The 142,601-nt window shown below is 51.5% G+C and overlaps 1 protein-coding gene across 6 annotated transcripts; it reads right to left on the bottom strand.

Annotated features, from left to right (window-relative positions):
- Positions 1–36,427: 36,427 nt before the first annotated feature.
- Tbx5 (T-box transcription factor 5) lies at positions 36,428–116,455 on the bottom strand. 6 transcript variants are annotated; one of them, XM_046446250.2, is made up of 9 exons: positions 116,223–116,455; positions 78,340–78,519; positions 76,443–76,537; positions 74,230–74,349; positions 73,304–73,451; positions 69,885–70,037; positions 62,705–62,796; positions 48,053–48,279; positions 36,428–38,541 (listed from the first exon to the last, which is right to left on the bottom strand). In XM_046446250.2, exons 1-9 carry the CDS (start codon positions 116,265–116,267, stop codon positions 37,967–37,969), a joined length of 1,635 nt encoding a protein of 544 aa, XP_046302206.1. In that variant the 5' UTR covers positions 116,268–116,455; the 3' UTR covers positions 36,428–37,966. The 6 variants fall into 6 exon arrangements, with proteins under 6 accessions (XP_046302206.1, XP_046302207.1, XP_058435879.1 ...); XM_046446251.2 differs by having other exon boundaries at positions 78,340–78,524; positions 116,223–116,454; XM_058579896.1 differs by lacking the exon at positions 116,223–116,455 and adding an exon at positions 82,523–82,894.
- Between the last annotated feature and the right edge of the window lie 26,146 nt (positions 116,456–142,601).

Here is a 142,601-nt window from a genome sequence, read left to right as displayed (position 1 = left end):
GATCACCCATGCTGCCCCGGAGGCTCCTGCCGGAGGCAATGACATGTGGATCAGAAGAGAGGCTGACCCTTACTCTGGAGCGCCAAACCAGCAGGCCTTGAAAGAGAAGACGCTTCTTTCTCCCACACATGCGACTCCAGGCAAGTGGCCCGGGGCTTCGGTGGGTGCTACAGCCACCAAAGACTCAGAGCTCCCCAGTTGCTGTTGTGCTGTCTGCAACACGCTTTCCTTCTCATGGTCCAACACAACAGCTCCAGATCCTGCCATTACATCTGAATTCCAGCTAGAGGGAAGGAAGAAACGGAGAAGGGGAGGGCCCATCACTCGCCCTTTAAAGGCATGAACCCCAAATTCGACAAGTCACTTGTGTTTGCACCCCAGCAGCCACACTGAGGTGTACGGCTGTCTGGGGAATAGATTTTTCGGCTGTGTAACCACGTGGAAAGCCACAGATTCTACTGCGGTCCTTAAATGGCAGAACCAGATAATCAAGTCTGTCTACCACAGGAGAGGACAAGGAGGCTCAGAGATGGTGTCTCTCCCATAGTAGATGCTCAGTAAACATCGTTTGGGTGATGGGGAAGTCACGCCTGCAGTAAAATGACCACTTGTGTCCTTACCGTCTGGGGTCGGTCTCCCGCACTAGGCTGCAAATTGCATTTAGGATAGGACATGAGTCACACCCACCCTGCATGTTCCTCCCCAGCTGCAGCTTGGCTCCTGGCGCGCAGCAAGCACTGGCTGAACGTCTGTTGAATGAATGAGCGATCACCCTTGTCACCGAGGACGGAGAAATTGAGAGGAGCCTCTTTCAAATACTGTCCAGAGACCCATGTTTCTCTCCAATTGGAAACAAAATCAAAAAATAAAAAAAATAACAGACGCCAACAACTTGCACCACTCCTGAGTGCCGGGCTCGGATCTCGTTTGGGATCCCGCCTGGGACTGGCACAAGACCACGGCTGGTGCAGGGCGGTGGCAAACGTCGCTGGGCTTGTTGGGTACCGAGCGAATGGTGTGGATTCTGCAGCCAGAGGGACCCCGTTTGATGAGCTGGGAGCAGATGAATCAAATTGCACTGATGGACCTCCTCAGGGCAGGGCAGGGCTTACAGGAAAGAAGGACTCCTGGAACTTCTGCAGGGTCCGGAAGCCAAGTTCTTTTTCAAGTACTTTAAGGCTTGATGTCAAGTTTACCTGGTACCAGTGGCCTCCCTTGATAGCTGGCACTGGGGGTGGATATTTCACTTTGTTGTGGTCCTGGAGATGGAGCCCAGGGGTGCTCTACCACTGAGCCACATCCTCAGTTCTTTCTGATTTTTATTTAGAGACAGGGTCTCACTAAGTAGCTTAGGGCCTCGCTCAATTGTTGAGACTGGCCTCGAACTTGCCGTCCTCCTGCCTCAGCCTCCCGAGCTGCTGGGATGACAAGCGTGCACCACCGCGTCCACCCAGCTCAGAGATCAAGTTTAGTAGTTGGATTTCACAACTTGGTCAGGCTGGGAAATTACTTGTTGATGAGAATCCCAGAAATCAGCAGAGTGACCCCTGTTATTGAGATCCAGCCTCTCCCACCCCCCCACCCCTGCCACCTCTCCCAGGCTTCTACATACGAGAAAAAATTACCAGAGTGCATGCTCCGGGTCAGGTGGCCTCTCTTCTTTTGCTACATGGAAAAATGAAGACCAGCCAGAGAGGTGACATCCTGAGGAACCCCTTGGCCCATTCTCCAGCCACGCCTGTCTCTCCCCTTAAGCCCTGGTGGCTCTTTCTCGCCTGGGTCTCTTAGCATCCACTGTTCCTCCTGCCACCAATGCTGTTCCCTCCAACTTTGCACAAACCCCAGACTCCTTCAGACCCCCTCCCAAATGTCACTGATGCCTGGGAGGAGCACGCCCCTCTCCCCGTCCCACTCACCCCACTGTTTCCATGGCAACACTCACCCATATTTGCCACGATCCTATTGGGGCTTTTCTTTAGGGCGCGTGCCACTCTCCAGCTCGGCCAGGAGCGCCTTGGGGAGGGAGGGCTGAGCGCCGATCCCTGCTGTCGGCCCCTCGACCCACCCATCCATCCTCATCTAGCAGCCGAGGCGGCCAGAGCAGAGTGGCAGAGTCCAGAGCCCCAGAGGGGGACCCGAGATGCAGCCAGTGCTAACAGAGTCAAGAGCCACCCATCAGCGCCATCGCCACAGCTGGCGGGATTAATAATCCTGGCTTCCTTCCATCCCTACTCAAATATCACCTTTTCACAGAGACCACCCTTGACCTTGATGCCACTTATTCAACTTATTCTAGGCTTAGCTATTTCCCCACCCTTGTATCATCAGCAACCAAAAGGGCTTGCTACTGAATGGGTGCCCAACAGATACATAGGGAATGAATTTGGTGAAATTTTCTCATGAAAGATTTTCGTTGAGCGGGTGCAGGGTGCACGCCTGTCATCCCAGTGGCTCGGGAGGCTGAGGCAGGAGGATCACGAGTTCAAAGCCAGCCTCAGCAACCGCGAGGCACTAAGCAACTCAGTGGGACCCTGTCTCTAAATAAAATACAAAATAGGGCTAGGGATATGGCTCAGTGGTCCAGTGCCCCTGAGTCCAATCCCTGGTACCCCCCAAAAAAGAATTTCATTGAAGTCGGAGCCCACCAGGCAGGTGAGGTCGGGAAGAAGGCAGAGGCCGGATAGGAGATGGCCCTGTTCATTTAGGAAAGAGGGTGCAGCCAAGAGGGGGGCCCCACAGTTGGAGCTGAGTGTGGCCAAAGTCTCTGCCTGGGGTGCTTTCCTGTGGGCAGGAGGTCCTCGGGGGTGTGAGTAGGGAGGTGTCCCTGCGGTGGTCACTTTGGGGAGCTGTCGGCTGGAGGGTTTAAAGCCCTGACCTTTCTCCCCAGGGCTCTGGAGGTCGGGGTCTGAGATGAGGTTCAGCGGGTGAACCCGCCGTCACCCTCAGGGTTGGGATTTCCATGTATGCGTTTGGGGGTGGGCACAGACACACAGTGAGCCTGGAAGACAGGGTCACCCCCCAGGGAGTTCAGGAGCAAGTGCTGCCTGTGGTCACCGGTGTGGGAGGTGAGAGGGGCTGCAAGGGGGAGACTTGGGGCCTGGAGAACAAGTCAGAGCTCCAAGAGCAGAAAGCTGCTAGAACCCCAGAACAGGAGGGGCTGGTGCAGGAACCCATGTCACCCCAGTGACAGAGCTGGGTCTGCCCAGGAGCAACAGGGACCCCACAGGAAAATAGGGCCCCTGCAGGAATCTCCACCTTGAGAGAGAGATGGCAGGGATTTCAAGAGGCGGGTCCTGGTGGGCGGTTGTGACTGGCCCCTCCCTGGTCTGCCTCTGGCTTCCCGTTCTTTTTTTTTTTTATTGGTTGTTCAAAACATTACAAAGCTCATGACATATCATCTTTCATACATTTGCAACATGATGTCTGTGTCCCTCTTTCACACACACCCATCACGAGGCCATCTGCTCTGGGACACAGCCAGTGGTGGCGCCAGGCTCTTGAACCTCCAAAACTGGGAGCTACATCAACCTCTTTTCTTTATACATTACCCAGCCCCAGGCATGTGATTATAGTAACAGAAAATGGATTAATGCCGTCTCCTTGAATCCCTTGTTGACTTCCAACATGGTGGTTCAATGGAGCAAATTAGGAAAAAGAATTCTAAAAAAGACACATTCTGCTGTTTGACTGCCTGGCACGATCCTACCCTCCACCTAGAGGTCCATGTGGCCCTTTTACAATCCTCACTCTGGGCCAACTGCCCGGCCAACCCACCCACCCAATCCATAAACTCCTCCAGGCTTCTGCTGGTAACCAGAAGCCCGACCTGGCTGTGTCCCAAGGAACTGGAGGCGACTGGACTTAGCTCTAAGCTCTGGGCAGCGCCCAGGCAGCAGAAACCAAGCCCTCTTCCTGTCTCGAATTTGATGGATTCCGTAATAGTCGCTTCTACTCTGAGAATTAAAAAATAATGTTTGTGCAGCCCCGGGACATTAGATGCCTCCCGGGTGACGCAGCGCCTCCGCCCCTGCCCGGCAGGCCGCCTGGGCTGGCCCCCGCCAGAGCCCTCGCTAACATGCGCTCTCAAAGTCACTCTTGGACCCGAAACGAGGAAGTGGGGCCAAAGCCACTTTGTGGAAAGATTTTATTTCCATCTGAGTCCACTTCAAGGAACAGCCAGGGATTAGTTTTGTTAGCTTTAAAAAAAAAAAAAAAAAACTTCAAAAAATTGCTGGGCCTTTCTAAAGCAGATTTATGGCAGGCTTGGCAATCACCCTTCCAACTGTGGGGACCAGGAGCCCCTGTGGGGGGATTCTCCAAATTAACTGGCACCGGCCATCCAGCTTGGCATGGGACAGTGGATTCCAAGGCAGGTTGGGCAGGCCAGCAAGGGGGCCTGAGGGGACCCGCCCATCCCCTACGCACAGCTGAATTTAAGACATCAAGAAGGACTCAGCCAACATCCTCCCAGTTCATAAGATAAGGAAACCTAAAATTTAGAGATGTCCTGGTACGTCCCCAAGACCAGAGGCTCCCAGACTTCCCTGGGCACCAGGTTACTCGGGGATTCTCATTCCACATCTGGGGCAGGGTGTGACATTCTGCATATCTTTTTTTTTCCCCCAGTGCTGGGGATGGAACTCCTGCTTTGTGCACCCCGAGCCAGCAGCAGCCTGCCACTCCACACCCCCAGCTCTGATCCTGCACGTCTCACCAGCGGCAGGAGCCGCACCTGGACCAGAGAGGACTCAGAACACGGCATGCAGAAAGGGGTGCACAGAACGGTCCTTGGGGGCTTGGGAAAACTACTAGAACTTCTCTTCCTTCTGTAGCTCATCGTGGGCTGGATGCACACCTGGAATCCCAGGAACTTGGAAGGTGAAAGCAGAAGCATTTCAAGTTCAAGTTTAGCCTGAGCAACTTAGTGAAATCCGGTCTCAAAAAAATAAAAAGAGCTGGGGTTCATCCCCAGGACCAGGAAGGGAAAAAAATGAAAAAAGTACTTGATTGTAACTCATCTGTTTCATTTCTATTTTTATGTGGTGATAAAGTTTACATTTCCCTGAGAGTGCATGAGGGGTCGGACATGTACTTATGTATTATATAAATAGGGTCCCTGCTCGATTTTTTTTATGCTGCTGAGAGAACATAAATTTAAGTGTGCAGACCTCTGATCCCATCCACCAAGTGGGTGCTTCCTCAAACATCCGGAGGGACTGTGTGGAATGTAGAAACCTTCCCCAAGCCAGTGGCTCATTTTTCTGTCGCTCTGAAGGCATCTTTACATGGATGGAAACCCACCACCTCTTATGTGCCTCCCGTGCCCCAGGAGTTTTACCCTGAGGGGTAAACAGGGCTGTGCCCATCTTACAGATGGAGAAACTGAGGCCCCGGGGGACGTGACCTACTCCAGGGCCCTCATGTCAACCACCCAGAGAGCATCAAACTTCAATTCAAACAGAGAAAGGACAGGTTAGAGAGAACGTGCCGCGATCCTCAAGGTGGCGGCTGCTGGGGGCAGAAGTGGGGACACCCTGAATTGTGGAGTCTGGGCATTTATTTACCTGCTTCCCTGGCCAATAGGTCAGACAGCAGCGGTGACACCTGTGCTTTGCACAATTCAGTCACAGCTTCTCAGAGGCTGAGGCAGGAAATTCAAAGACCAGCCGAGGATTGAGATCAAGCAACATGCTGCTGGTCTCGCCCCTGGGTACTCAGCCAGTCCCTAGGCTCATGCATGGATGACGTCTGTGGCCTGTGACTCTGACATCCAGCCAGGTTTGAAGAAAGAGGCAGGTACTGTCGCACCTCAGCCCGGCTTCCTGGGCCCCAGGTGAGGAGAGACGTAGGGGAGCCAAGCTCCAGCCCAACAGCTCCCGTGGAGCACGCAGGTGACATCCCATGGTTCCCCTGGGCCCTGGTGAAGTTGTCTCTGGCACCTGTCATGGTGTGGAGTTTGGGGGAACAGGCAGATCCTGGGCACCTGGAGCCGGCAGGGTTGTTTACAAGCCATAAGTCAAAACGAACTTGAGCAGAAATGTCCCCACCTGGTGCAGAATTGCTCATCCTCCACCAGGGACGGCTGGGTGGAGGCTCCAGGGGCCTCCAACATGGAGGCAGGTGTGGGTGAGTGTGAGAGGCCGTGGGCGTGTGTGCGCTTTGAAGCATGTGTTGGGGGCCGGCGTTCAACAATTCTGCAAACAAGAGTCGGCGATCACCTCTGTGACTGTCCTCCTGCACCCCCAGGTGCCCCTTTCTGGGTGCAGGCGGGGCTCAGCTGTGGTCATGGTTGGGTCTATGGTACATGCCTTGTGGCCCCAGAGTGGCTGCAAGAGCCTGGGTCTGAACCCAGCCTTACCCTCCCGTAGCTCTGTGGCCCTGTAACTCCCCCTTCTCATCTGTAGAATGGGCCCAAGACCGACTTCACAAGGACCTCCACCAGGTGGAGCCCAGGAATCCACCTGTGGTCAGTGCTCATCACAGGGCGATGGTAATAATGAACATAGACAGCAGGGGGCGCTAGGAAGGGATGGGGAAGAGCAGGAGCAGGGCGTCATCAGGGGGCAAAGAAAGGGAGAGGACAGGGCACTTGGCAAAAGCTGAGGCTTTAGGTCAGGGCGCCACCTGCCCTAGACAACCAGGAGTGAAGGAGCTGGGAGATGGAGGCTCCTCTTGATCTGCCTCCACCCCTCGGACCTGCTGATGCCTGCCACGGTCCAAGGCCAGCTGGACTCCAGAGACAAAGAGCCACTCGGTGGATCTGTGCAGGCTGGCCCCGCGGGGAGGAGAGGACCATGTCAGCCTCCATAACTGGAAGGAAATACGTTTCTGTTCTTTATAAAATTTCTTGGTCTCCAGTGTTTTGTTATAGCAGCACGCATGAACTAAGACAGACATCATGCAGTTTTGGCAGGTCACTCCATTTTTCTCAGCCTGTTTCCTCCTCTGTAGGATGAGGAGAACAAAAGCACTCACCTTATGGAGTCGTGGAGAGAATGAAATGAGACTGTGCATGGAAAATTCTTAGTCGATGGTAGCAGGCAAACAATGACAGTTTTGAGTGTTACAGAGAATCCCTCTTCTCTGCCAAGAATATGTATGGCTGGAAGGTTCTCAGCCTGGGAAGAGCATCAAGAAGGAAGAAGGGGACCCCACACTGGCTAACAGGGTGCTGAAACATGTAGGCTGCTGGTGCAGCCAGGGGGTGATGCTTCAGTGTCTGTCTCTAAGCTCTTCTTACATCCATCATAAAGTGATGAGATGTAGCCAGTGTCCGACCTGGAACACTTCCCATCCTAAATGTGAGGATTTCATGTTGAAAATTCCCAAAATGCTCTAAAAAATGTAAGTGTGTGTTTACTGCATAAGTTTCCAAGTTTTCTTTTTTTTTTTCTTAAACCACAGAACTTGTCACAGCCTTTACTATGGTAATGGGATTTCTAAATCATCAATACATAGTATCCTCAACATTTTTGCCTAACATCCCCCCTTTTTCCCAATAGAAGTAGAAATGGCAAAATAATAATAATAAGGATACTAATAGCTACTTACAGAGTATCTGCAATACTATTTTGCCAAATGGGTTAATTCTGTAACAGTCAGCTGTTGTGATAATGCCACATAACAAACAGCCCCAATATCTCCAAGGCTTACCTCAATAACATTCTTTCTCATTGGACCCGTGACTAGCTGGGGTGCCTCAACTTCAGGACATGGATTGAGTTCAGTTCTGCTTTATGTGCCTATCACTTTGGAATCCAAGTGAAAACTTCATGAATGACCCCAGGCATCCTCTTCTCCTGGTTCAGGGCAAGAATACGAAAGAGTCACCTGGTACTACATAAGCACACTTAGGGTCTCTACGGGGATGGGGTGTATATTACATCTGCTTATGTCTAGTTGTCGAATAACCAAGATGAATGTCGGTGGGACAGGGAAGTATATTCCCTCCAGTAAACTCCGAGGTAGAGAGAGATGAAAGACTTAAGCAAACAGCACAATCTATGCCTATTGTCTGTATGTATCAGTTCACTTAACTCCCATGCTGACTGGGTCTGATAGGTACTCAGATCATTAGGCAGGTAGAAAATAAATAAATAAATACAAAAAACTGAAGTCCCCGGATGTGAGCAACTTGTTGAAGGTAATGAAAATGTAATGAGTTATCCGGGTCCTCCACCGGCTCTTAACCTGGAGGCCAGCTATAGAAACCCACTTTTACTTTGATGTTCCTTGATTTGCCATCTCTTTCATTCTTTGGCCCCATTTGCACATACTTACTTTATATGCAATGAAATGTTTTATGGTGCTTTCGCCCGGCGGCTCACCAGGAAGCTCACAACCCTTACATGAACACTTACATGAGCATCGCAGGATACGTACTTCTAACTTCTTACCAAGCCCAAGGTCATCATCTTAGGGCTGTGTCTCCCAGAAGGAATTACACTCAGAAATAAGACAAGTACATGTGAATTTCTGGGTGCAGGAGGCACGCAGGGTGTTTGTCCTGTGTCCCTCGCGCACACTGTCCTATGCACGCCGATGGCTTCCTACTGGGAATGTCTGCTGCTCCCCACCTGAGCACCCCCACCCAGCTGCCCAGGGTAGACCAGAAGGCCTGGGAGCAGCCCTCAAGGAAGGCCAGGCCCGAGTTTGAGGACATGCGCCCCAGGTTCTCAGCCGGCAGGTGGGCGTCTCCCGGTCTCTCCCAGCAGGAAGAGCCTCTGTTTCCATAGCAGAAACCCCCTGTCTGCCACCTTCACGTTCCTCTAGGGCCCTCGCTGGTGCTTACCAGGGCCCCCTCCAAAAGCCAAACAAACTGAGACAAAAATTACAGCCTCTGGGATACTTGTCTCAGGAAATACTTCTCTTTTTTGGGGGGGTGGGGGGTGGAGGGGTGGGACCGGGGATTGAACTCAGGGGCACTTGACCACTGAGCCGCATCCTCAGCCCTATTTTGTATTTTATTTAGAGACATTGAGTTGCTTAGCACCTCGCTGTTGCTGAGGCTGGCTTTGAACTCACGGTCCTCTTGCCTCAGCCTCCCCACCTCTACATGCATGGACCAAGGCACCCAGCGCAGACCTCTAAGACCTCCACTGAAGACACTAGATGAATGTCATTAATAAAAACAATCGCTCTTCTCTATTTTATTTCATTCCCTTTCTCCATGAGGTCCAGCTGTAGGGGTAGGGCTTCAATGCTGGCAGGGGCCAGAATCACGCAAAACGCCCCTCCCAGAGCTCCGCGGGAAGGAGCAGGAGCCCTGGGCCAGCCAGCAAGGGGGCGAGGGATGGTGACTGCACTCGGGGACAGACTCCTAGACACCCTCCTTTAGTGCTCTGAAAACCTCACTAAGCAAATGCTGGGCGAGCGCCGCCCTGGGGAACCCTGCTCCTGCGCCTGGGAGGGCCTGGAGCCGGTGGGGCGGCTGGTCTGTGCCCCTCCGCCACCTCCCTCCTCGGTGACGTCACCACGGACTACAAAGGCTCCCCACCGTTGGAAGGGACTCGTGGGGTGCGGGTGGGAGGCGAGCGGGGCGCCAGCCTCTTGCCTCCTGGAAGAAGGAAGGGGTCCCTTTGCAGAGGCCCCAACTCCTCCAGCCAACCCGGGCAGACAAGTGGGCACGAGCCAAGCCACGCCTCCCTCTCCTTGGGTACAACTCCCTGGGCCTTGATCATGATCCTGGACCTGCAGTTTTTTGTTTATTTGTTGTTTTTCTGTTTTTGTACCAGGGATTGAGCCCAGGGGCTACATAACCACCAAGCCACATCCCCAGCCACGGTTTTCATATTTTATTTTAAAAACAGGGTCTGGCAAAGTGACTTAGGGCCTCGCTAAGTTGCCGAGTCTGGCTTTGACCTTTCAATCCTCCTACCACAGCCTCCGGAGCCATTGGGACTGTGCGCATGCGCCCCAACACCCAGCCCCGCCCCACAGTTTGATAGTGGGTGGAAACTGGGCTTTGAGAGCAGCCAGCCCAGTTTGAATTGGAATTTAGGGCCATTGAACGCAAACCTCATAGTAGCTGCCTAACTGCCACCCTTTTCCACTATGGCTGTCATTCCTAATCCCCCCAGATGCCCTGGGCTGCTTTCCCTCTTGTACACCACGGTGGGATGGGTCCTGACATTTCTGTACATGCACACAATACGACAGGAGAATTTGGTCACTGTGGTTCCCCAGTATTTCCACTTGGCACATTCTTTAAATGTTGGCGGAAGAACATGAGAGGGAAGAGAGATGGGTGGCTAAGGACTTGAGGATCCTGGGCTTCTAGGGGCAAGGTCTCCCGTACTCAGAAGGGAAAGCCACTAGCTTGCTACACACAGGCCCCTGAGAGCAGGGCTGGTGCCTCCTGTTCCCTGAGAAGTCCTCAGTGTCTAGCCCTGCAGCCTGCATGCAGTAGGTGCTCAATAAGTGCGTGTGGACTCGACCGAGCACCTCTGATAGACTTGCACATTCCGTCCTCATAATGGGCAGCTGTGCCCAGCCTCTCTTGCTGATAATGAAGGGGAAGTGGAAGGAGGTGGATGCAGAGCAGGATTCGAACCCCAGTCTATTCAAAGCACTTGTCGGAGCTGCTCCAACACAAGAATGCTCAGCTTAAAAATTTCTGCGAGGAAGGGAATGTGGACTTGAGAACGGGAACAGACAAGGGGCTGTCCTTGTCCCAGTTCCAGGGCCAGAGCCCTCAATTTTCAGAAGACAGAGGAGGGAAAAGATAGAAATGAAAGCATGCATTTAAAAAAATGTATTCATTCAGCAAACCTCAAAAGTTTGCTTTTACATGGAAAACCTTAGGATACTTAATAGCAATGCATTTTGATGATAAATTTAAAATTTAAGACATGAAAATGTTTAATAATAATACATGTAAGCATTCAGACTTTTGACAACATATTTAAGACACTCATATGACACGTATCTATATCAAAATGCCTATTAATGCTACACTTAAAGACATTAAAACATCTAGTGAGGATCACAGGGGTGGACGTGGGCCCAGACAGCAGGCTGTCTCATGGAATCCATGCCTCGGTTCTGGGAGAGAAGCTCCATCCAGATCCTGGTTTACGGATGCAGAATCTGAGCTTCGGAGAGCCCCAATCACTCGTCAAAACTCACAGGTGAGGAATGTCTCTACCCCAGAAAGTCTGACCCCCAGCCCTGCCCATGCCCGACTCAGTGCTGGATGTAGGGGTTCAAGACCCCACCCGTGAATCAACACCCCTCTGTCCAGGAGCTCGGGGTGGCAGGGAGTGACAGCCTCTTGAAGGAGAGAAAGGTGCAGAAGCCATGCTCTTCCCTGCAAGCTGAGCAGAGAAGGCTGAGACTCATCAGAGGGAAGGTGCTGGGTCTTCCCAGGCCGAGGCTGCTGGGGAGTGGGACGCCACCCTCTGGGTGGGACCGTTGGGGCCCTTCCAGCTGGGCATTCAGAACTCCGTCCACTGCGTCTTCTAGAGGCCAGCCTGGAACTTTCCACCACGAAGACATGTCCTTCCTTGAGCAGAGGCCAGGAGGCAGCTGTACCCACTGTCCTGGGCCAAAGAGCATGAACCCACCCCCAGGGTCTTTCGCAGTGGGCTGGGCATCCAGGAAAGCTGTCCAGAGGTTTTCCCTGCCCCCTGGATCCTACAGAGAGCTGCTTTCACGCTAATTCGGCTTCTGAGTTTTTATAGGGGAACAAGCTGGCTCATGGATCCCAAGGGTCTGGAAGGTCACGGGAAGGCGCAGACGCTACAGTACAGCCAGCGCTAGGGTGAGGTTGGCCATCCAAACTCGCCTCGCCCCTGCTTCTGCCTGCTGGGGCTGCGGGGCTGGTAGTTACCAGGGTGATCTGGACTGTAACTAAAATAATAGAAGAAAAATCAACTCCGTCCCCATCCTGCCCAGTGTCCTTGAGTTTCTCTGATTGGATTCTTGATTGCTGTGGTAACCATGGCACCACAGGTACTGCCGGGTGGTCTGTTGAGAGCTAATTAAGGCTTTGGGCTCTGATGTCGCATTGATTTCACTCCAAGTCCTAGCTCTACCTCCTACTACCACAGAACCTTCATTAGGCTTGTGTAACCTGTCTGAACCTCAGTTTCTTCATCCCTGAAATGGGGATGATAATTGTACTTACAGGGTTAGTGGTAGCTTGAGCGCATTCTGCCCTTGGCACAGGGTCTAGAATATAGCAAAACCTGGCAACGAGGGGTTGTTGTTAGGCTGACTGCTGTTACTGATGGTTTGATAGTCTTATTAGTCACCATGATTAGTAACGTAGGTCAGGCCACATTTCCAGATGAGGAAACCAAGGCACTGAGCAATTTGGTAACTTGATTTGGTCAAACCTCGCCATCTGCCATGTCAATAATGGGCCCTACAGATCCCGAGTGGGGTTTTTCGGAGGGGTTCCCAGTAAATAAATGAAAAGAAATCAATCTCGCAGCCCCAGAGACTGCTTCCCAGCCTTCGTATAAGCAAGTGGGATATTTACGACGCAGCCTCAATAGAGAGCATATTGTTCTGGAAGGAGCAAGAGGTTGTCGTCAGGCCGCATTCAAAATCCTGGGACTGTTTCCTTGTTTTTCTTTTTTTCCTGGGGCTTTCTTTTTCATAAAGAGGATCTCACTGCCCCTGAGACAGGCCACAGAAGACCCCAGGAGAGTGTTTCTAAAGGAAGGATTTGGGAGGGAGCGAGATGGAGGACCATAGTTTGCAAAGAAAGTACAGAAAAGCAGAAATAATGGGGAAAAAAGCATGTCCAGAGAGCGAGTGACCAGAGGGCAAGTGACAGAGGAGGGTCCTAGTCACAGTGGATACTCTGCCAAGCCACTGGGTCCCCACCTAGGACTCACAGACCTGTTCCCTCTCCTGCTGGGAGTGTTGGAGCTGATGGTCCTCAGCCCACAGCCTCACTGGCCTTGCCCTTGGCTGCAGGAAACCCTTCCTTTCAAGGTCATGCCACCGTTGGGGCATCCCATGTTCAGGAACTTGTCCCTACTGACCTCCTTCCTCCAACTCAGGACAATGCCAAAGGGCCACCCTAGTTCCTGCAGTCACTGGAAACTTAGCTGAGGCCCCGCGTAACCACCTCTCCTCGAAGCCAAACTTGCAGCCAAACTAGCGCTGCTCCCTAATGTTGCTCCCGCCCCTCTCTAGGCACAGCTATGGGTCCCCAAGGGGGCCCTTGGAGGCAAGCATCTTGCATCAGAATCTCCCGAAGCCAAAGCCGGGTCAGCCTCTCCAGCCTCTCGGTGAACCCAGCCTGCAGTCCTGTGGTATCCTCTCAGAGCTACCCCAGCATGGAATTGGGGTCAATCAATATTTGCAGAAAACTGGTGTATTATTTAGGCTTCTTTAAATGGCAAACAACAGAAACACGAATCAAACTGGCTTAGGCAATAGGGACAAGACCAGCAAGGACCCAAGCAGCCGAGCACGGGACGTCGGCAGGACCCATCTCAACCTTTTGCTGGGCTTGGTCTTTTCCCCTATTGGCTTTATTACTAGGCTGATTTTCTTCCTACAGGGGTCCCCTAAAGCTTCAGGTTTGTATTCAGCTCACCTTCCCCCCCCCCTTGATTAATTTATCTATTATTTTAATTAACAAATTAAAATTGTTTCTATTTTAGGCATGATGTTTTGAATGTGCACCGAGGTGGAATCACTCCAAGGAGCTACTTACCATACACTTTATTTCACATCCCCTCGCATTCTCCCAGTGAGAGCACTACAGTTTATTCTTTAAGCGGTTTTCAAGAACATTATCCACTAGCTCCAGCCACCAGGTCGTGCAATAGGTCTGGGCCACCTAGCCTTAAGATCTGCGGAAAGAAAAAGACTCTTTCTCAATGATACCAGCCAAAGGGTCAGAGCTGAATTTCATTGGCTGGGTTTACAGTCACATGACCATCCCTAAACCAATCACTGTTACTGGTGGGTGGAATTTCCCCCATTGACCAGGCTGGAGGCGTGGTTGCATTCTGGGAGCTAGAGAGGAGGCTCCACTCCACCTGAGCCCCAATGGAAGGAGAGAAACTGAGAGATTCTTCCAGAAAAAGGGGGAATGAGGTGGGCCAGAGAAAGCCACAGGAAGACCACACCAGAGAGCTTGTACAGATGTGTCCAGCCACGACTTGGTTCTTCTGCTGTCTTTCTAACACTCTTGCTTCTCCGCACCTAAGAACTCCCTTAGTCAGCTCTTTGTCTCTGTGACAAACAGCTGAGAAAAAGAACTTAGAGGAGGAAAGATTTATACTGGCTCATGGCTTCAGAGGAGTCAGCTCATGGTTGGCTGGCACCAAGGTAGAGACAATATGGCAGAAGGGTGTGGTGGAGAAAAGCTGCTCAGCTTATGGTAGCCAAGAAGCAAGGGGGGGAGGGGAAGAGGGAAGGGACAAACATAGTCCCAAGAGGCACACCCCCATGACTGACTTCCTCCAGCCATGCCCCACCTGCCTACAGTGACCACCACCTCCCAGAAGTGCATTCAGCTATCAATGGATTAATCCACTGGTGGCTTTCCCACCTCTGGACATTTCTGCAATGTCCAGGGAGGACCAAGCCTTCAACACGTGAGTCTTTAGGGGATACTTCATATCCAAACTATAACTGGTACTTCTGGACCCCTTCAAGGCTTCCCTGAAGATGTGAATGACCCTATCCGCCATGAACACTTAGAGGCACTGTATCCCAACACCTAGCAGGAAGTGCTCAATAATCTGAATCCTAAAAAGGTACCTGCCAAATCCCTAGAATCCTTGTAAACTCAGCTCTCGGGTCACAACCTTCCACAATTCTCTGTTGGATCATTCCAGAAAGTGATTCTCCACGAAGTTATCTCCAATCCCCATTCTGTTGACGCCACGAGGTGCCCCTAGGACACCATTTTTCATCCATGCGTTTATTCGTAGGTCTCCACCACTGCGAAGATATACACAATTGAATCCCCAGGAAATATTCTCCAGACAATAGAAGCTAACTATGAACTTGCGCGCACTCTGTTCTCCAGCAGGCCAGTAGGAGTGCAGCCAAGAAAACTGCTAAAGTAGCCCTTGCAAAGATTCTAGAAGTTGTCTCCTTCTCAGAGATGCCCACAATTTCTGAGTATGCACATAGTCTGTGGCAATGGTCACTTATGGAGCAAACTGTCCTAGGTGGGACCCTTTCTCCTGCCTTATTATCCCCAGTAGTCATTACTCCATGTCTCACTTGTTGAGTTCATAGAGAAAGTGCTTTCCTTGTATCTTGTATCCATTCCTGATGCCCTGAAGGGGTAGGTGTGACTTACTTCATAGACAAGGAAGCAGAGACTATCTCAGAGAGGGTAAGCAAGTTGCTCAAGGACACACAGCTAGTAGGAGGTGGAGCCAGGTTTCCAAGACCTTGAATCTTAAGCATTAAAGGCACAGTGCCACATCTCAACCTTGCAAATCCTGGTGAAGCAAGAGGATTTCTTATCCCCATTGGACAGAAGGGATCTCAGGTACAGATGAGTTCAAAAGGAAATTTACAAGAAGTCGAAAACAGGTCCCAGTGGCCACAACAATCAGCTAAGCTTCTGCAAGAGAATGTGCTCAGTAACTCGGGGGAGAGGGGAAGGTGTGGGCTGGCCTCAGACACGTGTGTGCATCAAGCACTTGGCAACAAAATAGACAGAGATCGGACGTGCGCTGAGCAGAGGCGAGGGGCTCCAGCAGGCTGCAGGGCTCCTGACAGATGTGGCGGTGCACGGGAGGCCCTTCGTCCTCTGTGATGAATGGGAGGCAGCCAGCCTGAGCCCCATCGCGTGGAAACCCAATCCGCGGAGAAGCGCCCTGGGCGCAGCGCCTCCCCCCCCCCGCACAGGGGGACCCGCATCCAGAGCTCCCCGCGGCAGCAGTAAGCGCCTGACATCGCCCTGCGCCCCCGCCTCCCCTGGCAGCCGCGCACCTTGGCCGTGATGTCTCCTCCTCATAAATCACGCAGCCCTGTGAGCTGTCTCTCAATCAATCTGTTCCAGGTGTGGGTCAGGCGTCCCTCAAGGACCTGCCTCTCCCAGCAGCCCTAGGCGCTCAGAGCCTCCCCGGCTGGGAGCAGTCTAAAGCCAGATAGATAGCTTCTCCTCCTCCTCTGCAGCTCGGGGTTCAAACTCGAGACCCTGGGGGGCTTCACATGCTGCAGAGGGCTTTGGAAAAGTTTGGAGAAGGTGGAGCAGACTCCAGAGGTACAAGAGCACCATCTTTGAGTGCCCAGGGTTCTTGGCAGATGTGCCCAATAGTCCCCCTGGGGAATCTGCACACCAGCCCTATAGCTGGGGTCCAATTGCAGAGCTCAGCTCCTTCTAGAGACTCGTCATTTCTCATTGACTGTCCCCTTCATTGGACACTTTGGTGGGTGTAGCAGAGATAATCTATGTGCTTATTAAGTTTTGCAAATTTTCCAAAATCCCTTGTTAGACTGAAGACATGGAACCCGGTCCTGGGCAGTGGGAGGCAGAAGCATGTCCACTACTTCCAGGTTTGGCCACAAGATCCCCACTGTGTAATCACCTGGGATCTTCTTCTGTCCTTCCCTTAATGACATAGGAGGCTGTGTATTCAAGATGGAAGGAGTCTGGATCCCTGAGTCACTGCTTGGAGGAGAACTGCCCCAAAAGATTACCCAGCCCCTACTGGACTCTGATGAAAGTGCCACTGAGTTCTAGGGCTTTGTTGTTGCAGCATGACCTAGCCCATCCTGACTAATACAGTGAGTTCCAAAAGTCTGTCAACTTGGGAGAGAGGCTGGCAGCCCACTCCCACCCACCTGCCACGGCCCATCTTCAGCAGCACTTAGCAGGAAATCCCATGGCGGGAAACGTCAGTTGCTGGGATTGTGCTTAGTTTATTGCAAACCAGACTGACCAGTTGTCCCAACATTAGACTTAAATTCCACCAGGGAATCCCAGAGCAGTGGTGAAGCAGGCAGCTCTGGGATCAGGCAGACTTGGTTTGAAAGCAGCTCCACCATCCCCTCGCAGTGCACGAGGCTGAGATTTCACTTGGGCTTCCTCATCTGTGAAGAGGGACACAGCTGGCTGCAACTGGTACGGTGCTGACCCCCAGATTCCTCCTCCAGCATGGAATGAACGACTCCCCTCCGCTGTCAGTAACCACCCAGTCCACAGAAACCCACCTGCTGCAAGGTCACAGACTTTCCCCCGGCATAGCCCGTGTCCAGCGATGGCTCAATGGGGAGGTTCAGCCTGGGGTGAGCCCCAACCCCACTCGACACTTTGATTTCAGTTTCTAGAGACCCTGCTTCACAGGACCAGCAAGGCCGTGCCTGGGCATCTGGCCCTGAGAGACTGAAATGCTAACTGGGCACTATCTTAAGCTGCTAGGTTTGTAACTCATTGTACAGAAACAGACATCTCACGGGGGGCTCTCTGTGGGCCTGAGAACTTCACTAGGACCCCCACAGCTCCCTCTCTCCCTCTGTCCACCATCATGGATCCCAAGAGCACAATGCAGAACTGCACCTCGGGGTCTGCTTCTCAGAGAACCCAACCTGTGGCATCTCAGTCCTCTGTTCGTCCCTTTTCTGTTTTGCTGTTAAACTCCTGGTTTGTTTGATTATGCTTGAAATGGTCCTAGGATTCCAGGGAGGTAGGTCCCAGACCATGGATCCAAAGGAGATGGATGGATAAATGGGTGCAGATAGATGGGTGGAGAGAGGAGGGGAGAGATAGATGGTGGATGGATGGATGGATGGATGGATGGGGGGGGTGGATTGATGGGTGGGTGGATGGGTGGATAAATGGGTGCAGATAGATGGGTGGAGAGAGGGAGGAGAGATAGATAGTGAATGGATGGGTGGATGGATGGAAGGATGGGTAGATGGGTGGACAGATGGGAGGATGGACAGATGCATAAGTGGATGGATGAATGGATGGAGAGGTTGGTGGATGGATGGATGGACAGGTAGGTGGCAACATTGCTTTGCTTCCTGATGTCTTTCTGTCCAGATGTTTCTCAAACTCTAGGCCCAGCTAGTGTGCACAGTCATGGTGGGACTTTTCTCTTCCTCTCTGTCAACGGCAGCATGAAGCATGAGACCTTGTTACGGTTTGGATGCGAGGCATCCCCCAAAAGCTCACGTGTGAGACAATGCGAGAAGGTTCAGAGAAGAAATGTTGGGGCTGTGAGAGTCTTGACCCAATCGGTGAATTAATCCCCTCATGAAGATTAACTGAGTGGTAAAGGAGGTGGTGGGTGTGGCTGGGGGAGGTGGGCATTGGGGGCGTGGCCATGGGTGTATGTCTGTATCTGGAGCTGGAGTCTCTCTGCTTCCTGACCACCATGGGAGCTGCTGCCCTCCGCCACACTCCTCCGCCATGATGCTCTGCCTCACCTGGAGCCCCTAGGAGCAGAGCCAGACTTCAAGCCACACAGAGCAGGGCGGAAACAGCACACCCACTGGGGGGTGTGGACATTCAGGTGGGCGGTGAGCAGGGTCCGGAAGTGTCACTGGATGGGAAGGAGCATGCAGACAGGGGGTCGCTCTTCCTGCCTGGGTTAGGGCCATGGCTTCCCTTCCCACCTTTGTCCTGAAACCCTCTGCATCCGCCTGACCACGGCCAGTGAGCACCTGGTACGTCGCTCCCTTGCCTGGCCCTGCTGTGGGTCTCCATGTTCTCATGAATAAAAACGCAAATTCCATGAGCGCCCCTGTGGTCCCCTCTGACCTGCCTCTGCGCCTGCCCTGTCCTCCACCCACCCTGACCTCTCCCTGTCCCTGTAATGCTTGGGTCCCACCACAGGACCTTTGCAACTGCTGTTTCCTCTGCCCTGACAATTGCCCCCCATCTTTGCTACCTAATTCCTACTTAGCTTCCTAATTGCAGATTCAGGAACATTCCGCCCAGAGCAGCCTTCACTGCCTCTTCAAGGGATGACACACATATTTACAGGTAGCTAATCTGAATCTGTGCCTACTCGCCTCAGTTCCCAACACTTCCCCAACTTCCCGAGAATCCTCCTTTCGGTTCCAGGGTGACAGAGCTGGTGTCCACATTCCTTGCCAGAAACATAATGGAGTAATTAAAAGCAGAGGCTTCGGAGCCCAGCTGCTTGGGTTTAAAGCTCATGGGCCGCAAGCTAGCTGGGTGACGTTGAGCAAGTTCCTTGACCTCTCTGAGCCTCACTTTCCTCATCTGTATTAAGATAAAAAGAAAACCTACATCACAAGGTCATTGTAAAGAGTCAATGTATCTTAAAAGTCTCCCACAGTGCCTGGCCTGTTCTGTTATATAATAATAATCATTAGTATCGTTGGGATTATTACCTACAAGCAAGCACACAACAAATCCTAGTTAGATAAGTTTGCTTTTCTCAGTTAAGGTGGAGATAATCGGGCCTCTGCACGACTTTGTCCTCATCACCTGGAGCGATCCAGATGCGTGGTTAAGTGGGGAGAGGCAGAGGACCCGAATGTGGGGCTGCCCGTCCCCCGCCCCCAGGTCCCATGGATCCCAGCAAGGGCCACTGGGCTAAGAAGGACCACAAGACCAGAAAGGCCCACAGCACCCCTGCCCTAATCTCCTTGCATGTCAACAGCCTTAAGTGACAAACTGACATCCCCAATTTCCTCCTGCTTTCCTATTACCAGAGGGCTTTAGTTATCCAGGTAACACGTGGACGTGTCCTCCTTCCTTAAAAAAAAAAAAAAGGAGGGGCTGGGGGGGTCGTTAGTGGCAGAGAGCTTGCCAAGGCCCTGGGTTCCGTCCCCAGTGTCACTCAAATAAATAGATAAATAAATGACCTTCCAAACAAAGCCACAGGGACCCCGTTCCCATCCTGGTACCCTGAATGTCCCCCAAGCTATGACCCTGGGTGGGACTCTGTCTCTTCCCAGAAGCCACTTCAAGCAGGTCGTGCCTGACACCTGGTTCCCAGCAGGTGTCTGGCAGGGGGACCGTTGGCCTGGGGCGCCTGGACTCACTTGGTTTCTTCTGGAAGGCGCCGTCTTGAACATTGGGCTTCACGGCTGCTCCCCTGTGTTCAGCGATGTCCTGGGGGTCTCACCACATACGTGACACCTCACCCTGGTCCGCTGCTCCCCAAGGTGAGCAGAACCCAGTTTGCTCTGCCCTGGCTGCGAACTCAGCCAGCAGGGAGGAGTTGGGGGTCCTTTGAAAACGTAGATGCCTAGGACCCTCTGGGTGTCAGGACTCTGCCGGGGGCTCCGGTATCCCTGCACCTGCACCTGGGGTGAAGGCACATTGGGTTGGGCCTCCCTGAGCCGGGCCCCTGGGGACATCCACATCAGCCGGTTCCAAGTCTCTGCTGTTAAGAAGGAAGCCTCGCCAGGTGCCAGGGTGCACGCCTGTCATCCCTGCAGCTCTGGAGGCCGAGGCAGGAGGATCACGAGTTCTAAGCCAGCCTCAGCAACAGGGAGGCCCTAAGCAACTCAGGGAGACCCTGTCTCTAAATAAAATACAAAATAGGGCTGGGGATGGGGTTCAGTGGTTAAGCACCCCTGGGTTCAAAAAGAAGGAGGAGGAGGAGGAGGAGGAGGAACAGAGGGAGAGGGAAAGAGAGAAAAAAAGGAAGCTTGCCGGTGTCTCTGGTCACTCTTCCTGTGGTTCTGCAGGACCTCCTGGAGGACCAATCGCCCTGGTCTTCTCTTCCCCTCGGCTACTCCGTCCCCCAACCCGGGAGGACCACCCTGCCTTGGAATACGGCTGTGGAACCTGGAATAAGGGGCTCAGGGTCTGTCTTGGAAGGGACCATGGAATCAGGGTCACCGTCCCGGGTTCACAAGTAACGAGACGGAGGAGAAAGGTGAGTGGGAAGGGTCCTCCCGGTGTGCGTGCGTGTGCACCCACGTGTGCTCAGAGGTGACGTTCACCAGCTAGGCAGGAGGAGGGGGAAGCCATGGTCAGGCAGGGGTGTCACTGAGTGAGATAAGCGCCCATCCGTCTCTCCTGACACTATCGCTCTTGTCTGAAGAGCTTACAGTTCCCTCCGGGGTGGGGGAGGGGGCCTGCCAGGAGCACTGGGGGAGGGGAGGCAGGGGGCCCTTGGGACAAGGCCCCCCCCTGGGTTGGCCCACTGCCTCCAAGTACAGGGGCGATCTGCAGACTGGGGGGTTGCCCTCCCCTCTGCCCTCCCCGCCCCCTCGCCTGGCCTGTCCCCAGCTTAGCCCCAAGAGCTGGAGAGAGAGTCCTGCCCCGGCTCCTTCCCTGGGGACCGGAGCCCACTTGAAACTGCAACTTGTCTTTCTCAAGTGGTGGCTGGGGAGGGGGTGAGTGTGAGACCCAGAGAGGAGAGAATGAGCGGGAGGAAAGGGCTTTGGCAGCTCCTCCACCAGCCCTCGGCCCTCTCCCTCCTCCATCTTTTCAACCTTGCCCTGTGGTTTGAGATAGGTATGAGCATTTCCTCTGCCTTGGAGATAAAGAAACCAAGATTCAGAGAAGTTAAGGAACTTGCCTGGGGTCACACAGCTACTCAGAGGTGTCCACGGGATCAGACCGGGACCTCTCCAAGTGCCAAGGCATTCTGCTGGCCACTCTAGGCGGGTGCTTGTCCTCTGTCAGGAGAGCTCACGCCTGAAGGATGTTGACGAAGACACTTTGCTTGATCAAACTATAGTCTAACTCCCAAACTTTCTTCCTGGGTCCTTCTCTGCATTACCTTGAAATCCCAGTGCTGGCCAAAGCTCTGCTGAGGCGGTCGAACCAGAGTTCACCCTTGGCGTCTGACCTCTCTGGACCTCTGCTGGTGTTCCTCATCCTCCACCATTCCTCTGGGGGTCTGGCCACCCATCAGCAGGAATCTTGGTAGGTGGGTTTACCCAGAATCCCCTGGGCCCTGAGGTTCCTGGTCCTTTCCACCCACCGATGCTAGCCTGCTCCTTGGCCCCACATCCCACCTGCCCACACTGGATTCAGCGTTGAGCTCAGGCCCCACCACAGGACCCCATCACCGTGCTCCTGAAACCTGTCACCATGGTCCCCCCACAGCTTGGACGGAGCCTGTCTTTCCACCTTGAACAAGGGTCACGAAGAATTCTTCTTTAACGCGTCACTTTTCCTTTTTCACTCAACAGATTCTTCTTGAGTGGAGCGCGGCCTCTGCACCATCTCCGCTCTGGGTGCTGGTGACATGGTCCTGGCCCCAGTTTCCTTCTGGTTTCTATAAAACATCTCCCAAGATTGAAGCCAGACCCCCGAGACCTCGGTGATCCCGTCTCATTGTTTTGGTGTATGGGACACTGGATTTGGCCAAACCCTGACTTGGGGTTTATCGAGGGAAGCCAAGACCAACAGGCCTGTATTTGCTGTTGGTTTTACCATCATGGCATCCTCAAGAATGTCACCAAAGGGCTGGGGACCTAGATCAAGGGCAGAGCATTTACCTACCATGCATGAGGCCCTGGGTTCCATCCCCAGCGTCACAAAAGAAAATGAAAAAAAAAAAAATTACCAAAAAATTGTGGAGCACTACATCATCTTTACAAGAACCCCAGAGAGAAGTCCCCCTCCTGGTTTTCAGCAAACATCCCGATTTGTTTGTCTTTTAGAGACTTGCAGACTCTTACAACTGAATATAATTCTCCTGTTGTTTTGGCAGCTAGGACGCTCAGGGCCAAATGTATTTCTGTTAACAACTACACAGAATGTTCCAGCACCAAAGACTGAGAAGCAAAACATCCTCAAATATAGCCGATAAAACAACCGTGCATGCCGCTCCGGGACTCTGCTCCTGACCTCTGCAGAACTGAAGTTGGAATGGCCTGAAGACTCCTCCCTCCAGTGGCTGGGATGGGAGTGGCTCAAGGCAGGAAGCTCTGCTCCTTGGCATGGGGGTGCTCCGCTGGGCTGGCTTGGGCTTCCTCACAACATGGCGGCCGGATTTCAAGAGTGAGCGTCCCTGTTGGGAGGTGGCCAGGCAGGAATGGGTGCGCCTTAGATGAGCTGGCCCCAGAAGGTCTCTAGACTGAGAAGGCAACCTCTTCCCCATCCCCAAACAGGATACTTTTGGTTCGTATTCATTTTACTTGCCTTTACTGCCTTGCTAACTGTTATCTTCACAGACTGCACGTATTTTTGCCCGCCACCTCCATTTCTTCACGGAAACAGGCAGGGAGGGTGGACCACTGTGGTCAGTGCCACCTCCTGAGCATTCACAGTGGGCTGGGCACTGTGCAAGTGGTTCTCTCCAATGTCACTCACTTAATTCAAACGACCTTTTGCTGATGTTTTACAAGGAGACATACCAGAGCCCTGGAAGCTAATGACATTGACCAGACCCGGCGTCCCTGAGAAGTGGCCAAGGTGGGATTCAATTCCAGGCCATCTGATGGGGCTCTGTGTGAACGGGGTCATCTTACAAACCCACGTTCTGGTCCTTGGGGCCTTGCTGCCCATGTAACATGAAGGCTGCCCACGTGGCCCCCGAACATCTCCTCCAACCACCCAGCGTCCCTAGATGCAACTGTCCCTGGGAAGTCCGAGAGCCTTTGGTGACCTCTGTGCATGTATCAGGATGAACATTCTCTGCAACTGAGGTCAGCCAGCCCGACGGGAATTTGGCAGACGGGTTCTGAGCGCCTGCTTCCTGCCAGGCTCTGAGTCAGCTCTCAGGCATCCAGGGTCACCCTGGACCGGGATCTGCTTGAGGGCAGGGACCATGCACCCCGTGGCAGCTGCCTAGAGTGGAGGATGCTGAAGCCCAGACTGTCCACTCCAGCACCTTGGGGAGGAGACGACTGGGAGCCTCTGTGGCCCCACCCGGAGGCGGGGACAAGGATGCTTCCTGTGGCATCGCAGGTGGGCTGGGCATCACGTATCTGAGCAGCTGTCCCTTCAGCTCCGAGCTCAGAGGCAAGTTTGGGGCTTAAGCGTGACAAGGAGATCAAACGCTTGGCACCTTCCAAAGCCAGACTCTGGACGTGTCCTGGGTCTTGAGCCCCAAACGCTAAACGAAATTGATGGCAAGGGAGAGGCAAGAGCCCCTGGGGTCCCTGGTTCCCTGTCCCCTGCCTCTGAAAACAGCAATCTCCATGCAAGTGGCTGGAAGTTGGGGATTTGGTGTTCAGGAACGAATGGAAAACCCTTTAAAACACACACACACACACACACACACACGCATGCACACTATTTTTGTAAGACTTTGATCCCCCAAGCCAAGGTCTTCTGGCCAAATGTCAGAGTTAGCAGATCGAACCAAACAGTCCACGGCACTCAAAGGGAGCGATGTCCCCTCTGTACTTCTGTACCCAGGGTGTTGAGGGGACAGACGTGAGCAGAGGCCTATTTGCAGAGGAGGAGCAATCAGCCCCCCACCCACGGCCAGGTGTGGCTTTATCTCTCCTGGCCCAATTATCACCCAGTCTAGTTCTATTTTTGATGTAGGATGTGGTGGGTGAGTCGGGAAAGAAAAGAGAGGCTCATTATTGGGTCTTTGCTAGCTCTTGGAAATATCCAGAATACTTGGCCCTCCAGTCAAAACCTCAGTTCTGGGCCTAAAAAGCTAAATCCAGATATGTTATATATTTATCCAAGGCAGCAATTGGCCAGGAAACGACTATAAAACACACATTTTGAATAAAAGAGGGAGATTTATGGTGCATTTGCGAATCTGAGTCACATCTCTCTGCCTCCCCCAGGCCAGGAGCTCTAATCACTAACATACCCGCAGCTTGTACACTCGGTGGGTACAGAATTGCTTCCTTCTGGACCTGTCCCAGTTAAAGATGTGGCAGGGATTGTGCTACTCTATCTGACAGTCAGTAAATAAATTGCCAATTCATTCTGGGCTTAGATGGGGGCTCTTTTTTTTTCCCTGGGAAGAAAAAAAAAGTGGGGTCCTTTCATATGGATCTTTGATCAGTTGAAACTTGACAAATTATTTTCCGAGGAATTTCTCTATCTTAATGCCACGGGGAAAAAATGGATTTACTCTCAAAGAATAGCTTTTATGTTTCAAAAATTAGAGCAATGTAAAAGCTTTTTTCTTGGGTTCTCCCTCTCTCTCTCTCTCTCTCTCTCTCCTCGCCCTTCCAACTGCACAGCAGGTAACAAACACAGCTTCTGCCTGGTTACTTCAAATGCATAAAATTAACAGGAAGATAAGGCTCAACCCCTGTGTTCCATCAGTATTGAGAAAGCAAAGTTAAAGCTTCTGTTTTTCCTGGAGATAGCTGGTTTTTTTTTCAAGGAGATAGCTGTTTTTATTTTGCTTTTTTAGTTTTTTATTTGTTTGTTTATTTGTTTTGGGGGGGAGGTTGTTTGTTTTTTGTTTTTTTTTTTTTCTCCATGGAACAATTGTTTTATCAGCAAACTTAAACCTAGAAAATACTTGTGCTGGGCTGGGGATGTACCTCACTTGTCCTGGGTTGGATCCTCAACACCACATAAAGATAAAATTTAATAAATTAAATTGAGGTATTGTGTCCGTCTACAACTATAAAACAATTTTTTAAAAAAGAACATCTGAGCTGTATTTCAGCAGGATTAAATTCATTGCAACTCTCTCATACTCATGGCCTTGATGTTCAATTGTCTAAAGAAAGAGGGCTTGGACAGAAGACCTCTAAGTTATTTCCATATCTCAATCAGAAAGAAAAGAATGTCTTGAACGTATAGTGGCCCAGGACCACTGTGAACCACGGTCGGGCGGACTGTGCACTGCACAACTCCAAGAGATGCCAGAGAGACCGTGCAATCTATACTGCTGTGGCTGGCAGGTTTAAAAGGGAACTCACAGAGGGGAAGGGAAGTTTGGAAAACCACAATTACAGTGAAGGGACAATCTTGGGGACTTAGGTGGAAGGAACAAAAACAGTGGTGTGTTTTGTTTGTTTGTTTTACGAACTAGAAAGAATGAATTGGAATGAGAAGCCAGCAGTTTGGGTCTCTTTATTTCTCCATTGGAGATTCTCTTTCTGGGAGAGAAAGTTGATAATCTCTTTGTGGGTCAAGGGCCCCTACCCCTTGTCTAAGGGCAGGTAGCTTTTTGATTGACAGCTGTCCCCTCCAGTTGGGGGTCTTCCTCACAGCAGACTCTGAGACAGGGATTCGGAGGGAGCAGTTTCTTGATGGGTGGGCACAGGACATAGGACTTGGTCCTGCCATCCCCACCAAGACCAGATGTGATGAGAGAGGAATAAGTTCCCTCCTATCCCTTAAAGTATCTAGGATGCCATCTTCAAAAAGAGGAGGGATGGAGGCAGGGAGGTCACAAAATGCTCGAGGCCACCCACCACGAGGACTCCAGAACGCCCCGGCTCATCTCTGTGCTTTGAGGCCTCTGGCCTCGGGCAAGCCGCTGACCCACCCTGGAGACGCTGGGCCTCCGTGTCTCCTTCTCCACAGTCTCACATCTCCAGGGTCCTCCAGCCCCAGGGTTGAATCTGGTTTCAGGACCGTGACAGAAACAGAGGCTCGGTGAACTGCTCCTGGTGTCGCTGAGCACCTGCCAGACTTGGTCAGAAAGGACTCCAGCCTCCAGGTCACAGCTGAGCTTAGAAGTCACGTGTAAGGAGGAGCTGCGATGCAGGAGGACACGTGGGGTCAGGGGACACGGGCATGTCCACCCTGCAGGCACGGCCTTCCCTCCTCTGCAAGCACAGTTGTACTACCTTGGGGTGCAGGCGCAGGCCTTCATCTTAGGGATGGGGGTCCCCACCCCTGTGACCCTGCCAGGGACTCTTAGCTGGCCTAAGACCATCAAGCTCATCCAGACCACCTTGGCCAGGTGGCCCCTACCTGGCTTACCTCACAACTTGTCTCTGATGAGCTGTGACAGCAGGCACCTCGGCTGCTGGCTTCTCAAGAAAGCAGGGACCCGTGTGATCACCTTCTTGGGGTGCCCACTTGGCGGGGCTACTGGGTGTTGATGTCCAATCCAACACCAATCTCGGTGCCTGGGTGAAGGCATTTTGCAGATGTGATTAAGGTCCATAATCAGTCGACTTTATGTCATTGTAAGAGGATATCCCAGGGGAGCTGGTGGGTAGGAACACAGAAGAGGCTTCCCCCAAAAGGAGGAGATTCTGTCTGTGGACAGCAGCTTCGGCCTGCCTGCTCTGCATCACCCAGTGAGGGGTGGAACGGGCTCCCCACTGCCCCCAGCAAAACTCATACATTGAAGACCTGACGCTCAATGGGACTGCTGTGGCTGGTGTCCTCATCACAGGGAGAGATACGGGATCGAGTTCTCTCTCTCTCCCCACGCACAGAGAAGTAGCACACAGGACACCATGAGCAGGCGGCCACCCACAGCCAGGAGGACAGGCCTGGCCAGAAACCAACTCCCCGTGGCTCCTTGATCTTGGCCCTGCAGCTTCTGTAACCCAGGAGGAAATAAACTTCCAGGAAGACCAAGGAGCCGAGGGAGGGTTGAAGAGGAAGGAGGCAGGTGGACGTGGGGGAGTGCCCAGGAGTGAAATCGAATCGATCGATTATGCTACGCCCCTTACACTGTAGCACAGTGGATCCTGTGTGTGCACATATGTGATCATGATGCACTAATTAAAATGATCATAATAATCACGGAAAAGAGAGGTGAGTGCAGAAGAGCAAGCAGATTGGGGGAGGGAGGGGGAGGGGCTGGGGAAGGAGGCTGGTCCTCTGTTATGTGCTTATGTGGATGTAGCCTAATGAACCCACGAGATATATTTTTGTGGTGCTGGGGATTGAACCCAGGATCTTGTGCATGTGAGGCAAGTACTTTACCAACTGAGCCATATCCCCAGCCCTATGAATCCCACTATTAAGTGTAAATATAATGCACCAATAAAAATCCATGAATTGCCAGGTGCAGTAGTGCACACCTGTAATCTCAGCGTTTCAGAGGCTGAGGCAGGAAGATTACGAGTTCAAGACCAGCCTCAGCAACTTAGTGAGGCCCTAAGCAATTCAGTGAGACCCTCTCTCTAAATAAAATACCAAAAAAAAAAAAAAAACAGGGGGTGGTGGTGGCTGGGGAGATGGCCCAGTGAGTGGTTAAGTGCCCCTGGGTTCCATCCCCAGTACCAAAAAATTTTAAAAATTCAGTTGTTTAAGCCACCCAGCCTGTGGTGTGTTGTTACAGTAGCCTGAGCTGCCACTGCCCTTTCTGATGCCCCACCCTGTGGACTTCACCAAAACAGCCCCCACTATTGCAGAAGTCAGTCCTTAAAATAAGTATCTTAGTATGTAGGTATATATCATCTGGCTATCATCTATTACCTATCATCTATCTTCTATGATCTATTTATCATCGATCATCCATCTAATATCTAACATGTATCGTCTATCTATCACTATCCAGCATCTATCATTTATCTATTATCTATCATCTACCGTCTACCATCTATCTAGCATATAACATCTATTATCTATCTATCATTCATCTATCTATCTATCCATCCATCTACCATCTATCTATCCATCCATCCATCCATCATCTATCTATCTATCTCTCCATCTATCTATCATCTATCTATCTATCCATTCATCCATCTATCATCTATCTATTCATCCATCCATTATCTATCTATCTATCTATCTATCCATTCATCCATCTATCTGTCATCTCTGGCTGCTCCTGCTTCTCTGGGGCACCTGGCTGACACCCTCCTGTAAACACAGTGGCCCTGACTCTATCTACAGCCACACACATCTCGGCCTTGAATGCCCGGGTGGGTAATGAGAGGCTGTACGGAGGAGAGCCAAGCCGCCCACTCCAGGGCATCCTCCACAGCCAGTCCCCAGCTGACCACAGCTGAGACCAGCTGTGCTCGACTCAGATCAACAGGACCACGAGGTTGACTCACAGGCTCATGATTATTGACACATGCCACCGAGCTGGGACACCATGGTTATGCGCAGCCTCATGGTGGCTCTGGGTCATGAGCCTATTAACAGGGCCCCCTTCTGAGAAGCGTCCCCTTGCAAAAGAGAACACCGTCCATACTCATGTGTCACCATGGCTGAAAGCTTAAAATAACAAAAAATTAGTTTTGACAAAGATGTTGGTGATGATGGGGGGACACTGGACCTCTCCTAGGCTGCTGTTGAAAAGCGTCAAATGCTACAGCGGCTCTGGAAAAGAGGCTGGCAATCGCTCAACAAAAACTAAACGTGCCATTCCCATACGGCCCAGCCATTGCCGTGCAGGGCATTTGTCCCAGAGAAACAGAACTCACGCTTGCACAGACACCTGTACACCAACGTCCGGATGTCCTCTAGTAAGAGAAAGACCTGTCAAAACGGTGGCCCATAGACACAGGGGGACACCACTCTGTGATTAAAAAGATGTCGCTGAGGTACTCAACAACTGGGCCGAATCGCAAGGGAATTACACCAAAAGGAAAAAAGCCAGTGCCCAAGAGATGACCCACTGTGGGCTTCCTTTTATACGACATTCTGGAGATATGGAGGAAAGATCAGAGCCATGGGTGGCTGGGGCTGAGGCTGGGGTGCAGGTCGTTATAAAAGAGCAACATGGGGTGCTGATGGTTCTGGAAATGGTCCTGTGTCCCCCTCCTCCCCCGTGTGGGTGTGGTGGGAGCCACACAGACCTACCCAGGTGATAAAATTGCCTGGGACCACGTACACAGACAGCCCAGCAGGGTGAACTGAGCCATCTGCACAGCAGTGGTGGATGGCTTGGCTGTCCCTGGCTGTGACCCTGTCTGTGGCTGGTGTCTAGGGGCGGAGGGTTTCCGGGATGGCTCTGTGTTGTGCCAGTGCGTCTCCACTTATCTCGAAAGCAGAACAGAGGCTGGGGGGGAGGCTGGGGAGGGCAGGTCTGTTTGGAGAAGGAAAGACCCCGATTCAGTTTGGGCTCAGAACTGGGAGGATGCAGAAGGTGATGGGGGGAGGGGGTGGATGGAAAGAGGAAAAATCAAGGATTCAGTTCCCGAGCCCAGTGCTCCCTGGGCGACTGAGGACCGGCTGGTGAGGTGCAGAACGAGCCTCCCTCCTGGGCCTCTAGAAGACAGGAGGACGGGCTCCGTCCTCCAACTCCCATGCCCATTGGGAGGTGGGCCCGGTCCGCTGTTTCTGGGCTGTGGCTGAGGTCAGGCTGAGGGAGCTTCCCAGCTGCCGAGGAAACACTGCTACGGAACCCGGATGCTGGAGGTGGGGTGTCCACTCTACTATGGCTGCAGTTAGAGGCCGGCCAAGGGGAGGCCAGAGGCGGCCCAAGGACTCCACACCAGCGCCCTGCCTCCCAGCAAGCAGCACGTCACAGTGTCACTGACCAAGCCCTTTGCACAGGTGACCGTTGCTGGACCCCTTTCGGGAGCAGGAACCCGGGAGTCCGGAGCACCTGCCCCCCTGAAGCCCCGCTGGCTCGGGAGAGAGAGGGAGAAGGGTCAACTGGAGTGTAAGAGGGGAAGACAATTGTCCTGACTGCCCGGGGGACCTCGCTGCCCTCCAGAAGGGGTCACACCGGAGCAGAAGTGGGCTTGTGAGCCCTGTTTATTGGCTGCACAGAGGGCCCAGCGTCTCTCTCCTTTGTTCCCCCTCAGGCCCACAAGGCAGATCTCAGCACCCCTATTTCACAGAGCTGGACATGGGGGCTTCTGGAGGTGGATGAATTTCTCACATGCCAGAGAGCAAGCCGGCCTCCCGATACCAGGAGGCCCAGGGCCTTCCCCTTGGAGGCCGCTGGTCTTCAGCCTCCGGTCAGGGAGCCTCCTTCGGTTTTCCTGAGGCTGAAGGCTCTGAGGACAGGCCACCGAAGGCTCAGAATGCTGCGTGGCGCCCTCCAGACCTGGGATCCCCACTCTGCCCTGCCTGCTGCTGGGCCAGTGGGAGAGACAGGGATAAACTGGCCCCCACCTAAGGGAGCCTGGGCAGTGTCCAATGGCAGACGAGCCACTCTCAGGCTGAGTCGTCTGCTGGGATCTCCGCTTAGGCGCTTCCTTGTCTACACTGTGCACAACAGGGTGATCCCTCCTTCCCGGGATGGGGCAGTGCGGGCAGCAACCCACTGTAGGGACAGCGCACAAAGCCAGTGAGTGAAGGCTACCATCACCACTCCAGGGCTCACGTGGATAACAGGGGGTGTCAGTCAAACATCAAACGCCAGGAATAATGGTCAGCTTGACTCCTGGCTGCCTCCCCCAGCCCCACCCCCACAGTTCTAGTTACAGGGACCAAGGATGCTGAAATCACCCCCACAGTGAGGTGGCACACGGGAAGCTTTTATTAAGGGCAATGAAAATGCATCCTGAGGTCAGAACAGCAAGGGAGCTGGATGGTCAGCTGCTGGGGGCGTAGATTATTGTCCCCTCCTCATTGCCAAGAAGGGTCGTTAGTTACTCACAAAGTCACTATTTAAATCATATTTAAGGAGATACTTGTGTGGAGAAGCTGCTTTAATTATTGGTGAAGGTGATAGTGGTGGTGATGGTGATGGTGATGGTGGTGATGATGGTGATGGTGGTGATGATGGTGATGGTGGTGGTGATGGTGATGGTGGTGATGACGGTGATGGTGGTGGTGATGGTGATGGTGGTGATGGTGATGGTGATGATGGTGATGGTGATGGTGGTGGTGGTGGTGGTGATGGTGGTGATGATGGTGATGGTGGTGGTGATGGTGATGGTGGTGGTGGTGGTGGTGATGGTGGTGATGGTGGTGATGATGGTGATGGTGGTGGTGATGGTGATGGTGGTGGTGGTGATGATGGTGATGGTGGTGGTGATGGTGATGGTGGTGATGGTGATGGTGATGATGGTAAGTGATAGTGATGGTGATGATGATGGTGGTGGTTATGATAGTGGTTATGGTGATGGTGGTGATGATGGTGATGGTGGTGGTGACGATGATGATGGTGATGGTGATGGTGATGATGGTAAGTGATAGTGATGGTGATGATGGTGATGGTGGTGGTTATGATAGTGGTTATGATGATGGTGGTGATGATGGTGATGGTGGTGTGGTGATAATGGAAGTGATGGTTATGATAGGGGTGATAGTGATGGTGATGATGGTGGTGGTGATGGCGATGGTAGTGGGGATGGTTATTTCTGTAGTCTGGCTGGGCACAAATCACGAGCCACTCAAGCAGGAACAAACTTTATTTCCAAACTCCACCAGTACACTCCCCGGGAACTCTCCCGAACGCCACCCACGCCGCTCCTCCAGGAATACACCACACCAACCGGAACTCCCACCACCGGAACTTCACCAACCAACGCGAACTCTTCAGGAATCCCTGTGAGAGCTCAACCGGAACTCAACGGGAACTCCGCAAGAACTCAAAAGTCATCATCTTAATGGCTTGCTGGCGTCACCTCTCAACCACTACTTCTGGCAAAAATGCCATGCGTCATCCCAACTTGGCTGTGGCTCTCAACAGGTTATGATGGTGGTGACGGTGGTGATGGTTATGATGATGGTTATGATGGTGGTGGTGGTTGTGTGGTGATGGTGGTGGTGATGGTTATGATGGTGTGATGGTGGAGAAGGTGATGTTTTCCTGACTCCCACTGAGCTAAGACTATAAAATGTAAACAAGATCATAGGGTCAAGTTTCCCAGAAGGAGAAGGAGGAAGAGGGAAGGACCAGAAGAAGGAGTGCTAGCTCATCTTTTTATTGGCCAACAAGCATGAGCACTTTCTCCAAGCCCAGCCTCCGTGTGAAGCACTCTGTGCTCATGTTCTCACGGGACCTCACCATACCCAGAGCCCTCTGGGATGAGGACTCAAGGATCGCCTTCCACACGTGATTAAAGGGAAGGTCCAAGAGGTTGGGTAACTTTCCCAAGGTCACAGGGAAAAAGTGGCCACGTGAATTCAATAACCCAGAGCAGAGGATAAAGGAGAGATCGATGAGTGCCTGACTGCATGTGCATTCGCTCGTGTGTGTGTGAGTGTGAGTGTGTGTAAGTGTGAGTATGTGTGTGCTGGGCTGTGGCTGAGGTCAGGCTGTATGTGAGTGTGAGTGTGTGTGAGTGTATGTGTGTGCGTATGTGTATGTGAGTGTGAGAGTGTGTGAGTGTGTTTGTGAGTGTGTATATGAGTGTCTGTGAGTGTGAGAGTGTATGTGAGTGTGAGTGTGTGTGAGTGTGTGTTTGTGAGTGTGTATGTGAGTGTGTGTTTGTGAGTGTGTGTGTTTGTGAGTGTGTATATGAGTGTCTGAGTGTGAGTGTGAGTGTGTATGTGAGTGTATGAGTGTGTGAGTGTGTTTGTGAGTGTGTATGTGAGAGTGTATGAGAGTGTATGCGAGTGTGTGTGTAAGTATAAGTGTGAGAGTGTTTGTGAGTGTGTATGTGTGTGTATGTGAGTGTAAGAGTGTGTGTGTGTGTGCATGTGAGTGTGTGTGAGAGTGTGTGTGAGTGTGTGAGTGTGCTTGTGAGTGTGTGTTGCATTTACTAACAAGGAATCCACGGTGCACGGGAGCGGCAGCGTCACCGGCCAGAGCAGCAAGCAGCAGCCCAGGAAGCAGGGACCAAGATACCCAGGCGTCCCCTTGTTACTGAGGCAGGACATTCTGTGACTAGCAGCCGGCCAACTGGCACTGGGGCCAGCTCTGTGCCTGCCCAGGACACGCCCACCCATGATGGACCTCCGTCCCTTCACGTTCCATGTAGACAGAAGTGTCCCACCTTCTCTACCGAGTCACGGGGTCAATGACCAAAACACAAGCTAGATGGTATTTTACTAAATCTATTCCTTAGAACAAAGATGATCCATCTTCATGAAAAAGAAAGAAAAGGAAGGAAGGGAGGGAGGGAGGGAGGGAGGAAGGAAGGAAGGAAGGAAGGAAGGAAGGAAGGAAGGAAGGAAGGGGAAACCACCCAAAGCAGAAAGAGAACTTAAGCCACCCGCAACCCCCACCTCCTGCTGCTGCTGGGGTCTCTCTCCTGGGCAGGAGTCAGTGATGGCCGGAGCTGCTGCTTCCCCTCACCACGCGACTCGATGCCTTCTTTAAATATTCTTTGCAAGTATGTTTTTACTGCTATGCAACATTCCATTAGATGGTCACGTACTAACCTACTGGCCTCGTATTAGTGGAGATTAGGGCTCCCTCCAATTTTGCACAGATTAAAATTTATGTTGATATTTCCAGAAAGTATTTGTACACATCTCTGAGTATATCCCTAGGATCCATTCCTCAAAGCAGACTTATCAGATTCAATCATTAGCAAACTTGTTGAAACTTTTGGCATATTTTCCCAAGCCTCCTCTCAAAATGTTTATCTCTTTGTTTTTTTGTTGTTGTTTTTTTTTTTTTTTTTTTTTGTACTGGGGATTGAACCCAGGGACACTTAACTACTGAGCCACACCCCAGCCCCTTTTATCCTTTGTTTGGAGACAGGGTCTCACTGAGCTGCTTAGGGCCTCACTAAGTTGCTGAAGCTGACTTTGAACTCTTGATCCTCCTGCCCCAGCCTCCTGAGCCGCAGGGATTACAGGCATCCACCACGGCACCCAGCATGTTTATCTTACTTTCATTCCAACCAGCAGTTTCTGAGATTTCCTGTTTTCTCATTAGCAATAGGCATCACTGTTTATAAAAATATATATTTATGAAGTCCATGGATAAAAAATGCTTTTTGTCTTTCTTTTCAAACACTTATTGAGTATTTACTGTGTTAAATACCTTCCTGGGCGTTTTCACAGACGTTATTTCACTTTAATTCACAGTAGCCCTTTGAGTCAGGTAGAATACCTCCTCTTAATAAAGGAGGAAGTCAAGTCTTGCATAAATTTAGGTTCCAAGCTGAGCTCTGCTGTGTGCTCTGCAGAAGACTCCTACCCTCTCTGAACTCAAGAATATCAACAATCTGACTTAGAAAGTTCCTCTCTATTTCATAATTTTAAGTCCCACACTCAAGTGGACCAAGAAGCTAGAACAGATGCTATAATATTTCTAGCTTCAAAGAAGCCTAACATTTCATAACCAGAACCTGTTCTTGGCAGCTCTGGGGACTAACTAGAAAAGAACCTAACACAATTAGCAGATCCTCGAAAAGACAGGGTCTCTACCATATATGACAGGACCTTAATATATGTTTGTTGAACAAATGAGCCAATGTGGACTCGGTGATTTCTACCCACATATTAACCTACATCTCCATTTTCTACCACAATTTCTGCCTCAGGGCCTTTGCATGAATGATTTCCTCTGCCTGAAATGCTTCTCCTCCCAAATTCTTACCTGGATCATTGCTACTTCTCACTAGGGCTCAGCACAAAAGTCACCTTACCCAGACTGTGTTAGGGCCCTGTCTTCCCTTTGATGGCCCTGGGGATACAGCACCCAGCAGTTCTTTCAGACACTACAATTCATGGATAGTAGAGACCATTGCTCAAGGGCAGTTTCTCTCACTAAACCACAAGCCCCAGAGGACAGGGCCCCTATCACCCTGTTCATCTTTATGTTCCCAGTACCCACCATGTGCCCAGGCCAGAGCGAGCACCCCCTAAATACATTAAAGGAACATAATGATATCTGTGCGCCTCTTGACATCAACACAAGGATGAAACTTCACGGATATAGGGGTACTCCACCCTCAATCCTACCCACGCAGTGAGAAGATCCACTAGAACTATGGTGTGGAACCCAGAGAGGTCAACCTGCAAAGGTCTTGGATACGGTGTTCCTTGTGTGATTTATGAAACCTGCTGTGGACCTGTTCTTAATGATTTTTTTTTAACAGTGGCAAGACTCTGAGGAGTGTGGTGGGTGGTTCTCTTCTGCGCAGACGGAGCATCCTTCATCCAAAAGTCTGAAATCCAAAAGCTCCCGAATCGGAAACTTTCTGAATACGGACTTACCACCACAAATGGAAAATTCTACACTAACCCCACCGACGGCGTGCAAGTGCCCTACAACTACTGTGTACAATTAGCTGCGGATAAGGCATAAATAAAACATAAATGAATGTCATGCTTAGTCTGGACTTGCTTCCCACCTCATTGTATGTGGGCAGATACTTCAAAATTGAAAACTAAAAATAAAAATTCCCAAATCTGGTCCCAAGCACTCTGAAATAAGAAATAATCCATCTTGTCTTCAGATGGTTTTCTTCAGAAATAAAATAAGACTGACTGACTGACTGTACAGTTGGTAAAATTAGTTTGGAAGGCCATTTCTTCCAAGGCAAACTTTAAAAAAAAAAATTAAACCCATCAGAATTAAATATCTATTTAGAGTCGGGTCAGAACCTACCCAGTACAACTGTACTCATTCTGTCCCTTGGGGACAGAAAAGCCATTGACCTAGTTTCTCCATTGCATGTTAGAGAAGCTTGATTGTCATTTCCTTATAATTAATTCACATTTCTCAGTAGCTCCTGGCCTAGGAAAGCTCCCAGGTTTGTTTTTCTGAGGAGGTGGGGAAGCATTAAATAGATACTTTGTAACCAGCAAGCCAATTGTTCTTGTTTCCAGGGGGGAAGTGACATACTTATTGTCCCCTCTACCCAGTAGCAGAAAGAAGAGGGTGCTCCAAGTCCCTTGTACTTCCTTAAGCACATAGCATTTATTAGGCTTAATTGGCACACAAATATAAGGAACAAGTACTTATTCTCCCCTCCCTCCCTCAGCCACATAGAAAGATGAAATCGCAGAGACACTCACGTACAAACACACCCAAGCTCTCATGACCTGGGACATACTCAGTCTCACATATTACCCTGTTCTCTTTATTAGGGTCAGTTAAAAAAAAAAAAGTTTTTTTTTTCTTCTTTTTTTCAAAATCGAGAAAGCAAAGATCATTCAGAAGAAAAAAAGGGGGGAAAAATAAAAAAAACACAAACTTGGTTTTTGAGTATCAATAAAATTAAAAGCTCTTGGTCAGCTCCCATGCTGGATTTCCTGTTATTACTTAATTAGAATTCCTATTTATAAATAAATAGTACCAGTAAAATATTACATCTGGGGACCCCTACAATAACGTCTTACTTACACACACATTTTTTTTAATACTGTTTTCTGCTGTCGATACACACAATTGAGTGTCGGCCTTTGGTGCTGGTGCGGATTCTTTGGAGCTCAACGGTGAGCAGATGTTGCCTCTTGAGGACCTGAAGATTCTGCTTTGCATCCCGTGGGTGGGCAGGACGCCTGGGACTGGCTTTGTTTGTTTTAATCGCAAAGAATATTTATGTTTTTTTTTTTTTTTTTTTCTTGTCGGCACAGAGCTTGCTCTCTGCTTATCAGAGTCCTGCCCGCAGGTCAACCAGGGCTTTTTTAAGTTTTTTTTTTTTTTTTCAAAGCAAGATTTCCGGACGGGGAAACTATAGGCGACTTTTTTAGCGACAGATGGCGGGAGAGACCCGGAGCTGGGGGTCGGTGGGGCGGAGATCGGCCTGATCCCAAGTCCATCTGTGCAAGTCAAAGGCAAAATTGGGCACCAGCGAACTGGCAGAGGCAGAGACCAATGGGAAACCAGCCGGGGACGTGGGGACCTTCTGGGAGACATCACGCGGCAGAGGTAGGTGCTTCTCTCAGACAGAAGAGGAAGGCCAATGTTAAGTTTTAGGGCTGGTTTTTGCCCAGGGAATCCCGCAAGTGTCTATTTGGAATCTCCCTCCAATAAGGGACTGGGTCCCGTTAAGAAAATCAGAAGAAAAAAAATATATTATTATTTATTATATAACAAAGTCGACATTAACACCGAGACAGCGCGAGGTTCCCAAATCCACCAGGATGAGACACTCACTGAGCAGGATGTTCTGGAACCCAAAAGAAGGCATCGGGAGACAAGAGGGGGCCCAGGCGGCTGGTGAGGAGCAGGAGTCCTGCGTGCATGCGACGCCTCTTCTCTTGGTTTTTGAAGTTTGGAATCAAAACGAGAGTCAGATTTCTTTTTTTTTTTTTTTTTTTTTGGATGGTGGTTGGTTTGCAAGCTACTGATCAGATCAGCGCCCGGGGGGCCTCGAGTGCGCGGATGCAGAGTGGAAAACTCGTGGGGGGTGGGGGGGGTCCTCCTTGCGCCCATCTCTCTCCCTCGCCCCTCTCCTCTCTCTCAGCAAATGCCTGCGGCAGGGCCACCCGGCTTCAGCTGTTCTCGCTCCACTCTGGCACCATGCCGACCCCGTGCACGGAGTGGTAGTGCTGGGGGGACAGGGTCCTGGGCACCCCGTGAGAGTACAGGAACTCAGGGGGCTGCAGGCTACCGGGGGACTGGAGGCCAGTCTGAGGCCCACACTGCCTGACCACAGGCTGGTGGGCCACGGAGGTCTGGTGCTGAAACATCCCCTCTCTGAGCTGCGGGGAGCCGTGGTTGGCCATGCCGGCTAGCCTGGGGACAAGGGGCCCCGAGGTGAAGTGAGCGGAGAAATGCTGGTAGGGGATTCTGTCCATGGGCTGCACCGTGGTGACCGTGCAGCTGCTGTAGGAGGGCATGCTGGGCCACGTGTTGCAGCTGATGTCCTCCAGGCTGGGCACGGGCTCGCTGGGCGGCGCGGAGCTGGCGTACATGCAGGCCTGTCGCTGGGCCGACTCTGTCCTGTAGGAGGCGCTCAGGCCCTGCTGCTGCGGGTAGCTGGGGCGGTAGAAGGGGTCCTCTTCACTGGGGGGTGTCTCCATGTAGGGCTTCTTGTAGGGGTGGTCTGCGGTGGAGCATTCCTCATCTGCGGAGAGAGGGGGACAGGGACCTGTGAGACAGGGGCCAGCGGCCCGACAGCCAGGAGCAGAGACGGCCACTTGGCCACAGGACTGGAGAAGGTCAGCCCCAACCTCCGTTCTGATGAAAAGAGGGAGCTGGCTGGCCCAGCGCTCGGCTGTGACGCTCTAAGTGAGCAGCCTGGCCCTTCTCAGCTCCGTGTCTGCATCTGGAAGATGGAAAGGTACAAGCAGCTCTTCCTACGCAGGGGGCGGAGGGGACCCTTGGGAAAATGTGGGTTAGGCATTGGCATGAGGAGATGTTCAGTACAGTGTCACTATCCTCTTCCCTCCTCCCCAGCCTGTCAACTCCACAAAGATGGGACATTGTCTGACCTCTCCATTACCATGCGCCCAGACGGATACCCGCTCAGGAATAATGCCATCGACAGTATCAACAGTAATAACAAGAACACATACAGTGCCCGTTCTGCCTAAGCATCTTCCAGGAGGTGACCCATTTAATCCTCCCAATAACCCGTGAGGTGCTTGCGCTATTAATCTTACTCTTTAGATGATGGAAAAGAAATGGAGATTAAAAAATTTCTCAGGATCTCATACGGCTGATAAATGGTGCCAGACCCAAAGCAATCTGACTACCAAGTCCCTGGTCCCTGCTCCATGAAGAAGACATGCAGTCAATATTTGTGCAGTGGATGGATGGATGGATGGATGGATGGGTCAATGGACAGATGGATGGGTAGATGGATGGATGAATGGGTATAGATCATGGATAAAAGGATGTAGGGACATATGGATAGACAGAAGGATGGATGGATGGATGGATGGATGGATGGATGGATAGATGGATGGATGGACAGACTGAGGGGTCAGTGGACAGATGGATGAGAGGATGAATAGATGGATATATGGATGGACAGATGGATGGATGGATGGATGGATGGATGGATGGGCAGACTGAGGAATCAATGGACAGATGGATGGGTAGATGAATGGATGGACGTATGGCCGTATTGATGGACAGATGGATGGATGGAAGAGGAATGGATGGATGGATGGGCAGACTGAGGAATCAATGGACAGATGGATGGGTAGATGAATGGATGGACGGTTGGACATATGGATGGACAGATGGATGGATGGAAGAGGAATGGAGGGATGGATGGATAGATGGATGGACGGATAGGTGGGTGGGTGGATGGGTGGGTGGATGGATGGATGGATGGATGGACGGACGGACAGACTGAGGGGTCACTGGACAGATGATGGGTAGATGGATAGATGGGTAGGTGGGTGGATGGATGAATGGACAGATGTATGGATAGACAGATGGATGGATGGATGGAAGGGCAGATGGCCTGATAGATGGTTGGATGAGGGGATGGATGGACTAATGGATAAAAGGATGGGTACCTGATGAATTCCCTTTGCAGACACCCTATGTAAGGAGGTCCCCAGTTAGTATTTGTTGAGTTGGTACAAGTTAAAGTGCTGCTGTGTCTTTACAAAACAGCTCACTTCCCTCCTCTATGCACCAGTCCGTCCCTGGTGTTAGATGGCAGAGATAGTTCTGTCTCTGAAAGAGGGTCTCCCCCAACCACTCCGGGCCATTGGCCCCTTTGGGAACTAACAAAAGCACTGGGCTAGCTGTGCCATTCCTGGGTGTCATCCTAAAGAACAGAAGCCAGCCTACTGTCACCACGCAGGCCTGCCAACCACCAAGCAGCCCTGTTCACAATGGCAAAGTTGCAGAACCAGCCTGGGTGTCCGCCCACAGATGACTGGATGAGAAAATGTGCTCTCCACACACGACGGAGTTTGATTAGAACGGCACTTGGGAGCATTATGTCAGACAAACAAGCAGACCCGGAAAGTTAAGGACCATGTGTTTTCTCTCATGTGTGGAAGTGAGAGGGAAGAAATTGTGTGTGTATTTGGGGGGTCTCCTGCAAATAGAGATCACAGGACAGAGGAAGAAGGCGGGGAGGGTCGCTGGTGAATGAAACAGACCAAATAGTATTATTATATAGTGGGCGTACACAACAAATTCACAACTGTCCCATGGTCGTGTGTCATTATAGTGCACCGATTTTAAAATATGCGAGGCCGGGCTGTCTCCAAGAAAAATACACTGAAATATGACACAGTGAAAGGGACACAGAGTTCTGCACATGACCTCAGGAGGTTCAAGGACCCCTACAACCAGCCTCCAGGAGAAGGAGCCTCAGACTTGCCTCTGACTCTTGTACTTGGTCCCTGTGTGACCCTAGCAGGGTGGCCACCTCCCAGACCCTTGTCATTCCTGAGGGAGCACCAGTGACCCTCACCTCACTGGGTGATCAGGAATGAATAAGAGGGAGCATGGGTTTCCCTGGTGGGCATCATCAAGGGCAGCTCTGGTCACTGGGTGATGTGCCCGTCAACCTCACGGTAGAGCTATTCTCATCTCATAGTCCCCCCTCAACACATCAGCGTCATTCCTGTTCCTCAGAGGCAGACACTGACTCTCAGAGAAGGGACCTGTCCAAGGTCAGCCAGCTGGGAAGGAGCAGAGGCCAGGTCCGACTTCCTCTGCCTACACACCTTGCCTCCAGGTCACCCAGGCAGGCGACAGATGTTTACTGAGCTCCTACCAAGTGCCAGGTCGGCTGCCAGGTTCTGGAGAGGGGAGATGCCATCCTGGTCGGGGGGCACATGCCCGCCTGGCCTCACTCATCCTCCTGGAGGAGTTGAGTGGGGAGGCCTGGCCCTCTGGGACTCCAAATGTCACTCACTGGACAGAAACTCCCTGGGCTGTGAACAGGTACATAAAACAGCCCCCAACCCCAGGTTGAGAAGCTCGGGCCTGGGTTCCACCGAACGCCTCCATTTGCAACGACCCCCCACGTGAGACCCACAGATAGGGTCGTCTGTACCCGCTGAATGACAAGCAGGTTTATTTTTTCAGCTAACGTCTTTCTGGAACACATCTGGGACCCATAGGGTGCCCAACAAATTGCACAAAATGAAAAGAAAAAGAAAAATGCGGTCACTCTTCCAGGTGCTCTGACAGTATGGTGCCAACCACCCAGATGTCTGAAGACATCCAGATGACATCCATCGCCTTTCAACCTGGAGCTCTTTGGGAGTCTCGAAGCCACTGAGGCACCCAGCTTGCTGGGGTCCTTGCTCCCGCCTGCCTTCTCTCCCCCCCTTGCTCTCCTTCCTCCTTCCACCCACCAGATCCATAAATTCTGCATGTTTTTCCATCGCTGCTGGGCCCATAACCTTTGGTTTTTCTCACTAAGCCGGGGCGTTCCCCTTTTCAATAATAGAAAGTGCAGCTGCAGGGTACCCTTGGCAAGAGAAAAAAAAAAAAAAACCAAGCCTAACTAACCATCTTGAGTTTCTGATCCTTTTCCAGATTTATAACAAGTCAAAAGAAAAAAAAAAAACAGGGGCGGGGGGGGATGGGGATCATAAGCAAAAGGCCGGAACACATTTTGGAAAATCGTAAAATTATACATTCCAGTCTTTAATATCCCCGTGATCCGATGCAGGGCCCTAAGGAACACTGGGTTGGCTTCTTGATGAAAGCAGGTCCCGGGCACGCCCCCCATTCCTCTCCATCCTCATCAGAATTTACAGAAATTCCAAAGCCAGGGTCCAAATTTCAGGTCAGTGATGATAAATGGGTAGAGTCTCTTGTGTTTATTTGGGTTATGGTTTAGTGCCTCTCTTCTTATTGGCCAAGTCCTGTTGGGCTTCCAGGGTTGGGGACTGAGCTGTCACCAAGCACCGAGTCTTCTGACAAAGTGAAGCTACCGCTCAGCTCCAGAAAATATATATATTGTGTGGTCAGTTATATCGCAACTCTCCCTGGCCCCAACTGACTCTCTTGGATAACAGGGAAGTTCTCTCTGGTTCTGACCATCCAGTACAGCATTGCATGGTGAAAAACCCAGTTCTTTGGAATTTTCTAGATGGTTTTGGTAGAGTGGCTTTAGTTATGAATCCGGAACACAGATTTTAAGGCACAGAACCATGGCTATGTGGTCATGGTTGAACCACTGGACCATTCCAATTTCAGTTCTTGACTGTAAATGGGATAATACCTGCTCTTGTGAGGTTTAATTGAGATAATACTTGGGCTATGCTGTGGCTCAGTGGTAGAGCACATGCCTAGCATGTGTGAGGCACTGGGTTCCATCCCCAGCACCACATAAAAATTAATAAACAAAATAAAGATATTGCATGTCCATCTACAATTAAGAAAAATATAAAAAAAAATACTTGGGCTAATGTAGTTTCTGTCTTCCTTGCACAAGAAGTCAGCAGAGAGCTTTGAAATCTCTTGTGTGTTCAAATAACCACTTTTGAGCCTTTTTCCTCTTTTCCCTCTCAGAAGGCTGGACAGATGGTTCTCTGAAGGTCAGCCACTACCTGGAGGTATCTGGGCAGGTTCCAGAGCTGAAGACTCACAAAGCTGCTTTTTAAATCACTAATCCCGACGAGCGAATCTGGTCGCAGTGTCCAACTGGGGCATTCCCCTTCCTGATGGGGCTCATTCACTTGAAAGACCTTTGTCTGGCCCTCAGGGCATCTATGAGTCAAGACTTCTGGCTCACAGAACAGTGCTCTTCCTGACACGTGGGGGCTTTCTGTCTTCATGCTCTGCCAACTGTGAGCAGCAGCAACCTTGAACCCTGACTGATGGGCAGGTGGTGGGTGAACAGATGGATGGATGGACAAGTGGATGGATGGGCAGGTGGATGGATGAGTGGACAGAGGAATGAATGGATGGATGGATGGATGGATGGATGGATGGATGGATGGATGGATGGATGGACAGGTGGATGGATGAGTGGACAGAGGAATGAATGGATGGATGGATGGATGGATGGATGGACAGGTGGATGGATGAGTGGACAGAGAAATGAATGGATGGACAGGTAGATGGATGGGTGGGCAGAGGATGGATGGATGGATGGATGGATGGATGAATGGATGGATGGATGGATGGATGGACAGGTGAATGGATGGGTAGATGGGTGGATGGATAGATGGACAGGTGGATGGATGGACAGGTAGATGGATGGGTGGGCAGGGATGGATGGATGGACAGGTGGATGGATGGATGGAAGAAGGAATTTGTGTGTGTGTGTGTGTGTGTGTGTTTTCCCATGCTTTTAGCATTTGGGTTAAAATGAAAAGGACTAGAATGGTACTACAGGAAAATCCTCAACTAATGATCCAAAGACTCAAGTTCAACTGTCACCTGGTCACCATCTGAAATCATTCAATTCATCTGCTGGCTTAGTAACTCTCTCCCCCAGTGAGAATACAAGTTTCCTGAGAGCAGGGGCCCTTTCTCCTGGCCCTTGGCTTATCGCAAGTACCCAGCGCCGTGCCCAGTCCATAGCAAGTGCTCAATAAATATTTGTCTGATGAATTTCTGCCCCAGATCTACCACTCATCAACCACATGACCCTAGAATCTAACCCTGGCTCTTATCCTCTGTTTGGCCCCTCTGGCTCCGAGGGTCCCCTGAAGGAATGGGTGTGGAAATGCTTTTTAAAACACACACCACTGGGAAAAGGGACTCTGCAAAACCCTCTCCAATATCCGGCTCCCCTCCATCTCTCAATCCCTGGCTACCCTTTGAATACCCTCTTCTGTCATTAGCTGTGCCAAGATCTTCATTAGGGTCATGTTGGGTTGCTAATGGGAGGGGGCCGAGGATCAGGGTGGGAGGGGGGGAAGGACGAGGGCTCTCCCCGGCCCGGGTCCTGGATTTGTCTGAGTGGCATTGATAAAGGACCTTCCCGGCTTTTCTTTTCTTTTTCTTTCTTTCTTTCTTTTTTTTGACTCAACCCACAGGGAGAGATAGTTTGGAGACAGCAGGGTCCACACACGAGGATGGCCTCTGGCCTGGCGGGCCCTTTGACATCTCCCTGGGCCCGGCTCCTGGGCTGGTTGGAGAGGAGACAGACAATGGGGGGAAGTCAGATAGCGGCCAGCGGGGGCGAGGAGCCACCCATGGAGCTATCACTTAATGGGAATCCCAAACTGGAAGGAAACCTCGGCTGATTCCTTATCACAGGCCCATGTGGAAGCCGATGATGAATTGCTATTTGTTGTCTCCCAGGCAGGACAGACAGAGTTCATCTGGAATGTTCCCTGTCACCGGGAGCTCCCTCTTCGGGGGAGCGGTAGGTGAGAGGGCAGAGGTTCCTAGAAAGGTGCCGGTCCCCTCCAAGGTGCACACCGGGCACATTCCAAGTCCACAGGCCTAGGTGGGCATCACAGGCTGGGCTCCTCACTAGCTGGGTGACTGGGGCAAGTTCTCTGAGCTCCAGATTCCAAATCTCCAAATCGGGGCAAAGGGGACAATCCTTCACCGCGTTATCTGCAGCCAGTCACCGAGGCCTGATCCCACCCACACCTCCAGCTTCTCCCACACCCTGCTCTGGGCCACCATCTCACGCCTCTGAGCCCGCCGCAGGTCCCTGGTATCAATTCTTGTCAATGAAAAGTGACTGCTTCCGAACGCAAAGAAAACCCTAGTCACGGCTCTCGAGGGCCACTTACCCACCCACGGGCAAGGGGAGCAGCTGAAGCCCCTGATTCAAATGACCGGTGACACTGGCACAGAGCCGGTCCCTGCCCTTCCTCTTTGACATTTCCTACCACTTTCTCCAAGAGTCACAGATTTTTGGTCACTCCCCAGAGAGGGCAGGCTTCCTGCCCAAGGGGAGTACCTAGGGACAGCCCCTCACCTGCGCGCAGCCCACTCCCTTTGGGGCTCACTCTCCGATCACCCTCCCCGCATGACGCTCCAATCTGACATCCGTTAGCACCGAGGGCATCTCCTTGAGAGCACCCGACAGCAGTTTTCATTCAATAATAACTTGCATAGTGTTTAAGCCACATGTACCGGCGTGAACTCTGGGACAGGGCCCCCCCCCGTACGGTGGGTGCCTCCACGATCCTCATCTTGCACGCAGGCCCAGAAAGGGGAAGCCACTTGCCCTCAGACACACAGCTTCAAAGGGTCAGCTACTCCGATGATTTCTGCAATGAACCAACTGGCCACGCGAAGCTTTTATCTGAGGCGTCTGCAAATACCCCAGGAAAATCAAATGCTCCCATAATCAAAGAGGGCCACGGGCCTTGCTTTCAAAGGCTCTCGCTCTACTCCCCAGGATGCCTTCATAAGGACACTGCTGTAAATATTGAATATAAAATGGGTCTTGGTTCTTTTTAACTTCTTCCTCCCCTTCCTCTGGACTGGCATTCATTTAATGGACAGAACTCCCTAATTCAAACCTGGTGAGCTTGAATCCGCACCGTGGGACCCAGTCTCCAGAGCAGGCCTCGGGCAGAAGAGGAAATCTGGAGAGTGTCGCGACGAGGAGTGGGAAGAGAGACAGGAGGGAGCCGGGGTGAAGCACACAGGCTCCAGATTTCAGTCCAGGTCTGGGTTCGAATTCTGCCTTCAGGAACTGGCCGGCACATCTCCCCACCTTCCTGACCCGAGCCTCCGCTTCCCAGCTAATCCCAGCACCTACAGAGTAGTGTTCAAAGGCTTATCCTGGGATCAAGAGAGGACGCCCTTCAGGAAAACACAGACAGGACCTCTGTGCAGGTCCCAAGTTGCGGAGGATATTCCTAAGCCCCACCCTGGGCCTTGAGAGGCAGAGGCATCTGCAGGCATCTGTTTTCAGGGCATCCAGTGGCCGACGTGCTGGGAGTTGGGCCAGGGGCTGCTGGGGTGGTACTGTTCAGGCCTTCAAGTTGCAAGGATGTGGGTGGACTCAGGCAAATCAGGAAGTCGGGCCTCCCCCAGGTCAGCTCTCCAGGCCCCCACTTGAGGAGCAATGGCTGTTCTCCCCTCCTTCCAAATGCAAGACGGTGAATGCCAGAGAGCCTGGTACTTTCCTCACAGAATCCCAGCTACAGGGACAGACATCTGCCAAAGCACCCATTTCTATCGGGGCTCATGGGTGAGCTTTTTTTTTTTTTTCTAAAAGCTCAGGCCCTGGTGGCTGGACTTCCAAAGTTGGCTACTGAGGCTCTGGGGTTAAACAGGCCTTGCTAAGGACGAAGAGCAAAAGGGCTGATACTCCCTGGGCCGACGGTGAGCCCACACAAGACACGCAGGATTTTACAATGTCTTCATACGAAGCCAATCCGACAAGGCCTTCCACGAGCTCCAGCAGAGGGTCTCTTTTTTTTTTAAAGAGATGCGGTTAAGTAGGTCCATCTGCACACAAACTTCCAAATACCAAATGTGGGGTTCACCCCGATTGGTTCTGAAGACCACAGGTTGCAAGCCCTAGGGTACACTGTCCCGTGTACCCTTCCCTCACGCCGTCACCTCAGCGGGCCACCATCTCTTGGCTTCCTCCTGGGACTCAGTTTCTGGGGTGATCATCTGCCCTTAGTTCATCACGGTCACCATCTACAGGGTGCTCTGGGAGACTTATTCCTCCTTCACGAAGTGGGAAACTCAGGCTCAGGGAAGTTCAGACACCTTCCTGAAGTCACACAAGAAGCCAGGAGCAGAAGGGAGATTCGAACCCGCGTCTCTCTGGCTTGGCCGCCTGCACCTGTCTGTAGCTTACACGGAGCCAATGTGTACAGAAGCCCAATGTGGCCACGCTACCTATGTCGGCCACTCTGATTCTGGCTCCCAAGAGATTTTCTTTGTTGGTGCTCGTAGGTGAGCCCTTGTGGTCTCAGCTGACTCAGGGAGAAGCCATTACTTCTCATACGACAAAGAAAAGCACGGAGGGATTCAGACACCAGCTGAAGTCAGTTGTGGCTGTGTGTGTGTGAGAGAGAGAGAGTCCACCTGGGAGACACAGAGGAGGCCTACAGAACTTCTAGAAGGTTCCCCGGGAGCACAGCTGGGAACCCATCCAAGGAACACCGGAAGCAACCTCTCTGCCCACCAGTGGGGAGGGCCACACAAACCCTGCTGGCCCTTGCAGACCACACCTCTTCAGCAGTTAGCAAGAATGGGTGGGTCTGGGACCACAAATGGGTATCTGAAGCACAACCTAGGGTCCAGGACACAGCTTAGTGGCAGAGAAGGTCCTTATCATGCATGAGGCCCTGGATCACACCCCAGCACCATACACATACACCCTAAAGGTTTTTGGTTTTTTTTTTTTTTAAAATGGATGTTACAAAATACATGTACTCTAATGTCACCTGTGTTGGAAGTGTCCTTTGAAGACTATCTATCTCTGTGTGTGTGTGTGTCATGCATGTAAGCTTGAGTATGTGGATAAAATAGATCTGGACATTTTAAATACGTCTTCTTCAAGGAAAGGGCTAGAACGGAGAAAGTCAGGTCCAGGGAGCCTTTAGTTTTACTTGCATGATCTGAATTTCTGATCATCTACATGTATTTGTGTGTTGCTTGCGCCTTTCTAATCAATCAGTGTTACCATGCATGCTCCCACCCCCACCCAACCCCCCAAAGGAAGGAAGCGGCGGTGGGGGGCGAAGGTGGGGGGGCTTTGTGCTCACCTTTCCTCTTGGTGCAATGGTAAATTTGGCTGTGCTCCTGGGGCAGTGGGTATGGGTTGGGTGGGGGCAGAAGGTCCTGGGAGGGGCCGGAGATCCCATTCTCACACTGGTACTGGGACCCTAAGTTGGACGAGGTGGAGAGAGCTCGAGGTTCACTGCTGAAGGGACTGTGGTTGGAGGCCACTTTCTGCCTCACGGTGCTCCTGGGAACCACGGGGTATTCTTTACTGAAAGAGAGAAGACGGGAAATAATGTTTATCAGTGCGTTGATACAGAGTCCCCTGCCAGCTAAGCTACAGAGTAAAGAATCCTCCTGAAAAGTCATTGAGAAAATAAGCAAAAGGGTCTCTCATGAGCAAAGCAGCCGAATTATGCTCGTGTACATTGTATTCTGAAAAGCCACACCTGGGCACTAATTTTTCATGTCTTATACATTAGGCAAGTAAATTTGGGAGAAGCTCTCTATGTATCAAAAAGGCCAATGGGTACCCCCAGGTAAGAACCCCTCTTGACCATCAATAAGCACACAAAGCTTTTTGAAATATTTTCACCTAGTCTACCATCTTTGAACTCCCTAATTCAAGAGCCAGATGAACTGAGCAGTTGCCTACACTCCACCTCAGGGTGTCCACCTTTAAAATGGGACTGAGGTCTTTCTTTGCCCCGAGTGAGTTAAGAATGGTAGCAGACCACCTAGGATGGCCAGATGTGACCTTAGGTTACTCTAATCTGGACACAGTCCCACTTTCGTCTTAGGATTTCCTTTTGAGCTACTGTCCCTCTGTCCCCTCTGGTGTGCCAAAGCTCTCTGTGGCATCTGCAAAGTAGGGAAAATAAGCATCCCTGGTTCAAAGGGTGGTTGAAGGAAGAAATGAGCTGAGAGTGAAAAAGGTTCAGAAATGTCCACGGCATACAGGAGGAGCTGAGCAAGGGGTCACCTTCATCACGATCGCCCTTGTTTTAGGTGGAAGGAGGAGAGGGAGAGAGAAGAGAGAGAGAGAGAGAGAGAGAGAGAGAGAGAGAGAGAGGGGGGGGGGGGGGGGGGGGGGGGGGGGGGGAGATGAGAAACAGCACAGTGTCAAGGATGAGATGGAGTTAGATCCAGGTGTCTTCTGAGTCACTCATGGACTGGACACCCTGCGAGACACCAGTATCCACATGAAGCTGAATGTAATAAAAACCTAGTGACATTATATGTACAGCATCCTGCAAGTTACTCAAACCCGGCCCTCCATCTTCCCCCACCTCCAGCCTTCCAATCAGGCATGTCCCTAGGAAACTTCAATAAACATCCCCTCTGGGAAGGAAGAGGGGGTGCTAAGCAACACCAGGAGCCTTGTGGGGAACGAAGCAAGTGGGGGATGGATTGGGGAGGTGGGTTGCAGGAGAGGTGGGAGGAGGGGGCAGACAAAGGAGACACAGATTCTTCCTATGCTTCTTTTCTAGTTGTTTTGAAATATATCATACTGTGTCCATACCATCATATAAACGTGTGTCAAATATGTTTTTAAAAATTAAGTTAAAAGACAATAGGGAACATGCCCGTGATCCCAGAAGCTCAGGAGGCTGAGGCAGGAGGATCACGAGTTCAAAGCCAGCCTCAGCAAAAGTGAGGCCCTAAGCAACTCAGCGAGACCCTGTCTCTAAATAAAATATAAAAAAAAGGGCTGGGGATGTGGCTCAGTGGTTAAGCACCCCTGGATACAATCCCCAGTACCAAGAGGAAAAAAAAAAAAGACAATGGAGAGAATCATCCAAGTGTGTAAAAAGAAAACATCTTGACCCCCCACGTTCTCACACTCACAGGGACTAGGGTCTACCAGCATCTAGGCAGAGCATTTATAATGTGCATATATTCCTATATCAACACTCAAAAATATTTTGACAGCTGTATTTCAACATAATTGGCTTCCTTTGCAACCTGTGTGTTTTATTCTGTGCACTTAACTGCATCATCCTAAGAAACCATCTCCAAGGCCCATGGCATTGAGCAGGTTAAGAAGTCTGCCCCAGGAGTTCACCTCAGGAAATCCCAATCCTCAGTCAATCACGATGTTTGCCACGACCTCAAACCAGACATTGTTCAACTAAAACATTTTTTAAATTAATTTTTTGCTGGGCAGAGTGGCACATGCCTGTCATCCCAGTGACTCAAGAGGCTGAGGCAGGAGGATCACAAGTTTGAGGCCAGCCTCAGCAACTTGGCAGGACCCTTTCTTAAAATGAAAAATAAAAAGGACTGGGGCATAGCTTAGTGGCAGCCCTGGGTTCCATCTCCAGTACCAAATAAAAAAAATCATTAAATCAACTTACATTCAAAGTTTAGACTTACTATAAGCAATTGATATCTGTGAAATTAAATTATGGGCTTATGGTACTTACAGTTCCTCTAATGCAATTATAACAAATGCTTCCTTTAATTAAAATTGAAGAGTACACTTGACATGGCCTCATGTGTAAAGACCTACACAGAAAACATTCCCTAGGGTGGTGTGGAGCCCATTTCGTGCTGCAATCCTGTGAAGCTCGTCTCATTTCTGTCCCGTATCATAGAATCGAAAACCGAGGCCCAGGAAGATGAGACACTTTGTCCAAGGTCACAGAGCTAATGGCAGACACAACCAGCATTCCAACCCAGTCGCCCCCTGAGAATTTCTCTAGGGTCTCCTAATTACTTCTTTCAGTATTTAAAGCTTCCAGGGAGGAGTTCAGGGCTCCAGGCTCCCTGCTCCTGCCCCTGGGGGTTGTCACCATGCCCGCCCTGTGCCCGTGCCTTTGTTTGTCATGGGAAAGCTCAGAGCATCCAGGCGGGAACACGAGTGAGCCTTCCAAGTTTCCATGAGACAACAGGCTCCTCACGACACCCAGGGGTCTCCCAGCTGAGCTTCCCGGGTGGGCTTGTGCCATCACAGAACCGAAGTTGGAGCCATCCTGAGCGGCCACTCGTCAGCATCCAGCCAGGGGGGCCAAGAGGCTAAAAGGAATGAAATTAGCTTTCTAGCCCTGGCTTTGTGGTTTCAGCTATGTAATGGAAAAAGAAGAAGAAGAAGAAGAAAAATTACCCTCATAATAAAACACTACAAAAGTTGTCAAATCTCGAGGGCAATTCTATCTGGGTGAGCTGAGGTCAAGTGCTGGGCTGTCAGGGCTCCAAGAGGAAGGAGGGAAATCTCTTTGGGTTTCATATTTCTAATGAGGATGGTTTTTTTTTTAATTAAAGAAAATAACCCCGGGGTGCGGGGGGGGGGACTATGTTGGCTGAGGGAATTTACAAGAGAATGTATCAATGGATACCGTGGACTTCTCCAGTCCAATGCTACCAAATGGCAAATCCCCTCTCTGGAACGGCCAAACCCTGCTTTTGATTACGAACACTCCCAGAAGTGAGAGAGGAGGTCGCATGGCAACCACTTGCCCCTAGCAGCTTGCTCCCCTCTAAGGAGCTTGAAACATCATCCCACCTGTCAATCAAGAGCGTCTTTCTCAAATGCCTACAGTGCAGTTGTTCCAAGTTCACGTGGCAGATGTCAAAATGGCAGCCTGGAGTTGATGATAGAAGCAAAGGGAAGGAAATATCCCAAGGGACAGGAGTGAAGGGATTTTGGCCGGGTCCATCGATGGACAAGTCCAAGGGACCACGTTAGCACCAGAACAGCGGAAACCTCTCAAGACCTTGGGATGGAAGATAAGCCATGCACCTCTATGGCTTCAGAGCATCCGCGCAGAAGCAAGCGCACGGAGAATTAAATGGGGAGTCAAAAAGTCTTAGTGGGTCTGGGGACACAGGCAGCCCCAGGGACAGTTTCACATCATTGACACTACTGTCTCCTTCCTGCTCCTTCAGAAGCTTCGACTGCTGGACTTAAGTGCTTTCCCTCATCTGATCCTGGAAAGAACCTCATTCCATGCATATGGTTAAGCTTACTTGAGAGATAAGGAAATGCAAGCTCAGAGAGGTTCAGCAATCACACAGCTGGGCAAGGGAAAGCAGAACGTCACCTGCCAACTCACTTACACTTGATAATAAAGTAACCCTGCTTGCACACACCAACTGTGTGCCAAACACAACCACCCTGCTGCACAAGCCCTCCGTGATAAGGCAGCTGGAGACCGGCTACACCCGCTGGTTCCTTCTATGTGAGTGGAAAGTTGGGTTCACCCGTGTCAATTCCCAGCCCTCTATGTGTCAACCAGCTGCACCCAAATCCCACGGACCAGCGCTGATCCAGGTCCCCAGTCCCTCCCTGGACTCTCCCTGGGTATCGACACCGCAGACCAGCACCCCCCCTTCACATTCTGCTCCACGTGAGCGGGTACCCTGAATGACGCCATTGTCACTGGGTCTGGGTTGTAAAACGTTACAAGGGAAGATTGAAATCTTCAGCCAGCAGGCTCCCTTGGCCTGCGCGCTAACGAACACCCCAGAGCGCGGTCCCGCCGCCGCCTGAATGGGCTTTTCACGGAAGCAGGTGGCAGGGTGCTAGCGAGTTGGGGGTTTCTGTTTTGTTTTGCTTTTCCCAAAACTGCTGGCAGCGCGAGCCGGAGGACTGTGCAAGCCCTGTTCTCGGGGAGCCCGCGCCTCCTTCACCCTGCGCTCTCATCGGGGGCTTCAATTAAAGGGGGGGGGCAAAGGGGGGCGGGTCCTGCAGCCCCTGCAGAGCCTCCCTGATTTATTAACCGCTTCTTACGGGCTGCGGGGGACACGAGTCCCATTGCACACGCGTGGACGCGTGGACACCGCAGGGACCCGGGAGAGCGCACCCCGGGCTGGATTTAACCCTGTGCAATTAAAAATCAGCTCCTTCCTTCACGCCTGCAAAGCGCCTCCCATTACTTCACCACACAGTTCTGCACCCACCTCCAGCAGGCTGCGCGGAGCAGGGGACCCTCCGCCCACCCTCCCCCCAGAACCGGACGGCACAGAGAGGGCGGATGGACTTCCCCAGCGTTGATTCCACCAGGCACATATTTTGTGACAGTTGCCAAGAGACTCCAAGACATCCCCTCTGCCACCGCTTGTGATAACTTTGGCTGGGACCCTGTAGTTAGATCTCTAAATAACATCCATCAGGGTGGGAGCTTCAAGGTCACACTGGTCAGACGTCGCCACTGGCTGGCTAGATTCTTTTTCTCCAAGCCTTAGTCTTCTGTCTGTAAAATGGGCCTGGGGGCGAGTGGGCCGGGAGGATTAGCACGGAAGGACACATTTGCTTCATCCACACCCGCTGGGAAATCCCACTGCACTATGTTCAGGCAGTGAGTGGCTCTTACCTTTGGAGGACTTCAAATGTCCTAGAAAGACCCTCAAAGAGCAAACACGGTCAGCTTGTCAGGGGTTCATTTGCACATCAACTATTCAAAGGGCGTCTGCAATTTCAAAAATGATGTTTGCAAACACAACCGAGGCAGCTCCGAGATCCTGGGAGGGGGGATCCTGGACCAAGCTGTTTGGATGGTCCATGACATCTCCCTTGGTCTTAGCGTCTCCATTTGCAGAATGGAGGAAACAAGCATCATCTCACACAACCGGGGTGAGCCCCCGAGGTAAAGGCTGGATGGGAAACTGTAGACAGAAAAGGTCAATTGGAGGGGCTGGGGATGTGGCTCAAGAGGTAGCGCGCTCTCATGGCATGCGTGCGGCCCGGGTTCGATCCTCAGCACCACATACAAACAAAGATGTTGTGTCCGCCGAAAACTAATAAAATATTAAAAAAAAAAAGTCAATTGGAGCTATATTTTTTTTTAGCTGAATTTTTGATGAGTTGAGAGTAAGAGTTCATCCAATAGCCTTGCCGGTTTTCTAGCTCCCGACAGAGCCGCTCAGGATTTTATAGAGTCTCTTTTTAACAGTTCTACCAAATTTAACTGTGTCTTCATCTTATTCCTTTTTTGTTACTTGTATGGTTTTTGGAAGGATGGTCCGATGGTGGTGGACGGTGGTGGACAGGCACCTTCTGGAAACTAGATGGCTGGAAGAGGCTGGCCTAAGTGACCTTTCCCAATCTCCTTCTTGTACCTAAAAGGATCGTCTGAAGCCTTTCTTTGTTCTGGGGAGGAGGGGGGATCATGTGGGGGCCCCTTGGTCATGCAAAGAACGTCTGCTTCAAAAGATGACCTTGGAAACAGCACCCAAAGCTACCACTTTGGACTGATGTCAAATGTTCTGGGGATTCATGCAGAAATCCATCACCCCTCAAAAGAAAGGACCCTACAAAGGAATGGATCTCTTGGAAAATAAAATGTTAACGTGAGCGTGTTGGCTGGGGGGATGGCGGGGGGCGGGGGTGTTGTCGGGAGGCAGGGCAAAGAATAGGGAAGGACGAAGTGGGGAAATCTCTCCAGGAGATTATGTCTCAAATTTGGCTGCACAAGGCATTCACATAAGGAATTAAAAACACGGACACCCAAGTTTGCCCCCCAAAGGGTCTGAGGTCATTGTTCTGGGATGCAGCCTGGACGGTACATTTTGAAATTCCCCAGGAGGAAAAAAAAGTATGCACTTTGTATGAGTCTGTGCATATGAAATTCAGTAACAGAGAAAACTACGCCATAGTGAATAAAGGTCAGAACGTGCCCTGGGTGGGGAGGAGCAGCCCGGAGTGAACAGGAAGGGAACCTTGTGGGGTGAAGGGAGGGGTTCTATATTCTGGTTGCACCTTGGGTTTTGGACATTTGTCACAAAGTGACGAGCGAACTTAAGATTTCTGTGTGTGTCTCTTTGGGTCAACTTAACCTAAAATAATGAATCGTGAATAAAAGCCAGGTCCCACTACACACACACACACACACACACACACACTGCTAATGAGGCACATGCTGAAGTGTTTAGGGAGGAAATGTAATCATGTTTGCAACTCAGCTTGAAAGGCATCAATAAAAATCAAAAGGATGGGTGGACAGATGGACAGAGGGATGGAGGGGCGAATGGATGGAGGGAGACATCCATAGGCGACAGATAAATCTGTAGCAAAATGTTAATTGTAGAATCGTTTTCTAGGTGTCTTAAATGTTTCAGAATAAAACATCAGAAAGCACTTGTTGAAGGGCAGCTTCCAACCTGTCCCCAAAGCCACTGACACGGCACCTCTCAGGGGAGATGCAGAAATCTGCTTTCTAACAAGCTCCCCAGGTAAGCGTGATGTCACCAAAAGTTTGAGAAATGTTTAGCATGCTCGAGGCCCTGGGATCAATCCCCAGCACTGCAAATAATAATAATAATAATAGAAATTTAAAATGGGCAAGGACCTTCTCCAAAAAAGACATACAAATAGTCAACAATAGTCAACGTATATGAAAAAAAAATACTCAGCTTCACTGTTCATCAGGGAAATGCAGATCAAACCCTCAAGGAGATGTCACCTCACACCTGTTCGGATAGCTACTGTCAAAACAACAGAAGATAACAAGTGTTGGCAAGGATGTGGGAAAAGGGAACCCTTGTGCACTGCTGGTGGGAATGTGAGCTTGGCATGGCCATTATGAAAAACATCATGGAGATTCCTCAAAAATCTAAAAATAGAGCAACCATGTGACCAGTAATCTCTGTGCTGGGTCTACATCCAGAGGAAATGAAATCAGCATGTTAAAGTGACTTCTCCACCTCCCACATTCACTGCAACACTGTTCACAATAGCCAAGTAGGGGAAATAACCTTGATGCCCATCAGATGAGTAGAGAAGGAAAACGGGGTACGCAGACAGGGTGGAATATTATATAGCCTTAAAAAAGAAAGAAATCCCCTCACTGAGACAGCACGAGCAAACAAGCCAGAAAGATCCACATTGCGGGATTTCACTCCCATGTGGAAATGTAAAATAGCCCAACTCCAAGCCGCAGAGCGAAGGATGGTAGTTGCCAGGGCCTAGGGGGAAGAGGGAAATGGGGAGAAGGTGGTCTAGAGACACAAGTTCCGACTGTGCAGGAGAAATACATTCCAGAGGCCTCCAGTACAGTGTGTGAATATAGTTAACCACACTGACATATGCTTGAAATTTGCTAGAGGGGTAGGTCCTAAGTGTTCCCACTACACACACACACACACACACACACACACACTGCTAACTAGGTGAGTGATGAGGAGATAATTAGCTTGATTGTGGTGACTTTTTTCACAATGGTCTGTTTATCAAAATATTAAGTTGTATACCTTAAATAAATACCATTTTGTTAATTATATCTCAATAAAGGTGGAAGATGTGGCTATGGGAGTGATCGAGCCATTCATAGCAGGGTCCCTGGGCAGGGGTGGGTGGGGAGGCAGTGGGGGGGACCCTATTGCAGGTGGTGGCTATTCTGAGCATCCTTACCCTGGACCCTCAACATGGTGGAATCCCTCGGACAAACCCCAGCTGTCCAACGTCCCTTGTCGGGCTCGGCTTCTCTTGCCTTGAATCACCGCACACCTCCCTGAGCCAGGTGGCTCAGCATAATTGCAGCCACAGCGGGCGTGAATGGAGTCTCCAGAACTCAGCCCTGGAGACGGTTTTGCATGGGGGGGGGGGACATCTGGAACTGCTAGTCACCACAAGCATGACAACACCAGCGTGCAAAGCCCTGGACTGGAAAACTGATCGTTTGTGGTCAGAACCTGAGATTTAGATAAAGAAGAAAAGAATCAAGGAGGGAGGGTCTTTTACCTTTGAGGGGTCCCGGGCCCATGAATCCCTGGAAATTGTTTGAATTTTTTCTTCTATTTATATCTTGTGAACCTTTTAGAGAGTCTCTTGCTTTAATTGGATTTTCAAAAGGGGTCTCATATCCAGACCAGGAAGCCTCCCTAGAGGAACCAGAGAGGGGGTGACAGGGCCCCACAGGGAGTGAGAAAGGTCCATTTCCAAGGTGGCCTTGTCTAGAGGCTGGACTGAGCAACAGGGCAGTGGTTTAGCTGAGAAGTTCTCGACACCAGACTCCCCCATGCACTTTCTGATTGGCTGGCTCGAAATCCAACAAGATGAGGTGGAGCCCTCAGGTACCCCCGCTTTGAGGACTGCTCCCCACAATGCACCAGTACCTCAGGAAAAGAATAAGGAGGTACAGATAGCTTTATTCCTTCCATGAAAATCTGAGCCATCCAAATTCCCCAAGGGTGACACAGCCCCCAATCTCATCCCCCACTTCCTGGAATCTCCAAAAACACAGGATGAGAATTCTGATCCCAAACCCCCCAATGCTCCAAAATCTAGATTTTTTTTTTTTTGGTACTGGGGGTTGAACTTGGGGGTGCTCTATCACTGAGCTACATCCCCAGCCCAGCCCTTTTTCTTTTTCATTTTTTTAAATTTTGAGACAGGGTCTCACTCAGTGGCTGAGGCTGGCCTTGAACATGCGATCCTCCTACCTCAGCCTCTCAAGTCCCCAGGATTATAGGCGTGCACTACTTACTACCCCCACCTCTGCCTCAAAATCCAACAGTCCTTCAGTATGATATGATTCCACAAGTGGAAAATTCCACACCTGACCTTGTGTGACAGGTTGCAGTCAAAACAAGGTGCAGGGGGCCGGGGGTGTGGCTCAGTGGCCTCGAATGTGCAAGGGCCCGGGTTTCATCCCCAGCCCTGACACAATAAAGCTACCGGTGCACCCAAATGCTGCCCAAACTCAGCACCAGGCTCTGTGGACAAGCCGCGCACTGAACACAAATTAAGATCACGTTGAGACTTGGCCTCATCCCCAAGATGGCTCATTATGCATAATCGGATATTCCAAAATCCAACAAAACCCCAAACCTGGAGCACTGCTGGCCCTCGGCACTTTGGATAAGGGACGCTAAGTCGTGCTGCTTGTGGTGAAAAGGCCGGTCATTGCCCATGGACTCTGTGTGAAGGCAGTGACAAGGACCAAGGGGCAGCACTCTGGGTCTGGTTTGTCATTGTGAGGATCTAAGTGGCCCCTGGCATCATGAAAAGGGGACCCTGTCCACCCTGAAGAAGCCAAGCTCGCGTCCAGGCCACGCATCTCCACCAGCTGTGTGGCCAGCTTCAGGGTCTCAATACCTGACAGCAATTGGGAGTCCCTCTGGGCCACCTCGGCCCTGTGCTGACGGCCCAGCTCATTCTTGGACAGTCCCTCTAGACAGAGGAAGAATCCTTGTCCCTTGTCCCTCCTCCTTGAATACGGGCCACCTGAGTGAGCCATCCTGCATTAACAGAATGTACCTGGAGTGACACGAAGTGGCTTTGGAAGTGGGGCCCGCAAAGGACATTCGGCTTCCGCCGTCATGGAAGAAGTCTGCGCACCCTGGGTCCACGTGCTGGAGAAGCCACGTGCACAGGCTCTAGTGGCCAGCGGGCTGACGTTCCCGCAGAGGGCCAGCAGGCAGGGAATGTGAGCCCCAACAGGGGACCACGCGGGCTGGCCTTGGCCTTGTCCCCCCTCCAGCTCTGTGCCCACCAACGCCCAGCCCACGAGCCCTGCCCAGCTGAGTGCCTCTGGAGCCCCTGATCCACAGACGGCCAGCACGCCCAGAGGGTCTCCTGGGGCTGCTGGCCCCTCACACGGCCGTGCTCAGCGCATATGTAAGGGGCACCATGGGGCCCACAGACTGCCACTTTATGGTACCTGGGCAGAGTCAGCCTGAACCTCTGTCCCTTTAGTAGGCTGCAGATGCACTGGAGGAAGCTGGGGGACCCCAAGGCCCTGCTTTGTCTGGCCTTGATCTAGCGTCACCCATGGAGAGCAGGACAGGATACGCTTGAGGCCAGGGCCTCATAGCTGGCCTGCTGGGTCACTCAATGATCTGGATAAGAGTCCCTCAAAGACCCATATTATTAAAGGCTTGGTCCCCAGCCTGAGGCCCTATTAAGAGGAGGTGGGACCTTTAAAAGGAGGGGCCTAACAGGCAGAAGTTTGGTCACTGGAAGAGTATCCTTGAAGGGGACAAGGGCCCCCCCAGCCCTTTCCTCTCTCTGGGCTTCCCATGGACCATGAGGTGAGCGGCCCCACCTTCTACAGGCCCCAAGCATGGGTGCCGATGGATCATGGGCTGAAATCTCTAAAACCATGAGCCAAAATAAACTTTCTTCTTTTTAAGAGAGAATACCTAAGGTATTTGCTTACAGTAACGAGAAGCCGAGCTGCCCTATCACAGTCTCCCCAGCTGGTTTCCTGAGGTCTCTGGAATCTGGGCCCTACCCGAGGTCCCTAGACTTTTCTAGACCCCCTGCCCATGCCTCCTTGCCGCAGCCCCCTCTCAAAGCCTGGTCTCTCCATGAGGCTGGGCCTCCCCAGATGCCTCCCATGGCCTCAACCCCGCCTCTTGGACTCCTCAGACTCATCCTAAGCAGCACATCTATGAAATCACAATGCCACGGGCCCGAGCTCTGAGCACCATCTACCATCTCCTCTGTCGCCTGTCTGGGGGCCGCAATCTGGGAAACACTGGTTTTCGGGCACAGAGGAGCCTTTCTAAAGAACCCTGGCGTGCATTTTATCATCGGTAGCCTGAGACGGGACGTTCAAATGGTTTTATTTTCTTCTCTGCACCCGACCACGGCCCTCCCGTTTTTATAATAAGCGGGGATCGGGCCTCTGTAACCAGAGACCGTAAATGAATGTTGGAAAATAACTAAGACATCATCTGCGTTTTCCAAACACAGAGAGTCGGGTGAGGAGAGAGAGTGGGGCGGGTGCCCAGAGGCTGGCGAGGGAGGCCAAGAGCGAGTTCTGCGGAATAAGCGCGCTCTCGGCCTCCCAGACGCCACCTCTCGCCCCTCTTCCAATTGTTGGAAGAGAGGAAACTTCATCCCTCCTGCTTCTCTGCCCGAGCCAGCTGTCACCGGGTGTGTGGGGGACGGGAAACAGGATTACAAGATTAACAGTGCGCCTGCGGAGCCTGCCTGGCTGTTATCAGGGCTGACTCCGGAGAGCCACAGTCCCCACTTGTCACTACCTACGGCAACCTGGGGGTTGGGACTCGCGCCCAAAATAAATCCTGCACAAGGACAAAACCGACTGGGAGCTTCCCCACAATCAGGTCGGTTTTCCTGAGTGTGTCCAGCGCTTTCTAGAGACTTTCCCACGTGGGTCCCGTGAAAACCCTGGGAAGTGGAAGCTCCATCTATTCAGACCCATTTCACAGAAGAAGGCTCTGGGGCTCTGCCAGGTGATATCACTTGCCCAGCGTCACCTGCTGATAATCACGACCAGGTTGGACCCATGTCCGTCGGACTTTGAAGCCTTCTATTGGAGTCAATCTGCTTCCCTCCCTCGCCTGCCCCAAGAATGTCACCAAAGAACTGAGTAGGAGATGACCTTATGGACTCCCCGACCTGGTCAGGGGTCAGCACAGCCCTTGGGTTCTGCCACGCTGCTCCTAACAAGGCCACAGAGACACACCACGGGGCTCTGGGAGAGACTAAATCCAACAAGTCACCCCTTCCCTCTGGTCCACGTGCATAGTCCCCACCAGGGAGAAGGCCTGGTCCATCTGGGGGGTGGCCAGGACAGCCAAGCAGACCAGCCTAGAGTCCCTGCCTGAATAGCCAAACAGCTGTGGTTCAAAGCCTGCTGCTCCGGATCTCGAACACTGCACCTGTCCCTCCTTTTGTGTCTGATATCTGTCCCAGCACCTTCCAAACTGCAGGGACCCCGTCTGACACAGGGAAGCCACGTGGAGTCGGGAAGAGACACACGCACCAGGCCTCGGGTGCAGCTCAGGGGTGCAGCGCTTGCCTGGAGTGCACGAGGCCTGGGTTCCGTCCCCAGCCCCGCAGGGAAAAAAAAAAATGCTGACCACACAATCTGCGGCCATAGGAGAAAGGAAGAGCCCCGGGAGACCCAGGGAGAGTTGGGAGGTGGCCCGTGGGAGAGGGCAGAGACCTGGAGGCTAAACAGAAAGGAACGACTCTAGGATGGGAGCATCCCCCGCAGTGACCAAGACAGAGAGCAGGAGCCAAAGCCGGGGCCAGGCCTGGGGGGACAAGGGGGGCAGCCAGGAGAAGCCTGAGCCTTACGCTGAGGGGCAGTAAGAGGTGGATGTCCCTTTGCGTGACTTGTGCTTTACAGAGATCTATCTGGTGGCTGCTTGGAGAAGCCCCCCAGCGGGGACAGGACCACAGGCAGGTCCAAGGCAGCCGGGAGGGTGCTGGCTGCCATGAGGGGCCTGAAAGGAGAGAGGGAGGGAAGCCGAGACCCCGTAAGAAGGTAGAATCGGGGCCCGGCGGAGTTCAGTGGCACAGTGTGAGCCTAGCATGTACGAGGCCCCGGGGTCCACCCCTTCCCCAGAAAGAAGGAGCATCCGCAGGACATGGTGACTAGTTCACCTGGAGAGGTGCCCGCGGCTCCTTCAATCTGCTACCCTGCTCTTGACCTCGTGGGAAGGAGGGAAGTCCCCCCACCACAGCCAGCTTGTCAGGGCGGTGGGGCAGGGCGGCCCCTACCTGTGCGGCCTGGACCTTCACACGTAGCCCTGGGAGGACTTGGGCAGGACAGAGCTGTTTCGGTGTCCCCTGAATTCTGAACACTGGAGGAGCAGCGCGACCCGTGGCGCTCCAAGGCACAGATAATTGGACCTCTCTCCACTAAGATGGGATTCCTGTCCACACTGTTTCCACTGATCCTGGGACTAAATTAAACACCGATTTCAAAATGTAGATGACTCAGGAAGTTGGCTATCGTAGCCACCAAAGGCACCTTAGGAGTCTACCGTTGGAAGGAAGCCAGCCAGGAACACAGGGACGTACAGGCGTGTGCTGTCCCCGGGCACAGCTGAAAGTAATGTCCTTGAGTTTTTAGAAGCCTGCACAATCGGATCTGGTAAGCCTGCTGCCTAAAAATAATTCCCCAGAAGGCAGTTTTAAATCCAAAGCTAAAGCCACCAGCTTCCTCGTTTCTCTTCCCTCAGTCTCTGAAGGCATATGTCTGTCTCCCTGCCTGACTCTTCCTGTCACATCTTCCAAAAAGGAGAAGGAAAAACCTCCCAAATGACTTCATTTTATTTTGAAACACTAAACCCACCAAAAGGGGGAAGGAAGAAAAAAACAAAAACAAAAAAACAAAAAAACCCTCTTGGTCAAAACAGCTCAAGATGTGATTTCTGATTCTCTTGCCATATGGCAAGTTCGTCTGGAAGCCTCTCCCGAGCACGGAGAACTTTGAGGACATCCACCATGCCTGTTCCATCTTTTCAAATCAGACCCCATCCCCACTCTGTGCATTCGCTCCAGTCTCTTCTATTTGTCATATCAGCGGCTGCGACCACAGGATATGTAAAAATACCAAGCAATTTTTAGCACCAGCTTCCAATCCCCCAGCGCCCTGGACACCACATGGTGTCAAATTTTGTACTTCACCCCTAGGAAATCAAGTCATTAACTTCTCTCTCATTTACCGTGAGCCGATGCCAAAGAGAAAAGCCTTCCTCGGCTGTGACTTATGGGAAGAAAAAGAGAAAGGGACTCCGCTCAGGAGAGAGATTGCAGAGGGAAGTGATGGACAAAGCCCAGCTCTCCTGATTCTTCTCCCGCCCGGGAGCATCACCCTCAGGTTGCTGATGGCCTCGGTCGCATGGGACAGTAATCAGAAAGGGGAACGAGCCTTTCCTCCCCATCTCTGGGCGCCTGGTGCTCGTGGGCAGGGTGGCCATAGCACGAGAGCTGAGTGCCCCCCCCCCGGCTCCACCAGGCACGGGGGGGGCACAGGGATCTGCTTTCCTACCTCTGCATTCTGGACATTCTGTGCAGCTCCATGTCGTCACTCCCCCGGAATCCTTTGGCGAAGGGATTGTTCTCGATCTTTAATTGCGTGATCTGAAGGAAGGAGGGAGAACCGGCCGTTTTACACTTTATTGCCACAAGACTACCTCAGGGACCAGAGCTCCTAACGGTGCCACGGAAACGCGGCCTCAGGCAACCCAAAGAAGCAAATTAAGCCAGTCATGTCACCGGGACCCACCACTTCATTGGAGTGGAGGCTTTTGAAACATGTCCTAGCTCAGACTGCCTTTGGGGGAGTGGGCGTGGGGGGCTGGATTCGGTTTGCACATTAATTGGAGTCACATTCTGCCATCCTTCCAGCCAGAGTCATGAGTCTAAGTGTGTGTGAGTGTGTGTGTGTGCGCGTGCATGCGTGCATGTGTCTGATCTGGGCACTTTGTATTTCTAGCACAGTGTAGGCCTCAACATTTGGTCCCCCAGCCCCCGAAGCCCCCGCCCTGGAAAGTCTTGCATGTTGGCACGGGGGGGTGGGGGGTTGTATATCCGGCAGTGAGGCAATCCCCCGTTTGGAGAAAACTTGTCTTGATGGTGACTTTCCAACAATCAAGTCATTTCATGGTTTCACAGACTTCACTGGCCCAGGTGGGAAACAGTGGCCAATAAAATAAACACGGACACGTGTGCGGATCACATCTATGACAGCGACCATACAGCTCTGGGCCGAGGTGGCTTCCCGAGCTCTGTCTGTCCTAGTGATCTGCAGGGTAGGGAGCTAAGCAACAGAAAGAGGGTCTTTCTGAACGTCTTGGCCTGGAACTTTAATTTAAACCAGCAACGCGTATTAGGGGAGTGTGAATGTGCAGTAGCCCATCCAGGTGACGGAGTGCATACATATGGTGTTTGCTAGAAGTAGTTCCTAAAAGTCATGTGTGAATTGATTTTTCTTTCTTTTTCGATTTTGTTTTTCAGAGCTGGGAATCGAACCCAGGGCCTTGCACATGCTAGGTAAGCGCTAACCAAGAACTACACCCCAGCCCAGAATTCTCATTGACAGTCACAGTATAGGCACCAGGACATCAAGACTCTAGCTTCAGTCCTGGGGGCAGGGCGGGGGGGAACCCCCGTCACGATCACTGTCGTATCATAGATCACCTGCATACTGGTTTGCTTGATATTTATATTTACATTGAACCTCTTTTTATTGAAATCTATTTTACCCGGAAATAGGATATCTCTTCTCTGTATGAAAAACTAGAATCCTTTGCTATTCAATAAGGAGAAAACCACTGTATCAAGATCTCTGTACTAGGACCCACAGAAAGCTCTACATCCAAACCCTGCCTTCCCCTGGTGGCAGGAAGAGATTAGGCGCTTTGGAAGACGTTGGAACACCACACACCAACTTGTACTGAAGGAAGGGCTATCTCTCTTCCTCCAAGAGAAGACTAGAAAGATAACTGGGAAGGGAACTTTCTCCCCCTGACTTGGATCATACTCGAGTGCCCCTGCAAAACCTCTCCCCTTACCCCAGCAGTACATGGACTTCAAGAAACTCTGGGCCAGGAATCATTAATGAAGGCACACTTCTAAATCGCTCCCCTGAGCTGTTCTGATACATCCTGCCTCTAGAAGAAACAGCCTACATAGATCCCTTCTAGCTCCAAGACTCTATAATGAACATGAAATCACTGTCTGAGGGCTGCGGTGTAGCTCAATGGTAGAGCTTCGGCCCAGCATTGCAGGAGGTTCTGGGTTCCACCCCCAGCACCGCAAACTAACAAACAAACCGACTCACTGACTTGCTCTATGTATGATACCTGAATGCATAACAACAACAACAAAAAAAAACATCTCACATTTTTAATATCTGACTCCAATAATCTGACATCCAGGAAAATAAAAGAAAAACTATGGTGAAAAAATTTCAAAAGGTCAGAAATTGCCAGGGGTTGAGGGGGAGGATGACGAGGCAGAACTCGGAAAATTTTTAGGGCAGTAAAGATCCTCTGTGGAACCCGGCCATGGTGGGCACCTGTCACTATATGGTTTGTCCAGACCCATAGCACCACATTACAGATATGAACGCTGAGGTCACAGCAGGTTTGGGGTGATAATGATATGTCAATGTGGGGTCGTCCACGTAACAGATGGACCACTCTTGTGGGGGTGTTGACCATGGGGAAGTCCAAGCACATGTGGGGGAGGTGCATGGAAAATCTATACTTTCTGGAACCACAAAGTGGTCTTTTACATCCATTTAAAAATATTTTGGAAGCCGGGAGTGCTGGCGCACACCTGTTATCCCAGCGGCTCAGGAGGCGGAGGCAGGAGGATCGTGAGTTCAAAACCAGCCTTGGCAACTTAGCAAGGCGCTAAGCAACTCAGTGAGACCCTGTCTCTGAATAAAATACAAAATAGGGCTGGGGATGGGGCTCAGTGGTCGGGTGCCCCTGAGTTCCATCAGAGGTACCCAAAAAGAAAAAAAAATTTTTTTGAAATACATGTATATACACACATCCATGTGTTTGCACACATGTGTATACACATTCCCTTCCACCCTCTTTATTTATTTATTTGTTTTTTTTCTGGGAATTGAACCCCATGTTGCCACTAAGCTACATCCTGGTCTTTTGATTGATTTTTTAATTTTGACACAGGGTCTCACTAAGATGCCCAGGCTGGTCTTGAACTTGTGATCCTCCTGCTCAGCCTCCTGAGTCGCTGGGATTATAGGTGTGTGCCACTGCACCTGGCTTCATTTAAAAAAAAAAAAAAAAAAAACTGAGCTCATTCCTGCAGATTTGTGATTTTGTCTTAACTCTTCACTGTGAGTTAAAAAAAAAAACTCTACAAAATCCTTTCACAAAATAATCTTCAACATGTACACTCTTGGACAGCTCATTTTAGGAGTCTAAGATTCCATCACCTTTCCTTCCCACTCAGATTTCATCACAATGAATTGCAACTCAATGAATAACAAATCATTTTTAAAAAAATCATAAAAAATGAAATTAGATCATTTAAACAGGAAGATCTCAGTGGTGTATGAGGCTGAGGTAGGAGGATGGCAAGTTTGAGGCCAGTCTTAGCAAGTTAGCGAGGCCCTAAGTAACTGAGTGAGACCCTGTGTCCAAATTAAAAAATAACAAGGGCTGGGGATGTAGCTCAGTGGGTATGTGCCCCTGGTTCAATCCCTAGTCCAAAGGAAGAGAGAGAGAGATTTGGGTGGGTGGGTGGGGAGGGAGAGAAGAGAAGAAAAAGGAGGAGGAGGGAATCCTTTCCCCCAGGCCAACCCACCCCAGCCACAGAAGCTGGTCCCTGCAAACATTGAGGACAGGGAGGATGGGGACTTGGGGCTGCATAGTGTGGGCAACCCATAGTTACTGCCCCACCAAGAATTCAGAGCCAAAAGTTGCAAAAGGGAAAAAAAATGGGGGAGTTTTATTTTATCTGCAAAAGACTTTTGCTCAAATCCATTCCTTACACCCCAAACAAGGTCCCTTACTCCCTAATTCTTATGCTTTATCACCACAGCTTACGAGAAATAGCACAATTTGCTAAATAGAGACTTTTGGAGATGGAGTGTAGGCACCCTTAGGACCTAAGAAATGCCTTTGAGAAACATCGACAGATGAGCTTGTCTGCAAATGAGAATACCTTTCTCCATGTGTCCCCGTCCACTTGAACGACAACCCTGTCTGTAAAGTCCCCTTGTCAAGAGGCTGTGTGTGCTGGTTCAGGAGTACCTAAGCCCATCCACCTGGATGCTCCAGTTCTGCCAAAAGTCTCCCCTGAAACTCCCTCGTATTTGCCATATAGAGGTGCTCCCTCCAAAATCAGCATAAAACCGGATATCCGGGGGAGGGCTGGCCGTGTGTGGGGGGGCTGGCCGTGGGGGTGGGGGAGAGGGCAAATATAAATACCAGCTCCAACTGGTGAGACAGAGGTTGTAAAAATTAATGAGAATAATTGTTGTGAATTCTTGCTTTTGAAAAAAAAAGGGGGGGGGGGAACTCATGAGAGCCAAAAATCTTAATTATGTCTCTCTATTAGGGGTTCATTTCCTGGTCCCAACCAGAAAGCTCGTACCTCATAAATATAGGCTGCGTACACAATGATTTAAGCAGGAGGAAAATGCTTTTTGATGGAAAAGTGAGTTAATATTGGGGGATAGAGCCGTGGCATACACAGCCATGGTCGCAAGGGCAGGGAAATGAAATGCCCACGTGACCTTTTTTTAACACCTAAATATTTCTGGGCATGGCTGCCGAGAACTGCAGTGAAAACCTGACAAAGACATGTTTCACAGGGTGAACGTCGCCGGGGAAGATTCGAGTGTTTAAATATCTTTCTCAAGCTGTCAACCATCTGGGGAAATAATTCCCAAATCCAGCTTGGGATCACAGCTGGGCTGAGGAAATATGTCTCGTCATTAGGAGCCCTTGTGGGCTCAGGCATGTGACTGCAGCCCAAGAAATGAGCTCTTGTCGCATGCCTACCCCCACCTGGTACCTGCACCCACGTCCAGAAAGACCATCCCCAAAGCAAAGCACGGAGCTCTCGGACCAAACAAAAAGGGACTTGTATTTTCCCAAAGTGTCCTGGCAATCGAATCGCGTGGATTGCTTTTCTTGCCCTGATCCTTTGTCCAAAGCAAAATACAAGACGAAGGGTCCTTGAGTTGACGATATGATCAGGGAATGAACCCAGGAAAAACCACAAGGAGGAACACTGGTAGTTCTTTTTCAACCACGGCAATAAGAACTTATTTAAAATCTCCCGTCTTTCCAATTCTAAAATAGCCAGGGTGTGACACTGAGTAGGCCGAATGTTCCAGAATGTTCCTTTGGAATAGAGTTGCCCCTCCTAACCGATCAGTGAAGTCTTCCACCAATGGCTGGATCACCAGGACAGGAACTAATTGGATGCCAAGCCCTGTCCTGCACCTCTCCAGGTCTATCTCGGGTCATCGTCCTGATGATCCTACAGGGTTGATGTTCTTATTATCCCCATTTTACAGATAGGAAAAGTGGATCAAGTCCATTGTCCAGAGTCAAATGGATGTGAATCCAAACAGTCCGCCACCCCCAGAGTCTCCCTGGCAACCTACGCGTCGTAAGAGCCCAGCTGGATTCCACCCATGGAGTCAGAATTCTCAATACCCGTTCCAGGTGGGACAATAAAGTAATGAGAACAAGTCCACAAATCATATGCAACCCCGGCCGCTTATTTAAATCACACATCATATATCCATGGGGGAAATGTTTGCAGGGTCTTGGACTCGACTGGAAACGTGTAAGGCCGTGGACTTGCTCCTCACACAGCAAATAGATGCCTTTGAGACTCTGAGAGTAAGAAGGGAGGGAAAACCCAGTGGGCCTGGATGTCTCCTATGAAATCCTTCTTCTGCCTGCCAAAGAATATGTCAGGCTGGCTAGAAAGACCTCTATGTGCAGTTCAGCTGGGCTCTCTGATCCAGATAAACAACAACAATAACAAAAGAATTCCTGTATGCAAACCCTGATTGTGATCATCAAATGCACACGTATCTCAATGTACAGCTGAAGATGCACATTTTTGACCTGTGAGCATTTAGACAGATGAATGCACAAAATCCACACGTATGAACGCCCCCTCCTCAGGCATCCATCCACATGCACAGATCACTAAATATATACAGGGCAGAGAAGAAAATTTTGAAAAGAAATTTGGGAGGTATTGGATATTTTCATGATTCCACTGAAAGTTTTACTGGCATGCACGTATGTCAAGCGTGAAGTTGTATGTATGCTTCAAGGGGCTGGGGAGTAGCTTAGTGGAAGAATGGGTGCTTAGCTTTGTCTAATGCCCTGAGTTCAATCCCCAGCTCCCCCGCCGCAAAAAAAAAATACATAAATAAATGTGTACTTCAAATGTTGCATGTGATGTTATGCTATAAATAATGCTGCAAACAGAGAAGAGGAGAGGGAGACAGTGATCTCTTTGAGACCTACCCACAGCTGATGGGACCTAAGATCATAACTATATAGAATCCAGAATCTTTCCCCCAAGGACCCGAAGTCTGATGTGGTTTTGAGAAGATCACTTTCAAGTGTGCACTCCTTCCCCTATGAACATGGCCTTTCTTCAGAGACACAGAGAATTGGGGAAAAAAAAAAAAAAAAAAAAGATCTGATATACCCCTGGACTCTGTGTCAGATCTGGGAGCCTCTGAGCATCTATACATGTAGACGAGGCTTCAGCTTCTTGATTGCTATTTCTCCTGTGACCACACTGGTTGCCACAGCCTTAGAGGAGACAGTTTTCAAGAAGCCAGATTCAAACTGAACTGAAATAGTTCTGCTGCTCTCGGGAATTTGGACTTCACTGTTTCTCACCCTTGGCTGGTTCAACAGGAGGAGAGGACTCAGAATAATCTTCCTTCTCCTTTAAAAAAGCTGTTGCTTTTTTCTAGGGAAGGAGGCTCTCCCCTAAGATCAGGAAGGAGCCATCCATCACAGCTTGGCCTGGTCACTGACAACCTGAATTTGGAGATTACCCAAAGCCTGTTCTAACAGCCCTGGCCTCTGTGGGGGGATTATCTGCCACCCAGCCTGCTCTGGAATGACCTCGGTGGGGTAACTGGAGGCTTTAGAGTGCTAACCCTCCCCTGGCCTCTCTTGCCAGGCTCCACAGACTTTGTGGTTTCCAGGAAAGGGGCTATGGGAGGGGGAGGGTTACGGCCATCCCCACATCCATCCAGGTAAGATGAGTGACCTGCCCTCACTCATCCCACAGGGACTGCCCCCCTCACCGTCCAACCTGGCCGCCCTCACTTGAACTGCCTCTAAAGGGAGGACACTGACTCTAACAGAAGAGGTTCTTCCACGGAGGGTAGTGCCAGCCATTTCCCCCTCCACACTAAAATGATGCCTTCTGGTGGCATTTGAGTGAGTGGCCATCTAAATCATGACAAGTCAGTCAAACAGGTGTGTGTGCGCATGACAGCTGCCTCCAGCAGTAGGAACCACCACCACCCTTAGGCTGCAGTTCTGCGCTTCTTGGGGTAGAAGTTGTGCAGGTGCACACCGCACACTGGTAGAGAGCCTGCCTCAGAGCACAAAGTTGCAGCCAGGACCAGACTGCATATTCAGGAAGCCAGCAGACAGTCCCAGGTGCTGCCTGCTGGGAGCGGGGCTCACCTTGTGATTCTGATAGGAAGTCACCGCAATAAATGCCGTCTCCGGGAAGACGTGGGTGCAGAATGCTGTATTTTTTGAACCGAATCCATTATTTTCATCTGCTTTCACGATGTGTAATCTGGGCTGGTATTTGTGCATGGAATTTAGAATAATCTAAAAATAATAAAGAGAATGAGATTGTAAGAAAATCAAAACTCCCTTTGTTTCCAGATAAATCCCTGCTCCCTCCCCCCCCAATTAGCCTTCCAAGCTATAGACTCTCTCTCGGAAAAATAGTCATTTTTTTTCCCTTCTGTTTTGAAAAGGGGCCAATGATTTCATTAAAAAGAAACATTTCAAAAATGACAATTTCCAACTTAAAAAGCCAAGGTAATATTCCAGTAATCTACCCAAGGCACACAAAGCAGTAAATCAGAATTCTTAATAAAGTTTGCTTAATAAATTAACTCTCTGCATAGGGCACTTCCCACCTCCCCAATGGGAGCCTAGTGAGTCTGCTTTGGGGAGCAAATGAGTCTGGGGAAGGCTGGGCAGCAATTTTGGAATGACTAGGGTCAAGAAACAAATACCCACCCCCAGGCCAGCCAAACCCTCTAGTCATGTAAAGGAAGACACTAAGCTTTTGCAAAACTGGAATGAAAATGAGACTTTTCCTGAGACTTGGACCTCAAATCTTGGCCCTTTGTGAAACAGGCAAACTAATGTCAATAAAGAGACTTTTAGGGGTGGGAAGTGCAGCCTGGCCTCTCAGGAGAGCCAGATATGGGCAGGAAGCACCCGGCAAACCACCCCATCAAAGCGCTGGGCGGGTTGCCCTGGAGGCTCCCCTTCTCCAACTTTATCTCATCATTCACAACCAACGTCATCTCCAGGCTCGGAGCTGGTGCATCTGCTTTGGGGGGTGGGGGGTAATGTGATTTTTCTCTCTCCCTCCTGCCCGCCTCCCCCATCGTAGGGTTCTTCCAGGAGAAGGTCTCCCTGCTTGGAGGACCTCTGCTGGATGCACGTTCTTGCTGGAGCCAGGACTATTCACAAGCGATGAGCATCGCTTCTAATAAAACTGGGTTTGTTGTCCTGATGACGCCTGGATTTTGATGCTCCCGGACCATTAACACTAATATTTACCAAAACTGTCCTGGTCCATGCCCACTGGATGGGCGAATCGCTGGCCTCTAAAGGCCCCCAAATCTGGCCCGCTTTTTTCCCCCAGGACCACAATCTGGAGCGACTGGGATTGTCTCAATGTCTTTGATTATTTGCAAGGATGACCCTGGGGCAGGATTTTCGGACAAACCCGGGAGGCCCCGCAGCGCGGAGGGGGAAGGGCTGCCGCTCGCGGCCCTGCGCTGGCGACCCGGCCGGGGCTCTAATCTCCGGCCGCCGGGCCCGGCCGCCTCCCTGGCCGATAGCGACGCCGGCCGACCGGGGCAGCGTGGCGACAGAGAGACGCAGCGGCCCCCGCGGGCAGCCACAGCCCCCGGCCCGGCGCGGCCATCCTCCCGGCTTAGCCAAATTGCCTTGACGGCTGGGGACAGTGTGGAAACGTCAACGCCAGGGCGATCTAATGGCTCCTAATTTCATTAGGGAGGCTCTGGATTAAAAGTCCAGAGTTTGGGATAGAGCACCTCTCTCGCTTCCCGTGGGCTGCTCAGTGGGACCTGAACCCCCAAATTTGGTGGCAGGGCTGTGCACCTTCCCCAGATGTCCACCCCAGAGCGACCCCAAAGGCACAGAAGAAAATCAGAGGGGAAAGCTAGGAAGTGGCCTCGGGCTGGGGGAGCCCTCACTTCCCAGCATGACTCCATCCCCTCCCCCGACCAAGCCCCCTGACTACCCAGCCAGGAGATGCACATGGGACCTTTACAAAATGGTCCCCCCTTCCTCAGAATCCCTTGAAATATAAAATGTCTGTTTGGAATCAGCAGAGCGACTCCTTACCCTGGGCCATCTCCCCACCCAGGAAAGACGGAGATGATTTCAAGCAAGGCTCAACAGAAAGGAGGCTCTGCTGTTTGGCTGGATGCTTTCTGCACCCCTTGGAGCCTTCCCGGGGACACAGAAAGGGCAGGGGACTTTCTCCTCTCTGGCCAGCAGTTCAGCCTCTTCCCACCCCAGATCCTGGTGGGCTTGTGCTGAGTCCTAAGACCTGGCAGGAGGAGATTCCTCATCTGAACTTTCACGACTGTGCTCCCTCATGGCCAAATCCATTCCCACCCCACCCCCTCCTTTCCCTAATTTGGTGACCAAGTGTCCCTCGGTTGCTGTACTCTGGAGAGACAACCTGGTGGGACAAAGAGTCTCTATGGAGTTAGAGCTACCCTCAAATCCCTGATCCCAAATGCAAGCTGTGTGACCTTGGACAAGTCACCTCCGCTCCCCGTGCCTTTTGTCTTCCTCTCTAGGCTACAGTGAGGATGGATGCCCCAGGGTGAAGGAGCCCATTATGAAATTGTCAACAGGGACCTCCTCACTGAATTCCTAGACTGTTCTATCTAATTATTTCTATCATTAGAAATAATACAAAGAGATTTAGGGACATCCCCCCCCCAAAAAAAAAAAAAAGAATCAGTGTTTTGTTCTTTGTTTTCTTTTGAGGAAGAGGGGGTGACACCCTGCTGAGAATCCCCTAAAAGCTACCTGCTGTCTGGGCAGGAGGTGGGAGGGGGGCGGCTGCACACTCAATATCCAGCATATGCTGTCAGGGAATTCACCAGGTCCCCCTCTTGGGACCAACCTAGACTCCTCTGGTGGCTTCACTGGCCACCTGTAGAGAAGGGGCAGACCACCTCCCTCTCACCCAGGACATTTAAAAAATGAGGCAGAACTTGGAAAGGACAGGGAAAATATACGCTCCCCTATGAGGCCTCTCCTGTACTAGGTCCCTGCTGGGCCCCAGTGTCCATGTTGTTTGCATAACTGAAGGCCCCCACCTCTCACCGCACCTAAGGCACAGGCTGACCCTGCAGGCCCCATTGTCCAGGCCTGGAATGAGCAGCCCCCAAGACTCTGGACCCTCAGTAAAGGCAGAAGGTCGGGGATTGGCGGCACAGATGCAGCCCCAGGCCAGGAGAACCGGGAGCCCTGGCTCCAGCCAACAGGGAAATACAGACCCAGGACCGTTCCACAGGAAGGACAGCTGAGGGTGGGCCCTCTGAGCAGGAGGGTGGTGGAGACAGAGGAGGAAGTGGTAACGAGGAAAAGAAAGCAAAGGGAAATCTGAATGAGGAGGTGAGAACTACAGGAGAAGGAAAGAGAGGAGACGAGAGAGGGAGGAAAAAGAAGAAAATGAAAGACCAAAAGCCAGATCAAAAAGGGACCTGGGAGGGGGGAAATGGAGGAAAGAAATGGAGAATCGTGGACACGTGAAGCTGAGAAGAGCAAGCGTTGAGGCCGAGGACGGAGAGGGCCAGGGTACTTACGTGCCCAAAGGGGTCCAGGTGGTTGTTGGTGAGCTTGAGTTTCTGGAAGGAGACGAGCTGTCTCATCCAATGCGCCCCTGTGGCTGGCGAGTCAGGGTGCACATAGAGGCGGCCCGGCATGGCAGGCTCTGCTTTGCCGGTCACAGACCTAAACCAAGGAGAGGCGTGACCTGGGGGCTGCAGTAGCAGAGGTACTGCACCAGGCAAGGGCTGCCAAGCACTGGCCGGGGACATCTTGGATCATCCTGACCCTCCCATCTCCTTTAGGCTCCCAGGTGCCCCTGAGTGCCTGGCGCCAGCATCCAGGCCAATCCCCTGGCCCGACTCTTTCTTCTTCCACCTCAAAGTTCCCCTAGTGCCAGGCGTGCCTGGGACCCTGTGGTGTCTCACGCACACAACCAGGCCGGTTCTGGAAGCCTGAATGTGCAAAAGAAATCTTGAAAACTCCTTAAGTGCATTCAAAGAGGGCCTCCTCCTCTTCAAGCCCCTGCACTCCTGGCAGCCAGGGAGCAATCGATCCAAGGAATGGGCCTCTCCTCTCTTGCCTTTTTAAACTAAAATGCCATGGGCCGATTTTGTAATTTCATAAAAAAGCCATGTTCAAAGCAGGTAACTCATAAAAAATAACTGTAAATGGTTTTATGCCCCCCAGAAATACATCCAGGGCTTGGTAACAATACTCTTTTTAAAAAAATCCGGAGCTCGTGTGTGCAGCAATAGAGGGCCCCATTTCCTCTGAGCCTCAGTTTTCTGGTCTATCAAATGGGAACTAATGGCTGTGGGTGGGGGGTGGGGGTGGTCAGCCGGCTGCAATAGAATAGTCATGTGCAAGCCTCGGAACACACAGTGGGAGCTAAAAAAATGTTTACTCCTTCAAGGTGGGGGATTCCAATTCCCTCCCTGCCCTCCTCCTGTCTGGTGCCTACCATTTATTATCTGCAAACTTATATCTGTGGTCATCCGCAGGAACAATGTCCATGAGGAGGATATACTTCGTTTTGGGATTAAGCCCAGTCACCTTGACTTTATAACTGGGAAACATCCGCCTAGGAGAGAGAGGGGGAGGTGGGGAGAGGGAATTGATGTCAATATTTGAGAAGCATGTCTGCAGATTTTAATGGAAAATGCAATTCCTTGAAACAAGTAAAACGGAGGAAAAACTGGCTCCACTCCACTCTCCCTGAGATCCATCCCGGGTTTCCCTTGAAGTTCTGGTGTGGGGAGGAGGAAAGCAAAGGGATGGGAAAGGAGGAGGCACCTGGATACCTGTGGGGACCTGGGAGAAATAGCAACCAGAGGCTGCTTAGAGAGAAATGGTTTTAAAGAAGGCTTGAAAGGGACCCCTTTCAAATCCAACTAAATGCTCCTCTCAGAGCCAGCCACCTACTCTGGAGGAAAGGACTCCAGGACTGGGGTCAAACCTAGCCCCCTTCTATCTGTCCAGGTGCATGACTGCAGTGTCAGTAGACACCGAGGTGTGCGCCCTAGGGACACGCAGCCCGTGGGTGTGCATCTGCCCTGGGTCCTGGCTTTTGTTGTCCGCCATCAGGGGCGGGGATTAGCGGCGGTTCCCAGTTTAACTCGGTGGGTCAGCCCCACGGGGTCTCCAGCGGGAGTTCATTCTTAAACGCCACACTTCCCCAAGGCGCCTGGGGCAGTCTAGGTTCCTTGGCCCTCGGCAAAGAAATTCCAAATCTATCCAGATTTGGTTGCAGCAAGAGCTGGGGCCTGACCTGGGGTCGGTGGGCGGAAAGCCGATGCGCGCAGCAGCCTGGTGCCGGCTACTTCTGGGCGCGGGGCGCACTCCACGCTCTCATCCCGCCTCGTGAGTTGTAAGCCCCGGGAAGCAAGGCTCCTCCCGGCTGAACTGGGGCGAAAGGACCAGATGCTGGTCCTGGGCTGGCTCCGCGCTGGCGGGCAGGGTGAGCCGAGGCCTCTCCCTAAGCCTCGGTGTTTATCTGGCCGAGCAGCGCGCCTGGCTGGAGGCGGAGGCGCAGGAGACTTCGCAGGCCTTTTATAGTTACATCCTCGGCTCCGGCAAGGGGGGAAAGGATCCCAGCCCGGGCTTTCCTTCCCCGGCGGACTGGGAAGAGGACCTCAGTGCCTTGGTATAAACAGATCGCGCGCCTCCCAGTTCACTCCGGCCTTGGGCCGAGCGGAGGAGCCGACATTGTTTAATTTCAAATAATAATAAATGTCACGGTTGTCAGTTTATTGTGGGAGGCTTGGAGCAGGGGAACCGCGGCGTCTGCAGAATCAGCTGCACCCTCCGCCTTCGCACACCCCGGCGGCGTGGGCCTGCCGGCCTCCCTCGCTCCACGCGCGCGCTCTGCACAGACCCGAGGCCTTCCGCCCTTCCCGCATGGAGGACCCATCCAGCCCGGGGATGCTGGTGGCGGGGATGTCCTCAGGCCTGGGCAGGAGCCCTCTCACACAGGGAGGCACAGAGCTAGCGGCACGACTCTGCCATCCCCTCCCCCATGAGTCTGGCTTTTCCAGCTCCAACTCCGCGAGCTTTGAAGAGGAACTCTGGGGCCAGTCTTGGCCAAGAGGCCGTGTTTATCGGTGTCTGCGTATAGAGCTCCACCGAGCCCCGGTTCAGTTTCAAAGGCTTCGCCTGTGTTCTATAAACAATGGAAGAGGTAGCGAAGACATCCAACAATTCAGAGTTTGGCCATCGGGTGGACGCTGGAACCACTCCAAGGTCAGGGAGGGTGGGGATGCGGGTGGGGGCGAGGGATCCAGTCCGAGAAACCTAGGAAACCCAAAGCCCTGATCTGTTTTCCCTTTCTCTCTTCGCTCCATTCTTCCTCTTCTTTCTTTCACTACAAATCCGTCCAGAAGCATGGCTTCCGTGCTTTTTATTCTTCCTAAATATGAGCTGGAAGAAACACCCAGCTTCCAGAGTTGAGGGTTTGGAGTGTATCCCCATCCTTCTGAGGGCCAGTGGAAGGATTCTCAATGTGCCTCTTTAACCAGAATTGAGTCAAATATTTTATCCCCCAGCCCCCAGCTAATTCTTTCTCTAGACCCCGCTCCTCTCTCCCTCTCCATGCTCTCCTGCTCCCCGCCACATTTTTTTCTTCTTCTTCCCTCCCTCTGCGCCCCTGTGCTCCCTCCAGATCCTCAGCCAACTCACCTTCCAGCCTTCGTTATGATCATTTCTGTGCCCACTTCGTGAAATTTCAGCCACAGTTCTCTTTCGTGGAGAAACACCTTGATTCCTTCCATGCCCTGCAGGCACAAGAGAAAGATGGCAAGTGAGAAGCTTGGGTGGCAGTGGACATTTCTTCCCAAACTGCAAGACGGCTTCTCCCACTGCCTTGGTGCCTGTGGACTCAGAGGGTGAAAAGTGCCTCAGTCAGCTGCAGAGTTGTCTGGGCTCTGGAGCACCCTAGAGCCTCCGCCCAGGAATCCCGGTGCTGGCTCAGCTGTGAGGGGGCAACCAACGATTACTTGATTCTCCAGTGTCATACAGCCCCCCTAATGCCCTCAACACAAAGTTTGAGAGTCATCACCAATATTAGGGGTCTCCAGGACTGTGGGGAGGACCCATGGGCCAATTTCAATTCACTTCCAGCTGGGAAACAGGGGACCTCAATCTAGAAAAAAACAAAACACCAAGGACATTCTTTGTAGACATCCATATGTCCACTCGCAAAACTTATGAATATGCAACTCATGTGCCTATAAATGTTTGTCCTCCATCATGGTAGAACATACAAGGAATTTTAAATATAAAAAATTTATTATGATTATATGATATGTTGCTACAGTCGAGAACACAAATTCTATCTTAATAACCTTTCTGGGCCCTCTGTTCACTTTTAGCAATTTGGAATATGGGGAACAGCCGAAACCAATGTTTTCACTTTCAACGAAAAGTCATTTTGCAAAATCAATGCAAAAAAAAAAAGATATGAAGTCTTTCTTTAGAAACATGGGTAATTGTCTAAAAAGTGGATTTGCTTTTCCAGAAAAGAAAAAATTCTGAGCCCCGAGCCCTGGGTGTACTTCCTTCATCCCAGCAACTCAGGGTGTTGAGTTCCAGGCCAACCTGGGCGATTTAGCAAGATTTAGCAAGACCCTGTCCCAAAGTGTAAAAATAATAATAAATTAATTTAAAAGCCTGTGTAAGGCCCTGGGTTCAATCCCCAGTACCAAAATACTAAGGATGATGATGAGTCTATAAGTTTCCCTAACTGTGCTTGCAGGCTGTGTAAATATTACGCCTGTTTTCCTGAAATAGGAAGACAAAAGAGAAAGTCTGGAAGGGCATCGAAATTTAAGGAAGGCTGAAGCTATGTGTACCAATCTCTTCTGGTCAAGTCAACCGCTTTGCGGGTCTGTGACATCCATTTTAAAACCGTCATCGGTCTTGTGGCCGCCTGGTGCACCCAGTGAGCTGGGGGTTAGGGCGCGGAGCACAAGGCAGGGCTCCTCCCTCTGCTGGGGCCCAGCTTCAAGCCAGGCGAGCCCGAGACTTCCTGTGCCCTCTCGGGCCAGCCTCCTGCGCTCCTCTCGGCCTGGCCTGCGAGGGCGCGCTAGCCCGCCAGGCCCCGACCGCAAGACAAATGGTGCGATGCGCTGGTCTAGGCAGCGGGGAAGGCTACGGGAGATCTAAAGAAGGGTCAAGCCATCGCTCATGCCGGCCTGAAGCAGCCGCTGACCCGGCTCTTAATAAGGCGCTCAGGGCCAATTCTACACCTAATGCAGCAGGCCAGGAATTCTCTGGGCTATTGTTTGCTGACCTCAAAAAGCCGGATAATTGAGATTTCTCTAACAATTTAACTAGCTTTCAAAAATCCTCAGGCCATAAAGATAATTTCATAATAAAATGCATTGGAATACACTGGTATTTGGGAAGACAGGGCAGACAGCTGTGGAACTCAGTGGGAATAACAAGGAAAATGGACCATAATAAGCCTTAGGCTCCGCACCCCTCCCCTGCGCCGGCAGAAGGAATCCAGCAAACCAGCGGGACTCCAGTAGGCTTTGGTGTCTGGAAAGGGCCTTCAGGTGCAGGGTCTGCTTACCTGCTGGGTGAAGGCGGCCTGCGGAGACGACGGGGACTTGCTGGGAACCCCTAGTGTAGTCTCGGGTTTTGAATCACAGGACAGGTCTTTGGAGTCAGGCTCCAGAGGCGTGTGCGCCAGGCCAAAGCCCTCGTCTGCGTCGGCCATGGTGCGCCCAGGGCCCTGTGCCCGTGCGAGGTTCTGCTCTGAGAGAGAGAGTTGGAGAGTGGAGAGTACAGCTTCAGCGACAGGAGGGAGCAGTTTGACCCCGTGTCCAGTCACCAGCCCCTTGGTTCCCAGCTGAAGGAAACTGCAGAAAGTCCTATTATTATTATTACTATTACTTTCTGACCACGCACAATCTCTTGCGAAAGACCCGAGTCAGACCCGGAGGAGGAGAGGCCCCCATCTCCCCTGCGCAGGCTCTCCACGATAAGCTAGCTGCCCGTCAAATTTGTCTGAACTCCTGAAAGAGCCAATAAAGATAAGGGTCGGTATTTTTGGAAGCCATTGGGTACCAACCAAATACAAAACAAAACAAAAACTCAGTCTCCTTTTGAGAATTTCTTTTCTTTGTCAAACTGCAGGAGGCCATCGGAATTTTTTTTAATTAAACCTCAAGAGAGGGATAGTTATCTGCAGTAGGCAGAATGCTTGCAATAACCCGCCTCTAGCAAAACCCCCAAACCGAGGAAGGATGTCCAAACTGAGAGACCAGGTTCAAAAGAGAATTCGTGTACATCTTTATCAGCTACAGGCCCTAAGATGAAAAGTCCTCTAAGAAAAGGAAAAAAGTCATCCCTTAGCTCCAACCCTAAGCAAGACTTATTTTAAAAACTAAAACGTAGCCATACGGAAGGCTCCCGAAGGAAAGCGGCGACTCTGCAGGTCGGAGAGAGAGAAGCACCCGGTGCCGGCCGCCAGCGCTCCTTCGCGGCCGGCCGCGGGTGCGTGTTCTCCCGGCTTGCTCGGCTCTCCGCGCTGGGTATTTTTTCAAGCGTCCAGGCCGAGGGGAGCGTCTCCAAGCTGCAGCCTGGCCTGGCTCGCTGAAACGGCAGGCAGGACTGGCTCGGGGTTGGAGGGGACAAAATCGGTCCCGCATAAATCCTGGGCTCCAGGCGTTGAATGGGTCTCGCGTTCTGCCGCGGTGGGGAGAGCGGCCCGGGGTCGCAGGCGTAAGAGGATGGAACCCGCAAAATCGCTGCCACAAGGCCGTTGGAGCCGGGATGGGTCTGTCTGCTTCCAATCTCCTCCACATTTCCAAGGAGGGATTCCCACCACCTTCACCACCACCCTGCCTCGAAGCACGGCAAGATTTTGGGAAAGGGGTGCAAACGACAGTCCCCGCAGCATATGCTTAGGCAAGCGGTTGAATTTCCCTGGTCTGTAATGGCTCAGACCTAAACACGGGACCGAGAAGGACAGCTTCTGAGGCCAAACCTCCAAGCAGCTTCCTTCCCCTCGGCCTTGGGGATTTGGGGGAGGCAGTTCTAGGAGCTCCGGCAGCCTGCTTACAACAAAAGAACGCAGGGCCGGCGCCCCCCACCCCCACGCTCCCATTCACTGCGGATCCCGGAGAGAATTCCACCGCGCGCCCTTGCCAGGGTCCGGGGGAGCTCGGGGCTGGCGGAGACGAACAAGATGCGGTTTGACAGAACCAGGCCGCGCGTCCTGCAAGCCTCAACGCCTCTCCCCGAGCCGCGGCCGCCTCCCGGGCTGCACTCGCCCGGCATCTCCGGCCACGCAAACCCTCTGCGAGCCGGGCGCTGCAAGACGCAGGGAAGGCTGCAGTCCGCCATTCGCGCCTCTGCAAGCGGACTCCGCGCCAGCAGGCTCCCTCCCGAGTCTCCCGGGCCATCTGCGGGGACCATTACCTCGCTCGGAGGAGCCGGTGCGTTCACCACATTCCCTCCTGGCTCCTAGCAGGCAAGCCGGCGGCGAGGTGGGGGTGCAGGCATGGTGACTCCGAGGTTTACGCTGGGGACTGCTTGCCCAGCCTAGCGCCTACTGCTGCCTACAAAGGAGCACCCACCGCTGGAGTCTCGGCGGCGCCTGCCCACCTCCAACACACACCTCCTCGGTGTGCGATTGCTCTCCTAAAGGGCTCCGACTTGTCAGGCGCCACAAGGGCTCCGAAAAATACAAAACAGCAGCTCTGGGAGTGCCAGCAACCTTAGAACCTCATCGCGGAATCCTCCCTTGCACCCCCAGGGAGGGAAAGTTGGGAGACAAGAGAAAGCCGTGGGGAATTGTCCAAGTCCTTCTCTGAACACCGCTTTCAGGGTTAAAGTTCCGGAATTTGAGGTAAGAGTCAGAGTCAGTCTCTCTCTCTCTCTCTCTCTCTCTCTCTCTCTCTCTCTCTCTCTCTTTCAGAAATACAAGCCAACTTTGCTGAGTTCAGTGACGTTGAATTGCCTTGATGCTTACAAAGTACTGAAATTGCCTATCCAACTAGCTCCCACCAAACACTGCCTGCCCCTTCTCTCTCTCTCTCTCTCTCTCTCTCTCTCTCTCTCTCTCTCTCTCCCTCTCCCCCCACCCTCCACCCTCCTCCACCACCTTTTCCACTTTTCCACTAGATTTCCCGAACATTCAAATCACAACAGGACTCTCAACCTCAGACCTGGCAATGGTCCCCTCCTCTTTGCCCCCTCCCCAACCTTCATCCATCTCCGTTGCTCTAGACCAGCAGTGGCTGCACAAGAAAAGAAAGAAAAGAAAAAAGCCTTCACAAATCCTGGTAAACCCAGCCCCGCTTCTATCGGGGAAGTACAGTAATTTCAGCGACTGGCCTTGCACAGGACTGAGTCTGAACACACCAGGAGTGTGCGCGCATGCACACACACACACATACACACACACACACACACACCATGGAACGGGCCTCTGAAGCCCGCATCCTGTCTCCAGAGTTGGCCTCAGAGGGAAAACTGTGTGACCCCCACCTAGCTGGACAGAGCCAGGGTGGCTACCCTGACATCTCTCCTCCGCCCCCAACTTCTCACCCCCACTCTAAATGACTGTGGGTGAGGCAGAGTGAAGGTGCACTGGGATGGGGGCCAAGATCACAGATGCCAAGAAATCGCCATCAGTCCCCAGCCTCCATCCCCCCCACCCTTCTGCCAGGGTCAGCAGGCTGTCCTGGCTGGACATGTACACAAGGCAGTGCCCGGTTTTATTAACATAATCAAGCCATCATTGGAAACTGTCTGGGTCTGCATCTTCGTGCACTCCTCTCCCTGTCCCTCTCTGAAATGCAGTATTTTGAGGTTCAGTTGAAGAGGCCAATAGAAGCATAAACACAAGAGGTCTCCGTGTGAGCCGACCCAGACTGGGGCACCAAGTCTGGGTGCTTGGAAGAAATGTCAGGAGTTCCTCTGTTTTCCCATAGTGTGCCCCTGTTCTTGTTTGGGACTCTAATTAGGGACTCAGGTCCAGAAAATCGAGATCTGGAGGGAAGGATGTAGGGAGCAGAAATGACCCAGAGACCAGTGGTGTGGCCCTCTGTGACTGCTCTGCCAATTTCCCAGGTCAGGTCACCACTGCAAAATTCCAAAGTGGACTGTCCAACCCTAGATGTGGGGCAACTTGGGAGTAAAGCAACTCTCCACCTTCTGGGTTTGTTTTCAAATAGACCTTGGCTAAGGCAATTTGTTTATTTGTGCAAACACCTCCGCTCTCCCAGAATGTCAGCTCAGAGGCTAAGGAGGCAACCTCGGGCCAAGGGTGGACACCAGCGATGCTATCAGAATGAGCCTGAATTTCCACGTCTCTGCTGGAAGGAAGGGGAAATCCAGAAAGATCTCTCCAATCCCTTTAAATTCGTAGAGATTTGCGGATGAAATTAATTCCCATAAATAATCTGTAGGCCCTTCCCAAGAGAGAAAAAATCTGGACTCCCCCAAGTAATAGCCCAGCCAGATTCACTTCATTCCTGGAGCTTAGCTATATGCTTGCTGTCTGCCACTGGGCAAAATCGGATTTTTAAACCTGGTGGTTGGGGGGGGGGGGATCCATTCTTGCCAGGTGACACACCGTAGGCAAAATGCAAGAGGGTGCCTTCCTGTCTTGCTCGGGAACAGCAGCAGAGCTGGGTGGGGGCACCCAACAAGGCAGAATTGGGGTGGGAAGCAGAGATCCGCCAGCAGAGGAAATTAGGAGAGAAATCTATCCCCCCATCCCAAGTCGCCAGGTCCACACTCACCTCCAAAAATCCCACCTCTTCTTTCCAGAAGGCAGCAGGGACGCCTCCCTGAGGCAGGGGCTCAGGTGAAGAACTTTGAAAGCACCCCGAAAAAGAAATCTTTTAAGGTCAGGCCTTCTTCTAGGGTCTGTCAAGAGGAACACGGCACCTCCCAGCTTGTAGTTGGTTTGTGGTCTCCGACAAATTAAATATTACTGTTTATTACCAGGCATACCCCAATAAAATAAAGAGGCAACCAGGCGATACCGACTATCTCACCAGCCGCTGCACCTATAGGACTCAGAGACGTCATGAGCCACGCAACCGGCCCGCGCACTGTCACGCTTGACTGGGGGGCAGCGGCTGGAGGTTAATTTCTCTCCATCTTCGTCTCTCAGTCCTGGATCTTTGAGGCCACCAGTCCCGGACGCCTTGGCCCCGGGGAATAAATAAAGAAATAAACAAATCCCGTGCTCTCCGGGGCAATGGGGGTGGTGACCATAAGACACGAATAGAGCCAAGATCGATTTTCTCAGCGAGGGGGAGAGGAGGGGATAACAAAGTGGGCTGGGAGTCCACCTCGGCCCCCACTGGACAGAAATCGAGTTGTTTCGGGGAGAACTGAGGACCCTTGCAGGAGACAAGGGATTCTTAGTATTTAAAACGTACTTGTTATTTTTTTTTTCCAGAGGAGGAGCAGTTGTCAAATGAATGTCCAGGCGCCCCTCTAGCCAGTCGTGTTTGGTACGCGAGACCTGAGCGCCCGATTGCCGACCTGCCTGGCAGTCAGGACTGGGCTCTCACCAAGGGGGAACCAGACAGAGAAGTTCCCAGGCAGAAAGGAGTTCGCCCGCAATGTGTCTTGCAGCGGGGAAAGGCCCTTCTGCGAAAGCTCCTTTAACCAGGTCTGGGGATGCAATTTGGCCCGGCGGGGGAGGGGTTCGAGTGGGTGGTGGGGTGGGGGTGGGGTGGACAGGGGTGATTTCTGCAGAGAAAAAATAATCGCGCCAGGTCCCGCGGAGGGACGAGACACCCTATTTTGTTGTGTAATAACAATTATTTCTAATGTGAGCAATGGGCCTAATGGCTAAGACGCGTGGACGTCCGCAAGCTTTTGCACGCATTTGGAAACCCTCTGAGTTGGGTTGCGGAAAGGCACCGCGTAGACGCCCCTGGCGGCGCCAAGCAAGGAGCTTAGGCCTGCCCAGCGGAGCCAGCGATCGCCAGGCCTTCCGCAAGGGTAAGTTCCCGCCCAGGGGCCCCGAGGGAGCCGGACGTCTGAATTTCGGCTCGTCCTTAGCTTCGGGGTTCGATCCTGGGTTTTGCGCGCCCCCAACCCCTAGGGTTTTCGGAAGCATGAGCTGGCTGCAGGCCGGGTCTACCCGGGATTGCAGCGGCTGCGAAATGTGGAGGACGCAGTTGGCAGAGCAGCGGCCCGGGCCAAGGTCAGGCCCTTGGGGAGAGTGGGCAGTGGCTTCTGCGGGCGCCCGGGCCGACCGGGCCGCAGACCTTGGCTGCTTCCAGCGAGCCCGATCCGCGTCCCTCCTCGCGGCCAGGCTGCAGTGGCTTCGCGGAGCTTCGCTTTCGTTTCCCAAATTAGTAACTTTCCCCCAATCCGAGGCCTGGTGTGTGTAACGTTTTCTCCCGGATCCCAAGAATGGGACCCGAAAGCTTCAGCCCAAGCCCCATTCTGATGAGCTCCCAGTCGACGTCTGGGCAGAGATGGGCCAGAAGCCGAGGCCTAGGCCCCGCAGGGCCGGGAAGGGGAAGGCCACCTCCGGCGGGGAGCGAGCTTCCCTTTTATTTCGGACACAAACACCTGGATCAGTACGAAAAGGTCTCTCTCTCTACAATGCCAGCATCACAGCCCCGGAGCCCCCACCGCAGGGAGAGCCAAGGAAAGACTTCAGGGAGATTTTTCGCCTCCGTTCTTTCCCCGGCCACTTGAACAGTGCACTCTCTCTCCATCCCGCCGCAACACACCGCCCTCCCCAGACCTGCCCCATCTTCCTTTCAGAAGTGTGCTGTCTGCCCTCCTTTTTTGCAAAAGTCCTGCCCTGACTTTAATACTGCATGGATAGGAAAGCCTATGATTCTATTTTTAAATTAAAGAAAAAAAAAAACACAGGGAGCGATTGCTATAGATCTTTTCCATTTTTTCCCTCCATTTTTAAGAAAGTTGCATTCAAAACTACCACATTGTTTTTCTTCCCCAAAGAAAATACACTTAAGCATACAGTCCCTTCCCTTTCTGTCCCCATGGTGTCCCTGTCTCGGCTTCACAGGGGTCTCTAAAGTAGAAAGAAGTGCTTACGGGACTGGGAAAATTATAACAATAGAAACAAAACTCAACTTTGACCGACTCATTTTGCAAGGAAAGGGTCAGGCTGAGGATGGGAAATTCTCTTTCTTCCGAAGGTCATTTCCCTCTCCCCTACTGAAATCTGGCTCTATTCTGTTTATTTCAGGACCACAATCTCTTCCTTTCCAATATTTCATTCAGCTTTTACTTTCCTCTGTTTTGACCTGAAATCGGTGGGAAGAGTACCACTGACTGTTATTAACATGCAATATCCCCGTCCAATATTGCCACCAAGAAATATTGTTGCCGCTCTCCATATTTGTGTGCTTAAGAAATATTCCTCCCTGCTCCCCAAGTTGGGAGGGTTTCTCCTTCCTGCTAAGGTGTAACAAAATAAAAAAATGGAAGCAGGAATTCATTGTAGAGACCCAGCTGAGAGAACACAAATGCTGGGGATTTGCACGCTCCCCAAGAGCCAAGAAGGCAGCGGTAAGTGGTGCTTGATAGTGACGGATCCCCTTGTTCTTGCCCCATTCAATTTGGGGGATCACCAGGGGAGAAGAGTTAGGATCTAAGCTGAGAGAATCCAGAACATCTGTAGGCTGCAATGAACCCGAAAACTCCCAACCATCTCTGCAGCCAGAACCCGCTAAAAGTCCTCTGGGTGGCGGTACCTTGTCTTCACCATGAGCAACCCCAAAAGTGTAGGAGAAAACACACTGAATTCCAAGGCTCTGAGTTTGTAAGATGGAGACTGAGGCTAATACATCGTGTTCTGGTGTTCTGGGGTGCCGGCAGGGGTCTGTCTGGATACCTTCTCCCTCAACTGAAGGGTGGGATGGAAACTTGGGAGCCCACTGATCTCTGGGGCTCTGGAAAGACAAATTTTCTTTGGCAAACGGAACAGTGTCGCGCTGTCGACACGGCAGACTATTTTTCTTGTTCCCTTACAGGGTGGGAGGAGGGGGGGAAAGAAAGAAAGGGAAATTAAATCCACACGTGTTAAGCTTGCTCAAAGGGCTGGATTCAAAACCAGAGACGAAGCTTGATGCTCCAATGCTGGCCACCTACAGGCCTCTTTCCAGCCAGCCTGGCCCCAAAGAGCACAATGTCCCCACTGGAGAGAATTCGATCCCAAGTTTTCATAAAACACTGTATTTAAGGGGTGAAGGGGTATGGATCTCTCTCTGAGTCGTCCTGAAGAGGTCCATAACTTATAGGGGACAAAGAAAACAAAGGAGACAGCAATCATGGAATAATCACCCCTTTAGGAAAGCTCAGCCTCATATCTCCCAACTCCACCCAGTGATTCGAAGGCACAGGCCGTTGATTTCGAACATTCCCGAAAAGTCTGATTAGGTTTTAGGATTTGAGCCTACTCCAGGCAAGAGAACCCCAAACACTGCCTCGTTGGCCCTGGCCTAGCCCGCCCAATCTGCACGGCTCATCTTGGTGGCCCTTGTTGCTCTTTCTCTGAGAGAAATGTGCCAAACAGGAGGGTTCTGGCGGCGCTGCCAGAGGGGCAGAGGGGCGCTGACGCGCCAGAGAGGTGGAGACGGCCACCCTGGCTGGAGCTGAGAGTGAAAACTCTAGTAATGACCTCGAGGAGGTGAAGGGAGGTGGGTGGGGGTGCGGGTGACGAGGGCGGCCAAACCCCAAAGTGGAAGGATCCGTCACCGAAGGAATTGATCGGTCGAGACCTCTAATTTTTCTTCCCCATCAGCCCCTGCCTCCAGCGCCCCAGCTGGTCCTCTCTGGCTTCCTGGTGCCGGGGTTTCTGGCCTTTGAGAGCATCCCGGATAGAAGGATCTGGAAGCGGGAACCCGAGAGGCCTCATTTCTCCCAAGTCCCACCCGGGAAACACTGGGGTGAAGCCCACAGGCTCGCCGCGGGGTGCAAGTGACCGAGGTTCCCGGTGGACAAGTTCCTGGTGATTGTTTCCGCAAGGGCACTGGGTTTCCTGGTCACCATGGCAACCCCGGAGTCACAACAATGGGACTGCGGAGCACAATCGCGCACTTCGCAGCGCGTCCTGGGGCCTGAGGGCGCTTCCGCTGGCTGCTCTTGCCTTTCCGGAGCTGCAGCTTCGGTGGGTGCCACAAAACCGGCTAAACTCATCTTTTTTCAGCAGGGGAGAAAATCGAAGCTTAGCGCCCCTTAGGTTCAAATCTTGAGCAAAAGCCGCCCTTGAGTTAAGAGTGATGAGCTGGGGGACGGGCGCTGGGAGCTGGGATACCTTAGCGGGAACCGAGGCCGGGGACCCTCAGCCAGGGACCTGGGACTTCAGGAGTCGCAGCGAGGCTCTTTGCACCACCACCACCCTCTTGCTGTGGACTCCCCTTATCCTCCCAAGTCACTCTTAAAGCTCCTTGGAGTAATTTAACTAGAAATGGTGTCAGCGCGGTTTGCAGGATCTCAGGGAAAGAGTAAATGCCACTCCTTTTCCTTTTGGAGAGAAGACTTTCCATGTGGATGTAATAGAAATACATTAAAATAATATATTTGGTTGCATTCCTTCTCGAATCTACCAGGGAGGGAGGGGAAAGTGGCTTGCTTTCTTTTGTGAGGGGACAGAAGACAATACAGACCAAACCTGCTGTGTCCCCTGCGGAGGCAGCGAGAACCAGGGTGCTGCCCAGCTCTGACTGGCCCAACTTGGCAGGGATTAAGGAAAAGGAAGAGCCGGGCAGAAGGGAGAAGGGACCCAGGGCCCAGGACCCAGGCCATGGTGCCGTCAAACTCCTTTGCCAAGGAATGGGAGCACCGCCTCTGCCGGGTACCCCCAGCCTCATTCCATTCTGCTGTGGCCCCCTGCCTCTCAGAACTGATTGGGAAAGACATCTAATGTCGCCCAAGCCCCCGGCTGGCTTGATAGTGCCCCCAGCCCACTCTGTTCCATCCTGGAGGCAGCCTGCACAGGTCCTTGTCCCTAACCCAGGACCCCAGTCTTCTTTCTTCCCCAGCATTTCCCATTCATGTTTCCAGAAGAATCCTGCTTTGTTGTAGGACATGGGATTCTGTAGGCTCCTGAATCTGTTAGCCCTGGAGGGGCCGTTGGAGTTCAGGTTTATAGCAGGCCAGCAAGAGCTGTTGGAGCACTGACCTCGCTCAGTCATTTAGCTCTAAATAGCTCTGTGAGGAGGGGCTTCCACCCCCCCCCAACTTCACTGGAGAGACTTCTGGGGCTCTTGCCACCCCTAGTCTGGTGGGATTTGAACCCAGGCCATCCGACTCTGGAGCTGGAGCACCTCTACAAGACAGGGCTCCTCAACTAGCCAGAGAAGGAAGCAGGGAGAGAGGTCTGTGGGTTGAGCGAGGGCAAAGGACACTTTTTTTCTCTTCGGTCCAAAGCGGAAAACAGTTGCTCCTTGTGTCCTGGGTGAAAGGTTCTGATCCCTTCGGTCTGCACCACTTCACTCCACGGCCATTGAGGCAGCAGAAGAACCCAGAAGAGGGCTGGTGGGTGAGAGCCCAGGCTGGTGGCCATTTAGCAGGATGAGATTTTAAAAATGGAAGACATTCTCCTTTCCAAACCTTGGCATTCTGTCCCCAAGTCCTGGCCTATATTCATCCCAGCCTCTAAGCCAGTACACAGTGTCCCCAGGAAGGAGGGAGGAGACAGGATGGGTGGCTGAGATGGAGAGCAGAGAGGAGAAAATGTACTTGACTTCATTTTTTTTTTTTAAAGTAAATAATTAGGCTAAGGGAGGAAGACTTGCCCAAGGTCGCACAGCCCCTACTGGAAATGCACCAGCTCTTCATGTTCTCCTGGGGTTCTTTTCGGAGCCTTCATGCAGAGTCTGGAAAGCAACCCGAGCTGCTTCCTAAGCACCCGCAGGAGCTGAGCTCTAGCCTGCTGCAGCCTGCTCCGATGGCCCTGGGAGGCGTGGAGCTCCGTGGGGTGGGCCGCCTGGCCAGGCTGGTGCCCTTGGGGTGGAAAGGCTGCTCCTGGCTGGCCCTTCTCTCTGTGCTCTGCTGGCTTTCTGGAGCTGAGCTGCCTCAAGGCCTCAGTAGCCCCCCCCCCCCCCCCCCCGGAGAACCCCAGGCCTCCCTAGAGGGACCCATTACTGCTCAAGCCAGTTCTAGAGCCTCCCTAGCCACGCCCTTGATTTCCCGGTTTTGCACCTTCTTCCTGCTGAGGTTGGTCCTGGGCAGAGGCTGCTCTGGCCGCAGAGCTGCTAAGCCAGGCTTGGAAGACCTTCTTTAGAAGACGGGGGGCTCTGAGTCCAATCCGGGAGCAGCACCTCAGAGGGAGATGCAGAGGTGCCCTAGCTCTCTGTGTCTCATCCTCCTTCGGTTTCCTCCATTCGTATCCCTTCCTGACCTGGGAGTGCTTCTTTCAGGGACAGTTGTTCCCCTGGGGCTGCCGCATCCCCCAAATCCAAAGCCACTCTCCGGGCCAGAAGGCAGATGCCAGGCTCAGTGTTTAGGGGGTGTCTCCGGGTTTCTCTCACTGCCCAGCTCCTCACCACCAACAGCCCCCTCCCCCCAGGCCCAATATACCTGGCCCCTGGCTCTGAGTCCTTTGAACGCCCAGGACACAGGAGCCAGCACCCTGGGAGCAAGGCCCACCCTGCCTCACTCCTGCCCTTCCCGGGATCTACCTGCAGCCTGGCCCCAGGTTCCAGGCACCCCCTGAGAGGGGTCCCTCCTGTAGGCCTTCCATGCTGCTGAGTCTGACATGCTTCTCTGTGAGTCATTGGGGAGGGTCTTGATGTGCCCCTGTCCCTTGTGCTGGTGTGTGTTGTGGGGCGCCTGCTTCCTCAAGAGGGGGCATTTCCATATGTATCTCCATGACTTTTTTCCTGTGAACCTCCTTTTGTGAAAGTCCTGGTGAGCTCCCGGCATAAGGGCCCCGGGGGGGGGGGTGGTGAGTTTGCGTGGGTCTGTGTCTTGGCAGCAGACACTGGGTGTGTGTGCAGAGGGCGTTGTCCCAGAGGTGCACCTACCACCCCACACGTGCACTGGGCCCCTAACCTGGCGCTCGGCTCCCCTCCAGGTTCATTAGCCCCTTGGTGCTTATTATTTCCTCCAGCAGCTCCACGCAGAGCCCTGGTGGCCGGGGCCTCTGGGCTGCCCCGGGGCTCTGGAGGCCAAGAGGCTGTCGGCAGGAGCAGGGCCACCAGAGTCTATATTTGGAAACAGATTCCACAGCTGCCTCCTGGGAACTGGGCGAAAGGTGCCTGGGAGTAGAGGGGACAGTGTTGTCAATGCAGCCCTGTTCTTGTCCCCCGGGGCTTGGGGAAAGCCCACGCTGCTGGCAGGTTGTAAGTATGGGGTGCAGGATCTAAAGGGCATCCCCACAGGCAGACATGCAAGCTGGGGGTGTGGGGGGCGCGGCCAGGGTCGCGGCCTCCTGCCTCAAACCAGCACCGCTGCCCTGTTCGAGCACACCTGCCCGCAACCCTCAGGCCGCTCCTCCACTCTGAAGCCTGGCCACACGCACCTCCTGGGAGTTGGTTCCGAGAAATCGGATGCATCAGCCTGGTCGCCCCCAAAGTGCTCACCCCAGGCAACCTTTGACCTTGTCCCACAGGTGTGCGGACCTGGGAGCTCTGCAGAAGGTGTCTTCTCTGCTGCTCTCTGGATGCCAGGGCAAAAGCCACCTAGAGGAGCCTTTCCCAGGGCTGAGGAGTCCTTCCCTGGCTGCTCCTCCCATCCCCCAGCCTGCCCTGGGTTGGAAGTGGCTGCAGCACTTCTGTCCTTGACCACCTCTGCCTGGGAGACAGACGGCAGTTTTACTGTTCAAAGCAAGCACCATGTCCTTCAGAGCATGGCACACACACACCCAGGAAATGTTCAAATATGTTCACACGCGTGTGTTCATGCATGCTACACATGTAAGTCACATGCACGTTCTTGTAACAAGTCACACATGGCCACACATACACGCCGTGACCCGATCACAAATGTTGTCATCATGAACGCCATAGAAAAACACTGCTTCAGCCACACACACACGCGCTCACACACACACACACACACACTCCCAGACCCCTCACTCAGTACCCACACACACCCACCAGTCCCATGCTCACAGACTCAGTCACCCATGGAGACACACAATGATGACCATGCACAGCTACCCACAGGCTCAGACCTGTGAGTGTGCACATATCAATTCAGCCACACACCCAGTCACACTTGCCCACCATCACACACTATTAGCCACACCATGGGACACACTCTTCGCTGTCAGACACACACGGCACAACCAAGTCACACGCACACTCACGCATCGTGGTGTGTGCAGTTGTGTGTGTGCTGTCCCAACAGCCACAAGGCCTCAGCCACATACATGGATGTGTGCACAAGGTCACAGTCCTGCTCACGACACGCTCCGCAGCCACGTGCCTGGCCTTTGGCGTCACAGCCTGGAGCCCGCCTCTCTAACATGGCTCCACAGGGCTCCACTGGGCATTCCTGGCCCCTTCCCAGCCTGGCGGGAGTAACTGGGTGGGCACAATCGTGGGTCATTCCCAAGAGCATGGCGGGATCCCCTTCACTCAGCAGGTCCCACCTGCATGAGGAGCCTCCCATCAGGAGGAGGAAGGAAGGAGGGGTGTGGGTCAGGCCAGGAAAAGCCCATCTCCAGCGGCTCCCTTAAGCCTCAGGCCAGCCCCTCCCAAGCCACCTGTCAATCCCCAGGGAGGCCGGGAGCTTTGAGAGACTCCCGCCCCAGAGACTGGGAGCCTTGCAGGCCCCCGATGATCACCAGTCCACCCTTTAATTTTAGAGATGGACGATGTCACAATTTGAGGGAGTTGCTAAAGTTCTCCAGGCCTTTGGAGGCCGGCACCTCACCTTCTGTCCTCAGTGCCACCCACATTGCAGAGACTCTAAGGGAGGACAGGAGCCCCAGCCTCACCACCAACACTGACATCTTACCCTCTCACCCAGGCTCCAAGGACACCCGAGCCACCTAGTATGGAGCACAAAAGGCAAAGATAAGGTCTTATTCCTACTCACCACCCTGCAAAGTGCATCTGAAAAGTCAAAATAAAATCCCAATCCCCACAAGTCATTAAGGCCCTGCAGGTGCTGGCTCCTGCCTGTCCCACCTGCCTCCTACCCTGACCACTGCTTGCCTCTCCATTCCACCCACCTCCTCCTCTGACCCTCATTTGCACCAGCATTTATTCTGACCTCAGGGCCTTTGCATGTACCATTCCTTGTGCTCCCAGCTCTCCTCCAGGAGTCCAGCTTCTCACTCAACTCTCAATCACTGTCGGCCCCATCTCCCTACTTTATTTTCCTCATAGCACTGGTAGCCACTATTAGAAATTCTTTTGCTCTGTTATTTGTTTGTTTCCTCATCCATGAAAGGGATCTAACAGTAATTGTCCCAAAGGGCTTTTGTGAGGATTAAGTGAATCACTCCATCCAGCAAAGGCCTGGAGCACCCAGCGACTGCTAAGCCCGACGCATTAGCTGTCGTTTTTGTTACAGCTTGTTTATTTATTTACTGTGCCTTTTACATAATCGACACTAGATAAATCGTGTTAAATCAAACATATGGTGGAGTCACAGGAGGACCCAAGGATGGGGGGATGTACAAAACAGAGGAGGAATCAATAAAACACACAGGACTGTAGGATCCTCCCACTCCCTGCAATAAAAGCAAGAATGCAAATCTGAATGGTGATAAGTTTAGAGGGGAAAACAAACCCCTGGCAGTGGAGCTGGGGTTTCTTGGCCCTTGCTCCAGAGCTGCCTCCCCTCTCCCTGCCCCAAGTGCCCTGGGTCCCTGTGCATCTCTCCCTGATCCTCAGCCTCTGTTTTTGTGCACCCTTCTCTCTCTTCCCAGGAGCCCGCAGAAGAAACCAGCAGATAAGTGAAAGTGGTATTTTTATAGGCTGATAACCCCCTGCTTATCTGGAAAGCACTGTCCCATCTCCCCAAGTGTCCCTAATTGGTCATTTGCCCAGTGCCCTCTCCACAAGGGTTACGGACACCCTGGGAAAGGTGACTCCAGCCGTCCCCCCTGGCCTCTTAGCTCTGCTTGGCTCCCCCCTGCCCTTTCCCCTGGGAAGGCTGCCCCAGGGACTCTTCACCAGGAGTCGGGAGGGAGGTGAGAGGGGACGGGAGAGGAGCGGTGGTAAGCTGTGGCACTATTTAATGATGCCAACTGTATTAAATTCTATACTCTAGCAGCCTCTTAAATCCATTTATGGCCCATACTGGACCCTGAGCTATAATAATAATAAAAGTAAAATAAAGGATTTATGCATCCAGGGTGCGCACCCGTCGCAGGCAAAAAAGAAAGAACCATTTCTAGCTGATGGTCCTGGCCCGTGTCCCATGCCCTGACCTCCTGGTTTCCCTGGGTGGACAGGAAGAAGAACCGGGTTCCTGCTGGGAGGGGGGGATTTAAATAGCCAAGAGGGCCATTTTCTGTGCTGTCCCAAACACATTTCTTTTCTAAACTAGTCTCTCTACTACCAACTTCCTAGTATCTGCAAGCAGTAGCTGGCCAAGGTTTCTGGGAAAGAGAGGTAGTGGGAGAACAGAGGAGGAGGCCAGAAACACTCATGGCCTGCTCCAAAGGGCCCAGGCGGCCCTGGCCCCGGTTTGGGGGTGGGAGGAGAGGAGGGGAGCAGCTGCTCCTTGGCAAACTTGTTATCATGGGGCAGGGCCCTCCCTGGGCCCCTACAGCTCTGTGGCTCTATCTCTGCTTGGCCACTTAACAACCCAAGTTGTAACCACTGCCTCCCAGGCCTGTGTCCGCCCGGGAGACACCCCTTTCCGGGCGAGACTGTGTGATTATGGTCTCCCAGCCCCAGACCAGCAAGAAATGCTCATCAAGTGAATGGCTGAAAGGCTGAGGGGGACAGAGGGGGACCTCTGCTTGTGGTCCTAGTATTTGGTGATGACGCGGCCAGAGTCAGGGGCTGGGAGCCACAGCGTGATTCTCACTTCCTGATTGCTCCCCATCCAGAAAAGGAAAGAGGCTGTTTGAGGTCCGTGGAAGGTCAATTGCATTTAGTGGTCCAGTTTTGCTCTCGGATCATCCTCCCCCACGTTGAGGCTGGAAGTGGCCTCAGTGACTTGCTTTGCTAATAGGATGGTAACCAACTGGACACCTTGCGTGTCTGCCTGCTGTCCCTCCACCTTCCCCCTGTGGGCTGGCCTGTGGAGGAGGAGGAGGAGGAGGCCGGGAGCTGAGTCTACCCAGTCCAGCCAAATCAACAAAGCCCCTTGGTCCACTGCAGCTGAGCCACAGCTGACCATAAACACCCCAACCCCGGCTGGCTCACCCATCCTGCTACCCATAGACTCTTAAGCATAAATAAATGCTTATTGCTGTAAGGCTGCGGGTGTTTGTCACGGGGCATGATTGCAGCCATAGATGACCCATAGAGGGCCCTAAGCTAGGGACGAGCTCCACATTCTGATTTTTGCTAAGGAAGGGAGTTTCAAGGTTTCCGTTGCAAAATTCCAGGCCCTGGATTTAATTTCAAGGGTTAATTATTAAAACATCGGAAATAGTTTGGTGCTTCTGATTTCCGCCTCTGGCTGCAGCTCCCTCTCATTATTCAGCGGGTATCCAATTAGCATATTCCATCCCCCAGCTACCGTGATTGGTCCAACCGTAGGCATGTGTCCAAATTCTATCCAATCAGAGGTTGCTGTAGGACTTTGGCCAAAAATAATGAGAAGAAAAGGTCTCTGTCTCTCTCTATTGGGTTTAGAACGTTAAGAATGAAAAACATTTTTTTTTTTTTGGTACCAGCGGCTGAACTCAGGGCCACCTGACCACTGAGCCACCTCCCCAGTCCTATTTTATTTGGAGACAGGGTCTCACTGAGTTGCTTAGGGCCTCGCTTTTGCTGTGCCTGGCTTTGAGCTCGTGATCCTCCTGCCTCAGCCTCCCGAGCCACTGGGATTACAGGCGTGTGCCACTGTGCCTGGCAAGGATGGAAATCTTAGCACTACTGGTCATCATCTTGTTACCTCTGGTGACCAGGTGGCCTGACAGCCTTTGCTTTTTCATCTGCCAAAGGAAGATAATAATTGTATCTCCTTATGGTTGTGAAGGTTCGAATGAGAAAATAAATGAAAAGTATCAGGCAAGGGAGATATAAATGTTAGCTATTGTAATTAACTTGGTGCAACCGTTGATCTAGATCAGTATCTGATATTGAACTTGTAACTAAAAACAATCGTGTGTGTGTGTGTGTGTGTGTGAGAGAGAGAGAGAGAGAGAGAGAGAGAGAGAGAGAGAGAGAGAGAGAGAGAGAGAGAGAGAGAGAGAGAGATATGCTTTCTGTTTTCCCCTGGGTGCTGGTAAACATGGCACATGCTTCCAGATGCACAGATAAAAGTCAAGTGGTCCTCTGAGCAGAGAGAGCTCTGACCCTAATCAGGTTTGCTCTCTGACTTCCTGAGTAGGGGCAAGCTTGAAGCGGACCACCCCCAAGTCTCCCTGGACACCTGGTCACCAAAGCCGCCAACATCGCCACCGTAGGAGTGATTGCCTACAATGAGGGTCACCCTCAGGACCCTCGGGGCACCCTCTTGCCCTGCCAAGAGCTGTATCCCAGGGCTTTCATAATAAAGTGGTTTAAACAAGAGAAATTTATTGTCTCACACTTATGGGGGCCAAAGTCCAGAGTCTGGGCGTTGGCAGGGTTGGTTCCTACTGAGAGTTAGGACGAGCACCTGCTCCTCCCTCTCCCCTCTCCCGGCGGGTGCTGGACTCCTTGGCATTCCTTGGTGCCTGGCTCCAGTCTCTGCCTCCATCTGGACAGGGCCTTCTCCCTGAGTGCCTGTCTGTGTCCACATTTTCCCTTTTTATAGGGGTACAAGTCATATTGGATTAGAGCCTATCCTAATGACTTCATTTCAGCTTAATTACCTCTATAAAGTCCCTATTTCCAAATGAGGTCACATTCTGAAATCCTCGGGGGAGTCGGGACTGCAGCAGATGAATTTGGGAGGAGACAGGATTCAACCCGTAACAAGGGGGTCCTTGCCGTCTGGGCTGGCCCACAGAGCGTGTCCAGACACGTGGCACTTTGCCAGCGTCCTGATCACTGAAATCCACAGCCATGGACCAGAGCGGCCTCACTGTAGCCATGCCCGGTTGTCAGGGCTTTTGAAACAGATGGTGGAAGAAGACCACCAGGGGTGGACGCTCCCACCTGGATCTTTCCCTCATGATGGACCCTACTCCTTCTGAGCGTGAGCCTCCTCCACTGTAACGCAGGCTGGATGGGAGAAGAAATGTGTTTAAAGTCCTGTGGCGGAAACGAGGGTCCCTAGCACAAAGTCACAAACAGTAGGGTGGCTTGTGGAGTCCAGAGATCTGGGTTCAAGTCCTGGCTGTGACAGCTGTCAGGTTAGCCAGCTCTCTGAGCCTGGGTTTCCTTATATCTAAAATGAAGATAATTATAGGACTCCTCGTCTGTCAGGGAGATAGCTAAAGGACAGGAAGGCCTGCTTTGTGCCTGCCATCCTGAGTTTAAAGAATAGAAAAACAGGGACACACTGTGGTGTGGTCCCCAGAGCTGAGGCTGGTTGAACTGGACCAATCACCCGAGGTTCCTGCTGCAGAGAACTCGGGTCTCTGGGGTCTCTGGGAAATTCAGCAGGGCAACCTGTCACCCCACGGCTCCTAAAGCAGCCACGTTGCCATGTATTCAGAGAAACAAGGGACAAACACGATTTGACCCGTGTCCTAGGAGCGTTCGGCCATTTACCTGGAACAGCCTACATTTTGATTAAAGAAGCCGTGGGCTCAGCCCACACCAACCCCAGGACAACATCCTCTTCCCCCTTTGTTTATGCCAGAGCCTAATTTTCCCCCTCTCACACCCCTAAAAAGAGAACCCTAGAGCCCAAGGATGCAGTGTGCCCTCGGGGAGGTCAGTCGTGCTCAGAGCTGACCTACAGCTCCTCCTTCAAAAAGTGGCCCAAGCCCGAGGGGCAGGAAATCTGAACACAGGCCTTTCACCTTGATGTTGACCTTTGAGCTCCAAGTCATCATCATCTGCGTGGACCTGGGCTGAGCTGGGCCATCCCTGTCCCCAGCTGCAGCTCAGCCTGTGCATCTCAGAAGTCGGGAGAGTCAGTTGCTGGGAGGGCACGTGGTCACTGGTTCCTTCGGGCCCTTGTCGAGCCTCGTCCACATCTGACTGCAGCCACAGCACCGAAAGAGCAGCAGCCTGATGGCTCTTGGTCTTCTGGGGGCTTGGGGAAGGAGTGGTGGCAAGGGGGGTCCCCAACACGAGAGTGCATGTAGAATGGAGTTTTGTGCAGACCTTGATTAGGTCATGGCTCAGCACAGAGCCAAGACAATCACTAAATTGTGGGTAAATTATGAAACCTCTCTGGTCCTGCTTTCCTCTTCTGCACAACAGACATAACAGTACCTGCCTCCTAGGATTACTGAGAGGATTAAATAAGATGCTCACGGCTAACACTTAATGTACCCCGGACAGAAGGTCACCAGATGTGGTGAAACTGCTCTTCCTCTTTTATGTGGTCCATGTGTAGAATAAGAAAATTACACACACACACACACACACATACACACACACACACACACACCACAGAGTCTTCAGGACGTTTAAGGGGGAGAGAAGCCAGTCCCGAATGGGTTGTGTCTCTGTCACTGCCAATTTATCAGAAAAGGCAAAATTGTGATTTTTCAGAAAGCCTGCGCCCCCTGCCCCCGGTCCCCCGCCCCCCGTCCCCTGCCCTGGAGGAGAAGTCCAACTACTGAGCACCATGTAGAACCACATCAGGACTGGGGGCTCACACCAAGGAGCCCATGGGACAGAACATGCCCAGCTTCAGTGCCCTGAGATCCTTTGACGTCCTCCTTTGCCTTGACTCTTGGCACTGACTCGATGCCCCACTGGTCCATGGTGAGAGCATCTTTTCCACACGTTTTGGGGACCAGCTGAAAGACATTCAGCAGACAGAGATCTGACCTATACCTGGAATTCATTTAGTACTAGAGCCCATCTTCTTCCAAAATCAACCTCCAGGGCTACCAAGCAGTGGCTCATAATTTGGATAAATATTGACTGTCTACTGTATGCCGGACTTTTTTTTTTTTTTCCAATGCTCAGAACTAAAGAGAAAGTCTGGGCATGCTGGGCCATGGCTCCCCCACTGAGCCCCATCCCCAGTTCTCTGGAACTATTCTTGGTGCTGAAGTTACAGCATTGACCCAAGAAAACAAACCCTGGGCCCTCAAGAAGCTCATATTCTAGGGGCGGGGGGAGCAGCTCAGTGGTAGAGCCCTTGACTGGCAGGTCCTAGATGCTGCGTTCAACCCTCAGCTCCACCCACATGAAAATAGGAACCTTGTGCTGACCAACCACCAGCCGATGAGGCCTGCACAACTCTGCAACAACTGCACCATGCTCAATTTTTCTTTGCAGATCTTTGTTTGCAAAGCAAAGACCACAATCTGCCCATATTGAGAACTGGAGATGCATGTCTACAAACACAGCTCAAGAGACAGAGCTGAACATAGACACTGTATCAGGCATTTCACTAGATGCTGAGCTTGCCTTAACTCAAATCTAAACCTCACCACAAGACTAGGAGATAGGTACTATGGTTATTGTCTGTTTACCAATAGGAACACTCAAAGCTCAGAGAATAAAAGAGATTTGCAAGATGAAGTGGCACACGCCTGTCATCCCAGCTGAAGAGGCTGAGGCAGGAAGATCGCCAGTTCAAAGTCATCTCAGCCAAAGCAAGGCCCTAAGCAACTCAGTGAGACCCTGTCTCTAAATAAAGTACAAAATAGGGCTGGGGATGGGGCTTAGTGGTCTAGTGCCCCTAAGTTCAATCCTTGGTCCCCCCACACCCCACTGAAAAAAAAAACAGGATAAAAGAGACTCAATTCTCCATTTAATGTTTTTTTAGAACTCTACCACATTTGGAGTGGATAAATGTACCTCATGAGTAAAACCTTGATTACCAGAATTATTAGAGGGCATGAAGCACCCCCAGGTAAGCTGGTATGGGGAGGGCTAGGAATGGTTACAGTGTAAACAGTCAGGTGATGGACAGCTGGTGTTACTGCAGGGAGGCTGGGCAACAGAAATCCTTAAGCAGATCTATGGAATCACATCTTGCTAAAGATGACCCGGAATGGACCACGGTCTTGAGGTCGCTCCAAAAGTGACATGACCTTGAAAACCCAGCAATCATCAAGACTCGGCCAGCAAAGCCCAGAAACCATGAGCCTGAGAGCCCTGGAAACTGGAGGAGCCTCCTCCAAGGACCCACGGGACGCATGGAGACCTGGGGCTGCAAGCCGTCCCATCTCACGTGTCTGGTGACAAAGCTGTCACCTTTAAGGATTCTATATTTCCTCCACAAAAATGCACGTGGAAACATCACACGGACTCTAATAAGGGAACATTTTCCAAAACAACTGGTCTGGACTCTTCAAAAAAATATCAAGGTCCAGAAACAGAAAAGAAGGGCTTCCAGATTAGAGGAGAAGAACATGTCAACTCAGCACAGCGCGTGATTCTGGATGGTGGGGTGGAGGCGGCGGAGGCCAGCGAGCCCCCGGCTGGGCAGTGGATGGCCATGGACTGTGAGCTGCGTCCACAGCGGATGTTCTGATTCGGGCCATTGTGCTGCGGTGACCTAAGGTAACATCTTTGGTCTTGGTAAATGCTTCCTGATGTATTTAGAGAAAATTTTAAAAGGAGCAACATCTTTACCTTTGACGGTATGTGAAAAAAATTATTTTTATATATGGAGAAGTGGCGGAGGGGCTCGGGTCTGATGATGGATCCAGCAGAGATGGTAACGGCCAAAGGATGAGGCGGCCTCCTCGGAGTCCTTTGATCCCAACACGCCTGAAACCAACATCCCCTTCCACTTCTTGGTTTCATGAGCCTATAAAATGATCTCCTTCAATTTTTTTTCCCTTATGCGGGTTAGAGCTGTGTCTCTGTCGACGGAGTCGGTTGAGAGCCTCGTGAGCGTGGTCAGGTGCTGTCATGTCCTGGTGGGTGACCCCTAGGTTGCAGACACTGTGTCAGGCAACAGGTGTGCAGAGACCAGCAAGGCCCAGTCCCCTTGACCGTGTCTCCAGGGTCGAAGGAGGAGACTGACAGGCCAGCAGACTGTTCCAAAGAGGACCACATCTGAGTTTCCTCGGCCTCTCCTTTCCTGACATAGCCTCTCCACCTGTCTATACCCTTGTCCCTGCATCCAGGGCCAGCCCAGCTCCCCTCCTCCACAGGCCTCTGTACCTGCTCTCTCCAGAGTGAGGGAGGATCCTCATGGAGGACCCCAAGCCCGACCTTGCCAACCACATCCATAGCTTTGGGGGAAATAAAGCGCACAGAGAATGGAGGCGATATTATAGGAATGTGTTTGGGATTCACCAAGCCCCTTGTAAATAACCCAGTTGGTTTCTGCGTGGAAGGTGTGGGTGGGCACGGGGCAGCCGGATGGAGAGGTTAATGACATTTTCCAAGAGAGAGAGCAGCTGAGGACAGCTTCCTAGATTCGTGTTCATTTCTCAGGCCTGATCAGCCCTTGGAAACACCTGGTGACGTTAATGGGGCATCTTGCACCATGCACTCGGGCCCAGAACTCTTTGGAACATTTTTAGTCACATTAAAATATGACGGCAGAGCTGGGGAGGTAGCTCAGTGGTAGAGCACTTGCCTGAGGTCCCGGGTTCAATCCCTAGTCCCACGAGGAAGGAAGGAAGAAAGGGAGGGAGGTGAAGGGAAGGAGGGAAGGAAAGAAAGGAGGGGGGGAGAGAGGAAGGGAGGCAGGAAAGGTTGGCATTATCACCCCCATTCACTGATGCTGAAAGCAGGTGAATAACTTGATACAATTAAACTGCAGCTAACTGTGAGCAGTGAGGTTCGAATAAGTTCTGATGAATACCTAACCCTAAGTTCTTAGCCATAACGCTACCCAAACTCACGATCATTTTATCTGGAACCAGACAAATGCCAGGAGACAGTGTTAGCCTTCACATATTCCTTAACGTGCATATAGAAAGGTATATAAAGACTAACGAGCAAACTCACTGAGGCTTCCGATGAAGGCCAAGGGATGCTTAGGTTTGGAAAAGTGAACAATAAAGAAAACAGCATGACCGGTGGTGCTTGGCTGTGGCCAAAATCACAGAGCAAGGTCACCTGAGACTGAGTTTTGAGAACCCATGACTTCTGCAATACACTGACCCAGGCCAATGCAGTATGAAGCCACCACGGCCCATTCTTGGTCACCCCGACACCCACATGCAACTCCTCAAACCATTTTAACCACCAACTGAAGACAGTAACATGGTCATGGTTCTGCCCGGGGTGACACATACCACCACCAACAGTGACAGACACACGTCAACCTCTCCCTGCACCAGATGGCCGGCTCTTTGAATCGTGCCCATTCTTGTAGCTGATTTATACAAATAGAAAACACCTATTTTGTCATCCACCTCCCCTTGAGTCCCCACCCCACCCACTACCACCTTTCCAGCCCCATTATTCCTGCACCACCCGCTTGGGGGACGTGAACCACCCATTACACCATTAGGACTTGGCTTTGGGAGCAGGTTTGAACTGCGACTTGGGTTTCATTCTCCACCCCCCAACGTGCATGTGTTCCATTGTCTCCCCGCCACCAACGGGAGCCAGCATCTTTCATCAGGTCCTCACCATGGATTCTGGGGCTTTATTAGCAAATGAAAATGGCCCAGGTCCAGCTGACATCAATGGGGTCTCTGCGAGGAGCAGGACCCCGGCGCTTCCTGTGGAGCCCAGCCTCAGACGATCTGGCTTGAAGAGAAGCCAGTTGGCTGAGCTCGAGCTACCAGAGAGCTATTTTTGACTTAAAAAGAAGCTGAATTTAGCTGATAACTGATTAAAGAAGTTTTAGACACAGCTCGTTGGGGTTTGAATATCTTGGCTGTGGAGGAGCCTAGACAAAGGAAAGACACTGAACTTGGTCAGGCACTAAGTCATTTTGGAAAACAACTAATTGGACCCCAGCAAGCCACCAGCTGTTTGCAAAACAAATGTCTGACTGCGTGGCCTCTGTTTTCTTCTTACCCCACCCTAGATCCATTCATGTAGGGACAAAGCCTTCCTCTATTCCAAAGTAGGCAGAGCAAGGAATAAAATCCCATCAACACACTGATAGAGTCCGTTCCCTTCCTCTCTTAAACGAATTTCAAAAGTCAAGATAAAATTTTCTGAAATGTTTCGGGTACGTGTGCAACAGAGAAATCGTTACTGATGTCCAGCCAAATTTAAGGTATAAACAATAGCATCTTTATATCTACTTTAGGTCTTTTGTTGTTAATTTCATTTGATTAATTTGTGTACTGATTGGTTTTTGGTGCCAGAGGGTAGAACTCAGGGACTTGTGCCCATTAACGATGTGCTCTACCCACTGAGCTACACCCCTAGCTCCTGGTCTTATCTTGTTTTTTTCCCCTGAAGTGCTGGGGATTGAGCCCTGAGTGTCACACATGCTAAACAAAGTGCTGTTCCACTGAGTTACAACCCCCAGTGCTTTTTATTTTTATTTTTATTTCAAGATAAGGTCTTGCTAAGTTGTCACGGCTGGCCTCCAACTTCGATCCTCCAGCCTCAGCCTCTCAAGTAGCTGGGATGACAGGTGTGTGCCACGGCACCCGGGTGCACCTTGTATTTTCAATAATTTATAAAGAACCAGTCCCCATCTATGTTTCTTCCAAACAGCCCAATCTCACAAAGCAAAAGATTATTTTGCCTTGAGACCTCAAGCATGAGACATCAGGCAGCCTAAGGGGAATCTGTGTGGGGTCAATGATCCTCAGCTGAGCCACAGGAGCCCAGGTCTATATTTCCAGACTTCACCTGTTTTGCCTCCTCTTTTGATTTGATATAAAAATTTAACTGAAGTTCCTGCTGCTGATTTTCAGGCCTAGGGAATGAGACAACAATGAAGAATTGTTCGATTCAGTCCTAAAGACCATTTTCTCAGCTCTGGCGTTATTTTTTTATATATATATATCCTTGATAAGAGGGTCTGGCTAATATTGCCACAGTAATATTCTCAGGATCACACAGCATGGCTACTAGTTATGGTATGTTTGCCACGTGGGATCTTTTCCTCTCTACCTCAACCTTTATGATCTGGTTCACATTCCCAGGAGGTAAACTGAGGCTGACTTAAGGTGAAAGGTGTCCGAGATCATGCACAAAAACTGAAGATTCTTGGGAAAGGTCAGTCGCATGCATGCTCCAGGTCTCGGTAATTCTACGTTTGGGTCTCTGCCCAAAAGAGATTCCTGTGCACAGATAATAACTGGCCTATATGAAGAAATTAATGTTCTGTGTGTCATTATTAGTAGTGGTTATTTTAAAAAGTCATAATCTAAGAAGCCATCATCAGAGAAACTTTTGGATTGATTGCTTATGGAGAAAGGGATAGTTTATAAAATATAAAGAAAGTCAATTGCAGGTAATTTACCAACATCATGAGTGCTGTTTCCTCTAAAAAGGGATAGAGATAAAGGATGGTATCAGAAAGAGGGAAACACACCCCCAATTTGATCATATTCTGTTTCTGTTAATAAAAAAAAAAGATCTGAAGTGTGACCACATGTTAATATGTGTTTTTTTTCTGGGTGTGAGTACGTAGGTATTTGACATATTAATCTGTGTACTTTTCCATATTTAAACAATTTTTTTCCAAGTAGAAAAAAACCCACAAAGTTTGTTTATGTTGCTATGAGGAGCTCACTCACGGCATATTTGTGATCTCGCTGTCTCGCTGTTCTCCTAAATTTTTTGGCTTCTTTCCTGGTACCGAGGAGAGATAGATTTTATGTGCTAATGGCCAAAAAAATAAAAGCATCATTGACCATCCAACTGTACAATGATTTTTTTTTTTTTTTTGCAAGGAGCTATGAAGACATTTTTCTTAAAAACATTTCCAGGCAGGAGCTGAGCATCTATGGCATGTCTATAAGGTCCACAGACCTTCCACCACGCCCTATTGTTCGCGTCAGAGAGTGCACCGATACCCGGGAGGCTATGAGAGGACACAGGGGAATCTCCTCTTCCTGTGGCCTCACGGATATTTTACACATGGTAAAGATTTAATCTAAGGAAATCATGCTTGGACACACTTCTAAAAGGGAGTGCCTATTTATCCAGAAGAATGCATTTCAAAAGCCAATAGATTATAGTTGGTGCAGAACCTTAAATTTGTAAATGGAATCCAACTTTTTAGCACGACCACAAACTTTTTCAACTTTAATGCAGATTTCCTGAGGTCTACCCACACACCAAGTGGCCAGATCCTGGGGTCCAGGCGTTTGTTCAAGTGCTAACATAACACACCATGCAAGCATACACACACACACACACACACACACACACACACGGTAACAGAAATTCCAGTTCTATGTTATAGAGTTCCACCTCTAATCTATCTGGTAGAAGGTAAGATTAGAGAATTTTAACATCTTTTCCCTTTTTCCAAGTATTTAGAGCTGTCAGATAAACCTGCTGATGCAACTTGGCTCTTCAGTGATTTTTCTAGCAATGGGTCTAAGATACTATCACCTACACAGCATCAGGGAGAATGAACCAGCTGCATAAAAAAGCTAGGGCATGATTCTCTGTTCCAATAATATCAGCTAAGACTCCTTCAGTGTTTTCTCTGTGCCCGATAGAACTCTAGATGCTTTTGCATGTTTTGACCCATTTAACTGTGGTAGGTCATATGTAAGGCACATACAAGGATCATTCCCATTTGACAGATGAGAACAGCAAGGCAGAGATTTGGGGCACTTGCTCAAGGTCACAGAGTCAAAAGTCATGGACCAGTATGTGCATCCAGGAAGCCAGGCTCTTACCCACTAGGCCGTGGCTATAGATGGAGTCTGAGATCTGGAAAGTCAAAGAAGATGGAATTAACCATGGATAAGAGTCAGATCCAGAAAAATACACCTGAAAGGGTCCACACCTGAAACTGCCTTGGAAGGAGGAAATCAGAGGACTGGGGGAAGGGGTTGGGATGGAGATGGGTTTTCGGTGTACAGCTTCTCGAAAGAGAACTTGAAGCTGATATTTATGATGCAGATGCGTGTACAAAACCAGCGCACGTTGTGGCCATTTGGACGCGGAGCCGTCCTAGGTGTTCACAAGGCATCTGCTGACTTCGCCTGACTTAGCTCCACTGGCCAAAAAGACATGATTCCTGGAGCTTCCTGGGTGGTTGCTCTAGTAGCAAAGGAATGCATTTGAAGTTTGAAGGCTTCACCTGCAGAAGCAAAACCCCCAGATAAGAGGAAATTTGGTACCCGTCCCAGCGTCTATGTTTAAGGACTCCCCACAGGAATCTTGGGCCTGCATCCAGATCCTAATCGAGAATTTTTCCAAAGCCAAATTCTCACACCCCATTAGCTTTCAAGGCTCAGTGTTGGCTCCTGGGATGAAGACCCACTAGAATTTATGCTGGAGAAGGGGACAGGACTAGGGACCTAATTCCTCCTGAAGTACTGAGGCCCAGTTTGGAATGGAGCCCTAGGCACGTAAAATTTCCTCCCCCAAACCATTCATTTAGTCCTTTCCATGGTGACAGGGTAACAGCATCTCGCATACCCTTTGGAGGGTCTCTACTCACACACATACACACACACACACACACACACACACACAGAGTTGCCTGCTATACAAACTGATCTGCCCCTTGCTTTTAATTTTACCATCTCTTACAAACAGCCTACAAACCCTCCGTATCTGTACATGCAGAAAGCTCTCAATCTTTTCTACAGCTGCGTAATATTTCACTGCTCCCTTCCCCATCATTAGTTGAACCAGCTTCCCATAAATATCCATCAGGTCGTTTGCAAACTCCGGCTATTACAGCAGGGCTGCATGGAAGGTCCTCAGACACATGTCATTTTGCAAATGAACGGTCACATCTGTAGGATTAACACCTGGGATGAAAAGGTGCCGTGTCAAAGGCTTTCACTCTCTCCATTTTGATAGCTATCCCACATTGTCACCCCACCATAGGGCTGTAACCATTTATTCATTGGAGAATGACTGTTTCCCACGCCCACCTCAGTGCTGTGTGTTAATGAAATATTTCCATCTGTACCTATTTTTTTTTTTAAAGCAGGTTCTAAGCTCCAAAAGAACTAGACCATCAATGGCTCAAAAACAGGGCTCAGTAGCTGGCTGGTCCAGAAAGCCAGACTTAAAGAGCGGGTGCTTTTTAAATGTGTTGCTACCAGGATTTCTTTCCTGAAGTCACTCGCCCCTGGGATTGCCCCCCAAGAGTGCCTGCTTCTCTCTGTCTCTGGAAGCAAGGTCCCCTCCATGAGGATGGGGCTCTGACTGATCTCGCCACGGCTGGGGCATGCCAGCATTTTCTCCCTGTCTGGTCTGAATTGCATGTTGTGCTTCCAGCCTGGGAGGAAATGACCTCTGATTAATAGGGAAGCTTGGGAAAGGTGGATAGGGGTGGAGGCTGCTCCTGAGGGCGAGGTGGTCAGATGTTAATATTCTCATCACTCAGGAAAAGGGGGCAAGGGGGTGGGCTCCCTACCCTCTTGGTCAAACCAAAGACGCGGGACAGTTGGAAGATGGATGTTGGTGGCTCTGAGCAGCATATTATGGGACATGAGGCTTTTCATTCCTGTGTATTTATGGGTTTATATTTACCTAATAAATATAACAATGGGTGAACAGCCGTTGAGAAGGGAGACCTGGGCTCCAAGGGGAGGGGAGAAAAGAAAAAGAAATCTGTCTTCCCAGTGAGCTAGGTGGTCTCAGAAGGATTTTAGTCATGGGTGGTTGGTTGGTCTTCTCAAAATTCTTGCTAACTCTTGGCAAGGTTTTCTCCTAGGCTCCCAGAACAAAGATGGAAATCAAATGCACAGCTGATACTTGCAGCTGATAATGCGGTGGTGGTGGTGGGGGACACTAATAACTGGACGTTTCGCCCATTACAAATGGACCAATTCCTTGACCATGGAATAAGAACCCCATTGGGTTCTTATTCATCTTTGAGCCCCCCCCCCCTGCCCATTTTCTCCCCAGTACATCCAGGCTGGGGGAGGAGGATGCTAACCCAATACAGGGATGCTTGAAGTGGTTATCAGAGCTCTCTCCTCCCCTTTCTGATTTTCGCCAGACCCAAACTCTCTTTCTTTCTTTCTTTTCTTGCATTTGCGGTAATCAGGAAAGTTCATGCTCAACTGCAGACCCTTCTCAGCCAAGAAGGGAAGAAATAATATTGGAATGGAAAAGGGAAGGAGAAAAAAAGGGGGTGGGTGGGTGGGAACTGAAATGGTGTATCTAAGGTAAGAAAAAACATCAGGAAAGAAGGCAGGCTTTTAATGGTGGCAAATGTGCAGAAATGGGAAAGAAACAAAGTTGGTAATAACTTGGGAAAGGAAGAAGCAAGTAGGGAGGGGGAGAAAGAAAAAAGGGAAAGAAGAAAGCAAGAGAACCCCCCCCCCAAAAAAAAAAGGTTAAATGATAAAAGAGACAGTTGAGAGGTTTCTGAACCATAAAGAAACCCTCTCCAATGTTTTCCAGCATGGCGCTTCTAACTTCTAACATCTTAAACAAGCTTCAGCTCTTGGCTATGCACGTAAAGGCATTTGCGATTAAACCTAATTAGCAAGTGGCCCGAGGTCGAGGCTCGGAGATCGCTCAGCCTCCGTGCGAGGGAGGCCTGTAGGCTCAGTCTAGTTCTTTCTCTCTCACCTGGCGAGGCCACCCGGTTTGGAACGGAGCCCTAGGCCTAGTCGGGGGCCCTGCTTCCCAGCGCCCCAGCACCGAGGCTGCCCAAGCTGGGGAAGGAGCGGCGAGCGCTCAGGACACGGCAAAAGGCTCCCCACGATCGGCTTGGAAACCACCACCCCGCGACACACACACAACACACAACCCGTCTTTCTCCAACGGCTGGACTTGGGCCTTTTTATAACACAAATCTTTAATTTACACATTTTGATTCGGCCTGTGATTTTGCGCTCCGAGGTCCGATGCCATAAAATCCGCGGAGCCAGGCAAAGGGACCCCCACCTCAGCCCCCTCAGGCCCAGCTCTCCCTGGAGTTCCCAACGCTGCTCCAAATAATCGCGTGGACCACAGCCAAGAATAACTAGAAAATAAACACAGCTCCCGGCCCTCGGGGCTGAGTCAGCCCATCGCAGGCCACTGTCCCTCCCAGCCCCACCTGGCTCCGCGTCCCGGGGGCGGCGCTGAGGTTACGCGGCAGCCTGGGCTCTCATTGTGCTCCGGGCGCTGCCGGTAACCCTAGGACTGTTCCCGGACCGCTACTCAAAACCGGGTGGCCCTCTGGTCTTTGTTCCTGTTGCCTTTTCTAGCCCGAAAATTCTTGAGTTCTCAACCTTTATCAAAAACATCAACAAAAACAACAAAGCAAACATCCCAAACTCCAACAGCAACAACAATCAAACGCAAAGCAGAGAACGTTTTCGCCGCTAAATTCGGGAACTTTCCAGGTCTGCGCGTGTGTGTTTGTGTCAAAATCTGTACAGCAGCGCAAAAGCCGCGCAAGTACCCTTAACGTGTGCGTGTGAAAGGAAGTATACGTGTGCCAGCGCGCGTGCAAATAAATGTGCGCAAGCAAAGATGATTCTGTCTACAGATAATTATGCATAAGTCATCCGAGGCTCGGAACGTGCACACCACACGTGTAAATAAACATCGATTTGCAAGTAATTCCATGCCCACGTGCCGACGATTTGGGGTTCGCAAGTACTTCTGTGTGCATATAATTCTTTGGGCGAACTGTTGCATACGCGAGTGATTTGGGGGGCGCGCCCGCGCTGCTACTGCTGCAAGCAATTTCATGAGTGTGTTGATTCGTTTAGAAAAGGCTGAATGAAGAGAGGAGAGCACGAGTCCTTCCGCATGGCTGGTCAGAGCGCGCGTCTGGGGAAGCAGCGCAGAAAAGCGAGCACACTGTCTTGCTTCCAACCATGCGGTTTCCTGGAGGGCTCGCCAGCTCCTCGCGCTAAAGGGAAAGCAGAGTGTGAAGCGACGGTGGCTTTCAGGCCCTCCCTTTCGCCTTCCCAAGCTTCTGACTCGGTGAGGTCCTCCGCGTTCTGGTTGCTGCGTAGGTTTGCAGGGCGCTACGCTGAGTCACGAATTTCCCCAGGACGCACGATCTCCAGGGTGCCCTGCGGCCTCTCCGCGGCGGCTACCGAATCAGCGGAACCCTGCCAAAGTCTCCTGGTGCTGGGGAGCTTCCGAGAATTTCCCCGATCGTTCAACGGACCTTGAGCAGCGGCACCGGAGAAAGCGAAAGCTCTTGCATTTTTCGGCCGGCGCTCCTCCTCGCTGAGAAACTCTAATCCGCGACCGCCAGGGAAAAGGTGCGATCGCGAGACCATGTGTCCCCTACGGGCACTAAAATGGCGCAACGTGTCCCGGCCAAGGCAATCGTCTCTCCCAGCGCGCACACGTGTGCCCAGAATTATAATACAATATAACACATCGTAATAGCGGGTATTATACCGCGTTTACCTTTCATTAGGATGTGGATGTTGGGCTAGGCTGTGCTTATGTGTTTGTTACGACGTGCCGCGATACTGTCTCTCTCCATCTCGCTACCTTGTGCCACGCACCTACTCGCTTCCCAACGACCCTTCAAGGCAGGACTCATTTCTCCCACTGGGCACTCAGGCACGGACACGGGAAGACACTTGCCCAAGTTGCCCGGCTAGAGAGGGGAAAGCAATCCACAGCCTGGGGACTGTGCTGGAGGGGACAAGCAGACCTCCACCCACACAATTCGGACAGGAAGCTATCCTATACCACACACCGCTGTTTCTGGACTCGCACGATAATATATATTTATTTTATTACATTCTCGCCATCTGGCTGAGGGGAGAGGCGGCCAGCCAACACTCCACAAACCGCTGGCTGAGAATTCAGTGCAGACAGGTCTCCAGCCCTATGGAGGAGGACTGCCTTAAGCATGGTGCATCCTTCCCCTGGCCGCTGCTCCCTGGGGTGGCTTCTCCTTATCACCAGATGAGAACTAGGTTCCGAAAGGCTAAACTGCTTGCCTAGTATCACTCAGCAAGTAAGGAAGGGGTTCGGATCTGGCATTGACACACCCAAGTCCTTGTTTAGAAAATTATGTTCCCAACCCCATCCAGAGTGTCACCCCATTTAATTAGATTTGGAAAGTCCTTGGGGGACCACTGCTGGTAACAGGTAATGGGGGCATCCTTAACCTTCGGAAGTTAGGAACATCCAAGAAATGCAATAAAAGCTCAAAATCTCCTCTCCAAGGGGAAGCAGGTTCATAAACACCGATTACAGTATTCAGACCTGGATCATGGTCCAGGCACCACATGTAACTTGGTTGGAGAGCCAGGCTTCCTCCCTGATAACCGAGCAAATAATGCACCCCTCACACCTCCTGACCTTCCCTCCTCCTTGTATTCTAGAGGGGAAAGAGGGTGGGCATGTGCTTGGACACAGCCACAGGATGCTTGTTTAATCACCTCTCCAGTTGCAAAAAAAAAAAAAAAAGTCAGGGCTCAATGTGTCCCCAAGAACCCGGGAATAATAACCACCCACAATCCCCAAGGAGCTCCCAGGGAGGGGATTGGAGGTCTCAGACTCTTCCCTCCTTAGAGCAGAGGGCAACCCAGGTAGATGAAGCACAAAGAAAAGCAATTAAGATCCAACCCAGCAGGATTATCCAGATTCCCACCCCGGGTGGTCATGAATTTTCCTTTCCAAATATCCAAGCTGTTGGGAAAACTTTGTGAACAAATTCACTAGACTTTGTTTCATAGAACCAGCCAGTCTCTGTCTTTGAGTTCTGTCATAGGTGAAAAGATTTGGGAGAATCCCTCTTCCCCATCCAGGCCCCTAAGGAACAAAAGGGTTAGAAATTGGTGCCTGTCAGTGAAAATGGTTTGGGCTGGAGGTGAGATCCAACAGGCTTTCCCTAAACTAAAAAAGTGGGCAAAACCATCCCAAACCCTGCCGACTCTGTGGCTGCCTGGCCACCCTGGCCTGGTTTGAAGAACACAGCTGCTAAGTGCTGGAAGGAAGTTTAAAACAAACATAGAGTGTTTTGTTTCTGGCTCTTTGTTTCTTTTTCTTTTTTTCTTGTATTGCCTTTCAAGATAAAACTTGTACGTCTACATCAGAGGATGGAGATGAAAGAAAATGAGAAAATTATGTGAAAATTTTGGCCTAGCTTCCCCTCTCCCTAATACGCTAAACTGCCTGTTCAATTGGGGAACGTTTAGAAATTCAGAGTCTGGAGACTTGGAGGGATAGCTTTAATTTATATTTCTGTGTGTATATTGGGGGGGGGCGGCCTGTGGGGGCACCTCCATTTGGGAAAACTGGTAGCTCTATTACAGGCCCTGAAAGTGACTTGAAGCCCACAGAGCTCTTGGAAGTTACCAAAGTGTCCACCATACCCTCATGGACTGGCCAACACCCTGCCCATCTCCCCCTGCCTATCTCCATCCCAGCCTCAGGGAATTGGGAAATTTGACAACGGGGAAATCCCAAAGTACCTGGAAAATTTAGGAGAGAGTGGATCCTTTGGGGTCCTAGCTGGAGAACGTGCCAATGCAGTCTGAACAGCTGTCTTGTACAAGAGCCCATTTGGGCTACATGTCAACTGGAGAAAATTCTAGACCAGATAATTGGCCATTTCAACCGGGTAATGCAAGAGATATATATGAGGAGGCAATCAGCAACGAAGCTGCCAGTTCAAGCCACTGTGGAGGAATTAGTGTAGCTAAGCTTTTTTGTTTTGTTTTTAAATTCAAAATGCGCGGTTTGGGTTGGAATTTCCGCCAGGGCCACAGTCAGGAGGCGCTGAGAACAGCCCGGCGGTGTTCACTTGTCTGGACCAAGCCCCCAGAGCTAATCCCTGGGAGCTCGGCGGGGCCCCTGCGCAGGGCCGCTCCGAGGGGAGGGTCGAGGAGAGCGCGCAGAGCCAACTTGCCCGTGCGCACCCAGAAATGATGACCTAAGTGACGCTGACGAACGCGGCCCCACCGAATCGCCGCTAAATAAAGGGTCCGCCCGCAGCGTGGGCCGCAGGGATTGCCTCACACTCCGGAATCGGGCCCAGACACGTTTGGAAATGTTTTGCTGGACGCCTGCCCCGCGAGGGCGACAGCGGCAGGCAGCTGCCTGGGCGAAGCTGCGCCGCTGGTCACAGGCGGGCGCTGAGCAGCCGTCGCGGAGGTGTCCCCAGTGGAGGAGACTGTCTCTGCGTTTGCCCGTTTGGTTGTTTCTTTTTCTTTTCCTCCCATCACGTTCGTGTACTTGGGGGGATGGGAGGCAGGGGTCTGTCTGCAGCATGCAGCTCCCCAGCTGTGACCAGAGAGGCATTAAGGAAATGGCAGGCAAGAATTTGGCACGGAATGAGGCACTATTGGTTTCAACGCGGGGCTATCCCACTGATTGGCGGGCTCCAGTAGCCAAAGGCCATCTTAGTCGCAGCTGGAGCTCCAGGGCCCCCGCACAGAGCCGGCCACTGGTGGAATCAATGATGAATCCAGAAGTCAGGCTTTCGATCCTAACTTTATCATATCTCCCTAAGGGACACCGAATCTCTCCCTGGCCCTGAATTCCTTTGCATAATAATAGAACAGCTTCCCCTCCCTGCGAGGCCGTCATAATATGTGGTAACCACAGGAGCTTTTGACACCGGTTGACCACCTGTATTTTTCTGCGAGTTTACATTAATTTACTTCCCCAACACCCCTTGGATGCAGCGCGGTTGTTGTATCCCCATTTTACAGATGGCCCTTCGGAATGTCCAATTAAATTTGTTAACTCGGACCGCCTGGTTCATGCGGGGATTTGGTGATAATACGGGAGTGCTCATCATTTGGTGAGTCACAGAGACTACATGACTTCTGGGCCCAGGTTGCTCCAGGGCACGACGTCCCTGGCCTCAATTTTGCTAGACTTAACTCCTACAAACGCCCTCCCAGCAGCAGGGAGAGTGAGTCTTTCCCCTCGTTTCTCCCCTACCCATACATCTGAAGCCAAGCCGTTTAGATCAGGCTGGGACACTGGGTGGAGGAGTCGGTAACCAGTTCTGAACCAATACATCAAGGCTGGCACCCCAAACCACCTGGGCATCTGTGTTCCCATGCGCGCTTACTTTTGGGGCTAGAAAATAAAAAAAGGTTTTGCCTGTGATCCTGCCCAAGGCCACGCACAAAAAGACTGTTTGAAACTTCTAAAATCCCTAACGTGTCCATAGGTTACAGACAGAAGGGTCCAGAGAAAAGTCACACCAAAGGCGGATGTGATCCACTGAAGCCGTTGCGCCCTGGCACCCTGCGCTCTGCCTGCGTCTTTACGCATGGGTTGATTGCAAGGGTCCCGGTGGCGCAAACCTAGATCTTGCCGGCTGGTTTTAGTCCCGCCAGACTTTGGCCACTGCTCACTAGTCAAGGTAATGAATGGAGAGAGAAAAGAGGGGGCGGGGAAGGAGGGGACGTTGTGATGAGGGTGAAATATCTTGGAAATAATATACCGAGAGAAGGAAACATGGACAACAGTTTATCAGCACCCCCCGCCCCCATTGCCCGCATGTTTAAAACCCCTAAGTAATTTTAGATTGTGTCTTCAGTTAATATATCTCTCTCCCTTTCCCGCGGGCTGACAGGGAAGCGCCATTGCTTGCAAGATGTCTGCAGAAAAGGGTCTTTAAGAGTTTCCACATTGTTTAGCTACACAAAAGTGTTTGTGGTTCCCGAGGCCCTTCCCCTCCCCCACCCGCCTCCGAATCTCATTTCACTTTATGACTCCAATTGTTTGAGGATGCCCGCGCCACATAAATCCTGCTTCGAGATTAATCTCCCTCCTGGCTTGCGCTGGGCGCAGTGATTTTTTTTTTTTTTTTTTTTTGGACTTCTTTAAAAGAGGGCGCCGGGCGGAGATTTATTAACAAGGAAAAATAGTTTATTTTTATAGCTGACCTCGGAAAGGAGGGGGGTGGAAGTGCAGGGTGGGGGAAGAGGAGCCGTTCACATTGGTAAACAGAGAGGCTGAGAGAGTTGGGGGGTGTTAAAGACCACTTAGACCGTCGACTTGAACTTTCCTCCTGGCGACCCTCCGTTGGGCTGTGAGTGTCTAGGAAGTGTTTGGAGGGACCAAGCCAATGCGGGCAGAGATGCCTCTGTGTGCTTCTGTTGGTGGTTTGGGTGCACACCTGGTGTAAGTGAGGAGCCCGCACACTTCTGGGGACAATCCTCTCTAGAGACCTGGAAGCCACGCAGGATCTAGGATCCCCCAATCTGGCTACCCCCTCCCCAAGGACTGTGCTCTTTCCGTCTAATTGAAGCTCTACTCATGACTTCACTGAGGGTCTTCTTAGGCTTGAATACAATATTCTCAAAATGGTATTTTTTAGTGTCTATTTTCAGAGAAGCTCTCCATTATTGTATTTTGTCATCCTAAAGGCTAAAAAACAGAGTAATTAAGAGCTAAGCTGGTCCTTTTGGCCTTCCCATGCCTCTGGCCCTCTGCACACCAAAGTTTTTGTTTTTCAAACCAGTTTACATGTGCCATCATCAAAGAAGAACAATAACCAAGAGCCTTAAGCTTAAGTAGTTCGGAGGCCAATTTGGGCCACATTTTGGACTCAGTATACTCTCAGGATTCGTTAAGGTTCTGGGCATTACTTTCTGCTGGCTGTTTGACCTTGAGCCAGTGGCAAGGCCTCTCTGGGCTTGTTTCTCTTCACACTGTTAAAAGGCACATTGGTGTTCCCTGTTCTTTTGCAGTCCTGGGGCTTGGACCCAGGGCCTCCCTCCTACTAGGCAAGTGTTCCTTCCCCCACGGAGCTACACCACTAGCCCAGAAGGAGGAGGAAGATTTTTTAAAGTGTGCATTTGTACTTGTGTCTGTGTCCCCCTCTCCCCACCCCCTAACTGCCTTGGGAGTAGATGTAGAAGAACATGGAATGGCAATGTCCCACCTTGTCCCAAGGAGGCCCCCTGAGCTTCTGGAGAAGGATAGATCTTAATTTCGTGGGGAATGTGGACCCCAAGGAAAAACTGTAATTTTTAAAATTATGACCTTTTTAGAATCAAAAAAGAAGCAAGCAATTTTGCAATGGCCCAAGGTCCCTGGGCAGGTGAAGGGACCTTGCTTATGGCAAACTCATCCCAATGCCTCAAGAAGGGCCCCAGCAAGTCGGAGGCTTGTGGGGCATGTGAGCTGGCTGGTCTCAGCTGGGCTCGGCGCTCCCGGTGAGAGAAGTGCCTTCTTCCTTTGATTCCCAGACGGACACCCAGGCGTCTGTCTGTCTGCAGCCTCTGCTCTCGGGGTCGCGGGTCGAGGCTGCGCGGAATGAACTCTAGTGCGCCCAGAGCAGTCCGCACCAGTGCTGGGGCGCGGTGAGTCCGGACCCGCGCTGGAAGGTAGGAACAAGGGGTGTGCTTTAGCCAAGCTCTCCCAGGGCCCGGATCCCAGATCCCAACGGCTCATTGGAGTGAGGGTATTAAAGGTCTTGGGGAGGCACATGGTTGATGTCAGCCAAAAAAAAAAAAAAATCATTGACCCCGGCTGCTGGTCCCCTCCAAATGTCTTTGATGCGTCTGAGGACACCTGCTCAGAGCAGAAGCTGGCCTTGGCTCAACCGGTTTGACCCCTCCCGGGACCCCTGCAGGGGGGAACACACAGCCCAGTCATCCGGATGGTCTGTCCGCTGACACTTTCTACGTGGTGCCAAAATTTTCTAAAAATAGTCGACCACAAAAAATAAGGTTCTTTCTGTTTTGTAGCAGTCTTTCAACTCATCATCTAACTAAACTTCAACAACTCACTTAGACTTTCTCTTAGAATTTCTCCCTCTAAGATGAAGAAGCTGAGCCCAGAGAGGTTAAGCAACCAGACCAGCAGCGCACAGTAGTAAGAAGTGAAAAGTGTGGACTCAAAATCAGGACTTTAGACTCCAAATTCCTGTGAATTTCCTACTACGCGACAAGTAGCTCTTTACAACATGTCCACCCACCCCAAAGCAAGTCACCCCCGTATGCATGCTGGCGTCGCGGTGGCATGGAGCGCACTACGCACGCGATGTTCCCTATCCTGAGCGCAGGCGGCTCTGGCTGAGTTGTGGGAGAGTGACAAGGCACACGGAGGACAGGCGCACGTCGCGAGCATACCCTTGCCAATTACTTGGGGGTGCACACCTGCATGCCGGCATCCCCCCTTCTCTCTTTGCTTTCCTGTCCTCGCACCCTGGGGCCGTCGCTCCCGCGCGGTGAAGTGGCACAAACCCTTGGCATCACTACTTTTGCGCCTATCTCCACTCCTCGACTCTCAGCATTCCGTCTCCGTAAAATACCAGCCTTTCACCTGCCCACAGCGGACCGAACTGAGGGTGGAGGCGCGGCAGACGCTCCCCGCCCACCTGGTGCCTTACCTGGTCGCGGGCGGACGCACCAAGACTGCGCCGGAGCCTAAGCATTGGCCTGCGCGCACCGCTGCACCGGCCGCTCCATCAAGCAGCCCCTGGACTGTAGCCGCGTTTCCGGTTGTAGCACTGGGCGCCCCCGGAGTGGGCTCGATAAGCTATCGGCGGGCCCCGGGGAGGGGCGGTCAGCGGCCAGCAGGGGCACCTCGGGGCGGCTCCCTCTCCCCGGCCCGCTGCCAGCCAGCGGCCGCCCAGGACAGCAGTGAGATGCCTGCCCAGGCGTTTCTGGTTACAATCATCTCACACAGGGACCTGCATTCCACCCCCCACCCCCAGTCCTTACCACTAAGTCTGAAGTCACACCTTCTCCCAGGCTGGGAGCTTGTCCCGGCGTGGGGGCGATGAGTGCCGGGCAGGGGTTGTTAATCTAGAGCGCTCCAGCAGGTCCCTAGAAAGGAATATTTTTGGTGGTCAGAAAAAATCAACATGAAGTAGGTAGTATCCATCCCCCTCCCTCTCCACCACGAGTTACATTTTCTACCCAATTAACCACGACTGCTGCGTGTTCCTGATTATTTCCTGGAAGGGCTGAAGCATAGTTCCATACTTTCAAAAGATGTAGTTAAGGGATAGAGAAGACTGATCTTGGCTCTTTCGTGGCCCCCCAAAAGTTATCACATGGTAGCTTCCATTTATTAAGTGCTGAGGTGATTGAGTTCTTCAGAGAAGTCTGTGAGGCCGGGAACTATAATTTCCCCATTCTGCAGATGAATGGCAAGAGACTCCAAAAGGTGAATGGATGTCCCCCAGTTACATCAGCCCCCAATGGCCTCTGCTGCCTCACCTAGATGCTGGGTAGGTGTGTGATGAAGGTTTGTGGGAAGTCGGACCTTGAGAATAGAAAGACCCCTGCTAGTTTATCTTGGGGAGCTTCTGCCACCAGATCCCAGAAGTCACCATTTCTTTCTATCCTATGAACTGGCACATGCTGAAGAAGAATCTGAAACAGAATGTGATCCTAATGGGCCCCACCCAGGGAGTAAGGCTCAGTCAAGGACCTGGGTAAGACAAGTCCGAGACTTTGTCAAGTTTGGGTCATAACTGCAATAAACCATTTGTGTTCCCCTGCAATCCCAGAGTCCCAGAGGCAAGAGCTTGGTCCCCAGCCCCCTTCCTCCCTCTGATTTCCCTCTTTTGCAAGGCCCAGGAGCCAGCGCTGTGCCTCTGGGGTCAGGGCTGCCTGGTTGAACCTCCCCCCATCTGGAGAACAGGGCCATCCCCGCCCCCCCCCACCAGTATCCTCAGAGCAATTAACCTCACCCACCCTCTCTCTACCAGTTTCCTTAAAATAAATGTGACAAACAGGGTCCTAATGATCTGCAGGGGAAGATCTATATGCTTCAGGACTCTAACACATGGCTCCCTCCTCCCGGGTCGGCGGCAGCCCTGACTTCAAAGGACAGCCCTGTTGGTGCTATTCAGGGTTTCCTGACTCCCAGGAAACAAACAAACAATCAACCCAGTTATTTGGGTGAGCACACCAGCCACAGCAATAACAATAACACTAACTGTGGTGGTGATGGTGATGATGATGATGATGATGATGATGGGTGCCTATTTATTGACCACACATGTCAAATTCTGTTCTGAGACCCCTGCACCCACTCACTCATCTCTCCCTTGCCACCTACCCATGAGGCCGATTGCCTTATTTTACAACCAGTGGAGACTGAACTGTCACCAGAGCTAGTTGGCTGTAGAGCTAGGTTTGAACCAGGTCCATCAGGCTTCTAAAAATAATCATAATAGGAGCTTAAAAAATAATAAGTGCATGTGATTTAAAAAACACCAAGCAAGAAAAGAGTATACCATGATCCCTGACCACTACCCCCTGCCTTTTTCTCTCACCCACCCTGTTCTCAAAGTTTGTGTTTTGTATCTACTTAGTAGCCCCAATAGGACTGTATAAGTACTGACCCATGCACACAGCCCTCCTGCCTCCTTTCCCATGATTGCAAATAAAGCTCCCCACACCAACCTGCCCTGCGCTTTGCATTTTAATTAGTTGCTTCATTGGAGGATGCACTTTCCAAAGTGGGACTTTGGAAAGTTCAATTTCACCTCCCAGGACCCTCCCCTCCGCTCCTCCCTCCCCCACCCCTGTCCTCTCCAGGGTACTGGCTGGGGGAGATCTTGCCACACAAAAAGAAATGGAGCTTGGGGGTGCCGCTTCCTGGGGATGGGGCACCATGAAGTTTTAAGCTGGGCCATTGCAGCTGCTTAGGGACAAACGTGGGGTTGGGCAGGAGGGAGAGGGAGAGGTGGAGGGAGAGAGGAAAGAGCAAGCAGGAGATTGGAGAGGAGAGGGGATAACAGGAGGCTAGACATCTCTTGCATTCCAGTGGAGATAGGAGATGTCCCAGGAACACAACATGCTCATCCGCTCTTGGCACGGGGGTGTCACTGGACTTGCGTTGCAGAGCAGGAGATTTTCAAAGCCTTAAATGGTCTCTCTCTGGGCGCAGGACGGGGCCATATTCATTTCCCGTTTTGTGCGCGGAGGGGCAGGCGAGCTTTTGGGTGGAGGATTGAGCAATAGCAGATCCTGGGACAACAGGAACTGGGGACACTGGGCTTTGCCTATTTTGGTCCTGACTTTCCATGTGGTCTTTCTGGCCAGGGTGGAGCAGAGTGTTAAGGAACCTTGCTGTCCCCTCCTCACCCCAACCTCATCACCAATGAATGATTGGGGGAAAAAAAACTCCTTTGCATATTTGGGTTCAAGTCCCACCGACAGCTTTCCCAACGGGTATCTGTGCTCTCATTCATATGTTTTTAAATTTAAAAAAAAAATTTATCGGTGCATCGTGATTATACACGGTGGTGGGATTCATTGCAGGGGACCCATTCTGGCCAATTTCACCTCCCAGGACTTTTCTGTCCCCTCCTCCCTGCCCCATCCCTGTCCTCAACGCTGCTGGCTTTTAAATCCATCTTCCTAACAACCCAGGAGGCTCCAGTGGAAGCTTGCCGGGTGGCACTGGTGACATGGGCCAGCGTGGCTGTTTGGAGAAGGAGGGGCAGGAGCAGGAGGAACAGTCCCCGGGGGCCACCCAGGCTTGTTTCTTGGGCAGCACGGTGGCCAGTGATGCTCTCTGGCTCTTGCTGTCTCTGGTCTACCCAGAATCCAAGTCTCTAGCCAGGGGCCACCATGTCCCTGTCCCCTTGGGCTCTTCCATCCCCCATCTCTGTGTTCTCTTTCTCTGCAGGTATGAGATTCTCCCTCCTCCTCCTCCTTTCTCTCTTTCCTCCCTTGGCTTCTCCCTTCTTCCTCTTTCCCTCTTCTCCCTCCCTCTCCTCCTTTCCCACCACCCCTCTCTTCCTTCTGTCTCCTCCACTCCCCCTTCTCCTTCCCCTCTTTCTCCTTAGAACTCTATTATTTGAGGAAGGGAAAATTATAATGAGAAATGCATGCCAAGTCTCCGGAGCCTCCCAATTCAAAGGCTTTTTTGTTTGGGGGGGGGGAAGGACCTTAACTGAAACAGCAAGTCTCTTTTACAGCCCTGCAGGGATGGGTGTAAATTGAAGCCATCTTACCAGAGGCTTTTATTTTAAAGGTATATTCATGCCTGTTTCACTTCTTGAAAAGTTTTAAAAGGAATAACGAGAAGTGTGCGTAACTATTTCCTCTGGAAGAATATCCACAGCAGCGAAATAGATAATAACAATAGAGTTGAGAACTTCCATGTCCAAAAAAAAAAAAAAAATGGGAAGCTGGTAAAATTATGCTTTATCTAGAGGTGGAATATTATGCAGCCGTTAAAAGTTCAATCTCATAAGAGAAAAGCAGGTTAAAGGTAGTATGCTTTTGCAATCGCATTTTCTTTATGTGTGTGTCAGCATGTGTCAGGGGCACACACATTAACAAGATGTTGCACTGGGAGGTAGGATAATAGCATTTTGGAGGGTTTGTACCTTTCGATACCCTTTGCTCAAATGTCTGCATTTCAAGTTGGGTGATGAAACTATTGGCTTTGTTACATTGTTCTTCCAACTCCTGTGTATGTTCAACACTTTTCTGAAGTCACATACTTTCAACATTTATGATCAAGCATTTTTCTTTTTTCTTTTGGTACCAGGGATTGAACTCAGGGGTACTCAGCCACTGAGCCACATCCCCAGCCCTAGTCTGTATTTTATTTAGACATAGGGTCCCACTGAGTTGCTTAGGGCTTCGCTTTGGCTGAGGCTGGCTTTGAACTTGCGATCCTCCTGCCTCAGCCTCCTGAGCCGCTGGGATGACAGGCGTGAGCCACCGCTACCGGCTAGGCATGGTTTTCTTTAAGTGGAAAGATATAGTTCAAATTCCTTTCTGCTCTGGGGCTCTAGTGGTAGAGTGCTGTTTGTTTTGCAGGCCAGGGTGCTAGCTTCTTGTTCCTAACCCAGGTCCCACCCTGCTAACCTGAGGGAGGTCCTGGGGCAGGGGGCTCTGCCTGCTGAGGCTTCTACTCAGGCTTAGGAGCTGCTGGGCAGCCCTGCAAAAGACAGCATGGGGGTGGAGCCTGCTGCTGTCAATCAGGCGGGTTTGCAAGGAGAGCTACTCTGAGAGGCCAGGAGCAGGGAGAAGGGTCTTCTCGGCCTGGGGGACATTTGTTTGCTATTATGAATGAACAAACCTAGCGATGCTAAAGCAGGAAAATGGCCAGGCTGGGCATCTCAGTGGGCTGGAGGGAGACCCAGTGACCCTGGGGCTAAGTGATTCCAAATGGCCTTTGAAACCTGCTGGTGAGGCCACTGGGACTTAGGTTGGGGCAAGATTAGGCAGCAGAGGGTTCCAATACAAAGGACAAAGTTATACGCTCTGGGCCACTTTAGAGAAGGTAATTATGTCCCTCTCTTGCCAAAGCTCTTGAAGGAACCCCCAGGAGATGCCTCACTCTCTAAGCTGCAAAAACCTGCTGCCGGCTTTGAGAGGAGGGAGGTGAGGTGGAGACGGTTCCCACCTAGAAACGGGGCCTGGGACTCAGCCTGCCAGACAGCTGGCAGCTGGGAAGCCCCCAGGAGGGACCAGGACCCAGGGGAAATCAGTGACCACTTGACGTAGAAACAAAGTCATTTACAAATTAATTAACTTTTTATTTTACTTCATGCAAAATGGCCCCACCTTTACTGCGGTACTTACAAAAGGTTGTCCATCAACCTTTGTCCACCAACTCACCTGTCCCTAGGCCCCAGACAAACTCAGATCTGAAGCAGCATTTTTTTTGGGAGGGGGGGCAGGGGGACTTCTTACCACACATGCTAGGCCAGTGCTCTGCCACAGAGCCACCCTGCGATCGAAATCTTTGCTTCGTGCATCCCAGGAAGTGGCGTGGGAGCTCAGGCGGGTTTTGAGTGACAGCCCAGGACTCTAACTATCCTCTGATGTGGCCTGGGATCCTTAGACCTTAGATCCTGCGTTCAGCCTGGTGCAGTACGGAAACGGGCTCCAGTGTCCCTAAGGAGACGATGTGGAACTAAAATGTCAGACTTAGGGGCTGGGGTTGTGGCTCAGTGGCAGAGCACTTGCTTAGTATGTGCGAGGCCCTGGGTTTGATCCTCAGCACCCCATTAAATAAATAATTAAATAAATAGATAAATAAATAAAGCACGTGACCATCTACAACTAAAAAAATATTTTTTAAAAAGGTCAGACTTAACTATTAATGAGGTCCTCTCTTACTCAGTTTCTCCACCTGTTGAATGGGGAGAAGAGCCCCTGAGTGACCCAGCAGGGGTTACACAGGAGGAGACTCAGGAACCATGAAATGGTTCCTAATCCCAGAGCCAGTTCCCACTCATCCTGTGGGAAGGATACCAGAGGCTGGCTTTGAACTCGATCCTCCTGCCTCAGCCTCCAGAGCTGCTGGGATGACAGGAATGCACCACAGTGCCCGGCCCATTCCCAGCTCTATTTGCTATTTTATTTAGAGACAGGGTCTCACTGAGTTGCTTAGCGCCTCCTCGTTGCTGAGGCTGACTTTGAACTCGACATCCTCCTGCCTCAGCCTCCCGAGCTGCTGGGACGACAGGCGTGCGTCACCACACCCGGCTCACCCTGGGTCTCTGCAGTTTGGTCCTGGTTGGGCCTCATTTTCCAACACTGCATGACATTCTGAGACCCTGGGTTCCTGAATCCCATTTTCGATGGCTTTCCAGGGCGGACCCTCCGGGAGCCCTTCCTGTTGGTTGAGCTCAGTTCTTAGAGAAGGAACACATTAAGATTCGAGAAGCAAATTTTCCAAAGTAAAAGTGGATTTGAAAAGTCCCCCCCCCCCAGGTCATTAAGAAAGGAAAATCTGCCTCCCTAAGAAAACAAAGTCTCCTCTCACTGTAAGTGCGGGTTATCAATCGGAATTCTGATGACTCTGGGGCTGACGATTTTAACAACCCTTAAGTCTCACCCTGGGCCTTTTATCTGAGTGCTACACAAACATTGTTAAACACGCGAGCTGAGGCCGGGGAATGGTATCGTCTGGGAGAGCAGAAGACCAGGGACTGTGGTGTCCGGGTCCCCCTCCTCCCTCGCCCCTCACAGAGCTGATCAATGGCCCGGCTGGGCTTACAATTAATAAGTCTGGACTCTTGCACTTTTGACCTAGCTGCTAGATAACAACCCCTTTAGCCAGGCCGTGGGTTATTAGGCATGAAGAGTCCATTTGATAAATAGATGACATTTTATTTATCTAAATTTCTGGAGGAATGGTGTTTATTTTAAAAGAGAGGAATGTAATTTATAAATTATTTATTTGCACAGGATGAGTTAAGACACTGAACCCTTATGGGATAGGGAGGGGGCGAGAATAGTTAAAAGAGCGCCCTGGGCCTCATCGATGGCAAACATTTTAAAAAACCCTGACTCTTTCCACCCCAATTTTTCTCAGCTTTCTCAGGCTCCTCGCTCGATGCCTATGCTGCTGGCCCTTTGATCCACCGCTGTGATATCTCACCTATCCAGTCTCGTGGTTGAAATATGAAATATCACATTTGCCCCTTGGTCTGTTGTAATTCTGTAGCCACTTGTGTGTCTGCAAAGATGGCAAGAGTCTAACCCTTCCCAAATTAGGGATCCGTTAAAAAAGGCATTATACCTCGGCAAGAGGGAGTGGGTTTCTTCTTTTTCTTTTATTGGTACCAGGGATTAAACCCAGGGGTGCTTAACCACTGAGCCACATCCCCAGCCCTTTAAAAAGACTTTTGTTTTCCTTAATTTTGAGACAGGTTCTCCCTAAGTTGCTTAGGGCCTCACTAAATTTCTGAGGCTGGCTTTGAACTTGTGATCCTCCTGCCTCAGCCTCCAAAGCTGCTGGGATTACAGGTGTGGGCCACCATGCTTTTGAAATCCTTGATGTCTGTCTCTCTTTCTGTCTCTTTCTCTCAACACACACACACAAAAACTTTTTTTGAAGTTTAAAAGAAGTTAAAAAATAGTTTTATTGCATTTCTTCAAAATATCCTGGTGTCCTCTCAAAATAACAAGTGCACTGTCCTTTGCTGCCCCCCCCCACCCCCCATTCCATTTCAGATACACTTGCACATTTGCACAATGGTGCATGCATCTACAAGGGTAGTTGTTGCTGCGGCATTTGGAATAACATAGGATTGAAAAGCTTTTAAATACCCAGCAGCGGAGAAGTCATAGTTTAAGCCCTGCCGTGGAATACTATACAACCAGTAACGGGGAAAGAGCTGGCAACTCTGAGACACTTCCAAACAGTGTTGCTCCAGGTTGGGAAACGGAGCGTCAGGGGCTTTTTTTTTTTTTTTTTTTGGCTATACTTTTGTAGCTTTTGAAATTTGAACCTCGCGAGTACTTTCTATGATCAACCAATGAGATTAGAAACAAAGTGTATGGACCCTCGTGCAAGAAGAATGTTTTAAGAACAGACAAGATGAATTGGCTTTCTCTGGGGAGCGTGCTCTTTGGATCTTATCCACCCTCCGTGTGCTTGGGCACATTTTCTGTGCTTTCTAAATGGACATGGAGAAGGTTCTTTTATAGGTTTTGTTTTGTTCTTTTAAAGAAGAATCCATACTCTCTGTGGGATGGATTTCCTTATGTGTGTACTTAGTAATCTCTGAAGTCATCGTTGAGACGAAGATGTGGTGCTGGAAGGCGAGGAAAGACAATAGAAAAGAGGTTTATGGGTCTTGGGTGGAAAAAGAACTTTCAGATACAAAAATGCCAAGATTTGGGAAGAGAGGCAGGGAGGCTCCACTGTAAGATGGATGGAGATGCGCTTCCTGAGTTTAGGACCCCCACCCCTGGGCTTCTCTGCAGGAGCCCCCTGCACCCGCCGGTCAGGATGAGGACCAGTGGGCAAAGGGGACAATGAGAGCAGCATCAAGTTCTCCTTTCAAGGATGAACCAAGTCAGACATTGAATAAGTCCTCTCCAGTTTCCCTTCTTGAAGAGAGTGCTTCCTCTCTGAGGCAAGAAGGTTTTATTGCAACCAAATGCCTACTCTGCGCCAAGCACCGGACAAAGTGCTCTGTGTGCGTCTTCCTGTTTAGATCTCGTAGGTTTCTATGAGGATTAAACAAGAGAGTTTTCTGTCCCTTGAGCAGCGGACAACCCTTGCAACAGACCATGGCTGCAGTTTCCTTACAGGCTCATCAGTAGGGGAGACATAAGGCTTATAACTGTGGTCGGCTATGACAGAGGCACTCTGAGGGCCTGCCCATATCTGTGCATGTTCCCCGCACACTAGCCTGACTTCTAGCTGCCTCCACCTGAAATTCTTTGCCTGACCTCTTTCTCTAGCCACTGGAGGCAAGTTGGAGTGGCTGAGGGATGCATGTGCCCTGTCCACCAGCAGGGCAGCCCTGATCAGTGCCCACAGAGCAAGCAGGTGAACACGGCCGCGTCCCTCCCACCAGGTGGCTAACTCTGAGGTCCACGCTGACTTCCACAATTCCCAGTGGCAGGCCAACCTGCTGGATTGCTGACCCTGTGTCGACAACCCCTCCCCAGCCTCCCTGCCCTCCTCCTGGGCCTCCGGGAATCCCCGCCCACATCAACTACCTGCATTTGGAACCTCATCTCAGGAGGATTTGGGGACCCAGTCCACAGCACCGACTGCATCCCCATACTGAGCCCTCTTTAAAGATCCTGATTAGAATAAGTCATACTCCATGTATGTAAAATAGGTCAAAATACACTCTGCTGTCTCGTAATTCTAGAGAGGACAAGTGGCAAAAAAGGAAAGCTACACACACAGCGCTGTTGGTGTACATCTGTCTTCCCAGAGGCTCGGGAGGCTGAGGCAGGAGGATCGCTATCAAAGCTAGCCTCAGCAACTTAGCGAGGCTCTAAGCAACTCAGTGAGACCCTGTCTCTAAATAAAACCAAAATAGGGCTGGGGGTGGGGCTTGGGGGTCGAGTGCCCCTGAGTTCAATCCCTTGTACCCCTTCCCAAAAAGAAGAACCTGCACAGCTCAGAAGGTGCAGACCCCAGGCTCCTGGGCCACACGTCTCCCTGTCCATTGAGCTCTCTGACGTTTCTTTCTCTCCTGAGAGAGTGTTCCATTTGTCTACCTCCTTTCCCCCTTATTGGGGGGGCACCTCATGCCAATGTCACAAATCCACAAGGACATTATTACCATCACCGTCATTTACAGGTGAAGAGTCTGAGCCGTCCTCTTGACCTCTGGTGTGGCCCCTTGGCCCCTCCTCTGCCCACTCCCATCTTGAGTCGGTCACCCAGAGGCCCCTGCGCTCTGCCTGGTGTGCGGCCTGGACGCAGCTCTGCAGGTGGGCAACAGCTAAGTGAACAAGTCGGCCAGTCCCTGACGTGAAGCTGGCCCAGGCCAGGCGGGGGACAACCTGAACTTTAATAGAAGGATGTCTGTGGGCACTGGGCTCTGGCCTTGGTGTCTCTTCTAACCAGGGGTCAGGGGCAGTTTAGGTTTGGAATAGACTGAGGCTTCAGCTCTTGTCTCTGGTATGTCCTGGGGAGATAAGGACCAGCCACCAGGAATTCAGAGTGGGCGGGGAGCAAGGAAGGGTCTGCCCCAGGGACTCTCTCCAGGCCCTGATACCCAGCCGAGCCTCATGGTGACTTCCAAGGCTAGACCCTAGGATGCCTTGTCCTGCACCTGCGCCCCTGGGCGTGTTTGCTCTGGGGGGTGAGTTACCCTGGGTGTCCTGCTGTGCAGAGCCCGAGTTAGACACATGGACAGAGCCCGCCTGGGAGGAGAGGCCTGGCCACTGTCCCCAGCTGTTCCGGTCAGTCCAGTGAAGGTGCCAGATAAGAAGCCATTTTGGCTTCTGAGTTCAGCTGACATTAAAATGGCTGTGTCCCCAGCTGTCCCCTGACTGCCATCGCATGAGAGACCCCAAGTGTGAGTGGCCCAATGGAGCCCAGTCAACCCACAGAGCCATGAGAAGGAAACTCTGGGGAAACTTCATTTGTTCTTGAGAGAGAGAAGCAGGCCCAGTGGGATTACACGAGTAATCCCAGCGGCTCGGGAGGCTGAGGCAGGAGGATTGCGAGTTCAAAGCCAGCCTCAGCAACAGTGAGGCCCTAAGCAACTCAGTGAGCCCCTGTCTCTAAATAAAATACAAAATAGGGCTGGGGTGTGGCTCAGTGGTCGAAGGCCCCTGAGTTCAATCCCTGGTATCAAAGAAAGAGGGGGGTTAGGGAGAGGGAGAGAGAGGACGCTCTCCCCACCCCTACACACACACAGAGAAACATTTCTTTCCACTGACACATCAGCTTCAGATGCAATTGCCCTGGACACAGGACATCCCATCGAAAGCCAGGTCCAGTTGAGGACAGTCACTTAAAGGGGACAGACAGCACATGGGTCCTCGGCCACTGCAGTCCTGTGGGGCTCACCAGCCCTGGGACCTGCTGACCAGGACTTCCTGCCCGCTGACCGGGACTCTGTGTCCCCTGGGCCAGATCCTTCCTAACTGAGTCGTCCCAGAGCAGAAGGCTGAGCCCGGCCCCCAGAAGTTGGGGGGCTAGGTGGTGCCTGTCCCTTCTGGGCTTCACTGAGGCCCCTGCTGCCATCCCCCTGCATGGCTGGGGCTCTGGAAAGAGGTGTCAAGTGAATCCCTTCTGAGCCAGGCTTCCGGTCAGCCGGGTGGGGTGGGGTGACGGTGTGGCCTATCTGTGTGCAAGAAGGAGTCGGTGACCTGCCAACACCTGACCATGTCACAGACATGCCCTCCAAGGGCCGTGACAGCCACCAGGGCAGCTTCTGTAGTTCCCAAGCCTCAGAGGCCTCTTCAGAAAGAGGAGAGGCCTCACCAGCTCCCCTCCCGCCATGGCGCTGCCCCTGGGGTCTCTGGCACACTGCAGCGCGTCAGGACCCCGGGTACCCGTCCTCCACACACCTGGCTCTCCACCAGCTCCGGGCAGCCTTCTCTTTGAAGTCGGTGGCCATACAGCCTGATCCCAAGGGTGTTCTAACCTGGTGGCTGTCCATAGAGAGTAGACAAGGAAAAGAAGGGGAGAAAACTCTCGGGTCTCCAGGCACCTTGGTAGGGGAGCAGAAAAATTAATAATCATTTGAAGCCAGAAACCGTGGCCCATGCCCGTCATCCCAGTGGCTCTGGAGGCTGAGGCAAGAGGATCACATGTTGGAGGCCAGCCTCAGCTATTTAGCAGGACCCTGTCTCAACATGAAAAAAATAAGTAAAAAATAAAAAGGGATGGAGCTCAGTGGTGAAGCACCCCTGGGTTCAATCCCTGGTACCAGATCATCATCATTATGTCTCGAGCAAGTTCTAGGTGAAACTGGATCCCAGGATTAAAGATCCGGGCTGGGTGTCCAAGGGACGTGTGCCAACTCTGTTATTATGGCCAAAGTCTGTTTGGATGTGTTGAGGTCCCTGCTGTACCTGTTGATGTTTTGAAAACCATCCATTGGCATCCCTCTTAAAACTCATTACAGTTTTCCATCTTGAGAACACACAGACTTGGAGGGAGAGTCGCAAAGATGTCGGCAGATCATTCAGAGCCGCTTCAGCGAGGAGAAAGAAGGGCGTTCGGGGTCTCTGACCTGCGGCCTGGTGGCTGGAGGGTAATGTTCGCGCAGTGTGTTCTCAAAAATCGCGAAGGGCATAGATTCCACACTTGCTCAACTCAAAAATCAGTGTGCGAGTTGGGGCATGTTAACAAGCTTGCTTTGACTGGTCCACCACGGATCCAGATCTCGAAATTGTTGGGAGTGAACCAGCTCCAAAGACTAACTTCCCCATCCCCCCCCCCCACCCCAGAAGAGCCGTCCAATGGTGAGCCCTGCTGGCTCACATGATCCTTACCCACCAATCAGACTAGCCCTGCTGGCTCACATGATCCTTACCCACCAATCAGACTAGCCCTGCTGGCTCACATGATCCTTACCCACCAATCAGACTAGCCCTGCTGGCTCACATGACCCTTACCCACCAATCAGAAAGCACCCCGTGCCAACTGTCAAACCCTTCAACCATTAAACTGTCATAACTGTCAAACCACCCCCGGCTCTATAAATATGCAGAGCTGTTCCTCAGTAAATGGGCATTTTCTTTGACAATGAGCCTTGTTCGTTCTTTCAGAAATAATGTGCTGTATGTGATAAAGGTGCACGATCTATATGTGTCCATTAACATCAAGCAGTAAATTTTATTTTATTTCAATTTATCTTTTTTAAAGTATTTTTATTTATTATTTATTTTTTAGTTTTTGGCGGACACAACATCTTTGTTGGTATGTGGTGCTGAGGATCAAACCCGGGCCGCAAGCATGCCAGGCGAGCGCGCTACCACTTGAGCCACATCCCCAGCCCAAGCGGTAAATTTTAAAAATGGGGGGCAATGGAGACTTTGGCTTGGCTCTGGGCTTGATCTGGGGCAATCAACCAAAAGGCTGAGAAAATGCACGTTGCTGAGCCTCTTGGAGCTGGGGTGGCTTAAGGAGGTGAGTTGGTTTCTCGAAGGAGATTAGTCCAGACCTGGCCGTCCTCAGGTCTGTGGAGAGGGGCATCTTTGAGGAGAGAGAGTGGCTTGAGAGCTGTTTGAAAGGATGGGGTGGGAGGGGAAGAAACATTAGGGTTGTCACACTGGGATCCCAGCATGGCTGTGGGGGACCCAGGAATTCACAAGCTGAGGACAGGCTCTTCTCCAAATGCCTGCCCGCATACCACAGGACCTTGGGAAAGAGAAGCAAAGAGGGTCACTGTAATAATGGCAACTTTGGCTCAGGACAGAGGACTTCTACCCAGGGAAAGTAGCTGTGCCTAGGTCTGTGTCTGTAGTCGGCGGGCTGGTTTGTGAGCACCTTTGAATCTCCTCTTTTGGTAATCTCAGCAACACTTAGTGATGTTTGTCTCCAGAAGGACATGCTGTCCTTAACGTGCCTGCACCTTACAACAGAGTCAAGCCGCGCGTGGTGATGCTTGCCTGTGATCCCAGCGAGTCGGGAGGCTGAGGCAGGAGGATTGCAAATTGGAGGCTAGCCTCAGCAACTGAATCAGACCCTGTCTCAAAATAAAATGAAAAGGGCTGGGGATGTGGCTTTGTCGTAGCATACTCCTGGGTTCAATCCCCAGTACCCCCAAAAAAAGCAAAGCAGAGTCAAAACATACAGGGCAAACTCAGTCTAACTACAGGGAGAAATATACACGCCCATGACTCTTGCTGGACCTTCAACAGGCTCCTGTCAGTAATGCAAAGACCCAGCAGGTGGCAGATCAGTAAAGACCCCGAGCCATCGATCCACTGGAGACAATTGACATCCACAGACTACCTTTCCAAACGACAACAGAGTCCACCTTCTCCTCAACCTCACAGGGGACATTCCCCAAGCTAGACCACATTCGGGGCCATAAAACACACCTTAACACTTCAGAGAAGAGCAAGCACGCAGCCTAACCCCCAGACCACGGCGGCATTGAAGTGGGCATCAACGGCAGAAGAGAGAGTGGGGAAATTCCAAAATGTAGGAGATTAACAACATGCTTCTCAGTGACACGTGAGTCAGAGAAGTCTCCGGAGAAATATTAAAATATGTTGATGAATATTAAAGTATGTCGATGAATATTAAAATATGTAGATGAATATTAAAATATGTCGATAAATAGGAAATGAAAACACAGCTCATCGAGACTCATGGGCTGCCAGGAAAACCATACTAAGCATTCACATCCCCGAATGCATCCATCAGGAAGAAAAAGATCTAAAGCCAGCGATCTCAGTGAGCATCCCCCTTTGGAGACTCGAACACAAAGAGCAGAGTATGTGCAAAGGAAGAAGCAAGAAAGAACAGCTGGGCCCCGTGGCACATGCCTGTCCTCCCAGCTACTAGGGAGGCTGAGGAAGGAGGATCACAAGTTGGAGGCCAGACTCAGCAACGTGTCCAGACCTTGTCTCAAAATCAAATAAAAATGGTTAGGGATGCAGTTCAGTGGTAGAGGACCACCCCAGGGTACAACCCCAGTGCAGTAAATAGATAAATAAATAAAGCAGAAATCAATGAAATTGAACATGGGGGAGGGAAAAAAAGCCCAGAAAATAAATAAAACTAAGTGGACCCAGAACACAGGGACATTTTCTTGGATTTATTTTTGTAGTAAGTGAACAAGCAGGAAGAGGGGCCAACGTTCCAGGTGGAAAGATATCCAAGTGTGACCCTGTGCCCTTCAGACCCCAACCAGAGCAACTCAACCGTGAAAAATGACTCTTTAGGACAATCAAGAAAATCAGATTCGGTACATCTGTGACCGTGCCAATGTCATCAAGGTTCTGCTTAAAACAAAACAAAACAAAACCTCTGTTATTTAGAGACATTCCCCTAAGGGGGGGTGGAATAGCGTGGGGCTGGGGGTTCCTTTTAAATTCTTCAGCAACGATTTTAAACAAAACCCAGGTCTGGCCCTCCCTTGACATCGCCCTGGGCTTGTCCTGCCTTGACCTTGAACCTACCGGATCTTGCTTTTATTTAAAATGCAAAATCGAAACAATATTTAAAGTCCCAGGCTCTTGGGCGCTCACTGGGACTTGGTAAGAGGGTCGCATTCACATGCTGTGGCTCTGGATGGCTGCGTTTTGGGTGTCCCCTTCCCCAAGCCCTGGCGCCGTGTGGAATCCAAGTCGCCGTGTTCCTTCAGCGCTGACCTTGGGGTAACCGGAGCCGGCCACCGTCTTCCAGGTAACAACCCACAGGAGGCTCCCCCGCCACCCAGGCCCACCACACCGACACAGCTCACACCCGCTGCCACCCTGCAAGGAGCCGCAATAGAAACCATAGCCCCAGTTTAGGACACGGTGGCTTGTGGTTAATTAGGAGCTTTGCCAAGAGGACATGCCATTTACGGTCCCTGCCTCGCCCTGACTGGCAGCCCATGTTCTGAGGCTGCCTTCAGGTTCGTTGGTGTTTTAAAGGGACCTTTGAAACCCCCTTGGCTGCTTCTCTCCAGGACCCTCCTGACTTTCCTTCGATTCAGGTCCTGATGTCCCCCAGAGATCAGAGGCCAGATAGGATCTTCCTCTCTACCCGCAGGTGACCTTCCCTGTCTCCTAGATGCAAGCGTCCTTGCTGGATGCAGAAAGTTCTATTTCCTGTGCTCCTCAAACCCTCAGAGAAAATAATAAACTGTCCCCCTTGAAGGAGCCCTGAAGAATGGGTGGACCTGTTGTGGCATTCTGGCTCTTGCTGTGGGTCTCTAGACAACTGACTCAGCCTCTCTGAGACTCTCTGCCCCTTATCCGTAAAAGAGAGTTTCAGAACAACATGGATCTTGTAGGCTTGTGGGACAGGGGGTGCAGTGGCATCCGTGGAGTGTGCTGAGTGTGATTGTCGGTACAAAGTAAGCGCTTGATACGCGTCAGTTGTAGTGATCGTTATTGGGTTCCCTGTATCTCTATGAGAATCGAAGGAAAGTCAAGAAAAAATTCCTCTGAAAAACTTCACCAGAAGCGTTCACGTGTCTTTGGCCCGTAAAAGGGAATCAGGTGTGTTTTAAAAACTAATCCGGAGGGACATTTTGGATGATGATGGTAAATGTAATTTATGAAGAAGAAAAAAAAATCATAAAAATATTCATTTGCAGGAAGATGGTTTAACACACAACGTAAAAAATAGAGGGGAGCGCCCACCTCCTCCCTCCCCAGCGAGAGGGTCCCATGCCTGCATTTCCCCCATCCGAAACCCGCTGCCATCCGGGCTCCATGCACGTTCTCGAAAAGCTGAGAATCACTGCGTTGGTTCCGATGATGCTCAAGGTGTAAGATGAAAAATAAAGTCCCCATCCCCGATGCTGGAGAGAAGCTCAGAGGATTTGGTGGAACCTTCCAGAATCAGCTGGAGGCAGAGCACGTGTACCCATGTGCGCCAGGTGCCTTGACATCATGCAGGACTGAGCATCCCCCAGGTGCCCCAGCCTCACCTTCACCCTGGCCCCAGCAGGTTCTTGAGTGACCTTGGACATTCCTCTATTTTTTGGCATTCAGGGATTGAACTCAGGGGCACTCGACCACGGAGCCCCATCCTCAGCCCTATTTTGTATTTTATTTAGAGAAAGAGTCTCCCCGAGTTGCTTAGCACCTCACTGTTGTTGAGGCTGGCTTTGAACTTGGGATCCTCCTGTCTCAGCCTCCAGAGCTGCTGGGATGACAGGCGTGTACCAACATGCCCCGGCCGGGACATTCCTTCTAACCTCTCCAAACCTCACCACCTCATCTGTACAATGGAGAAACAATAGCCCCCTAGCTGGAGAGATGTTGTGGATGTTCTGTGCACCTGGGGGAAGCTCAACATGGGGTTCTCCCAGTGGCCGCAGGGACACTCGGGGCTGGAGAACTGTAACTGGAGGAGACAGTCCGGTGCCTTTGAAGGCCTCAGCAGCACCCCTGACCTCTGTCCACTAGATGCCAGTATTGTCCCCGTCCCCTGCCACAGTCCAAACCACCCAAGTGTCTCCAGACACTGTCATTGAGAACTGCGTCCTCAGCCCAACGCCTGGAGCATATGTGAGCACTTAATAAACTCCCCTGAATATTAATATCGTCGTTATAACAAAGTAGCACATTTGCTGAACATAAAACATCCAATTGCTCAATTAATATAAATCTACTGGCACTTTAACTGTTCGTGGAGGAGTCCAATTTCTTTTTATTCCCGGGCTCTTTGGAGCCAATACTCTGCTTCACCTCAGAGGCAAACTTCTCCCTATAAGAGCTTTTTTATTCGCAGAATATTAAAATAGGCTGAAATTCCACATCGTGGTACAATTCTCCATTTTTATGGCCTCTCCTCTCCCCCCCCCGCCCCCCAACAGGTCAGAGACAAGACTGAGCCCACATTGACTGGGTGCCTTTCCCGCCACAGAGACCCAATCTTTACCGCACATTTGCATGGAGGGGTTTGTGCACAGGCCCTGGGAAGACGGGATCAAGGCCATGCGGCAAGCATTCACGGGGCTTTAGGATCGAAACCCCCGGGGACGCCGCTTGGAAAATGACCGAATTAATCACTTAGGCCCTGCATTTGGTGCACATTATCGTAATATTGATATAATACACACACTGTTCTTTGCTTCTTTTTGAATCGAATGAGACCCTGCTGCAATTTGGAGGAAATTTGAGACTCAAGCACCTGGCTGAAAGCTCTCTCTCTCTCTCTCTCTTTCTCTCTCTCTAAATAATCTGAGGGTCTCCTGGTTTTCGAGCATCAGCCTAAAATGAGTTACAGTTACCGGGACATTTTTAAGTAGAGAAATAAATTAGAGCAGTAATGATCATAACAATTATTTAATAAATGTTAAGGATCCTCAGGTCCCCAGCGTCCCTGATCACTTGATTTTGGTGTCGGGATATGGAAATCCCAGGTCTGCACCTGCTGACATCATCGGGCTGAACTGAGAGGACGGGTTTCTGAATTCCAAATGTCACCAAGGTGCCGAATGAGGTGGCACTGGGGGCTTGGATTATTATTTTTAAAGTCCTCATTTGCAAAATCCATTTAGGACCCCGTGCACATTTCTGGGTGGACCTCGTACCTCTGCCACCTCCTCTCCCTCTCTGTCGTCCCCACCCCCTCAACCCGAGGCAGCCCCAGCTGGCCGGCTCGTCTAGTCTCCCCACTCCCAATAATTCCTCCACCTCCAGCTGCATATCCAAGAAAATGAGGACAGAGTGCGCCCGAGCAAGAGACCCTTCCAGAAAGCCCTGGCGACCAGAAAGCACGTCAAGTTCCCAAACCCATATGCAGGGATGTTGGCTTCCATCTGGAACTTTCCATGCTCAGTCCACAGGGATGCCAGCCTAGAGGTAGGTAACCTGCCGGGCATTGAGCTAAATGCTTCACTTGCATGATCTCCCTTTTCCTGCAGTTGGGACTATTATTCTACCCATTTAACAGATGTGGAAAGAGAGGCTCAGAGGACATAAACCCCTTGCCCAGATCCAGGTGACTCCAGCATCTGTGTACCCAACCACGGTGTTCTGCTGCTACGACAAACTGTACCACTGCAAGATGAAAAGATTTGCAAGTAGAGGGTGCAGCGGTGCACCCTGTAACCCAGCACCTCGGGAGGCTGAGGCGGGAGGATTGCACGTTGGAGGCCAGCCTCAGCAACTTAGCAAGACCCTATCTCAACATAAAAAGCAAAAAGGGCTGGGGGTATGGTCCGATGGTAGAGCTCTGCCTGTATGCGCCGGGCCCTGGGTTCCATCAATTCTGCAGCCACCATGTTCAATGCCAGCCAACTCCAGCACAGAATGTGGTGGTCACGGGATTTGCCCCAATTCACATCAAGGGTTTTCTCCATGACAATGTGGAAGAGCCCTGAACCCCAAAGCTGCCCGTGATCGGGCATAGAATCAAAGCAGCTTCACTCTGTGCACGGGCCTCTGCTCCTCTCCAAACCATGACATGGACATCACATGTCCAGAGCTCCGTCCCCATCCTTCCCCAAGTCCCAGGACAGTGACCGGGAGCCCAGACCCCAGGTAGGCAGTGGGAAGGTCGAAAGCTGTCTTGGCTTTTAGGGCCCCTGCTGTTCCCAGCCTCAGAATGTCTATTTGTCAAAGAGAAGACCCATGGAGCCAGGGCCACAGCCAGCTCACACTGAACCCTTGTGCAATTACAAAAAGACACACCTTCCTCAAACCACCTAACTATCATGGCAGAAATGTGTCATAATATACTGATTTCATTAAAACAAGACACTTTACTGCCATCTTCTGGAAAACTGTTGTAGTGTGGGTGTGGGAGTAGCTGTGGATGTGGGTCATGTAGCAACAAGCACACACACACAAAAGCAAAGGAGGAAGAATGTGTAGTAGAAAACGTTTTGTGCAGTGCATGACATATACAACTGTACATGGTCACCCTAACAATTCCTCACTGGATTGTTGGGAAGAGAAAAAAATTATATTGTCTGCTAAGTGTTTACTTTGCACTTTGGTAGACACAGCACACAGATCATTAACAAATATTGGCTTCTCTAAATTCTGGCTGATTGGATGGCATTGTTTCTGGTAGCCAAGTGATGAGTCACACAAAAATCTCACATGACATTAAGTCTTGGTGCTACTGAGATCTCAGTTGATCTCAGTCTATCTGTCCCTGGCCCTCCATACATCTAAGAACTCTGGGTGTCCCAGATAATAATTCCCAGCGCCCGAAGGTGAACTCTTTCTTGTCCCCTGGCCCGGAGAAGGAACAAGGAGGGAATTTTTCTATACTGATTCCAAAAAAACTCTGTCAGACATTTTTGTGCTATTTTGAATCTCTGAGGCACCCTGGACAGCCTTGCAAAATGTTTAGTATGTTTGATAAGCCTTCGTCCCCAGCCAGAAGGTTCCTGGAACAACTTAAGACATCATCATGTCACTTGTCATATGAACATATGAATCTTACATTTTCCATATACTAGCTGTGTGGCCTTGAGAGAGCATCTCAACCTTGCTGTGCTTCGTTTCTTTACAGATATAAAAATGAATGAGCTCTTACGCTGTCTACTATGTACAGATGTCAAAACAGAAGGAGAAAATGTGTTTAAAGCATTTTAGGTTAAGCAATCTCTGAAGCAACAATATAAATTCTATCCTTAGCAACAGGGAAAGATAGTTCCTATTTTTATAGGTCATTCACTTGTAGCCATCCATCTGATCTTGGATGATCTATCTGGCTTTTGAACCCAAAATCAGAACCTCCAAATCTGATAGACCTTTGAAAAAAAAAAAAAAAAACAACGCCTTCCCTGGGTGCTTTATGGGAAAAGCTCAAAGTCAAATCCCCCTTAGCTCTCCCTTGAAGGCGTCACACAAAATCGGATGCGTCTCAGCTTCTGTGGGACACAGAATTGCTTCACTCAGGAAATGTTTTTGGCCCCACAGCTGTTTCTCCTCCAAAAACAAATACCTTAGAGATACCAAAGGCCACTCACGGGGGACCGAGGGGCTGGCTTTGCTCCCTACGGTCCTCTTTAAGCTTGTACCCCTTCCTCTAACTGATGTGCCCCTTGCTTCCTGGAATTCTAGGTGAAATCAGGACATCCCCTGCTTCTTTGGTCTGGATCCACGCCTCCCCCCCATCCCTGGCTCTGGACCTCCAGGCTTTCTGTCTCGGGAGAATCTGTGGCCCATTGAGAGGGCTCCAGTACACAGAGTCCAGGCCTTGGTTGTGGCTGGCCAGAAAACCAGCTGTTTTTGGATGACAGTGTGGTTCAGTTCAGGCTGGGGACTTGGGCAGGGTAAGGCAGAGAGCTCTGAAAGTCGCCCTGAAATGCAGCCAGGACAGGGGCACCCGGAGGCGCTTCTGCAGCCCCCGACTGACCTGAGACTTGGAGCACGTGCCCTCCACCTTCGGAACCCATCCCTGCTCCCCCTGTCCTGAAACAGCCTTGGATGCCAATGTCGCCAGACTGACCATGAACGTGCCCTGTTGAAATGAGGGTCTCTGGGCGGGAGAATCCCTCGTGACCTCTGAAGCCCGCCCCTGGGCCCTCCATGAAAATGACCTCACCTCTCTGTGCCTTGGTGTCTTCACTTGTAAAACACCAATGAATGACAGATCTTCTCCTCTGAGCTTTGGCAAGGATTAAAATAGGTGATGCTCTGGAGGCGTTTGGCAAAGGGTCTGACCTGGGGACGTGCACTCGGTAAATCTCAGCCACGAGTGCGGGACTTCTGATCACCTAGAGGTTTGGGGTGGGGGCAGGGGACCGCTCAGAAGCCGAGAAGCATCTTGGGAAGCCACAGGCTGCTGCGGCTCAGCCTGCTTCAGGCCACACAGTGAGGAACAAAATCCAGGCCCCTGACCCTGCGTCAGATGGCGGAGCCCCTCTGCTCTCAATCACAGCCAGCGATGTCACAGGGAACCCTGGCGATCTGAGCGAAGGAAAAGAGGCTTCTCCCCTGCCTGGGTCTGACCTGGGCCTCCAGCTTTAGCGCCCTTCAAATGTCCATTCTCGGTCCTCTAGTTCCCCCGGACCCGTTCCTCTCAGCAACACTGAGACCCCCAAAGGTCTCCCAAGAGAGACTCGGCCTCCAGGGCTCCTTCAGCTGCCCTGGGGTCCAGAAGGAGCCTTTGGGTGCCATGGTTAAAATCCTGCCACAACATCTCAGCGATCAAGATAAATAATATTTTAGCTGGGAACGGTGGTGCACGCCTGTCATCCCAGCAGCTCGGGAGGCTGAGGCTGGAGGATCACGAGTTCAAAGCCAGCCTCGGCCACTTAGCGAGGCCCTAAGCAACTCAGGGAGATTCTGTCTCTAAATAAAATACAAAAAAAAAAAAAAAAGGGGGGGGGTGTGGAGGACTGGGGATGTGGCTCAGTGGTTAAGTGCCCTTGAATTCAACCCCCAGTACCAAAAAAAGGGGGGTAAGGGGAATTGATTAATTCAATATAATCAACAAATAAAAATAGCACAAAAGACAGGGGAGTCCAAAAGGAATAAAAAGTGAACATTGTCATTCAGGAAAGCTCTGTATCCAGGATAGCAGCCTCCTCTCCCTGCAGCCCCCATGTGACCAGGTGGCCTGAGACCCCATTCTGCCGGATTCCTTTGGCCTCAAGGCTCTGAATCCCGGCCGCTGATGTGCCCATCCCATCCTGCCCCATCCCCACCTCCCCGCAGAGGTGAGCCCGGGTGAAGCTGGGAAGGCCCAGGCCAGCCCGGGAGGACTTGGGGGGACCTTCCAACTTTCCTTCTCCTCTCTGTAAACTCCATCTCCCCTCCCCTCCTTAATCAATAAAACAGGAATTAGGTCCCCTGTCCAAGAGTTCTCTTGTGTCTTCAACTTTATGACCTTGGCTACCTCTCAGCCATTTCCAGCTGCCAGACCGGCTTCCTCAAATACCTGAGGTCGCCAAATCAGGTAGCAAACAGCTCTGCGCCGCCCCGCCGCCCGCCCCTGGCGGGAGGAGCTCGTTCAAAAGCCCGCTGTCCCCATCCGAGGCCTTCTGGGGGCGTCGCGCTCGTTCTCTAATAAACTCCCAGCCCTTTTCTTTGATCCCCTTCTTTTGGGGGGGGGAGGAGGTGATGGTGGAAGTAGCAGGAAAATGAGGTGCCGAAGCAACGTTTTTATGCCCTTGGCTCCAGCCCGGGAGGACTTTGAATTCCAGACCCGGAATCCAACTCCCCACCCCACCCCCACCCCCGCCCACCTTTTTTCCTCTTCTTTTCTGAAATTGATCGATTTTATCTGGGAGCTTCAAATCGAAACCAGGAGAAGGGCTTTGAAATGTCAAAGAAAAGTTGCAAAAGAAAAAAAAAGGGAGGGGGCGAGGAGGAGGGAGAGGAGGGAGGTTTTAAAAAAAAAAATCCGGGGGGTGGGCGCCGGCCACCTTTGCTGCAGTCGGTAACCTTTTCACCCTGGACCGCGGTGGGGTGGCGCGCCCTGGCAGCTCTTTGAAAATCTGACCAGAGCTATGGACTGTCTCCCGGGGAAAAGGCCCTTTGGGGACAGGCAAGAGTTTGCGCTCAGTTTACTCAAGAGGCTCCGAAGGGCTTTTTGGAGCAACTTGGGAAACTTTGGTTGTAGTTTCTGCAAATTTTTCGGCTGGACCCTTTGCATTGGAATCAAACTGTTCCCAGTTTAAAGTCTGGATGAGTCGTGTTTGCCTGGAGTCATCTTGACCTAATTTTTTAAAGTAATAATGATAATAAAAATACTGGTTCCTGCCGGCTCAGCAGCAGGGTGCTGGGGCAGGGGCGGGGGTGGGGATGGAGGGGTCACTTCCATACCCCCTCCCCTTCTCTATAGGTGATGCATTCAGTTGGGAAGACCCCCTGGGGACGATGGCATCCTGGAAACCCAGATCTGGTTGGATTGTAGAGAATTTCCAGCCCCCCCACCCCCTGCTGAGGCTCAGAGGACCCCAATCCATTTTAGGAAACATGGAAACAGAGTTCAAATTGTATCAAGAGGCTGTTGGAAGATCCCCCTATGGTAAGAGGTCCTAGGGCCCTGGAGAGAGAGAGATGGTGGGTGGGTGGCAGGTCCCTCCACAGCGGGCTGATCTCCTTCTGCCCCTGTCCTCCAGATGGCCCAGGATGGCCCTGCTTGGGGAGGAAGGGGGTCTCTGAGGGCAGCTGCCCCAAGTGGCCACTTTGAGGGGAAAAGACACTGAGAGTCTAGTCCACCCAGGAATGGTGGAAAGTCATAGTGAGACGTCTGTCCAGGCCCGGGGAGCAATAGACAGACAAGTAGAGAGATGCGGAGTCACCAGAGGGTATCACAGCACCCGGGACGAGAGTGTGCACCCCCCAGAGCCCTGGCATCCCGGGCGGACACACTGCCGTACAGTGGCCCTGGGACTCTGGGTCACCTGCCCAGCTCCTATTCCCCCAGTGTTCTCTGACCTCCGTCCTGACTCCCCATCTCCATTCCTCTCCAGGCTTGACAATACAACAATCAGCACCCTTACCGGATGGATGTAAAACTGTTAGCCCTGTTAGATATTGTGTTTTTTTCCTTAAATATTTATTTTTTAGTTATAGGTGGACATAATATCTTTATTTTATTTGTATGCAGTGCCGAGGATCGAACCCAGGGCCTTGTGCATGCTAGGTGGGTGCTCTGCCACTGAGCCCCAGCCCCAGCCCTCGGTTAGGTATTTCTGTCCCCACTTCACAGATAAAGAAACTGAGGTTCAGGGAAGTCGGGAAGTTTTCCAAAGGTCACGGGCTCATAAAGATAGGAAGCTGAGATGGATTTATCCCCAACCCCCAACCCCAAATGAGTCACGCAAGGAGAGGAGCCAGACCCCACAGCCTTCCCAGAGTGAGTTCCAGTGGACGAAAGGAAATGGTCCTCAGAGCCAGGCCCGCGGCACAGAAGAGGAACCTCTTTCCTCAACAACTATTTATTGAGCCCTTGCTCTTCCCTGGGCGCTTCCCAGCCAAGGTCTCTGCTCTTCTGAAATTTGTTGTCAAGTGGGGTCGGGGGAGCTGTCCCATAAGCCATCCCCAAGTTGCAAACTGGAGGAGCCGTGAGGAGCCCTTGGGAGGCCAGGAGAGGCTGGAGAGGGGTCAGCCTCATCTGGAGGCCAGGAGTGAGGAGGACTCAGCAGACTTGTTGCCCGAGAGCCCTCAGGGATTTCATGGAGGGGGGCAAGTGCTGTTGGGGTGCCCCCTCCCCTCACTGGGTCGGATCACCCCTCCCCCTCCCCCAGGAACAGCAGCAGGTCTCAGCCAGCCATGGTCATTGCATGGCTGCCCCTTCTCCAGGATGGACCCTGGGCCCACGGAGCTTCCTCACCGGCCCAGGAATGACCCACCTCCCTGCTGACAGCCTCCCCAGAGGACTCGGGGACTCAGAGCCACCCCTGGCCCAGGCCAGACACTCTGGGATGTGCTTCATGCTGTGGAGTCCAGGCAGGTCTCTGCCCCTACCTGCCCCCTGCAGATCCGCTTAGCCATGTTTCCTCTCCGCCTCACCATTCGGTGCAGTTTCTCCTGAGCTCAGCCTTCAGCAGACATGCACACACACCCCTGGGGGGTTCCACTTCTCAGAACCTCGAGAAGACCCGAGAGGGTGGCTGAGCCAGGGGTAGATCCTTGGGCACTCCCAGCTCCCTCCCAGGTCTTTGGGGAGGGGAAAGCTGAGTCCCCGGGGATTTTAGGAAGCAAGTTTGATAGGATGGGATCAGGAGGGTCTTCTAAGGGCAGGCATTGGCCTTCAGGCTCCTGACCCCAAACTGCTACCTCAGGCTCTGAGCTGAACTTCCCAGGCAGAGAAAAAAGAGCCTTCTAGGTTGTGCTAGGCCTGTCCCCAACATTGGGGCCGGTGGACAGGAACACATGTGGAAGTCTCATACAGGGCCTGAGTCCTCCTGAGTTATAAGTCAAACTGGCAAAGCATCCAATACAAGGGGTTCCAGCCTTTGACATGGACAGGCGGGCCTTCCCGAGACCCCGACAGGTCATGGTGGACTTAGTTCTGCTCCAGAATCTGGGGACATAAGAAGAATGGACACCAGCCTCCAACAGTGCCTTTACCCCCTTGCCACGCGGCCTTTACCAGGTGAAGCTCACAAGTGTCCAGACCCCATCCTGCAAGCCCCCCTCCAGCACGTCTCTGGCAAATAGACACCCTGGGCCTCTCTGGTGGCCTAAGGCTGAGCAGGAGGGCGGGGTCTCCTCTCCAATGATGGACCCAGGGGAAAAAGACCAAGTGGAGCCTGGACACAGGCTCTGGTCCCTTTGGACAGAAGGCTCAGCTTCTGAGTATCCTGAACACGGGGGTACAGATATTGGGCAGACATGGCCTCCACCAACTTCCTGCCTTCATGGGGGACACAGTCAGGAGAGAGTCAGAAGTGAGCCCTCCAAACCCCATGGGCCCCCTCACACAAGACCAAGAGTGGCACTGCCCCCGTGGCTGGACCCACAGTGGATGCCCTCGGAGCCCCTCCCAGCCTGCACACCCTGCGGCGGGTGTCTCTGACACACAGTGTGTCCACTCCTGAGGCTAGCCCCACTCAGCCCCAGCTTTGGCCAAGTTTCCTCTGGGAACGAATTCTGTAGGACGCTGAACCTGCTGTGTGCAGAATCATGGCTTATTGTTGGCTGTGGCCTGGCTCTGCCCCCCGTGTGAACAGGCGTCGCACACAGCAGAGCACACACACATGCATATTTTGGGTGAGGGGTCCGGCTTCCTTCAACTTATCCAAGATGTCTATGGCCCCCAAAGGGCTTTGAACTCCTGCACTAGAGTTAAGAATGTTCAAGGTCAAGGGGTGCCTGTGTTCACTAGGCCAAGGTCAAGGGGTGCCTGTATTCACCAGACCAAGGTCAAGGGGGTGCCTGTATTCACCAGGCCAAGATCAAGGGGTGCCTGTATTCACAGGAGGTGTGTTTAAGAACCTCCAACTCCCATCCAAGGGAAACTATCCAAATATCCATCT

The sequence above is a fragment of the Marmota monax genome, unplaced genomic scaffold (assembly GCF_021218885.2).
Source record: "Marmota monax isolate L192 unplaced genomic scaffold, Marmota_monax_Labrador192_F-V1.1 WCK01_AAM20220418_F8-fsc00092, whole genome shotgun sequence".
Lineage (NCBI taxonomy): Eukaryota > Metazoa > Chordata > Mammalia > Rodentia > Sciuridae > Marmota > Marmota monax.
Note: the sequence above shows the minus strand (reverse complement) of the source record. Positions and strands in the feature narration are given on the sequence as shown.

What these genes read in the sequence shown, in the direction of transcription:
- Tbx5 (XM_046446250.2), bottom strand. Translation starts at nt 116,267, where the DNA reads ATGCTTAGGCTCCGGCGCAGTCTTGGTGCGTCCGCCCGCGACCAG. An exon ending in AGGCCGCCTTCACCCAGCAG is followed by an intron (nt 76,538 to 78,339) that starts GTAAGCAGACCC and finishes TTGTGCCTGCAG; the next exon opens with GGCATGGAAGGAATCAAGGT. An exon ending in AGAATGTCCAGAATGCAGAG is followed by an intron (nt 48,280 to 62,704) that starts GTAGGAAAGCAG and finishes TCTCTCTTTCAG; the next exon opens with TAAAGAATACCCCGTGGTTC.